At 41.4% G+C, this 144,179-nt stretch overlaps 1 protein-coding gene across 2 annotated transcripts; it reads right to left on the reverse strand.

The window, feature by feature from the left end:
* Positions 1-3,162: 3,162 nt before the first annotated feature.
* PXYLP1 (2-phosphoxylose phosphatase 1) lies at positions 3,163-107,293 on the reverse strand. 2 transcript variants are annotated; one of them, XM_043522543.1, is made up of 7 exons: positions 107,079-107,252; positions 95,980-96,049; positions 71,552-71,683; positions 37,914-38,066; positions 36,692-36,818; positions 9,563-9,702; positions 3,163-5,788 (listed from the first exon to the last, which is right to left on the reverse strand). In XM_043522543.1, exons 3-7 carry the CDS (start codon positions 71,628-71,630, stop codon positions 4,857-4,859), a joined length of 1,431 nt encoding a protein of 476 aa, XP_043378478.1. In that variant the 5' UTR covers positions 71,631-71,683; positions 95,980-96,049; positions 107,079-107,252; the 3' UTR covers positions 3,163-4,856. The 2 variants fall into 2 exon arrangements, with proteins under 2 accessions (XP_043378478.1, XP_037764922.1); XM_037908994.2 differs by lacking the exon at positions 95,980-96,049 and having other exon boundaries at positions 107,079-107,293.
* Positions 107,294-144,179: the final 36,886 nt, after the last annotated feature.

Consider the following 144,179-nt stretch of genomic DNA (forward strand, 5'->3'; position numbering starts at 1 on the left):
AGCACCGTGCCTCCAGTAGATCCAGATTCCGAGGTTCTTTTCAGAGTAAACAATGGAAAACATGAGAGTGGCACATTCACTGGCAGTCTTTACAGACAGGCTAGTGAAAGAATGTGGATGGAGACCAAACCACTGTTCCAGATTAGCACTGAGGCATTTTTGTGGGCCATGTGGGGAAGCTTGTGATGCTGGTGTCTAGTAACAGAAAGCTTCAGTACACAGAGTTGTCATGCCTCTTCTTCTCATGAGCCCCAATTTACTCTGCTTCTCTCCTTCTCACCCACAAACAGCCCTAATTCTCTCTCTTTTTCAGTAAGTTTGTTTACAATGCTGCAAAGATACTAGTTTTAGTCTGAATTCTGGAAAAGTTCCAGTAGTAGCAAAACCCTTAAATGAATTTCCTGTAAGTTTAAAATACTCGAAACCTTTAAAGATGCAGTGAATGGTTTTCTCCTGAAGGGGAAAAAAAAGCACTTAGCTTTTAAACTTGACATAACCTTTACTTCTCTATAAAAATCACATATACAGCACCGTAACAGAGTATCCTAGAACAGCAATACATGGAAACCGCTAAAGACCTCCCCCTCCCCCACCCCCTTTTTTACCCTAATGCACGCACATAGCCAGAGTGGTACAAACTGAGATGCCGAAAATGCTAGAAACGAAAACCAGACTATTAAGGCCCTTGCCCCCTTTTTCATTATTTCTTAGCATTTTGCTATGTCCTAGTCATGCAGTTTTTTTCGTAAGCATTTCTTTTGGCTTTTATATAAAGCTGAAGGATCAAATTACACCTCCATTTATATGGAATGCCCCTGGTCCTTTTCCTGATACTCCGCAAATCCATTGGCACTGAACCCACATTGTGAGTAATCTACATTAGTTCAGCTCAAGCCTTTGTAGTAATTAAAGATACCAGGCTGGAAGTTTTGAGAGCACCATTATAAGCAATGAGCTCTAAGTGCTGCTCTGTCCCCGTTCTTTGACCTTCTTAAAGAGATCGTTCTATGAAGAGAGTGTTGGTGCCCATTATTTCCTTGTCTGAAACTATGTTGCCTTAGATAAATGAGTTGCTGTGTGTATTTCTTGTTCCATCAATATCCTGTGCAGCCATACAAGGCCAGCTGTGAGAGAAAAAGCGGCATGGAAATGGAGTTTGAGGGAGGAGAGGAGGCTGTGGGTGAAGAGGACTGTCGGGAAACAAAGAAATGCTTTTCATCAGTAACAGAGGTTCAAGTTGCCTCTGGACATTGACACTCATTGAAGTGGCACCTCCATTGCCTTGGGTGCAATGCAAAGCAATGTCTGCGGGGGCTGCACACCTGCACCCTCTACTGGAGGCAAGCGTTCCACACCTCAGCCTGTCTAAGGAAGTGCAGCTGTTTATCTTCCTCGCCATAGGCTCTTCCACAGAGCCCCTTTTACAGTTTTGCATCTAGTGTAAGGTGTTACATTTAAGGAAAACGTTTGTCGTTTCCAGTCAATTACTTTGAGCCTTCACAGACTTGTCTCATATTGAGACCACTCTGATTGGCGAACCCCTAAAAGGCACAGACTGAGACTCTATAGGGCCCATAATGGCTGCTGTCAGCACTCACAATCACTCACACAGGCTAAACTATCAGCCCCGATTCCTCCTTGGGTACCCAGTTCCAAGCAGGGCTCAAGTGCAAGGTCTGTGATATCTTTGTCCTCTGGGAACAGGACCAAGAAGCCCATGGAACCTTCCATCTTGGCTAATCTTCACCCAGAGGCCTGGAGAATAGCACCAAAAGCTAATTTCATAGGCCTGTGGGCCTGCCACCTCCACATTCACCTATGACATCATTTTACCTACTGACACGAGGAATCCATTCTTGTACCCACCCCAACACACGACACTGACACCATACCATAGAGCCATCATATCTCAGAGCAGATGCTTCCTGTGAAGAAAAAACAAAAGAGAAAACCCCATTGTGGTACCCAGGACACACCTAATAAAAGGAAGAAACAGACACTTTTCCCAAGATGATCCTCTGGAACAGACCTCTATGGTGCACCCGGACGCAGCAAAGGCACCAGGAAGCACCAGTCTCACGACTGAAAATGTACAGAGGTCCTGCGATGGGCAGCACTTACTGGTGGCGCTGCATAGGGGTTTGGTAGTTGGGTCACAACTCAGTCCTGTCTCCAGCATCCCCTGCTGGTGATCACTCCCGGCACTGTGACAATCTCCTTTCTGGTAGTATGTGACTTGGCCCGCCGGACACATTGCCAGTTGAGTCAGCCCCCTTCCAGGGGGTTAACAGAATGCAACAAAATATATATCTAATTTTCCCACAAACAAAAGTCTTCAGCTCACATCCAGGCCTCTGTATTGGGGTTTACAATGTGTCTATCCCCCCCCTTATCTCCAGGGAGAAGGGGTTTGTACCCTTTCGCAGGAAAGGGGTTGGTAAGGGAGCCTAGGCTCTCCCCTCTCCACTGGGTTCCAGCCCAGGAGCCTATGACAGGTAGCAATATCAAACACCAAGGAGTGCTTCAGGGCTGTCTCTCTGGGCCACTCCCTACCACTGGCCCTCCCAATCCAAAAGCCTCACAAATGGTTCACCAGAAGATGGAGTGAATGGTTCTCTAGTCCTAGGGAAAGACTAGTCCCACCTCTAGGGCCTGCGGTAGCACCATTTGCAGCCCCCTCTCCCCTGCAGCCAGGGCTCCAGCTATGCCCTTGCTCAGGAGCGCCGACATAGGTCTCTCCTCCTATCCTGCCTGCTCCTCTTCTGAGCTGTCTGGCTATCTTTTAAGGTCCTCCTCCAGCTGCAGCAAGCTCTGCAGATATGATGTGGAGGAGCCACTTGGGCCCAGAATGCTCCTTAACGCCTATCCCAGTGTGTGGTTTATATATCCCATTACAGGCCCTCTAACAGCAGCAGCTTATCAGCCTGAAGAATTTATTGCAGCAGCCCTTTGTAGAGTGACTTAGGGAGTTCAATGCCTACTTTAGAGAAGCTGATCATTTTCAATAAGTTTTTTAAAAAGTTTGCTTAAAGTGAGCTAAATCTCTCAACCTGATGCACTCTGTACCCTTCCCAACCCACCAGAAGAACCATTTAAATTTGCCACATATACAGAGGGAGAGGAACCTTTCCTGTGGTTACACACTCCTAATGCAACATAAAAGACCAAAGATTTATACCTTTATTTCTCTTTAAGACCTTACAATGTGTTTATTAGCCCCCGACTCAGAAACAGTTTAAGGAGGCAGAAAAAAAATTAAATGCAGTGACAGCGAAAATCATCAATGAAGCAAACAACAGTTCGCAAGATAAATTTTAAAAACTGGGTATAGTAAAGAAAAGCAAGAATTATATTGAACTCAAAGCACATGAAAGTGTACAAATATTACCCAAAACTTTATTTATAGAAATGTATTCAAATGCAGCATTTGAAAATGAGAGAGAGAGAGAGACTGGAATGCTGATCAAGTTAGAGAACCTCATGTTCAGTTACATTTTCTTTGATTAACTAGCACCATTAAGTCACAAACCACAAACTAAATCATAATTATTTCTAGACATGTAAAAAACTCCACCATTATAAAATGCAATACTCTAGTCATGAAAATCTTTTTCAAACATTTGTATTAAAAATTGGATCTGAATTAACTACTTGTAAGAGATGAAAGTAGTTCAAAAATGAAGTTTTCATACCTACTATGGTGGCCCAAGGTAAATCATCCATAAAAGCAGGTTGTTCCTAAGTCTGTTGATCCTGATCAAGGGAAAGCATCTACAAAATCAGCTTTTCACAGCCGTTTGCAAACCAAGCAGGTAAGAGAAATTTAGTGCGCTATACATACACACCATACAGTATGTACCAGACTGGTCTTATAAAATAACATTGTCCTAGTCTATAAATATACTAATTGGACTACAAAATTTCTGAGCGTTTAGTCAAGCTGTCTTTCTGCCTCACACAGCCACTACATCAGACTGAAACGCATCGCTTTATACCACAGTCTATCAGCATGAATACAATTACTAATAGGAAAGATCCAAAAACTTTACCATAAGACTGACTGATTTAGTGTTCTAATTTCCCCCTCACGTTTAACTGTAATATTAGCGTTTACTTATCTGTTTCTAGTGACAGTCACACAACCTTAACATTTCTGGATTGTGTTCAAACTATTTATGAAAGTGCTGAAAGTGCAATCAAAGAAGAGAAGTTTATATCCATTCATTCAGTACACCTACCTGAGGGACAAGTTTTCAGAAGGCTGTGTGCAAAAAAGCATGCATACATTTGCGCATGCTCAAACACATGCGTGTATTTCTGCCAACTTGTTCCCTAATATTTCTGGCTAAGGGAAGGATGTTCCTGTCACAGGATTTCTTTAGCAAGACTATAATACAGATGGTTGGAATTCATAAATACTTTTGATCCAGTGTGCTCCTTATGTATTAAAACTATTGTGATAATATGGTGGGAAAACACCATTTAATTTATAAATGGTAACTTGCAGTGTCCAAATACTGCCCTGGAATACAGAGGAACTAAACCTATACTCTCAAACTTTTTCAAGCAATGTCCAGTTTACAGTAGCACACTTAATTTATCAATTAATTAAAGATAATTTAGCAAATGTGTTCAAATGCATAATAAAATAACCTAGCAAATTATTTTCTACTCCAGAACATCTAGAAATGTCTTCTGATGAAAATAAAACTGTATTAAAACCTGTTTCAAGCAATATTTTGTACTTTAATGTACAAGAATTTGAAAACCCAAAAGGTGAACTCCACCCCTTCCACCAATACAGATCTTGTGTCAATACACAAACTAAAATTTCTCTCTCTCCTCAACACCCCCCTTTAAAATGGTCTCCTGCGACATGCATCATAATAATTAGTGCTATTAAAGACTGAAAACATGCCCCTTTTGACAAAATGAACAAACTTTTCTAGAGGACACATGGGCTTCCTGGAATGCATGTTATGCTCCCGGCAAAATGAGGTCTGGAATGTGACATCAAACCCATTATACAGGACGCGGATAAAGTGTTCTCTGGGTTTTTTCCCATCCTGCCACAACTCAAAGACTAGTCTGGCTGCAAATCTTGGAAACCTGGCTTCTGTAATGCCCAAGGCACTGAGAACAGGTGACAAGGTGACATCATGAGCTGAGTAAAGGACAAATAATTCTTCTTTCTTGCCGTCTGCAATGCGCTGCATCCGGTTAACAGTCTGATTAAGGAGAGGATGAACGGCCAGCAGTGCATACCAGAAATAAAGTTTCTTTTCCTGTCTGTCTCTCTCATCCTCTAACTGATGTGTCTTAATTACCTTAAAGTGTTCAATGTCAATGCAGCCATTTTTAGTACAAGGGAAACTGACATTGTGGCAAAAATGGCACAACATAGAATCTATTGGGTTAGAAGCTCTTAATTGCCTAGTGGGAATGCCGACTATTTTTGCCATATCTGCATATGTTCTCTCCAAATGGCTGTTTTTCACCCTTAAGCTATACTGGCGGCGTTGCTCCTCTTCTAGGTAATGATTTCTCATTGGGCAATCACAGCTCCCAGAACAAAAGATAGTGCTCCACTGATGTTTTATGTTAATTTTCTTCCAATCAAAATCTGGAAGGAAGGTATATAGAAGTGCTAGCCCACTCTGCAGGGTTCGACTTTTTCCTGTTGTCTCCAAGTAGAGATGCTTCGCTGTCCAATCACTTGATAGCAGTTTATGTTTCTTTATATAAATTTCCCGTAATAACTGTCCATTATGTAAGTGCTGTACAACACCTAGGAGAGATTTAAAAAATCCTGTTACCAGTGTCCGGATAAACGGGTTATAGGAAATGTCTAGAACTTTGACATTTTCGGAATATGACATTAGCAGTTTTCTAACATGTGCACAAATTAGTTAAAAAAATGTTGATCTTACCCAGGAATCAAATTTCACTTAAGCTTGGCTATTATCCCGGAAGATTTCACAAAGTATGCAAATTATATATATTTCTAAATCTGAAATATAGGTTAGCTCTGTATACTCTTCAGTGCAGAAACAGCCAGTTCTATAACTTTTTATAATAAAGCAGCTCATTCATGAGTAGTACTGGATATAGAACTTTAAAATAATTGAACAGGAAAGTCAGTCTGATGATCTATGAAAAATACTATGTAGTTTATAAAATGGATCCACATTCAGAGATTTGTCCTGGAAACTGAGTTAATCTGTTAACACAGTGCAGCTTGCACACATAAACAGCCATACAGTTTCAGAACAGCCCTTAAGAAGTGCATACCACAAACCCAGAATGGGTTAGGGGAGTGTAGGCTGGTGTGCAGACTCTCAAACTAGGGAAAGGAAATCAAGTCCCAACTACCGGCCTCTTCACATTCTTTCTTCAGAACTTGCTTTATTTCCAAACCAAAATTCAAAGCCCGTACAAATCAGCTCATACTACATACTACCCTCCACATCTCAGGCCTTTACAGCTTCAAACGGCTGGGAAGGGAGAAGTCCCACCCTTCCTCTACAGTAAGTTCCTTTGCAATAGACTCCCCTTTCCTTTTATAACCCTGTCCAGCGCAGCCAAGTAACGGGCAAGAACTCAGTTACCTTTTGCATGCCAGAGCATCTTAACATGTCACAAGGAGCGTCAGTCCTGGATACTAACTGACCCACACAGCCGATGTATGAGTCCTGGGATGGGGTAAAGTTAGATTTAAGATTGATGTATAGGTTACCCTGCTGCATGGCAGAAATCCTGGGATAGCTTTGCAGATTCCTCAGGAGGGGTGGTATTGCAGGGGCTGAGGCCAGTCTCGCTCAGTGACTTTGATGCCCATGAGGAGGAGGATTCTTTTGATTTGACTCTGGAATTTACGGTTATGGTGACAGCCACAGGGCCACCCCAGCTGGTTTCTGGTTTTACAAATCTAGCTGGCCATAATATGGATCTAGTGCTAGGAATGGGCTGCAGAAGTTATGATTACGCTCTCAGCATGGACTGGCCATTGTTTCAATGATCCACTCCAAGGTGATTGTTGAGATCTGACAGGCTCCAGAAGGTTGAGGGAACTTACTGTGTTATGACTGACCATTATCAAAAGTCTGATCCGTGGAGACACTATAGCTGGTGCTTCCTCAGTACAGAAGGGAGGCAACTGCTGGCATTCTCCACAGAGGCTCTTCAACTCTACAATGTGTTTACCACCCTCTTTGGCCAGAGCCCAGATTTCTCCTTCCAGATATTTTACAAAGAACTCCATTATTCATAGGCGTTTGGGGAAGAGATAGAATGGCGGCTGCTAATTAAGGTATAATGATGTTATGGGGCAGGAATGAAGAATGTGCAGGTGGTCCACAGTGTATTCCTGGGCGAATTTTGTGCCACTGCATAATGCAGAATTTTGAAGAAATTAATGTTGTGCATGCAGAATTTCCTTTTTTCCCCCATAGAAATGGCTGCAGAGATGTTGGCTGCCACTAGGAACCACTGGACCTGGCAGAGCTCAGCTCCCAAACAGAAGACAAAGCTGGGGGAAGGGGGCGGGAACTGGAGGGTTCCCAGCACACCCTGAAGGAAAGAGGCAGCAGCACACAGGAAACTCTGTGCAAGCCTGGGACCCAGCATCAGGCTGTTTCTCCCTCTGGATCCCTGGGCTCTGGGAAGGCAGGGTCTGTGTCTGACTGATCCAGAGTGGGGGGATGCAGCTGGCCACTGGGGAGTGGGGTAGGGCTAGGGGTTGAGTGTCTGGGCTTGGGGGTGGGAGTACAGCTGGCCTCTGGGGGGGAGAGGAGGTGTGAGTGCCTTGGCTGGGGCAGGGCCCATGGCTGGGCTCTGGGGGAAAGTGGATATGTGACTGTGTAACCCCCTGGCTGGGCTCGGGGCCAGGGGGCGGGGCAGAGAAGCAGGAACTGGATTGCCATAGGGGTTTCTTTAACTCTCTACTCCTGGGGGAATTTTTGTGTGTCTGAATTGTTACAGAAAAACTTGCTGACAGGTATTTTGAAATAAATTAACAAAATAATTGAAACTGGCGTGATTATGTAGAGTTATTTTGACAAATAAAATTTGCAGAATTTTGCAATGCTGTGCGCAAAATTTTTAATTTTTTGGCACCGAATTCCCCCCGGAGTAACAGTGGATATGAATGGTTCAGTATTGTTTTAAATATTGTAAAGAGAGTCCAGAGCACGGAGGTGTGTGCTGATAGTGTGTTTTTTTAAATGCAAAATAAATCCATATACTAAGGTAAGAAATCTAACAACAACAAAATTAATTCCTTGCTCACAACCCACATTTCAACCCAACTGTGTTATGACTCCTTTCCCTAGGTTTACAGATAGGGATTTTTGTTTGTTTTATAAGGGCTTTTGTTAATTTTGGAGGAAAATATTTGGACAGCAAATAAAAATAAATGAAGAAACAGGGACTGTAGCTTATACACAACAGGTGCTATACGTTGATCAGAATTGATAATACACATAAAATACATATATACATTTGAGGACCGAGTCCAACAAGTTTTCATATATCATGTGATAATTACATTTCGTTTTTATTATAATATTGAGGATAATATATCTGGTTGACCTAAACTGTAACATGGTTTCACAAATAGGAAATGCATGATGGTGCAATATAAAGGTTTTATTAGAATAAATGAGGGACAGAATGTTACTCACGAGGAGTGAAACCATGACAGAATTAAGCAAACAATCCCCATTTGCTACCAATGAAAGCTATACACCACATAAAGCCATGATGTGTCCTATACACGTCATATTTTAGAGCCAAGCTAGTTCAGGAATGTTTTAGAATTGTTAAACTATTTATTGCAATTTCCTTTTTATCCCATCATCTGTAAAGCTCGGCTCCCTTAATATCAATTTAATCCAACTGAACAGAACTCAGAGAAAGAAATAAAAATAAACTCATACATTAAAAGCCCCTCATACAATCTAAAATAGCGTTTCCATTTCCTTACCGACAAGTGCCACAATTTGACATCTGCTCTCTCAGGATCTCCCTGGGCTAGAAGCAGCAACTTCATCACAGGGGAAAATTGGCAATTAAATCTTGCCAATCATTTCTAAATTTGATGGATCATAAGATATTGAACTGTAAGCCAGCTACCAACTCAGCATTAATTAGTCTTCCTGGATGTTGGACTAATGTACATTTTTAGGGGATGCAGAGAGGAATTCCATGTTTGGGAGAGAAGGGAAAAGAAAATAAAGTTGATTTTTTTTTTAAATGGCAACTATTTGCCGTTCTGAGGTTTAACATGTTAGAACTAGTCCCAACAGTGATGCATTAGTAGGCTGAATGTAGGCAAGGTATGAGACACTATCATGACTGCGTGTGGTATATTAAGCTTTTTACATAGCCATATCCCATCTACACTGGGACTGGAAACAAAGTTAGCTAGCAGAATAATTTTTCAACATGGTTCTACTTAATACACACTGAATTCCTATCTAAACAGGGCGATAGAGCCCTGGAAGTGGACTATGTTTTGTTGGAGACCGAGAAGAAAGTAAATAAACGTGCTACAGGACCTTACCTGTTTGTGTAAGTTCTCCCATTTCACACAAAGAATGACTGGGGTAACGAGGCAGGCTGCCCAGGGTGCCATCCATTTGTGCTTCAGAGCCTTGGGACATATGCCTAACAAAAGCTTCAAGACGGGGGTGAGACGGCTTCCTGAAGAGGTAAATCAAAACATGAACACTCCCGTAAGTGCATGCAAAAATAGCTCAGAAAAGTGAAGAGTTCTAATTATGTCAGTTCCCGCAATCTCATGATAAGGGGATATTTCCTGTCGAGAAAACATCTGCTCTTGGTCAGGGCTTTCCTTAAAAAATCCAGCCACAAAGCTGTGCACTAATATTAAAGAACTGGTGAGGACAAAATATAGGACTTTAATGTGTCCGAATGTCCAACAAGAATATAAAAAATTCAATAAAGGTTAACTCGATCTGGGGTCACATTCTTCAGTTTAGTAACTTTTTTGTGGTTACTTGCACCAATATCATTATAACAATATTGGAAAAATCCCTTGTGTGGAGGGATTTTTTTTCAGAACCAGAAAGACTACTCCATTTCAACAGCATGGTCTGTAGCCACACAACCTTGGTTTGTGATTTTGTCAGGTCTGATAATCTAAACAGGTCTGACTGGGTCAGTATTTAGATGGGAGATCTTCAGGGAATTCTTAGGTACTATAGTGCAGGAAGTGCTGTTGGCACTGCAGTAAATCATGCTTTTCTCTGAGTCCAAATTACATTTCTACTTGGGTTCTTAAAGGGTGCTGTGCCATTGCTGGAACTGTCTTTAAATGAGAAGTAAAAGCAACATCCTAACTTCTCCTGACCATTAAAAACACCATGGTGCTTTTTGTAAGAGTAGAAGAATTAACCCACATGACCTGGCCAAACTAGTAGATAATTCATGGATAAATACCCACCTGCAAATTCACCTTCAGCTTTAATTGAAGCTTGTACAAAATAGTAAAGTGTTAGTCTACAACCACCTTGCCAGAGTGCTTTTAAAAAACTATCCTTGTACATACTTTACATGACCTTACAGCTAAATTTTCATTTATATTGTAGCAGCACCCAAAAAGCCTAATTGAATTGGGGCCCTTTGTGCAAGGCACGGTACAGACACATGAGAAGACATGCATCCTAACACTCTTGAGTTGACCATTATGGATGAGGCCAAAACAAACCAAGCAGTGTCATAGTAAGATTGACGGGAAATATTCACAGAAAACTCAGTATTTTACCCAGGCAGGCAAACAGACAATGAACATCAAATATTCTCCATAATCTCTCTCTAATCTCTGTCTAGCAGCAGAGTGTGAGAGTGAGTTAGTTCGTATAAACTGTCAGTGTTAGTGGCAATATCTAAATTACGCATTCACAATTTAATAGAGTGACTAAAAGTCATTTTTTATGATCAAATATCCCTGCAAAGATACCCTGATGCCCTGATTTATATACATGGAGTATGTATTCCACTACTAATAAAACTTTGCACTTCCAAGCCTTTCAAAGTGAATGAAACATTCATCAATTTTCCCCGAGACAAGTATTTTCATTTTACAGACAGAAAAACTGAGCAGCACACAGCTTAAGTAAGTTGCCCCTGGACATGCAGTCATAACACGGACAAGGATCAATATTTAAACGTTACCCCAACAAACAACATTGTTTCAACAAATAATTTCAGTCATGTGGAAAGTAAAAATTTGGCTTCCCTGCTACTACAAACAAGAAACATATCTCTAGCTCTGAAGTAGTCAGGCCTTGGCTGTTGCTCCATTTCAACCTTTTGCAATGTCCCGGGATATAGGCACACCTAGGAACTTTCAGTGCCACTAAAATCTCTCATGCTTTGAAGCTTCCAAGGTGTCCTTGGCACTGTGGCATGTAACCAAATGGACAGCTCTATGAGAATGAAACAGAGGGGCAGCAGTATGGAGCAAGGAGGTTGATAGATCCTGGCCTTTCCTTCTCATCAGTGAAGATGACTGTAACAGAAAGACGGTTAATCCCATCCTAAAGTTACACCCCATCAGGAGGATATGGCTATTCCATAGCTGTTCCTTTGGCCTTTCACTGAGACAGCTGGGGAAGCAGTGTGTTTATTTTAAGAAATTAAAACAAATACACCTGCAGTAACGGTAACTGACTGCAAACATTCTCTTATCATACAAGTGTCATGGATACAAATGTCATGGATATAAGCAAAAAGTATCTGAAATTAACACAACAGTTCAAATTAATGGAAGATGTGTCTAAATCCCCTAAACTGCTTTGAAAATCTCAACCAAGGTGATTCCATACCACAATATGAACTCTTATATTATTGCTACTGGTGGGTTACTGAAGGAGGTATTTGAAGATTAAGCAAGATAATAATAATAATAAAAAAAATTAGAGGAGAGAAGCAAAGGAATAGACTGATTTTTCTGTGTATGGGTGGGAACTTAAAACTCCCAAAAGTGTAAGTTCAAATTCCATGACAGGACTATATCACCATATGTACATATTAAGTCATATATTTACCGTATGCAGAAATTAAAAATATGGAACACACACCCAAGCTTTGAAAATCATAACAATGGTGTGTTTGCTTTCTCATGTTCCACTACATACAAGACAGACTTCTAAAAGGCTCTACTTTTTCATCTAGTCCAGTGTCATTGCATTTCCCCCCATTCCCTCCAACTCCTACCCCCGATTCCTATCCCAACTATTCCAGCTCTAGACAGCCCACTTAACCATGGAAACCCAAGACTGTTGACATTTCCTTGATATGGCTTTTAGCTATCAATGAGATATAGCCACCCATTTCTTAATATTGCTTAGAAACAATTAATTCGACTAGGATTTTGGTTTTAAGCAGAACTGACTTTGACTTTATAAAGAGAAATTCTTAAAGGGTCTCTAGTACTTTTATGGAGAAGTTTATATAGAACTATTGAAAGAAAGAGAGAGAGACACACCTCTATAGCCTACTGACTTTTGCCACAGCAATATAGCAAACTGATATGAAAACAGAAAAGGAGTACTTGTGGCACCTTAGAGACTAACCAATTTATTTGAGCATAAGCTTTCGTGAGCTACAGCTCACTTCATCATTGGTGCATCCGATGAAGTGAGCTGTAGCTCACGAAAGCTTATGCTCAAATAAATTGGTTAGTCTCTAAGGTGCCACAAGTACTCCTTTTCTTTTTGCGAATACAGACTAACATGGCTGTTACTCTGAAACCTGATATGAAAACTCGTGTCTACGAACATTATGCTTTTCTCTGAAAGTTATCTGAACCACTAGAGGGTGCCACAACACCATCTGAATAAAACCATTCCAAAACAAGAAATCTGGCGTCAGATTTTTCTCAATATAAAGGCAACAGTGCTCACGTGGGATCTTCCTAGATGCGTTGTTCCAAGGGAGTAGATGTCTTTTGTTAACAAGAATGGATCTAGTATGAAAATACAGTAATTGCATTAGCTCTCAGGCAAATCAGTTCCCTCAACTGGGATCAAAATGCCCCTTTCTTTTTTGTTTGCAGTTTTAAATCGATTCCCAAAACTACAGTGTGTATTATATTTTTCTTTATAAAGGGATTAGAAAAAAGTTGTTTGTACATTACTGTAACCATGTAAGCGGAAAATCATTAAGGAATGACAAACTGTGAGAAAAGAAGAAGGGCATAAAGAAAAAAAAGTTTAAATTTTACAGTATTAATACAGGTTTTAGAGTAGCAGCTGCGTTAGTCTGTACCCGCAAAAAGAACAGGAGTACTTGTGGCACCTTAGAGACTAACAAATTTATTTGAGCATAAGCTTTCGTGAGCTACAAGTCACTTCATCCGATGCATGTACAGTTTGGAAGGAAAACAAATTAATTTATAGGATTTTAGCAAATTCAGTGCTGTTTCCAGATTTTGGAAATTTTTATGTACGTCAAATGAAGTGCAGTGTTAGGAAAGTACAGGCCATAAAAAGTGTCCTTTATTTCTAGATCACTTCAGGTTTCCTGTTATACCAACTTTGGCCACGTACCACAGAGCTTAATCCTGTTCTAAATACGGAACTTGCACTAAACTTTTTGTAGATTTATTTATTTGACATGTCTCAGGAACAAGAAGCTAAAATGAAAGAAATACATTTAAAGAAAATTATTTTGTGTGTAATTCTTCTGCCGACAGGTTTTTACAAAATTTGAAGGCTAGAACATCACCACAATTGGGGGGATGGGGGGGAGGCGGGCTAACCAAAAAAAAAAAAAAAAAGCCTAAAACTTTTGTGGTCTTTTAATAAACTTTAGCCTGCATAAACTGCCATTTGTAATTTTCTCCCAGCAATGCTCCCCTTTAATGAAATTTCTAGCTCTTTTGTTAAGCTCTTCAAACAACATAATAGTGTGACAATTGTAAGAGCCGCTCTACTACTTGCTCTGCTGCTTCTGTTATATCACCTGTAATTCTAGTGCACTAAAACCTTCAATGGTGAAACTGTTAGGAATTTTTTGATGGAAACCACATAGCAAATAATCTCTCTCAAATCAGTGTTATTACTGGTACAATGCAAAGGGAGCAATACACAGAATACTAGGACAGAACAAAAAGAAAAGGAGGACTTGTGGCACCTTAGAGACTAACCAATTTATTTGAGCATGAGCTTTCGTGAGCTACAGCTCACTTCTTCGGATGCATACTGTGGAAATTGCAGAAGACATTATATACACAGACACCATGAAACAATACCTCCTCCCACCCCACTCTTCTGCTGGTAACAGCTTATCTAAAGTGATCATCAAGTTGGGCCATTTCCAGCACAAATCCAGGTTTTCTCACCCTCCGCCCCCGCACAGACAAACTCACTCTCTTGCTGGTAATAGCCTATCCAAAGTGACTACTGTCTTCACAATGTGTATGATAATCAAGGTGGGCCATTTCCTGCAGAAATCCAGGTTCTCTCACCCCCTCACCCCCCTCCAAAAACCACACACACAAGCTCATGCTCAAATAAATTGGTTAGTCTCTAAGGTGCCACAAGTCCTCCTTTTCTTTTTGCGAATACAGACTAACACGGCTGCTACTCTGAAACCTGTCATTATGCAAGGCACTGCATTTAGCCGTATGAAGTGGAAATCTATCAACTGCATGAAGAAACTTGTCTTCTGCAATTTCCACAGTATGCATCCGAAGAAGTGAGCTGTAGCTCACGAAAGCTCATGCTCAAATAAATTGGTTAGTCTCTAAGGTGCCACAAGTCCTCCTTTTCTTTTTGCGAATACAGACTAACACGGCTGTTACTCTGAAACCTGTCATAGGACAGAACAACTAATATCCAGGACTTAATAGCAACCTTTGCATATCAATGAATTACAATACATGAAACAGATATATTAAGTTATTTAATTTTTAAGGTTTTTTTTTTTTTTAAACATACAAGCATACACCCACAGAAATCAGTAGAGAAGATTACTTGATTGGATTTCCTATTCTGAAAGCTGGATTTCAGACCTGGAAAGCTTTCTGGTTGCTTCCTATAATTTCAGGAAAGTGGAGAAGCAATCCAGATATGATGGAGATTTTTTGCCAAAATGGGACATTTCAGACTAAAATGTGTTTCTGCCTTCTATCCTTATTGTAAAACTCCAGTATGAAACAAACAAAAAAAAGTATTCTAGTGGTTTTACTGTGGTAAGTTTCTATATAAGAGCAAACAGAATTCCGCAAGTAGTGTTGAAAAGCAATCCTTGCAGTAGTATTTAAACTGGTAGTTGACAAATTCCTTTTTCCCAAAGATTTTTTTATTTAGATTACCAATCTTACTGTTGAATCAGCCAATTTACAGATGCCACAGGAGATGGAGTATCTAGGCAACACGCCTAAGACTGCCTGGACTGCTTCTGAGCAGGAAGCAAAGAAAATGACTCAGTTGTGTAGTTGAAAAGATTAAACCCTCAGAGAAATTTGTAAAATTTAATTTCCATAAGATCACAGAAGACTCCAAGTGCAATAAAAGGGACTCGTGTAATTTGACTGACTTCTTTATTATTGTATCAGAGCATTACAAACAGCAGTTGGGGAATCAGGAGTTAATATAGCAGCTATTTCAAATCAATTCAGTCCAAAATTTGTTTTTAAATTGTCAGCAAGTACATTGTGAGATTCATCAGCTGTTACCATCTAACTTTATCTGACCATGGACATCTATTTTCTAGTTATTAGTTGAATGACTTATTTGTAGGTTTGCTTTTTTAATTATGTTTTTATTGCTGTAAAATAAAACAAAATACAAGAATTTATTTCCCTTTAACAATAACACGTGCTTGCTTTTTTCATGTTACTTCCTGTTATCAATGCACTATACTACACTTGTGTTAGATACAGATCTATATCGGGACAACAAACCATTTGCCAGTTTCATTTTCTGGCTTTCATGCATTAGCACCAATGTGGAAGAATGTTTAAATCCAAACAAACATTCTTTTTTTTAAAAGTCATTAAAAGCATTTATATTAGATCTTTTAGAATCCTTTTTAGAAAAAAATAATTGTATGCCAAAACTATGACACCGTTCCGTTCATGTTATATTGTTATTGCTATTCACTAAGAAAAGTATATTGTGGAACTACATGAAAAGGAACCATATATACACCAATGCCAAAAACTTAACTGACTCATTGTGAAATGAAATTGTCCTTCTTTCTGTTGGGTTAGATCTAAAAATCTGGAGATAATTTAGCTGCTTTGATGAGAAATGAACCATAACTTCTGTTTTGTGGTTTAAATTGTTAACTAGTTGGATGCCTCTGAACGTGTAGAGCACACTGGGAAATCCCTATTTCTGGTATCTTTGTTAAAAAAAAATAAAAAATCCTAAACTGCAACAAATACAGAACCAAGAGGAGCCATGTTGTAGAATTTGGGTCCAGTTTGCCATGGAGTACATAGTGTGGGGAAGGGACACACACACACGAACACATGGTTTTAGGTATATACATGAAATGTGATTTATGCACAAAAGGTCGTGTTAAGTCCTCAACAATCTGGACATACATTCTGCAGCAAGGCCCCTTGCTTCTGTGACACTCTGCGGCAACAGCTTGGAAATTCTGCTGCAGTTATTTAAAATTTTTTAAATGGAGGTTTTTACTGACTCTGGGAACTCAAATCAGTACATGGAAATTGTCAGGGAATTAGCTGGAACTTTTGCCACTGAGAAAGGTATTGCTCTTAGTACACCAGAAGGCCTGGGAGGTCATTCAGGATCATACAGTAAACTCATTACGCTGGATATGTTCATTCAAATGCTGAGCATAAAAACAGATCAACTCAAGATTTCAGAGTTAAAACAGGGAGATGGACAGATCATGCACCTCAGACCTACTGTTTGAGGCTGACTCAGGAAAACAACACTGTCAGTGCATCCAATTTACATCTGGAAGATTTTCTTCACAACCATCATGGCTAGAACCTTTTTTTGATTAATAATTCAGATCACATTCTGTCACACAATTGTATTCTTGCTATAAGTAGGCTGCATATTTTAAAATATTCTTTTACCACACAATGTGGACTAAACTGAATAGAAAATTTTTTGTTTTGTTTTCTTTCAAATCATCATGACTACTTATGACATTTGGCAAACCACTATGCTCCACATGTCTGTTTTAGTGAGGTTAAAAAAAAAGAAAAAAAAAAAAGAAAAAGATATTGGAATCCACAAGTCATTTGCGATTAAACTTCCATGAAAACTACAGGGTCAAACTGAGTAATAAAATGATGGAGTACAGCATTTATTAGTGAAACTGACTTTAAAATCTTATCTTGACAAGAAAATACATGTTTATTTTTTAATAATTTAAATATTTGTAAATATTCATAAATAGAATAAATAATGTAGCTTCCCCCAACATGCAACATGCTAAAGACAAACAGAAGACAAGCTGTCAGACCATGATTAAAGGAAAACTGCGCTGTAATATGATATTTTAATCATTGTGTCCAATTACTCAGTCACGTTTTAAAATGTGTCTTAAATATAGCAAGAAGGAAAAGTTAAATGAATAGTTAATGAAATAGGAAGCTGCCAATTTGACAGATTAAAGATGTACACAAGAACGCAGTGGGGTGCACCCTCTCTGTTAAATCTTTCTCTGGCAAGGTGCTGTGTTCACAGAACAGGAATCTGTGCTCTGAGAGACATCTGCACACCTCAGGAAAGAACCTGTGGAAGTGTGTGAGGATACCCAGGAAAAGGGATTCCTCGCCTCCACATGTCCACAAGAAAGTGGAACTTGCTGAAAGAATGTGAGCAAATTTCCCATTCTGTGTACTGACTGGAGTTACTGAAGTCAGGCTAGAGCCAGACAGACGTACTCCAGAAGATGAAAAGTGGACAGGTTCTCTCATCCTATGAGCACCAAGCATCAGAACCCAGATCACACCACTGATTTACTAGGTGAGATAGTGCCTGCTGTCGTGTTTCTATCTGACATCTCCCTCAATAGGTCCTACTGATTTGTCAAGCTTTTGGTCACACATGGCTCAGATCCTTCTCCCTCTCACTCCTGGGGGGAATTCTGTGCCACAATTAATAAACGTGGATACTTTTAATATTTTGCGCAGAAAAAAGCTTCTGCTGGAAATTTATTGCAGCTCCACCTTTTGCCCAGGAGAGGGCACTGTGATGATAGAACAGAGCAGCCTCAACAGAAAATAACTTTGGCTGGAAAGTTGCTGCAGTTCTGCCTTTTGTCCACCAGAGGGTGCTGTGGTGATAAAACAGAGCAGAAGCTCCAGACCAGCTAGGGAAGAGAAAGAACCTGCCTTCTTTACAGTGCCTGTCAGCCACGTCAGGAGACGGGCTATGGGGAGACAGACAGCATGGGGCTGCTGGGGGGGTCAGACAGGGGCTCATAAGGGCTAGTTGGGGAGGACAGACTGGGGATGGTACTGAATGGGAGTAAAGGCGAAAGGCCACAGGGGGGAAGGAGGTGCAGGGCCACATGGTGATGGGGGAGGGGGTACAGGGCCAGATTGGGACAGGAGGTGGGTGAGTGGGGGCACAGAGACACCTGGGGACAGTGGGAGGGGGTGCGGGGCGACATAGGGACGGGGTTATTGAGTGGGGACAAGGAGAGAGGGTGAAGGGCTACATAGGGATGGCGGGAGTGGGTGTCTGAGTGGGGGTGAAAGGACACATGTGGACAGGGGGTGCAAGGACACATGGTGGTGCGGGGACACATGGGGATAGGGGCAGATGTGCCTGACTAAATGGGAGAGGCTAGGCGTCAGGCAGGATCTTTATGGGGGAAGCTCCTTAATAATCTCTCCCCACCCCTCAAAACACCTGTTCCATATATTTCCCACATATACCCAACAACCCTCCAATTTCACACCCAGGCTCCTTCCCAGAAATTACTTCCCTCTCCCTCAGCTCCTCCGTTACCCCATAACTCCCCTAAGCCTTTGCACTGCTTCTGAGGGGTGTGGGAAATATGGTTCTGTACTGTAGTTTAAATGAATTATTATCAGAGTTCTGTGTTAATATGCCTAATAAGGAATCTATTTTTCAAAAAAAAAATCCTGAATCTTTTTGTTGTCTGTATTGTTACAGACATATTTGCTGACAAGTATTTTGAAATAAATGACCCAAAATAACTGAAACTGGCATGAATATTGTGTTATTTTGACAAATAAAATATGCAAATTTGAAAATATTGTGCACATAATTTTTTGTTGCTGAATTCCCCCAGGAGTATCCCTTTAAACGAGGGGTTCTCAAACTTTATTACACCACAAACCACTTTGGACAATAAAAATTACTACACGCCCTCAGGAGGGGAGACAGAAGCCTGAGCCAGCCCGAGCCCCCGGTGGAGGGGGTGGGGGAGGGAGCAAGCTGCAGTCCAAGGGCTTCAGTCCCAGGCAGGAGGCCTGTAACGTGACTCCCAATGCCCAGGGCTGAACACCTCGGGCTCCGGTCCCAGGTCCCAGCAAGTCTAAGCCAGCCACTTTGGGGTCCCGACCCACAGTTGAGAACCGCTGCTTTACACCATCTTATTGTATTTATATTTTAATATATTCTGGCTCACAGTTATACTGAAACTAAATCCAGTTTTTCTAATGCTTACTGAGTTCAGGTGATTTTATAACTCCACAAGAGAATAATACATTTTTATGAAAACCTGATGTCAGCTTCTGAGCAGTCAAATAGCTACAGATTGAGGGAATGGATTATTTCCCTCTTTGGAAGACAAATGAATGGCCAGAGATATAGGATTAATAAATTATCCTAATCTGTATAAAGAGCTTTGAACAGAAACACAATACAGTTTAGCCGTATTTACTCACTAAACTGCAGCAACTTTCACTTTCTTAGGACAAACTCATGTCACTGGGCACGACTCCCCCAAAATTAGTACTTTTCAGCTTTTGTCAGCCTGTAACTATTTTTGTAGAAGTACTCCACTTTCTAGCCTTGCCATGTGCTTCTGCCATGTGGTTTATAGGATGGTAAGTGGGTCAGCGTCTAAATAGGATTTAGTATAATTCTTGACAGCCTCTGCACCTTATTTTGAGAAGACTCAGCTGTTATTTCTTCTGTTAAATTCTCCCAACACTGCACTACCCTTGGAGAGCTACACTGGTGACAGCAGCGGAGCATGAATGTAACCAGGACACAGGGACCATTACAGGCCTTTAGCACTGGTGGGAGTACAGCAGAGTTAAAGACCACAGACCAAATTCCCTGCTACTGTAAGCAGATACAGGCCTTCTGAAGTAAATGGCGTTGCAACCACTTGTGTATGAAACGTACCCAAAACTCAAATATTGTTACTTAACTTAGTCACATCAATATCTCACAAGCACTTGCCAATTAAACCAGCAAGCTATTAAACTGGAACATTCTTCTGTAATGGTTTTAATCCCTTCTGATTAAATTTTTCTAAATACAATCTTCTAAATACAAAAAATTTTCTAAATACAACTGATGTTCTCTTTTTTTATGCATTTGACACATGATTATCATCAAGTATTTGTTACAGAGGGAGGAAAAACATGACAAAATAGTTACTTTGTTCCTAAAAAATAACTACTACTATGGAAAAATTTGGATCAAAAGCATAAAAAATCATTCTTCTCATCGAGAAAAATGTATTTTTAAAGCTCCCTCTGGAAATTTGCACTCTGAATGTTGAAAATAGTAAAAATGTTAACTGACGTTACAGACAGAAGAAATCTCCAAAGAATTTCATCCATTTTTCTTCTATTCATCCCATATTTTATGTACGTGCCACAATCCGTAATTCGCAAAGCTATTTTACATATCTATTAAAAGTCCATCAGACTGCAGCATAATCTGTGTAATCAATGAATTTAATCAGCAGAATACTAAAATCAAACAATAAATGGACTGAATCTGAATGGCATACTTATCAGAAAGTAAAGTCCAAGCAGCTTAAACAAATTGAAATATTAGACACCTCAGATTAATTGTTCAATAGCAACAAACCTACAGTTCAAAAAAGTGCCAGTTATATATCTTTTAATATTCTGACTACAAATTTGCCATTAAAAACCAATATAAAGTCATAAAGGAATTCAAGGCTGACAGGCAAAGACACTAAACATCCTCCTGACATTGAAACAATATACCATCCAAAATGATGGCGGCAAAATTAAAATGCCAGTGTTTTTACCTAAGGGATACACCTCTGCCAAGCCTTGAAATTATGGCACATGCACTTCAAGCTGTCCCCTTCACTAACTGCTGCACTCTTCTGGCAGGCAGGGTTTTAATTTATAAGAGGATTGTTCTCCGAGAGACAGTGTTTCAGTTTTAGATAAGTTCTCATTTTCAGTGGCTATGAAAGGTGGTCGATACACAGATCTGAAGACTGACATTCTATTAATCCACAAATTAACAACAGGCATGGGCAGACCGCCATGCCTTCCACCTTGCCTTAGTGGGACCAGAGGTAAGAGAACTCTTGAATTGTAAAGCCATTAACTCTGACCTGGCCATTCTGCTGAGAATGCCAGCAGGGTTACCAGTCAGTTAAATTTTATGGGTAGTTTTCACGATACAAACTCCTTTCTACTACAATACATACTGAGATCACAGGCAGAATCAAATAGCCATCAAACAATAATTATTTTCAGTCATTACTGACCTACACCCTTTTCCTACAATCTGATGCATAGTAAAGAACCCTTACATCCATACAGAATCCTGCTAGCACAAAGGGGCTCCACAGAGTAGACTAATTTATATCAGTGATTTAAATCACTGAATTAAATTATGATTTAAATCAGCAAGCAGAAAACCTTGATTTATATAATTAACTTTAATCATGCTTTGTTTTTGTACTTTATATTTTCCTGAAGAAAGCTTGATTTGCATTGATTGGCAACCATTAAAACACACTGATTCACAACTAAGTATAACCTTTACATTAAATTTGGTGTTTCTTTTTGCTAATCAGGAAGATATACTACATCTTCACTAATTTATTTAAGAAACTATATAGCTTAACTTATACTTAGATTTTTAATTTTTACTTTTTTATGTCAGAAAATGGTGAATGGTACATGTCATTTACAAGATTATTAATTTTTTACTTGTGATTTGTGTCAAGCTCCATTTGGATGGAAATTCAAATGCAATTAAAAATGCACAAACACATTTAATATATTTTTACTAAATAAAACTAAATTAAAGAAGTGACATTAAACTGGTTTATCAAGCCCTGTTTTGCATTTAAAACTGATTTATTAAACAAAGGAAGTATTATGTGCAGTTGGTTAATTGAACTGATTGTTTCTGGTCCCGCTGTCTTTCAGGATTTTGGAACTAGTAGATCTCATCCTCTCACACCTAATTTCTATTCAGAGACTGAAAGAGAAAAATAAGCTTTTCTGCCTTTTCAATGCCTAACTGATTTCTTAATTTTGAATGAACTGAACCAGTGGAATAAACTGAAATGAAGAAAATATTCTCTACATCTGCAGAAGAGATTACTAGCAAAACTGGTTTCACTTCAACTAACACTGATTCCAGGTGGTTAGCCAGTGACTCAAACCGCTGAACTGGTGGGAAATTTCTTTAAAACCTGTCAGCAAATATGTACCAATTAGTTTTACTTTTTATTTAATTTGCATGATTTTAATAGATTATAATTAGTTGTGATTTTAACACAGATTTCAATTGTAAATAGTTTTTTATTTTAATTCAGTTTAGGCTCCACATGAGTGCAGGAGTCTGCCTGCATAGATCGGATTGCAGATTCAGGTCCCTGGGTAGATTGAGCTAGTAGCCTTCAGGTGAAAAGCTCTCTCTCTCTTTTATTTAAGCAACTCCACTGAGCAGTCCAACTCAGAGGGAGTAAGCAGTTTAAAACAAGCTGTGACTTTTGCATGGTATTTTTAAGTAAAGACAAGGAACTGCAGATGCTTTTTTTAGCCATCCATCAACCCTGACTTCTCTTTAAAAAAAGCAAACTGAAGTCTCATATCCCCCTGTAATCCAGAGAAATAAAATCTAGTCACCCAACATCGTCACTTCCAGTTATCTTTGAAAAGGTGCTTTCTTGTATATATTAAAACATAGCAGACATACTTTGAGATGAAAAGATCAGACCCTTTATGATCTCTAAATGGATTTGAATTATGTCTCCTTATTTTCCAAAGGAAATATTATCTCACTCCCTAAAGACAGATAATTAAAAATCCTATTTTAGCAATTAGCTCCTGGTTCATCTTGTTAGAGAAATTAATTGCTTCCTCAGCCCAGTGAGAGTTATTTGGTGGCATACAAAAGACCAAAGTCTGGGAGCAATCTCAGCTTTATATGACCTAATTCAGACAGTAAGTTTGATTCGTGGAGAGTGCTGACCAATGTACTCTATTAGTGTCCCATACTGCCCACTGAATGAAGACCCTCTAGGTAGGATGCTGTAGATTATTAGTTATTTGACTAAATACATGCTTCAGTGACAGAAGCAGCGTGAGAGGGTACGAAAAATGGCAGGGGTGGTACCAGAAGAAAGTTTTACAGGAATTGTAAAAGATCACTGACCACCACATTTGGAGGATTAGCCTTTTCATTTTCATTACTATGAGAGCCACAACCAGGAAACAGATATATTTTTTTAAAAATGATGCTATAATATGTGGCTTATGGCCATAGATAAATACACTACTGTTTTGCTGTGGAATATATTCAATGAAGGTATCGAAGAACTGGCACTCTCCTATCAGAATTTATGCCCTGTTCCTGCAAACAAACACAGTTACAAATGCTAATGTTAAAGTGAACTATATTCAATGCCCCTCTGTCCTGAACTCACCACTGTATTGCAAGAAGAACAAAGGACAGTTAGTTACTTTACAGTAATTGTGGCTCTTTGAGATGCTGTAATCAGTGTGGATCCCACCGTATGTGTGCATGCGCCTCATAAGCAAGATTGAAATCTTTTGAACAGAAGCATCTGTCGGGGCTGTGCATATGCCCTGGGCCTCCTTGTACTCCCATGCAAGGGAGTAAGGAGTGGGCAGGCTTTGGCCCTCCCTCAGAACCCTCAAAATTCAAAGTCAGTGTTGCTGAGGTCTCTGAAAAGCAAGGATTGTGAGTGGATTGTAGGATGCACTTGGACACCAACTCAAAGAACCAGTTACTGTAGAGCAAAGTAACCATTCTTTCTTCTTAGAGTACATGTAAGTGTGGATCCCATTGTAGTGACGAGCGAGCAGTATCATCTCCAGAGGGTGGAATGAGGAGCCTTTGCCACATCAGTTAAACTGAGATTGTTGTATAGCTCTCCTGAACTTAACATCTGACCAGGCGGCTATCTCAAAGGCATAGTGGGTTGCTCCATCGTGCTGCTTCATAGATTTCTGATATTAGTACATTTCTGAAGCAGGCAGACGATGGGGCTTGTGTTCTGGTGGAGTAAGCCATAACGTTTAGTGGGAGAAGTACACCAGCTAACTGGTTACACAGTGAGATACACCGTGCTCTCCATTTCAATCACATCTGTGACCAGATGGCCTGACCATTTAAAAAAAAGAAAACCAAGCTCTACTGCCAGTGTGACAAAGTTCCTCCTCTACCTCAGTGGGTCTTGCGCTTATTGGCGGATTTGCTCGCCTTGGAGATTCATGGCAGCCCTCAGTTTGGCTGTTTTCGTGAACCCACAGTCCAGGTCAACTTCTCCTGTGTCTGACCAGGAGTTGGGAGGTTTGGGGGGAACCCGGGCCCGCCCTCTACTTCGGGTTCCAGCCCAGGGCCCTGTGGAATGCAGCTGTCTAGAGTGCTTCCTGGAACAGCTGTGCGACAGCTACAACTCCCTGGGCTACTTCCCCATGGCCTCCTCCCAACACCTTCTTTATCCTCACCATAGGACCTTCCTCCTGGTGTCTGATAATGCTTGTACTCCTCAGTCCTCCAACAGTCCGCGTTCTCACTCTCAGCTCCTAGCGCCTCTTGCTCCCAGCTCCTCACACGCGCACCACAAACTGAAGCGAGCTCCTTTTTAAACCCAGGTGCCCTGATTAGCCTGCCTTAATTGATTCTAGAAGCTTCTTGATTGGCTGCAGGTGTTCTAATCAGCCTGTCTTAATTATTTCCAGAAGGTTCCTGATTGTTCTGGAACCTTCCCTGTTACCTTACCCAGGGAAAAGGGACCTACTTAACCTGGGGCTAATATATCTGCCTTCTATCACTCTTCTGTAGCCATCTGGTCTGACCCTGTCACACCGGATACAACCAGGGGGATAGTCTGAACTGTTTTGTTCTGCCGATGTAATAAATAAGGTCCTGGAAACACCCAGAGCGTGCAATACCCTCTCTCCTGGTCAAAGTGTGGCTTAGAAAAGAAGACAGTAGCTTGACTGATGGACATGAAATTCTAAAACCACCTGCCGATGAATTTTGGATGGTATTTCAGCACCACCTTATCACTCTGGAAGGTTCAGTTACAAGCACCTGAAGCTCTCTGGTTTAAGTTATAGCAACTAGAAAGAGAATCTTCAGAGTGACAGGAGACAGAGCACGTTCCAAAAGAGGGTCAGAGGGAAGCTCTGTGAAGAGGACTAAACTGAGGTACTAGACAGAAGTAAGTTCTCTGACCACTGGGTAAGTAAGAGACCCTAGAGAAACCTCACTATTGCTGAGTGAGAAGAGATCAAACACAACTGCACAGGTGGATGACAAGCAGAGACTGATGAAAAGCAGGCCTTAACTGAGCTGAATGGAAGGACAGCTGTTTCAAGTGCTATAAGTAGTCCAGGATTTTTGGTTCTGATACCTGCCCTAGGTCAAGTCCCTGCTGGGTTGCCCATATTGAGAACCGCTTTCATTTAGCTGAGTAGATCCTTCCAGTGGGCGTCTTCCTGCTCTATGTTAGGATTTCATAAAAAAAAACAAAAAAAACCAAATAAGGAGTCCTTGCGGCACCTTAGAGACTAACAAATTTATTTGGGCATAAGCTTTTGTGGGCTATAACCCACTTCATCAGATGCACGAAGTGAAAAAAAGTAGGCAGGTATAAATATACAGCACATGAAAAGATGGGAGTTACCTTACCAAGTTGGGAGTCAGAGCTAACTAAACCAATTCAATTAAGGTGGATGTGGCCCATAAGCATACAATGAGAAACTCTGCTTGAATCTGATACAGTTTGTTAAGTTAGGTATTAGTAAACATCTTATCTTTATTTTTCGTGTAACAATTTGTGGCCTTTATGCCACATTACCTGTACTCACTTAAAATCTCTCTTTGTAGTTAAACTTTTTTATTGTTTTCTCTAATCCAGTGTGTTTAAATTGAAATGTCTGAGAAATTTCATTTGGGATGACAAGCTGTGTGTACGTTATTTTTTGAAAGAAATAATGGACCTGATGTAACTTGTGTTGTCCAGAAGAGGGCTGTGCAGTACAGGACTTACATTTCTGGGTGGAAATCTAAGACTGTGTTGGGGTCACCCCGCAATATGATAATGGCTGGTGAGAAGCAGACTGTAAACCAAGTGTGGCTGGAAGGCTGCAGTTAGACACAGACATTCAGAGTGTGGCTTGCATACTGGAAGGCTATTTGTGACCAGCCCAGGTGGAGGCTACTTCAGCAAGACATTGTAAGGCACCCAAGACTGCAGGGTAGGGGTGACATAGCTGCTCATTAGTCTGGATTGTACCCTGGTTCATCACAGTAAAGATTTCACTGATGCCAAGGGTCACAAGCATCAATACACCAGTGCTGGCTTTGCAGGTATCCTCTTTGTCTTCCTTTCACTTTCTGATCCCAGAGCATGGCATATGCTCAAGAAAGCGCTGGCCAATGGTGACTTTTCCAGCTACACTCTTGTATATACCATCACATCAGAGGCCAAAGTGAACCATGTGAACTGCTCTAGCAGACATAACTTGAGCTGAGCATCCCTGGATTTGTGGAACCTAGAGAAGGATTTTCACACAGAGCACCTACCTGGGATGCGATTCTCCCCTAGCCAAGAAAGGCACTATGTCCGCCTTTGATGTGAATCAGTCTGTCACAAGATGGGCAGGTTTGCCCAACAGTTTGAGTCCACCGTGAAGTGTAGCTTTTGGCACAAAGCACCTCCCTTCACTTACTAGGGCATATATGGAGGAAGAAGTGACCAATGCTTGCTGCTTTTTGGGTTATGGACAATTTAAGGAAATGGAAGTGTGAAGATTAACTTTTCTTATGTGAGAGTAGTTGAAAAATCTGACTGTAGTCTCTAAGAAGAGTAGCAGCAAGTCCGACACTTGTTGGGTTCCATCTTGCTGCCAAAGGTGCAAAGAGGGAACAGATAGGACCTCTCTGCCTTTTATGCCCTGGCACTGGAGAACAGGGCGGGGGAACACAGGGCACATGCCCAGTCCCACCAGACTCTGCTATTCAAAAGAAGCCAAACTCACATGTAGGAGGCACATGCTCACCAAAAGCGGATTTCGGTCTGACATATCCTCAAACAACAAGTGTTTTTACACTATAAATTATCTGACTAAATAAATAAATAAATGCTTAGGGTATAATGTTTGAGATACTGGAAACTGACTGACTAACCACATGGAAAATTTTTAGAATGGATCAATCCATACTTACCTAACTTTGCCCACGCAGATAAGTGAGTAGAATCCTGATTGATTAATTGGTCCTTTTACCTAAGTTTTACACTTTAACATCTCAGAACTGGATGGAGCAAATTAACAGAACTATTGGTCAGGACAGATCTCTGTGATTTTTTGTGGATCCAATACAGTATCCACAGGGCTTTTAAGTTTAATGGTAATAATTCACAGTGACATGTTTCAAAAATGTAACATATGTGGGGTAAATAATAGTATGCAATTTTAAACTGTATCTAGCTTTCTAAACACAGTAAACAGTATATATTTGAACTGTACACAGCCAAATATTTTTCTGAACATTATATCGAAGAAATTTTTCACAAAATAGCAAGCACTTTTCATACAATATTCCATGTTTTAACAAGATAAAAGTTAAAATTCCTGAAAAAATGTGCGTGCATTGAACTAAACTGATCCTTGACTATCAAAGTACCCACAAGCCAATGGCTCACAGGACCGACGCAGTTAAAACACATCAATTTCACAGCCAACGGTACACAAGGGAGTAATGTGGCCAGCATCACATCTGACTGCCCTAACCCGATGGATCGGGTATCCATTTTGCAGTTAGGTGAATTGGAGATGGTATTTCTGCGTGAGAGAGAGCGCGACACTCAAATCCACAACCTTCAGGACTGTAGTTGAGCGTGTGAAGCAAGCAGATTCTTTTCCCCAAGAATCAGGCAGGCACTGAAGACAATACTGAAGGCAGTTTTATTCACGGTACCAGGAAGACTGATAAATAGCTTCAAAAGTGTGGGGTTACAGTGACCAATTATATACCTCTCTCATCACTTCATTTGCATGTATCTTGTTCTTACAGAGACAAACGTTTCAGAGAGAGAGAATGCACTTAACATGACAGTGACAGGAGTAGAACGTATGCATCAAAACTATTTTGATTACATCAATTATCCATGACTATCTTAAGGCGAAGGGGTAGGGTGGGGGTTAGTGTTTACAAATATCCAGGGGGCTGTGAAGGGAGGGTTTGTTCTGTTCTAAGAGCTGAGTTACAGGGCGGACATTTGACCATATAAGTTTATCAAGTGGTTTACAGCTACCAGTGTCCTTGGGCCTCTGGTGTTTCTGTTTCTGACTCAGCTGCTAACTAAGTTTTTAACTCTTGCCTAACAAGCGCTTTAGCCACTCAGGCACTGCACCTCTCACTTGACCATATCAGTGAAAAATCACAGCAAAAGAGATTAATGCTCATGTTCCCTTCCAAAGTGAGGGCGTGCAGGTAATTTGTTTTCCCTAAATTTCTGCCCATGATCTTTTCTATAACTGTTTGTTTCTTTGCAAAAGACAGTGAAAATAATTATTTGAATCTTCTGCTTCTTAATGCAACATTGTACATACCACATGGAGTCCTGGTATTGACTGATGTTTTGTTTACTTCTGTTCTACCCTGAATTTTCCATGCCTAAGAAGGAATAAATGCTTTAGAAGTGGGGCTGCTTTATACAAAAGGAGGGGAAAAGGCCTTCACATTTTCTGTTTCTCTTTTCAAACATGAAATGAAATAATGTTAAAAAAATCTTTAATAATGGCATAAACTTCTTGACCAACAAAATGGAGACAATGTTGCTATTATCTTGACATGGTTATGGAAGAGGATCTTATTTCCATTTCTTTTCCATAAATAATTTGGGTTGTATTACAGAATAGAAGAATGATAAGCTAAATAAAGTCTGAAGGGCCTTCTGAAGTACATTTTCTTCCTGCTGCTACAGTAGATGCACCGATGGAGCAAAACAGATTGTGCATACGCAACTCTGCAACTCTTTGTGGAGTCATCCAATCAGAGTATTAGCTTGTTCAGCTATATGGTTACTGTTTAATTATTCACACTTGGTTATAGCACTGCCTGCTACTGAAGGCAATATCTTAAATATTGCAAATTTCAGGACATATACCTACTTCCGGGTTGTTTTTCTTATGCAGTCAGATATCCTGACTAAAAAAAATGAATCTAGTTGTGATAGGGTGTCCATCCCACACAAGGCGTGAAGGGGTTAAGGTGGCTAGGCAGGCTAGTTATCCACCTACACTGTACCTGGAAGAGCAGCAAGGGGGCAAGAACTAATTAGATATGAGGTTCAGCTGGACAGGAAGGGCCTGAATAAATCCCAGTAGCTGAGAGCTGATGGGGACTGCAGAGAGAGATGGGCTGCAGTCACTCTCAGGGTGAGAGAAGGCAATATAGGAGCAGCCTAAAGATACAGCAGTACGGTTCAGGACTGAGCAGACCTTGACTGCTTGTAGCATCCCTGGGCTGGAACCCAGTGTCAAGGGCAGGCCTGGGTCCCCACCAGCCACTGAGCAGAGGCACCATTAAGGGGCAATGAGAGGGAAGACAGCACTGGACAATGGATCCCAAGAGCCTTTCATGCCCTGGAAGGGGTGGACTACAGTGACCCAGCCGGGGGCCAAGCCACAAAGCGGGAGCATTTGAGTCTTGAGACTGCAAGACATAGAGACAGAGGTAGAGTGAGCAACTGCAGAAGGGGGCATCAGATGAGCAGAGCTAATTCTCAGACATGGCCAGAAGGCGGCGCTCTTGTGGTGAGCAGAGCACCTCATGTTTCAGTATTCTTCAGACACTGGATTTACTGAATTCAGACTCGGCTAGCTTTTCTACCCATTTCTGTTACATCTCTAGTAAATGATCCTCTTTAGTAAAGGTTCCTATTAGTTTTATGAGTATGGGATTAAACTATGCTTAATGATTCATTCCAGATAGTTTATCACACCAGTTCTGCAATGTTAGCAACATCCCCATCATGCAAGATTATTAAAGTAACTGATTTTAATAAAATGAGAAGGGCAAAGAATTGAAACAGGACACTGTCTGGGACTTGTCTAATAGTTTCCTAAATTGAACTGCTCAAGACTATCCAGTCAGGGAGACAAGGAATATCACAATACCCACTGTCCAGTCATTAGTTACATAAAAACCACTTAGACACTGAAGAGGTGAGATAATCTGATTCCAAAGACAAAACCACAGGTACTGCTTATGCTGGAGGCATGGGGGACACGCAGAAAGGCATCTTATGTATTTCCTGAGACCAGGAGCTTACATGTGAGAATGACAAACCTAAAAACCAAATTAAATCGATCCAAATTCCTGCTCTACTACCCTTAAAATGCACCACAGAACAACCACCTCTCTGCCTGATTCTACAGTGCAGGAGCAGGAAGAACTGGCTGGGAAGGAAAATGGAGATCCTGTGTGCTGCTTGGAGGAGTAACTTAATGCTTGCTCCTCTATTGGTCAGTTCTTGCTTGAGTGACATGTGGCGGAAGCAACACCCATGCATTTATACCGCTGGCACTTGTCTCCAGAGCCTACAAGAAAACACTGCAATTCACACAATCCTGCTGACATCTCTGCTCTTGACCCTTGCATGGCTGAGTGGACAGTAACAATAAAGCTTCTGGTTTTCACTAAACTGCAGCCAACACTAGCTTAAGTTCTAAAATATAGTAGCGTAGGAGTTTTTCAAAATGCACTAAGATCAGACTTCCTTAAGTACAAAATGCTCAAGCTTAATTTAGAAGATTTTTCTCTTTAAAAATCATCAACAGTGTGACAGTGACAATATCCTGAAATATCATTAATGAACTTTATTGAATTAGGTTAAACTTCATTGAATTAAGTTTAACATCTTTGGGGTCCATTGTATTAGAAATGCAATTGTGTATGTGTTATTGTGGAATTGTATGTATATACCTTCTCTTAGGAGACTGACTAATGCAATCTCTGGAAGATATCAAAACTTCAATAGACTTTTTTGGAACAGTACCTGTGAAGTGGATTTTCTAGGAAATACCTGGAAATGCAAATGATCCACTTTAAAGCCAACCTTTTGAAGACACGCCCGGGGGGGAGAGAGCAGGGCCGTCCCTAGCTATTCTGGAGCCCTATGCAGCCCCCCAGCACTCACTAGCGGCGCAGCTGGGGCTGGGTTGCTGCACTTCCCGCCACCGGTGAGTACAGGCCCAGCCCTGCTGCAGTCCTCAAGGGAGTGGTGGTGGGGCTGGGTTGATGCAGGTGCGGAAAGGGGAAGGAGCTTTGGCGAAGGGGTGGAGTGGGGGCGAGGCTGGGGCGGAGCAGGTGCGGGGGCCGTGGGGAAGAAGTGGGGCAGGGTGCTGGAGCAGCACGCAGCTGTGCAGGGCACCAGGAAATTTGGTGCTCCAAATTTCCTGGTGCCCTACGCAGCTGCATATTTTGCGTATGGTTAGGGACGGCCCTGGGAGAGAGACCCATTGTGTACCAATTACCCGTTTCTGGTAAATCCAGATCAAAGATGCCTGAACTGTATGAAGGGAGAACTAAACATGTCATGAGTGTGCTTTGTTCTGAGCTGAAGCTGTGATGGACTGGTAATCACAAGGACTCCCCTAGGGTGGGGTGCTGAAGAATTTATCCTGCCAGAACCTATGTTAAAGTTGGGGTGACGTCTGGTAAGCTTATTAGCATGCCGTAGGTTCTTTTAGTGTTTTTACCATGTTTTCTTTAATGCTTTTTTACCTTAAGAATAAAGTAGGCTGGAAAAAGAAGTACTGTGTGATCCCTTATAACTGTAGCAATTACACCTGTAACAGTTGAGAGAGCAGACAGGTCTATTTAGGCAGGCTGTCTTTGCTGGGATTAACACAGCGTAGGAAGGGAACTGTGCAGCCGGGACACTCCAATCAGAAGGGAGTGAGATGTGGTCTCTGCCCAAAAAAGGCAATGGCTGGGGAGCTGGAAGCCTGAGAGTAGGAGTGCTTGCTGGACCACTGAGAGAAAACACAGGTGGAGTTTCCCTCAGTGGTGACATATGGTATCAGGGAAACATTGTTTTACAAGAAATACTTTTATACATATAAACCAGGATGTGAAAACTCTGTCAGATAATGAACTAACTTCTCCTACTCCTTACACTAAATTGCAGCTCTGTTCAGGTTAGGAGAGGTTTCATTTTCATTGCATTTGGCAGTTTCATGAGGATATCTGGAACTCTAGTAATTGCTAGGAAGTACTGGAAATCTTACAAAAACCCAGCCCTTGTCCAAATGAGATTTGTAATCAACTACTCTACTGCTCTGGTCCACAAACCTGCCATAGAGAAGAAGTAAAAAGAAAGACAAAGGAGTTTTGCAAGACATTACTTAATAACACTTCGCTCTCGCACGTTGCTTTGGATACATTGATTTCAAAGCCCCTCACTGTGGACTGTGAGTATTATGGAAAGAGAGTCAGGTAGTCCCAACTTTAGAGAAGGACAAATATTTGAAGAAATAATTAACAAAAAATTATTGCAGCTATTCATTCTGTCTCAGGTAATCAATATACTGATAGAAAAGGATATTTATGTTGGGCATTCATTTTTTGTTTTTACTTTCAATATTTTGAGGGTACGTCTACACTACATTTCAAAATTTGTGACAGCGAGTCTCGGAGCCTGGGTCTACAGGCTCTGGCCCAAGCTACGGTGTTAAAAACAGCTGTGTGGATATTCAGACTCAGGCTCTGAAGCTCTGGGAACAGGTGGGTTTCAGAGACTGAGCCAGAACATCTACACAACTGGTAGCACCGTAGCATGGGCCCAAGTCTGTAGACCCAGGCTCTGAGACTTGATCGTGCAGGTTTTGAGTGTAGACATAACCTCAGAACGTTCACTGGGGAAAATTGTGTCTTTTGGGAACTCAATCACCACCAATGCCTCAAGTACAGTATAAGTAAAACCAAACAAACTAGGGTGAAGTCTTTTTATACTATATGTTCCTAATGTCCACTTTTGATTGTTCCATACTGAACCTCTCACATCACTGAGCACTGCCTAAAGTAAAAAAGAACAAATGCTGCTGCCAAAAGTAGCGGCAACACTCAGAATGTCTGCAGCCTGAACTGGGCCTGCTACCAGTGGAAGTGGAGACAGCCTTATAATGTGAAATAAAAGCACCAAGCATTCAAATTAAGTGGTTGTCATTAAAATATTTATTACACAGAGGTAACTGACATACCATATTTTTCTTTTTTACTTTGGTTTTCACCCTGGCATCTCAAATAGCACTGAGGGGTAACTGTTGGTAAATAGCAATTTTTGAATAGTGACATTGTATCTGTTTACCTCAAAGAGCTCAAATTAAAATGACAGATGTGCCATCTCCCCTCCCCCCACCCAAAAAAGATATTCAATGCAAAAAGAAACTAAACTGAAGAAAAAGCATTATTTCTCTCTTCAACACTAAGGATAAATGTTAAGAAATAAAAATCAAAGGTAACTTATACATGTGGAATATACATATTTTTAGAAGTTTCAAAATTTCTATAGCAGAAGCTGGATCTGAATTTACTGAACAGAGATTGCAATTTACTGTTATCATGCAGGAAAGGAGATTTGATTAACTGAGATGGAAATTCTTTCCTAGTGATGTGGAAAAAGCAGTCAATCTCTAATGCTTCATTTAGATAAGGGACAAGAGGTATTTAAAATTTGAAAGAGGCAGTGTATGTAGTGTAGATATTCAATTAAATTGGTTTTGTTTTTTTTATATGCAGATGTAGCCCAGGATTTGCAGATGAAGATAGATAATCCCTGAGAATATGTGCTGCTCTGAACTAGTAACAGAATATGATACTTTTATTTAACCATAACATGTTCGTCATAAGATTATTTGTATTACTGTAATGCCTCATAGCCTTAATCGTACACGATGACCCCACTGTGTTAGGCAATGTGCAGACACAGAATAAAAAGACAGCCCCTACCCCAAATTTACAGTATAAGTATAAATCAGGAGACCCCCAGATGGATAAAGACAGATGGGGAGTACAAGGAAACAATACTAGTCAGCATGACAGGCAGTGGTCTCTAACCACCGTCAAGTTTTTTGTAGGCATCACGGAAAAGGAGAACGTTTTAAGGATGATAATTAAGTAGTTTCGTGGATGATTACAGGGAGTTCCTCCCCAGACTGAGAGGCAGCATGGGAGAAACAGATTGGTGATTGTTTGAAAATGTAAGCAGTGCATGATGGACGCTGGCACAATGGGCCGACTGGAGGTGGGCAGTGACATCTCAACTGTGAATGGCAGACAAGAAGTAGGATGGAGGTAAATTGTAAAAGGCCTTGAAAGTGAAGACAAGTAGTTTTGTACGATGCGACTGAGAAGGGGGAGCCAGCAGGGGGATGCAAAGCGGTAACATGGTCAAAGTGACAGGCTAGGAAAATTATCTTTGCTTAAACCAAGCTACTGGAGTGAGGAAGTGGCAAGGAAATGGTGCTCTGGAGTTTGCTGGAGTGATGGTTACCTCAAAAAAGAAGCAGGACAGCACACAAGGCTTTTGAGGATGCTGCAAGCTAAGAAGAGAGATAGGGATGAAAGGGACCTAATGGGAGTTCACAGCAGTCAGACTTGCTCCCAGCAGAGAGAGGAGCCAGCTTGTTGAGTTAGGAGGAGGAGAGAACATGTGAAAATGCTTCATGTGGGGCCACTCAGAGAAGACGGTCAGAGAGCTGGGTCACAAACAGGATGCTTACAATGAGATACATCAAACAGACTAAAGGCCTAGAGACTTACCAGCAATTGGGGGTAAGTTCAGTCTGACACTGTAGGTACCAGCAAGTGGGCGGCTGTTTGACTCCAGATGGGTCACAAATGGCCCCCATGACCCATGCCATCCTCAACCATGCTGAATTCTGTTCAAATACTTGTGTGAATGGGGCCAAAATATACTTAACGACCACAGCAGAAAGTATGCTGAGCGCTGCAAACCAGCAGAACTTCATTTATACCAGCAATAGAACTAACCAAGGAAGCTTCTCTACCAAGAAGTACTATGAATAAAGTAAAATTACTGTGGAATAGGAATGACACATTCAGTTTACATACCAACAGCACTTTCAACTACCAATTCAACCTGTAGTTGTGAACAAGGACATTAACTCTGCCCTAGTACTCAGGGGTAGTATCTCTCCTCAAGTGCTAATCACATCTGCCTACAAGTACCCAAGATAATATAAAACTAAGCTCCACTTATCCACCTCCCTCAAGAACTATTAAATACAAGTTGAACCGTACCTAAAAACGGCAGTCAAAGTCAATTGTTTTACCAATTAAATCAATTGAAGAGTTACCACCATCTTTAGCTGAATTTGCTGTCTGGCCCCAGGAAATGGCCTCCTTAATGACATCTTATTACATTTTATAATTTTTGCTAAATATCTTAATTTTTAAAAGTAGATTTTTTTTTAAAGAAATCTATGATTCTGTCACTTTGAAAAACCACCTGAATTGTCTTTTAATATATTAGGTTAAAATTTAAAATTGCTCCAAATTCCAGAAATTGAAACTATGAATCTCACACAAAATGACAACAAATTGGCCATTAAAAGTAAGGCATTTATCTTAATATTAATATATGTTAATACAAAACCTATACATGGATGAGTGAGCTGGATTACAGTTGTAAGAACCGTAACTTGGAATTTCTACACTTTTATCCAATTAATCCCAATCAAAATGCTTCATTAATATAATTTGTGTGAAAAATATTCATATGCATCTGTGCGCTATTATATCATTTGATTTTTTTACATTTTTAAGGACCAAATGAAGAGATTAAATATAATCTCAATGCACACGGCCTGCTATGACAGAAGCCATCTTTTCAATGACAAACTATTTTGTGTGTAGCTAACACACATTGGATTTTTTGATAATGCCATGACTCTCTAACTTTATCCAAGTAGTAGACATGCTAAACAGACTTCAAAACAACAGACTGCTACATTACTAATAAAAAAAACTTGGACAACTGTTCATAGCTGAGTGAAGAGATGATCAACCATTCCCAGATAGCTGCTTTACAAACTGGATCCACAACAACAACAGTCATTTCTCTCTCTCTAATTTTGTTCATGACCATGACTCAGCTCTCACACAACATTTGGAAATGTTACAGTAAATGTCAACATTGAGAGAGAAATGGTAAAATCCAGGACGTTTACCTGCTAGACACCAATGTACAGTCGATCTCTGGTCTTTTTGTTTTGGGAATGGCATACAGTGGATATCTATCCCCATGGCGAATCAACACGTGGACAGACACAAGCTTAAAATAATGGGGTGCATGACCTATGCGGAATGAAGAAGTAAAATTAAACATCGGTCTTAATCCTCTCCATATGTTTTCCAATTCTACTATTCCAAGTAAAAAAGCATGCATTATTGTTAATTATTTGTTGTTTATCCACACTGTATTCAGTACTTAGAGAATATGGAGGAGAGACAGTCATTTATCCTGAAGTATTTATTTCAATTCAAATAATAATAGACACCTATAACGGCTCTAGGTGCCCAACATATAATACTACAATAGAACCCCAGAAATGTCAGAATAAATTATTCAAAAAGCAACTCTGTTACCATAAAGCTCCTTTCCTCCCCTTCTTTAATCATTCTGGGAAGCATACCCTCAGCCCCCTCCAAAAACCCAATTCAGCAGATGACTTTTCCAGCATGCCTAGAAAGTCACCAAAATGTGGGCTACTTTGGATCCAAGTACTGTTTTTTTAATCTTTACCTTAGGTTTACTTTCTTAGGTGACTGACTGATATAAGCACTTAACTGACATTAGTGGATGATACAAAGGTATAGTGATATAAGATGCTTTGTGCCATACTATGGGGTGAGCAGTCCAAAAAATGTCTTCCTCAACTGAAGTTAGAGGCTGCTTTCCCCTCCCATCATTATCTCTTTCCATGGTTCCCACCAACTTAACCTGTCATTTCTGAGGAAGCACCCCAATTGCTTGTGTCCCAGTTTGACTCTTCAGCATTAACATGTTCAAAATTTCACACCACTAGGAAGTGATTACACTGTTTCAAACAAAATGCTAAATATTTTTAAACAACAGCTACAATCTATATTTTCTCTCCTTTTCCCCCCCGTCCCTTTGTGGATCTTACAAAAATTTAACTGTCAGAAGAACCTTTGTAGGTCTCCTTTAGCAACCAACTCCAAAATCAAAACACAAAATAAGGAGAAGGAGGAATTGAGCATTTTTGGCAACTGAATATATTTCAGTAGCCAGTCAAGATTTTTGCGGCTAGCTCCAAGTTCTAAAGCATTTACAATACACACTTAAAATCACCATTTCCAGTGCTAACATGTAGGACCTAATAATGAAATAAACCCTGTCAATTGTCTACACCATGTCACACAGCCTACCTTCCATGCTGCTTTCAGTTATGCTAGGAACGTTACAGTAAACACGAGCTTCATAAATAGGATCAATTGCAGGGGGTTCGGTCAGTGGATCAGGCATTATTCTCTTTCGGCTCTTAGGGTTCAGCCCATCTTCCTTGACTGGAATTAAGTGCACTAAAAGACATAAAATTAATAACATTTGTAGTAAATTAATACTGGTCATTACATCCATATTATTATTTTAATAATGTGCAAAATATTCAGTTGTAAAAATTGGTTATTTTACCAGGAAATGGACTTCCATGAAAATCAGTCACACTAGTCAGAGCACTAATTCTGGGTTCATCCTGTCAATTTTTGATGCCGTTATATAATGAAATCAGGAAGACCCTAAAGAGCTCTCCTTGGAGTAAGACCTCTGAAATCTATCTGGACATAAGAGTCACTGTTTTTGCCATTTGCACTCTTTTCCTTGAAACAGCTTCTTGTGTTGGATTTTTCCATGGGTGACAAGAGCAGCAGCAGGACTAGGAATTTAAAAACCTATATCAGACAGTGGATAAGACAGGAGTCATTATCTCCCATGATTGCGGATATAATGACTCTTCAGCATAGACCCTGAGAGGTCAGACAGGAGTTGCTGAAGAAAAAGACAGGTTTCAGAGTAACAGCCGTGTTAGTCTGTATTCGCAAAAAGAAAAGGAGTACTTGTGGCACCTTAGAGACTAACCAATTTATTTGAGCGTGAGCTTTCGTGAGCTACAGCTCACTTCATCGGATGCATCCGATGAAGTGAGCTGTAGCTCACGAAAGCTCACGCTCAAATAAATTGGTTAGTCTCTAAGGTGCCACAAGTACTCCTTTTCTTTTTTTGAAGAAAAAGAGATACACATCTTGGTAAAGGAACTTGTAGCCATAGGACTATTGGGACTGCTCTTGGTAAAAAGCAGCTGAGAAAATAGTTTAGGAAATCCAATATTTAGAAAAGGAACTTCAACATATAAAGGGGAAAAACAGATTTTGGTCTGTTCTTTATGGGGATGGGAATGACTGAATTTCCCCAACTCTTCTTATTCTGAAGTCAGGTTTAATAGCTCAGGATAGTATTAACTCTGTTAGGCACTCTTGACAGTAAATATCACAAGCATTTACTTCAGAAACTTGACTCTACAGAGTATCTTAATTGGAAAGGTTGCTTTGGTTGCCTGCCTGGAGACTAGTTCAGGCAGGGAGACAACAACAGATTGTTGGCTTTATATTTCATCACCTCCTTGGAAACATCAGAAGTCTTCACTGCCAGTAGTACAGAAGAACACCCAGTGAACAGGTCTAAAGTACCCTTATTACACTTCCAACATGTCATCTTTTTGTGAGTGGCAGCCAATCTTGTTTTACACATAGGACAATTTAACCCACTGAAAATTTTCAGTACAAATGGTCATCAATTTAAGGTATGTAGTGATGACTGGGGCCTTGGGAAGTACAATGTATGGAGAAAGTAGTACATTTCAGTTTTGATTGTTCTATCTACCTAATTTACGATCTAGTAAACAGTGAGAATGGCAAAAATAACACAGGAAAAAAATCACATCAGTCCAGAATGGTTAAGCGATAAGAAAAATTCAGCTGAAGTAATTTTTTATATCAGAGAGTATTTCCCAGCCCAGGGATCAAGCATGGCCTAACCACTACTTGTCATGCAGGATCACTTCTTGCCAATCAGCTGTCCGCATGGACGCACTTTCGCTGGAGGACCAGTGACTGCTGTCCAAATGGCAGTCTAAAGCAGCAGTTTTTCACATGTGAAGCTAACTGCAGTGGGCTCACATATTCCTAGACATTTCCCCTTGAAAGCTGTCTCATAGATAAACTTGAGTAACTTGTTTTTAGTAAACTTTGATTTTACAATTTTCAGATATCACCCTTTCCCCCCATCCAGAGTTGTTGTTTACTTGTACAATAAAATATTCTTAAGGATGTCAAAATATATCTAATAATGTTTTTCACTTTATAATCACTGAACTTGAAACTGAAATGCTGCACACAGATGAAGTTTAAAAATAGAATTCACTCATGTTAGATGATAGCACAGACTTTTTAAATTGGAAAAAGCTATTAAAATATATGAGAAAAAGCTAAATTACATTAGATCATGCATGGTGCCCACAACATCTCAGTGTCCCTTTCAGAAGAATGTAAGAAATATGGATTTTAGAAAGGTTTCAGAGTATATTTTAGAAATATACAGAAAAAATTACCCAGTTTAACTACTATGGATTTACCCAACTAAAACAAAAACAAAAAGTCAACAAAAGTGAACATTAATGTTGTTGTGAAAATGCCCTTGGCAGTATCACACTAAACTGAAAGGGACACAAAGTCAACTCAAACTTGGATTTGTGAAACAAAATAAATGGAAATATTTCTCATAGGTCTTTGGCTTTGCAAAAGCTTGTTTCTACAAAATCCAAATATTGGACAAAGTTGAGTTGACAAAGTCTCTTCAGATTGCCTAGGTTTGAAGATTATTTTCTGTAGTAGCCCTTGAAAACTGCAGCTATAATAATGAACTCTCAAGGCTTTGCCCCTGTCAACATATTCCTTTCAAAGAGGGAAAGATTTTCTTATTGAAAATGATGGGGATGGCGTGGCTAATGTGATTAGGTCCTATGATGGTGTCACTTGAATAAGTATGTGGACAGAGTTGGCATCGATTGACAGAGCCAGAAGAGTACCCAGAAGTCACCTACTACAGGACAGGCCCAACAAAGAAAACAACAGAACACCACTAGCTGTCACCTTCAGCCCCCAACTAAAACCTCTTCAGCGCATCGAAGATCTACAACCTATCCTGAAAAATGATCGCTCACTCTCGCAGATCTTGGGAGACAGACCAGTCCTTGCTTACAGACAGCCCCCCAACCTGAAGCAAATACTCTCCAGCAACTACACACCACACAACAAAAACACTAACCCAGGAACCTATCTTTGCAACAAAGCCCAATGCCAGCTCATCTTAATTAATTAGCCTCTTACTCTACCTTTTCATGTTCTCTCTCTCTCTCTATATATATATCTATCTTCTTACTATATGTTCTATTCTATGCATCCAATGAAGTGGGCTGTAGCCCATGAAAGCTTATGCTCAAATAAATTTGTTAGACTCTAAGGTGCAACAAGTACTCCTGTTTTTTAATTATACTAATAAGATTATACTACCAGCCTCTGTAAATGCACATTGTTAAAGGAGATCAAAGTAGTTCCTATGCCTAATAAAAGAGTTAATGGAGGACTCCAATTACCCCCATATAAATTGATCCAATGTCCCAAGGAGACACGGTTTAGACAGACAACTTTCAAATGCTATAAGCAGTTGCTTTTTGGAACAGCTAATTCCAGAGCACACAACAGGAGACACTATTATCAGTTTAAGTAACTTACAGGGTTGGTGTAACTAATAGGGAACACAATATAATTAAGTTCAACATCCATTGGTGGGTGGTTGGGGGAAAATCATACCAACAACTAACAGTGACACTATATCCAAAGTAAAAAAAAAAAAAAAAAAGATATCAAAATCATTAGACTTAGCTCTGAAACTATTAAGTATAAGATAACAAAGAAGATGTGTAACCCTCAAAGAAGCAAAAACAAAAATAAAAACGTATTTAAGTATACTAGAAACAGGAAGCCAGAATCAGGGAGAAAAGAGAGCAATAAAGAGGATAATAAAGTTATTGCAGAGAAACAAAATTATTTCTTTACATCAGTCTTTACCACAGAGGGTATGGGGGAATTACACAGGCCTACCCTATCCAGTTAACGAAGACGAGGTACTACCAAAGATTGAAGTATCAAAAGAATTAGTACTGGAACAATGGATAAATTAAAGAACCACAAATCACCAGGATCGCATGGTATAAACCCAAGAGTTCCAAGGGAATCCAGTGGCTAAACTGCTAAAACTAATATGCATTCTCTGAAAATCAGCTGCAACTATTCATGATTGGATGGTGGCAAATGTTTTACTTACAGACCAGTTAACAGTGGGCTATCCCAAGTTTCTGTACAAAGACTAGTATTGCTTAACACATTTATCAGTTCTATGGAAATGGGTCAACAGCTGAGTGGCAAAAATTTCAGATGACACAAAATTATTTAGGTTAGTCAAGATAGAGAAATCTTTGAAGAACTTTGGAGGGACCCAGATAAGTCAGCTGAATGAGTAGCCCAACCACAAATGGAATTCCATTTTGACAAATACAAGATAATAATGCACATTGGAAGGAATGATCTGAACTACTCATACAAATTGAGGTTTCTAATTACCTGTAAGCACTCGGGTTAAAAAGACCCAAGGTACACCCCTGGACACGAATGTGGACACACTTCAATTTAAATTTCTGCTTAATGTGTAGCAGTGATCAAAAAAGCAAACTTTTTTTCTGAATGTGTAAGGAACAGGATAGGAAAACAAACAGTGAAAATATTATAGTTACATTATATCAGTCTATTATATAAGCCCTCAGTTGGGATATTATGTTTTGTTCTATTCAGATATGGGTTTGATCTGGTACAGCAATTTCTATACTCCTAGTGGCTGTATACAATAAGGTTATTTCTACTTATCCAATGTCGGAAGTGAACAATAAAAAATACTGTAATTTAAATACCTCTTTGTGGCTCTTTTTAAAGTTTCAATTCTATATCTTTGCCTCCCTGTCCTTTCTCCCTCTCCCTCACTAAATGATTAATATCCATTCCCACTTTGCCCTGTGCAATCTCAGAATTTCTCTCAATTGTTTTCAACTTCTCTTTTTTTCCCCTACCCTTCTGCCTTTTCTATGTCATCTTTTCAGTCTGATGTCTTTATTATTGTGCCTTTTCCCCTTCTGATTCCATTGCTTGTACTCTTATATTCCCTGTCTAATCCTTCTTTGCATGCATTCCCCTCCTCCTCCCACTGCCTGGCTCCTCCCCCACTCCCCACTACTTGGCACACACATTTCCTTTCTCCAACTGTGCCACCTCATCTCTGCTCCACAAGCAGCAGCTATTAAAAGCTCTTAGAAGAGCAGCAGTTTTCGCTGTCAGTACTCCTTACTGAAACTCCTACTCCTTAGTGTCAATCCTGTTTCTGCCCCTGAGCAGAGCTATTGACCAATAAACCCATGACAATATGGGGTCACAGGGATCGCTACAGCAAGTAACTCATGGAGTTGGCTACCTAATGTTGTCCCATCTCTTTGCTGCTTTTTCTGCTGTAAACTGCTATAATGTTAAATCTCTACTGTACAAAGTATTTTACATTACAATAAATGGCTATGACATATTATAGTTATTTTTACATTATGTGAATTCAGCCTTTAGTGCTATCAATATAATGCATGCTGTACAGGATCAAATGAAACTAAGCTAAATGTATCTCCGTGGAACAGTCAATTCTCTGTCAGTGCTTACATTTTCAAATTTAGAGCCCCAATTAACAGTATTTTAGAATAAGGCCCTTATCCTGCCAGGACTTAAGCATTTCTCTTGTCAGGAGAGGGACCCAAAAGTGTAAGATGAAAATTGCAACAGATTTAATTAATTTGCTATCTGAGCATTTCCAGAAGTCAGTGCAATGGATAAAAATGAAGATTTAAAGTATACTTTTGGAGGTTTTTGGAAACCTCTCCTACACTGAAACTATGCTATACAGACTATGTATGTATATCATTATTATACAAACAGCTTGACAACAGAGATGAAATTTAAGTAGCTTAGAAAGTTCACAACTTGTAAAAATGTTTAAAACTAGAGGAGCAGTAGTATACAATTATTTTAAAGGATATTTTAAAAAGTCAGGACTAATAGAAACAAGATACAATATATGATTTTTTCATTAATATCCAAATACAACAGCAAGGAAGCCCTGACTGTTGTCCTGCCACGCCAGAAAATGTCTGAAACATGAAAAAAGGAACACGTTGGCAAATAGACAAAAATAAAAAGGTGCCAAAATGGGCAATCTGTACAGTTAACTCTAAAAGAATTGCAGGAGGCTGTCCAGATGGTAGAAAAACAAAAAACAAAAAAACCCACCACCACAATCAACGGTCTAGGAATCTTTACGTCTGAATTCTCATGTGTTTTGTATTAAGAAAAATTTTAATTGGAGAAAAGGGTCCAAACTCTCAGCTAATGTAGGTCAGGGTAACTCCGTTGAAGACAATGGAGCTAAAACAATTTGTACTAGCTATCTGTCCCAAGGTTTTCATTGTATTTTTAAATTTATTAGCTATGTAAATATTTGAATTGCATATTACAGAATATTTAAACAAAAACAGACTTTTATACAAATGAGCGTATTACAAAAAAAGTTTATCTTTTACAGAAGCCGAGGAAACATTTTAAATATGTAAACAGTTTTGGCTAAGCAAACAGAGAAAATCTTTTGTATGAATAAAAAATAGCTACTTTTGAAACATGTTAACATTCCTTTGAATAGCTTTATCTTCACTGTATTTTAAATGTGACCTATTAAATCTAAAAAGGGTCTGATTAATTTGTTCTCTTGTTTTTGCAGAACAACTTATGAACTCCAGAAAGTGAGCTCACAGAACATAAATACTAGACATATAGTTTCTAAGCAATGGATGCAATCATTACAACAGGCACTTGAAAATAATTGTATCCATGATTACATGAGAAGTAGTCCCCTTAGAAAGAAAGTATAATTGAACAAATCAAATATTATACTCAGATGAATAACTGTAGGGAGGCAGTTCTATATAGGTTTTGAGTATGTAAAAAGAATACAGATGAAATTGACAGGAATAAAAAACTACACACTGCAGAAAATGAAATTATTACAAACTTCAGTCCACATAGAACAAAGCCTATGCTGTATAACATCAACTATCAAACTATTGCATTACAAATACTTTCCATTCTTTCCAGTATGGTTTTGGATATTAAAAACATACATAATGGTCCTGTAGCAATTTATACAGAAGAAGGACAGTTTTAGAAAAAATTAATCTATATTTACCTAGAAGCATAAAGGTATACAACAAAGCCATGTCCCAAACTTTTTTTCCTTTAGAACTGCAATGGGTCTGAGAGGAAAGTGTGGAGCAAGGCTAAAATGGCCACGTGTTTTTTTTTTTTTTTTCTCTTGCCACAGAGTGATCTAAAATTTTTCTACATTTATAAGACAGATGGTTCTTTCAGTTCCATGTGAGCAAACTATTTAAAGCATTGACATGGAACTAAGCCACACAGCAAAAACACAAAAAGACTATCTGGTAGTCTTACGCTAGCCTGTAAAAGCAAACAAGTATGTCTGGAACTACAAAAAAGTTACTTATCCCTCCCTCCAAGGTAAAGATTTTTTGGTATTAATAGGTCATTCCAAGGGTCACATGGTACACTGCAGACCAGACAAGTTTCTGAAATCCTCATGATAGCCGCAGGGTTTTTGTGTTTTATTTTGTTTGTTTGGGAAGAAAATGGAAGGGTAAAGCAGAGGACTGGTGAGGAAAGAACAAGAAGAAAGGGTAGAGGGGTGCTGAAACAATGAAATATGGAATGGGGAAGGAAGAATCTTCTGGCAGATATACAGCATTAAAAACAGTCTGGAAAAGACAGATAAGGTTTGAATCGCAGAGGTGCTAGTGTAAAATAATACTTATAGTGCTGTCAATTTAAAAGCAAGGTAGCATCACAAGTGCACTCAACTCAGGACCCTGCCATCCTGCCATACCAGTTTATGATTCCTGCCATCCTGCATCCTCTCCGTAGGGCCACTTCTAGAGCTTTGCTTTTTATACAAATGCATATGTGAACACCAGTGACATTCAAATACACTTGTGTGTGACAGAATAGAATCCACGGGTCCAACTTGATAGCTGTACATACGTTTTGCAATTTTGTGATGTAAAGATGTCTTGCGGCAGCTGAGCACTCTCACCTTAAGCGCACGTACAGCTGTACAATTATTTGTTCCATTTAACTGCTACCACATTAGAGAGAAGTTGGTTTGGCCAGTGCTGGACAAACAATTCTCACTCAGTAGATGTCATATTCACAGCCATTATGAGTAGAAGGGTGTTAAAAAAAAGACATTTAAGAGCTAGTCAATCAATGCAGGTAGGGGAAAGAGACTGGACTTTGACAATGTCTAGCATTGGAAGAGGACACTTGTCAGTGCAGAGCTATTCTTGGAGACATGTCTCCCTCCAGGCTATCCACAGCAGAATCCCAAATTCTTCCTCGTGCTCAGGTGAAGGAGGAGTGATTACGTGACCCTTGGGGTAAGTTTGTTGTCAGTAGTTTGTGTGCTTGTGGTGTGCTTGCTGCTTGACTGAAATATACCATGTGGTCTGTTTGTTTGGGGTATAGGCGCCTGCTCTGGGGCTGGAGCACCCACAGGAAAAAAAAAAAAAAAGGTGGGTGCTGGGCACCCACCGGCAGCCTCCCTACCAGAAACTCCCCCTACCCCCAGTGCCTCCTGCCGGCCAGCGGGCCCCACCGATCAGCACCTCCCCCTCCCTCCCACTGCCTACCGCGGATCAGCTGTTTCACGGCGTCAGGATGCACTGGGGGGAGGAGCGAGAGCGCAGCATGCTCGGGGGAGGGGGCAGAACTGGGCAGGGAAGGGGTGGGGCGTTGGGGGAAACGAGTGGGGGCGGGGCCTGGGCGGAGCTGTGGGACCACTCCCTGGCAGATTACAAACTCGACGCCTATGGTTTGAAGGACCATGTGCTGAGCCTAGTGGCCTGCTAGGCAAAGCTGAGAGCTTCTTAATAAGGCTTTGAACCCTAAAGCCCTTTAGCATCCATCAACCCTTAGCAGGGGGCGAGGCTACTCAGGAAGACCAGGGCTTTAAAAAGCCTGCTCACAAGCGACCAAAGGAGCTAGTGAATAGGAGCGGCGAACAGGGCAGTTTTGCGAGGGAGCTGAGTGGGGGTTAGATACCCTTAACATTCTTTAAATGTAAGGCCAAACCCCTCCGCTGATAAAAACAAAAAAAGCAACAAAGGAACGAGCTGCAGAAGTAAAAGGAGAATGCAGGCAGAAGTTCAGCAACAGAGTGGGGGCTATCCAGTTTATTTCACTCAATGCAGCATGTAGAATTACCTGCCCTATGGGCAGGTTGCGTATGTGTGCATTTGGTGCAAGGAGCTCCTGGCCCTAAGAGACCATGTACGGGCTTTAGAGACCTGAGTGGCTGAACTGGAGGAGCTAAGGGAGACAGAGAGGAACACATATGAGACTTTCTGGGACACAGTAGAATGGTCCCACCCCTGGTCTAACAGCTCATGTGCTGTTGAGGAGGATGAAAGTCTCAGGGAAGGAGACCATCCAACAGGAGCTTAGGGAAATGATCCCATAGTTGGGACCCTCCTTCCAGATGATGTTGTGGTATCCTCTCACACAGATACCACCTCTCCAGGGGGAGGGAACTCCAGTTATTAGGAAGAGACAGGTAATAGTTATGGGGGATTCGATCATTAGAAACATAGATAGCTGGGTTTGCAATGACTGGGAGAACCACATGGTGACTTGCGCTCCTGGTGCGAAGATTGCGCAACTCTTGACACATCTAGATAGACTTATGTGTAGTGCTGGGGAGAAGCCAGCAGTCATGGTACATGTAGGTACCAATGACACAGGGAAGGATAGGAGAGAGGTTCTGGAGGCCAAATTTACGCTGCTAGGCAAGAGATTGAAGTCCAGGACCTCTGTGGTAGCATTCTCTGAAATGCTTCTAGTTCCACATGCAGGGCCAGTTTGACCCACAGAAGTGCAGGATCTCAGTGCGTTGATGAGACGATGGTATAGGGAGGAGGGGTTTGGATTTATTAGGACCTGAGCAAACTTTTCGAAAAGGGGGAGCCTATACAGGAAGGATGGGCTCCACCTAAACCAAAATGGAACCAGATTGCTGGCACTTAAAATTAAAAAGGTCATAGAGCAGTTTTTAAACTAAGGGATGGGGGAAAGCCAACAGGCGCGGAGGAGCATGTGGTTCGGACAGAGACATCCCTTAGAGAATCTCCATTAATAGATCCTCCCCTGTATCTTAGTAAGGAGGAGAGGATGGACAATGATAAAATGCGGGTAGGATCAGATGAGAAACAGCCAAATGAAAAAGAGTCCCATTCAATTACATCATGTAATGGCAGACAGACAAAAAGTGACAAGTTCTTAAAGTGCTTATATACAAATGTTAGAAGTCTAAATAAAAAGATGGGTGAACTACAGTGTCTCGTATTAAATGAGGATATTGATATAATAGGCATCACAGAAAGGTGGTGAATTAGGATAATCAATGAGACACAGTAATACCAGGGTACAAAATATATTGGAAGGACAGAACAGGTCGTTCTGGTGGGGGTGTAGCACTATATGTGAAAGAAAGCATAGAATCAAATGAAGTAAAAATCTTACATGAAGCAAACTATACCAGAATCTCAGTGGATAGTAATTCCATGCTCGAATAATAATAATATAGCAGTAGGGATATATTACAGAACACCTGACCAGGATGGTGATAGTGACCCTAAAAAGCTCAGAGAGATTAGAGATGCTATACAAATAAAGAACTCAATAATAATGGGGGATTTCAACTATCCCCATATTGACTGGATACATGTCACCTCAGGATGGGATACAGAGATAAAGTTTCTTGACACCTTAAAAGCCTGCTTCTTGGAGCAGCTAGTCCTGGAACCCACAAGAGGAGATGCAATCCTTGATTTAGTCCTAAGTGAGCACAGGATCTGGTCCAAGAGGTGAATATAGCTGGACCGATTGGTAATAGTGACCATAATATAATTAAATTTAACATCCCTGTGGCAGGGAAAGCACCACAGCAGCCCAACACGGTAGCATTTAATTTCAGAAAGGGGAACTACACAAAAATGAGGCAGTTAGTTAAACAGAAATTAAAAGGTACAGGGCCAAAAGTGAAATCCCTGCAAGCTGCATGGAAACTTTTTTTTAAAGACACCATAACAGAGGCTCAACTTAAATGTATACCCCAAATTAAAAAGCCATAGTAAGAGAACCAAAAAAGTGCCACTGTGGCTAAACAACAAAGTAAAAGCAGCAATGAGAGGCAAAAAGGCATCCTTTAAATAGTGGAAGTTAAATCCTAGTGAGGAAAATAGAAAGGAGCATAAACTCTGGCAAGTGATGTGTAAAAATATAATTATGAAGGCCAAAAAAGAAAGAATTTTAAGAACAGCTAGCCAAAAACTCAAAAAAATTGTTAAGAACATCAGAAGCAGGAAGCCTGCTAAACAACCAGTGGGGCCACTGGACGATCAAGATGCTAAAGGAGCACTCAAGGACGATAAGGCCATTGTGGAGAAACTAAATAATTTTTTTGCTTTGGTCTTCACAGCTGAGGATGTGAGGAATTCCCCCAAACCTGAGCCATTCTTTTTAGGTGACAAATCTGAGGAACTGTCCCAGATTGAGGAGTCATTAGAGCAGGTTTTGGAACAAATTGATAAATTAAACAGCAATAAGTCACCAGGACCAGACGGTATTCACCCAAGAGTTCTGAAGGAACTCAAATGTGAAATAGCAGAACTACTAAATGTGGTTTGTAACTTATCATTTAAATAAGCTTCTGTACCAAATGACTAGAGCAGGGGTTCCCATACTTGTTCCGCCGCTTGTGCAGGGAAAGCACCTGGTGGGGCAGGCCAGTTTGTTTACCTGCCGCGTCTGCAGGTTTGGCCAATCGCAGCTCCCAGTGGCCGCGGTTCGCTGCTCCAGGCCAATGGGAGCTGCTGGAAGCGGCGTGGGCTGAGGTGACATACTGGCCACCGCTTCCAGCAGCTCCCATTCGCCTGGAGCAGCGAACCGCGGCCACTGGGAGCTGCGATCAGCCGAATCTGCAGAAGCGGCAGGTAAACAAACTGGCCTGGCCCTCCAGGGGCTTTCCCTTCACAAGCGGCGGAACAAGTTTGGGAACCACTGGACTAGAGGATAGCTAATGTGATGTCAGAGGTGATCCCAACAATTACAGGCCAAAAAGCCTGATTTAAGTACCAGGCAAATTGGTTGAAACTATAGTAAAGAACAGAACTGTCAGAAACATAGATGAACATAATTTATTGGGGAAGAGCCAACATGGTTTTTGTAAAGGGAAATCATGCCTCACCAATCTACTAGAATTCTCTGAGGTGGTCAACAAGCATGTGGGCAAGAGGGATCCAGTGGACCTAGTGTACTTAGATTTTCAGAAAGCCTTTGACAAGGTCCCTCACCAAAGGCTTTTAAGCAAAGTAAGCTGTCATAGGATAAGAGGGAAAGTTACCAATCCATGCGAGGACCGTTAAAAGAAAGGAAACATAGGGTAGGAATAAATGGTCAGTTTTCAGAATGGAGAGAGGTAAATAGTGGTGTCCCGCAAGGGCCTGTTCTGGGACCAGTACTATTCAACATATTCATATATGACCTGGAAAACAGGGTAAAGAGTGAGGTGGCAAAATTTGCAGATGATACAAAACTACTCAAGATAGTTAAGTCCAAAGCAGACTGCGAAAAGCTATACAGGGATCTCACAAAACTGGGTGACTGGGCAACAAAATGGCAGATGAAATTCAACGTTGATAAATGCAAAGTAATGCATATTGGAAAACATAATCCAAATTATACATATAAAATGATGAGGTCTAAATTAGCTGTTACCACTCAAAAGAGAGATCTTGGCACCATTATGGATTGTTCTCTGAAAACATCCACTCAATGTGCAGCGGCAGTCAAAAAAGCCAACAGAATGTTGGAAATCATTAAGAAAGAAATAGATACTAAAACAGAAAATATCATATTGCCTCTATATAAATCCGTGGTACACCTACATCTTGAATACTGCATGCAGATATGATCACCCCATCTCAAAAAAGATATATTGGAATTGGAAAAGGTTTCGAAAAGGGCAAACAGAAATGACTAGGGGTATGGAACAAAGTAAGACTGGGACTTTTCAGCTTGGAAAAGAGACGACTAAGGAAGGGGGGATATTATACAGGTCTATAAAATCATAACTGGTGTGGAGAAAGTAAATAAAGAAGTGTTATTTACTCCTTCTCAAAAGTCAAGAACTAGGGGTCACCAAATGAAATTAATAGGCAGCAGGTTTAAAAACAAAAACAAAAAGTATTTTTTTCCACACAACACACAGTCAACCTGTGGAACTCCTTGCTAGAGGATTTTGTGAAGGCCAAGACTATAACAGGGCTCTAAAAAGAACTAGGTAACTTCATGGAGGAAAGGTCCATCAATGGCTATTCGCCAGGATGGGCAGGGATGGTGTCCCTAGCGTCTGTTTGCCAGAAGCAGGGAATGGGCGACATTGAATGGATCACTTGATGATAACCTGTTCTGTTCATCCCCTCTAGGGCGCCTGGCACTGGTCACTGTCAGAAGAGAGGATACTAAGCTAGATGGACCTTTGGTCTGATCCAGTATGGCTATTCTTATGCTCACTCCTCACACCCTGGCTGTCCACAATGCCTGCCATCATTCCACATTCTACACCCCACTCCAAAACCCTGCTTCACCTATCCTGGTACCATACACCCTCCTCCTACTCACTCACACACTCCCCCTTGGCTTTTCTTCCCATTTAGCATCAGTGCTGTTGGGAACCCCTGAAGCACAGATAGCTCAGCAATGGATACTGTTGCCTGATGTACCCGTACAATGGCTCAGTGTGTCAAGGGCTTCCCACAGTGCTGCCGTCTTGGCTCTGCAACATACTGAAGAAACAAGGGGAATGTGAGGTAGGGAGGTCAAGTGGGGAACCGGAAGAGGAGGAGCAATAGCACTGATAAAAGGATTTAACTGGGGGAATAACGGAAGGAGCTCCACTCTGACAAACCTCTTACACTTTAATCAGCGCAAAGCTCTCTGGCAAACCATAGGAGGACTGGCTGAAGTAGAGCTCTTCTCCAAAACAAGTGCTAGTTTAGTCTAGTAGAAGTACTATTTTCAAGGCCAAGTACACAGACCTTAAAAACTCCTCCAACTTCAAGGGGACTCTCACCCATTCCTCTAGAAGCAAGCATCTCTGCTCTTTCAGATTTACAGATACTTTCAGAAAACTGGAGACTCAGAATAAGCATTTAATACTAAGCACAGAAAAATAATCCACCCATCTGTATTTGTTCATGTGCCATAAAAGCAGATATAAAGAGTACTATATCATTGTACAAAATGTACTGGACTTTTTTTCCTTTTACAAAAATATTAGGTAGAAATAGTGAGCTATGTAAATTACCAATTCTGAACCTAAAGCCCTTTATACATAAATATCATTTTTGTTGTTCTTTTAACCAACTGGTAAACTGATTAACTATATACAGATATTATTAACTTATCAAAATTGTACACATTATTTAAAACAGAACTACATTTTCTAGTGTCCTTTGTACTTTTTTTTTTTTAAACCAAATGACTAAGTACTTAAGTATATAGAATAAATGGAAATGTATGTTTAGGAACTCTGTTTCCATACACTAATCTTTACTCCTGAGATTATGCAACAGTTTAATAAATAAATAGCTAAATAGCTAAATAAATAAATAAATAAATAAAAACCCACTACCCACCTGTCAGTAGTCCCACTTTAGAATCCTGATACTCTACGACTTTTGTTGTGTTTGCAATTTATAAACTACCGTGATTGTGCTTAACAGGGGAGTAAATTGTTGACAAAGTTACTACTCTAATTCTGGATTAGCAGAGAAAAAACAATCCATTTATAAAACATGTTTCATAAAGTTGATTTAAAATAAAAAATGTTAATTTCTGGAGAAGGTTAAGAAAATAGTGTAAAACGGTGTACCTCAATTCATCAAGCTACATTTAGTGTCTTTTATACATTTTTTCAAACTTTCCATTAAAAATGTATAGTAGGGGCCAATTATATTGCTAAAATAAGTTAGTTTATGGGTCAAATCTCCTCCGTTCCCAGCCCCACCTTTGAACTGCATAGAGCCATCCTCACATAAACTTACCTTGTACAGGGGTTGTGCTAGATACCAAGAACTCAATCCTCCTTTTGCTCCCATGCACATGGGGAAAGGTCTGGAAACAGGCCAGTGGATGATTCACTGTTGTGCAGATCCACCAACCCAGTCCCTTGTCCAAACCACAGACACAAGAGCTAGATGGGGGCAAACTGCAGCCTCAAGGTCACAGTACCAGCCACACAGCAGCTCAATGGTCAGAATTGGGTGGAATAAGGAAGGGAAGGAAGGAAAGAAAGAGGATTCCTTCCTTCTCCTATGCCTCACAGAGAGTACTCCAGCACCCTACCCTGTTACACAAGGTGAACCTGGGGCTGAGCAGTGTGTGCACGCGCATACAAAATCTGCATTAACTGTGGATTATAGCATCTACTACTGTTCCTCATTTATCTGTATTTAGAATCATACTGATTGAGGCCATTTCTGTTGGAGACAGCTAATTCACAGCAGAATACAATTCTGAGCATCCTACACTGTGACATGCAGCTCAGCTAGTAACTTATAAACTGGGAAGTAGATCTGAGGACCAAGAGTTCATACTGCAAATATTTAAGCAAAATATTTAAAAGCACAGTGACCAAGGAGTAGATATCATTGAATAAACATTCTTGTCAGGCCAATGCTTTTCATCAACAGAACTGAACAAATACTTGCTGTGGCAGCATTTTATGTTGCAGTTTACCTTAACCATAGATGTCTGCAGCAAACGTTCAGCACAAATGAGAACAAAAACATCATCAAAAGCTTACTGGAGTAGTTCTCTTCATGCTATTGGGTGCAAACCTCCTTTCCTACCAAAGAGAAATAAATCCATGACTGTCTGATGGCAATGATCAATACAGCAGCAGGCATTTCAAAGGAAATATTGTTTTCTGAACTTTTAAATATACACATTAGGCTGCCAGCAGCAATCACTAAAATCCACAAACTCAGTTTTCATTTTGTTCACTGACCTTTGGAGGGTCTATTTCAAGATCAGACTGGATAATATTAGACATTTACAACATTTTTTTAAAATTTGCTTTATTGCTCTTTATTGCTGTATTTGTAGCCTTGGGAGCACAGGAAAGTTTGCTGTTCAAAATGACAAAAGGCAAATTATATTCCCATTTACTAATTAAACTGCTTTCTGTGCCTTGGTTGAGACAGAAGATGGTGGTTTCCCTCTTCATTTGCATTGACGGACCAAAGGAGGACCAGTCCCTAGAGAGTCTCGGTATAACTTGCCCTGCTAAAAATCTGTTCAACCAGAGCCAAGAACACAGTCCCCAAACCCCACAGGTGTGGGGAAATTTGCAGACAAAAGCCCCTGCTGTTCTGAAAAAAAGGAAAGAGAGATCACTATCCTGTGACTGGGAGGATACTCTTGAGAGACTATGGATAAGGACCAAGGAGTCTGAAGAAGTGACTAGGCTGATTTTGATTTTGTCTTTTCCAGCCTGAGCGACAACCTTAGCCACTGATTTTGCTGCTTTGAAGAGTGTCTCTGCCCTGCACAGGGGCTTCTCTCCCCTTTTGCAGAAGCAGCATTTTGATTGCCACAGCTTCCAAAACAGAACACACACTTATGTCCCTCATGTGAAAGTGCAGCTGTAGGAAGCACACCTGAGGGTTGCCTACTCTTTTTCTTTAACCTTCTCTCACCAAGAGACAAAAGGCAGATTGATATGGCGGCAACAGACACCTTCCTGCTCTGAGACACAAAATATCTAACCGGAGAAGCAGAGTAAGAAGTCCAACAGAGTGGGCAAATCCTGGATACTGACTGGTCATCATCCTACCCAACAGCGTTTTAAAACTACTAAAATTCGGACATTAAAACACAGCCACTAAGGTGACATCTTAGAAACTAACAGCTGAAGATGGCCCTCCAGCCAAATTGTTATTAGGGACAATTAACAGCTCAGCCATGCCACAGCAGGCCATAAGGAGAGTCCATTCAGAAGCGAAGAAGAGGCAACTATCTTTGTCAGATATCAAGAGGGACAGCTGCAGCAGAGAGGTGCAAAATAGGAGGATGCCAACCATATTTTGAAGTCACTGGTGTTGCACTCCATCAGTTTTAACCATTTTTCTAAAGAGGGCACAAAGAATGCAGGTTGATACTTTCTCTTTTAATTACTCCAGTCGACAAGTTTTTTTTTATATTCTGTGAGCCCTGATAATGTTGCCTACCCAGTTCCTTAGAGATGAGATGTGCTTACCGTCTCGGAATATTACTACTATAGATGGCATGCATGCACGCACACACACACACCCCCCTATAATTAAGCTTACCTACATGTTTCCATTATTATAAAGTGTCATTTGAGGTCTCTTAAATTTGCTCAATTTTTTAATTTTCTTAAAATTTGGTAGGTGTGCTCTAAACCAAAGAGAAAACCCTCCCTCTCCCCGCCACACTCCCCCCAGTCTAATTTTAAAAAGGTTGAGCTATTTTTAAGCATAGGAGTAAAAGAGTGTAGTTCTTCTGTTAAAGAAAAAATGTCAGTTATTTTCTTAAACAGCCTGAAGACCAAGGAAAGTTGGTGGAAAGTGAAAATCTGGCAGGGATACTAGGTTGTGGAGGTTCCCCCTTTATTGATCTGGTCAAAAAAGATCAGATTTGATTTGACAGAGCCAGAGTTGCAGTAGTTAAAAAAAAAAAAAGTTATTTTGTGCATTCACATTAGTTTATGTTAAACAAATCTAGGGCTGTCAAGCGATTAAAAAAATTAATCACAATTAAGAGCACGATTTAAAAAATTAATCGCACTGTTAAACAATAATAGAATACCATTTATTTAAATATTTTTGGATGATTTCTACATTTTCAAATATATTGATTTCAGTTACAACACAGAATACAAATTGTATGGTGCTCACTTGATATTTATTTTTAATTACAAATATTTGCACTGTAAAAAACAAAATAGCATTTTTCAATTCACCTAATACCATTCAATTCAAAATACAAGTACTGTAGTGCAATCTCTTTATCATGAAAGTTGAACTTACAAACGTAGAATTATGTACACAAAAAAACCACATGCAAAAACAAATCAATGTAAAACTTTAGAGCCTAAAAGTCCACTTAGTCCTACTTCTTGTTCAGCCAATCACTCAGACATACAAGTTTGTTTACAAATGCAGGAGATAATGCTGCCCTTTTCTTGTTTACAATGTCACCTGAAAGTGAGAACAGGTGTTCGCATGGCACTGTTGTGGCAGGCATCACAAGATATTTACGTGCCAGATGCGCTGAAGATTCAGATGTCCCTTCATGCTTCAACCACCATTCCAGAGGACATCCATCCATGCTAATGACAGATTCTGCTTGATAACAATCCAAAGCAGTGTGGATTGGCGCATGTTCATGTTCATCATCTGAGTCAGATGGCACCTGCAGAAGTTTATTTTCTTTTTTGACGGTTCGGGTTCTGTAGTTTCTGCCTCAGAGTGTTGCTCTTTTAAGACTTATGAAAGCATGCTCCACACCTCGTCCCTCTCAGATTTTGGAAGGCACTTCAGATTCTTAAATCTTGGCTCCAGTGCTGTAGCTATCTTTAGAAACCTCACATTGGTACCTTTGTTGCATTTTGTCAAATCTGCAGTAAAAATGGTCTTAAAACGAACATGGGCTGGGTCATCATCCGAGACTGCTAGAACATGAAATATATGGCAAAATGTTGGTAAAACAGAGCAGGAGACATACAATTCTCTCCCAAGGAGTTCAGTCACAAATTTAATAAATGCATTTTTTTAATGAGCATTATCAGCATGGAAGCATGTCCTCTGGAATGGTGGCCGAAGCATGAAGGGGCATATGAATGTTTAGCATATCTGGCACGTAAATACCTTGCAACACCGGCTATAAAAGTGCCATGCGAGTGTTGTTCACTTTCAGCTGACATTGTAAATAAGAAGTGGGCAGCATTATCTCCCGTAAATGTAAAGAAACTTGTTTTTCGTGTGGCTGAACAAGAGGCAGGACTGAGTGGACTCATAGGCTCTGAAGTTTTACATTGTTTTGTTTTTGAGCTCAGTTATGTAACAACAACAAAAATAAATATATATTTGTAAGTTACACCTCCAGGATAAAGAGATCGCACTACAGTACTTGTATGAGGTGAACTGAAAAATACTATTTCTTGTGTTTATCATTTTTACAATGCAAATATTTGTAATAAAAAATAATAATAATATACAATGAGCACTGTACACGTTGTATCCTGTGTTGTAATTGAAATCAATATATTTTAAAATGTAGAAAATATCCACAAATTTTTAATAAATTTTAATTGGCATTCTACTGTTTAACAATGCATTAGAACTGCAATTAATCGCAATTAATTTTTTTATCACAATTAATTTTTTGAGTTAATAGCATGAGTTAACTGTGATTAATCAACAGCCCTAAACAAAACTAATGAGCTCCCAGTATCCCATTCACAAGACATATGGATGCATGTAGAAAGTGAGGAAATTTCCACTGAAATTCTGAGACCTCACCCATTCATTAAACATGCAGTTGCATGATTTAACAAAGTGGAATGGAATTTAAGTTTTCAAAAGAAAGGGACTGTGGAACAGATGATGCTCAGGTTTCTACTGATAGACTTTAGAGTGTCAAATGAGTTTTTAAAAAAACAAGACTTCCCCCAGGCTATCGTTTCCCCACTTCCCTCCAAAAAAGGGGGGAGGGAAGGTCAGGAGTTCCCTTCCTACCCTGTGCTATTGCTTTTCTTTACAGTTTAGCATTAGCACACATGGAAGCAATCCCACCTTTAACAAAACTGTGACACTTCAAACTCCACTTAGATGTTAGTTTTAATACTGCCTTGCCACTATTATTGCCATAACCAGAACAGGGTCATCAGTGCGGAACTTCAACTGAGGAGGCCTCTAATTTGGAACTTTACCGAATTATGGTACGTGAAATGCAACTTTGAAAGTTAGTAAACACAAAACCAACTTCCTCGATCATGTGGGGTAGACATTTTACCTTCCAGACACCATCTTGCTCCAGACACCCATCTTCTCTGCATGCAGCCACAGCTAGGTTGCTTTCATTATGGCCCTATCTATGTCAGATACTGGGGAAGACACAGATGCTGCATGGCCCATGTAAGAAAAAAGAAATAGAGCACTGCATGCCACCTGCATGCAGGTGGCATTGCAGTCCCACTAGCCTCACCATCTCCAACTGAGATTTCTGAGGATTGCTTTACTATTTCCAGATGCGTTATCTGGAAACTTTGCAATAGTTCAATGAAGTAAACAAAATCATACGTGGCTGGCCATTGTGCAGTTGGCACGCAGAGGCAAGGTTCTACATTGATGACATTACTTTTACCAAAGTGCAACAGGGAACGCATAACAGTGTTATGTTTTGAGACTGAGTTAAATTAAATCTGTTAAACTGCATAATGGAGGCTTGAATTTCACCACAGTACGCCTATATGGCTCCAGAACATTTTTATAGATTTTTTTTTTTAATTGGCATAACAGCAAGGATATATGGCATTGCGTAGAGAACTTTCAGCATTTCTGACTTGTCAAAAATAAAACCACCATACTGGTTGTAAACATTTTCAAATTCTATAGAAGACAAATGTAATCCTGCCCTTTGAAAGCATTATTAAAATCAATGTATTGTTTGTGCTACGAGTGATCTAGTAACAAGATGTGAACACGATTCCTTACATACAGTAAAACGGGCATGTTATTTTCCTACCCGCAGGGGCTTGTTTGAGATCCTTGGATGAAAGGTGGTATGTAGAGTGCAATGTAATCTTGTAAATTGTATAATTTTTACCAGTTTATCTAGAATGCTGTCATAGCACATCAGACTGTGAGCTAATTAGGACTGAACCCTAAAGTCTGCCAAACTCAACTCAGGATGAAAGATATAGAGACTGAATAATGTACTTACTGATGGTAAAATGAAGTATGCTTGATAGATTCTTGACAAAAGAAACTAGTACAAGTTAACTGTAACAAACATCACAAACATGGACACCAATTGCTGTAAGTATCCAGTGTAAGAGAAGAAAACTGGGAAAGAAGCATGGCCTTAAGAACAGAGACATGAAATGTAGGTGCTCTGTGTTCTAGTTTTCTTTGTCTTCATCTGTGGCACAGGTGAAAGTGTGCAGCAGTTCCTTGTGCCTGAATTGTTCTTTTTCTCTCAAAAAAAAAAAAAAAAAAAAAACCACCCTCAGAAACCTTTTTCATTTCCCTCTGCATTTCCAGAAACAATTTTTCTCTTTTTCTTTCCCTTCAAATTGGTCAAGTGACTGGCGAATTATGATACTAGACATCTTGTTCTTCTGCTTTTCAATGTTTGTAATTCAGCAGTGGCCATTGAAATGAGAGGGTTAACAGGCATATTAATGATAGTTAATCCTTGGACTGTGGTAAAGGTAACATTTTCTGTTCATTTTTTAATTCCAAAGCTTTCTTACAAGAGACAAAATGCTAAGGATATAAACCTACATTTTCTTCCAAAGTATATACTGCTACAGTATAAAAATTGGCAGATTTTCCCTCTTGTGCTTGACCATCTGCTATCCTGAACTAATCTTTCATTTCTTTTATTTTATCCTTGCACTGCTAGCGATACTGAGTAATGCCCTGCTTAACAAAGTGTTCACAAAACCAGTTATTCCAAATTACAGAGCTTAGCTGCGCGTATCTCACAGTTGGTCATAATGGCCACTAGGACATGGATGTTTGCCTCAGACTAGCAAGGAGCACATGCTCAAGAGGACATTGCTGAAAAGTCATCTTACAGCAACACTACAATGGAGAAGTTTACGCTGAGGAAGCACACAATGTTAGATGTACAGGTAAGTGTCTTTTGGACTTTGGAGAAGTAGAGCTCAAAAACTCTACCAGACAGGCACCTACGCAGTGACTTGTGCACTGTGGGAGAAGAATTTGCTCCACTGGGACTTTTATACAAACATGTGCACCTACGCTGGCACTGAAGTAGCAGAGAGTGGCACAGAGAAAGTCGACAAAGGTTAGCCTCGCTTGTCTGCTCCAAACAGTGGTGTGCGCATCTGTGCATTGTGAATGCTGGGGGTCCAAAACAACAGTTGGCACACTGAATTCCTCCAAATGAAAATGGGAAGATTTCAAAACACTAATTTTACCCGTGACAGATATAGCAATGTCCTGCCACATCCTTGGGAGACTTTATTGAATGATTTTTTTTTTTTTTAAAGTAACTTCAGGAGAAGGGATTCCATTAAAACGTAAGTGATCAAAACCTGCCTGAAGGGAAAGCATTAAAATCCACAGAATCAGCATGGAAGCAGCTTAAGAAATCTTATTAGTCAGTGAAGATATGCAAACCCTGGAATACAAGAAAGGGTTAGGAAAAACTCCTGCATTATTAAATGACATGATACTTTAGTCTGAATAAACTATTATCTCTTTTCAACAAATGGAAACCAGCACAACTGAGGATAATGGAACAGAACAGACTGACGACTAAAATGTAAGATGAAGATTAAGAGGGCTTAGAAGAAACCTCAACAGCTAGCCAAAGAAAAAGGAATTTTAAGTGTATCAGAAATAAAAGCTTGCAGGACCACCTATACATCTACTAGAGCGCCAGGGTTGTAACAAGGGGGCAATTGAGAAGAATAAAGGAAAATTCAGGAAAGATACACGATGACCTATTTACATTCTTCATCACAGAGAATGATTAAGAGATACCTATGCCAGAGTTATTCTTCAATGAAGGGTAAGGCACAGCCAGAGACAAAAAGTTCCACACAGAAGACCAATGAACTATTATGAGAAATTAGATTGCAATTAATAACCGGGACTAGATGGTATTCATTTTGAAAGCTCTGAACTAAAATGAAATGGGCAAGACTAATGCATTCTGAATTAATTGTGAGCACTCAGGAAAATGATCAAACGTGACTGAACAGCTCCAACAAAGCATCAGCCTAAAAAACAAGAGGCTGTATTGAAAGGGGGAAGAGTACAACAGAGATGTAAAATGTCACTATGAAAGCTAAAGGTACTTTCTTACCTTGAACACTGTATTTAGTTTTGATCATAGCATCTCAGTAAAATCCAGCATAAAAAGAAGAGTCTACAAGAAGGCAACAAATAGAGGTCTGGGTGGGGGCAATAGGAGAACTTTCATCTGACAATGATTTAAGAAGCTACAAGGGGCTAGATTCAAGTCTTGGTGGACCACCCCAGCAGCAGAAAGCCTGCCAGGAGCAGGATGGTGGAATTAAAACACCCAAACTCCCCACCACTGAGTGGCACATAAACAGCCAGCACAACCCAAAAAGAGTGGCAGTAATGGCTCCAAAATACATCCCTCTGGGTAACCCTCAGAGGTGTGGTGGCTCCTATTCAGCCACAGTTCTAACTTAAAAGCTGCACTACCATGGAAATCCCAAGGAAGAATCACAACGCAAACGCTGCACTAAGAGGTATATCTGCCATGGGACTTAAGGGGCCAGGCTGGCTCAAGTTGGTGAAGTTTGCACCTCCCTGAAAGCAGCAAGCTAAATTTAATCCTAGGGCTACATAGTTTGGAAAGAAAGATATGATAAATAGATAGACAATAATAAATCGATGCCAATCAAGCCCCGCCTATTTATTCTTTCCTGTAAACAAAAACAAGATGGGCTTTGGAATGAAAAGGCGATAATTTAAAATGGATATTGATATGCAAAACCCATGTTTACGCAATACATAAACTCTGGAACCAACTTCCACAAGATATTGAGTCATGTAGCATAGAAGATAAAAAGATATTGGAATCAGAAATGCATCTTTAATTCCCTGAAAAGCAGCATGACTCAGAGCAACAGTCAGTCAATGAATGAAAAGGAGTTTTTGTAGGTGGCTGGCTGGTTGAATAACTGCTGAATTACCTATGGTGGTAAGGATATATTAGGAAAGAAAGGACTAACACATTTTCAAAGTGAAGAAATCTAGTTTATACATTCAAAGGTGAGCAGAATTTAAAATCAAGTACAAATGCAGAATATAAAATTAATAGTTACATTTCTAAAACAGCTAATTTCAGAGAGTGAAATCCTGCCTCCAATGAAATTAAACTCCCTTCAACTTCAATGGGGAGAGGATTTCACTCAGAGTCTTTTGAATAGACTTGACAGGGTACAACTTCACAGGCAAAGTAATAACCAAACACACAGGTATTCTACAAAACTCCACTCTGATGCCTTAGTTATTGGAAACAAAACCGAGAATTAGAGACCAAGGTTAATTGGACACGGAAAGACTCATAAAGGTGGGAACTCCTAGCAAATATAGTTTGGTTCCAGTTTTATCCAAAACCCTTTGTTTGGTTGAATCACAGTAGTTTGAACTTCTTTTACTATTTATCCAAAATTCAAACCAAGAATTAAACTGGAATTAGGGTGCATTTATTAGGGTTCCACCTTTTTTAATTTGGAAGCAGGAATTCCTTTTTTATTTTGATGAGTATTTAAAGTAGGAATTATATTAATAAAGATGACTATTACAATTACAAGGCTTAAATATAATTGTTAATTACATGTAACACTTTTTGCACATTCAGTCACCAGATTCAAGCCTGCTTGTATGAGATAGCTATTTGTTACCAACACTCTTGATTTTCCATTCTCATTTCCCTCCTGCTATAATTTGGTCTGAGTGATGTCTTAAGATTTTTAGAAACCTAGCTATTGATTTAGAATTAGTTTTTGCCAAATATTAAGCTTGCACGCTCTCGCTCTCTCTCCCCCCCATATATACATACACTCATCTTTAATCATGTTTTAACCTGACTCACACAATCTGTGTTTAGAGCTCAGCAAACCATCACAGATGGGGTCAAAACATAGGATTAAACTGAGTTTACAAACAGTTCTGTGGCCTAGAAAATACTTTTTTCACACTTTTCCATATTAACTGACCAAATCCTGTTTAAACCAAGTCAGCCTGAGCTGTGGTAAAGCAGAGTTTTTAAAATGGTTCCTCTAACATACTCAATTGTGGTCTTTGTGGAAAGAAGCAGGAGCTGCCATCCATCCCTATGCATTCATTGTGCCTTTTTCTCTTAAAGACTCAATTTCTTGAAAATGTAACAGATTCTGTCACACACACCTACCTCTCCCTCTGTTTAATGGATTATATATTGTACCATAAACTTAAGGTGGTGTGATTTAAAAACATATAGTATTTTAATATATAAACCACACATGAAGAATCATTACTATTGTTCATTCTCTCGACTCAAAGTACAAAGTTCTGGGTGTTTTGTTTTGTGCTTTATTTTTCTTTGCTATTACGCTACTAAGATGAACAATCAGAGACCTTCACTATGCCAAGGTTTAGTTTACTAATTTGTATTAATTTGATAGCAAGTTGAGAAAGAAAAAAATTTCTGTCTTTGTTTTAATTTGATTTTCTTTGGATACAGATGACAACCATAACAAACAAAACAAATGTATTTGCACTACAGAAGATCATTCTAAAGTTAAGCTACATTCAAAGTTGCTATATTCTCAATACAGTTAACCTGGTGAACGTCAAAGTGTGTTTTTGTACTTGATTTCCCTTTCTCACTAAAAGCATAAAGTAATTTTCCTTGAAATTGTCAATTTAAGGAGTTGCATGTTTATTATGCAGCAGCAAGGAATTCTCTTAATTATGGAAGATTTATTCTAATTGAAAACTATAAAACTAGTTATCATTTAACAAATTATTCCATTACTGCATGGAATGTTGTTCTGCATCCAATTATTTCAGAGCATTTAAAATGCAACTACGTCACCTTGGAAATAAGAGTCTATTAACAGAACTAAATAGACAACTCTGGGAAGGATGGATGCTGTGGGTTTCAGGGAAGTCAGTTATCTCAACCAAAACAAAGCAATGATACAACTTACATAATACAGTCCCTAAAAATTGTTAACTGTTACCTAAAATTGCTTTTCAGTTTCCTACATAAACCTCCATGGTGTTGATAGAGAAAATTACCAACCTGAAATTCTGCTTCTCTGAAGTAGAACTGCAAGGCTTCAAGAAAGCCTTTACATGGCCAACCAAGTTGTAATAGTGACAAATCAGAAAGCTATTTAGGGATGGTCCTTTGGGTAACAGCCCAGCAAACTGGCGTTAAATGAAGCAAGAAGTTGGGTGGTCTTTCAAGGGCATTAGTTCACTTAATAGATCTGTGAAGTGTGTCTCTACATTGAACATATGAGGAAGAGGGACCGTGTGAGTATGAAAAGAATACAGCACCACCCCACACGGCTAAACCAGAAGCAGAAAACAATGCAAAACAGGAAGGCAAAAGTACCAAAGTGGAGTCAAAGGAGGTGCTCCAAAACACAACCAGAATGACTACTGTGCCACACACACAGGCACTGAAGCACCGATGTAAGTGCCCAAGCAGTAACAAAAAAACCCCAATTCTCAATTGCTAAGGCAGGTGCTGATGCACCACAAAAACTACGTGGACAATCAAGGCCCACGTTAAACACAAAGAAACAAGCACTCTACCAATACAGCATCAAAGCAGTAAAATGAAGGGGCAGATGCCAAAGCCTCCTACAGCAAAACAGATCTGAAGCACTTCCCAGAGTGCCAAAGCACCCAAGCAAAAGGGTCTCTCAAAATCAGTTTTTTTAAAAAGTACATGGAACCTGCCCGGAAGAATAAAAGAAGTGCCTAAAACAGTCTGGGGAGAAGGGCCAGAGCAGCAACTGGAAAAGGCAGCTCCTGCAGGGAGTTGCTTGCTGATTACAGAAGAAAAGCGTTTAGGCTCAGCATGTGGTTCCCGGCCACCAGCAGGAATAGCTGGAGCACTCTCCACCAATTACCCCAGAGGCATCATGCGAAGGGGGGCACACAGGGTCATGTGCCCCCGCCCTGCGCTTTCTGTCTTCCATTTAGCACAGAGGTTCTAACTCGGGGGCATGGCCCGGCGCACCCCACAGTTTGATTGGAGCCACTCAGGCCCGTGGCAGCCATAAGGCAGACAAAAACAGTATACAAAGAGGCAAAAAAGGATATCATGGCTATTTAGAAGCATAATGTTATATAGAAATAAATATATAATCACTATTTACATGTGTAACATTACTGTACTCAGATATATTTGCAACAGGGCAACAGCTCACATTTACCAATAAACTTTAATTGTCAACAGCTGCATACTGTTTGAGATTTAGCCTACCACATAATAATTCAGGGTTGTAAGATCTGCTAGTTGAAAATATGCTGTGGTATCTGGCAGTCAGAGACAATTAGCTCAAGTAGAATTTTGTTTTAAGCAGCACTTACTTTTCTATACTATTTAAAAATGTAAAGCATACATCAACTCAGAGGCACCATCTGTTCAAGGAAACCTTGCTTTATAGCTGAGCTGATTTGAGTATAATGTTGTACTGTTTGTCAGTAGATCAGCCAACTGAAACTGAGAACACATCTGGTTCCTAATCCTTTACTTCAAACACTAGACCACACAATCAATAAAGTAAATTATTTAAAAGATGTCCAGAACTCCCTCTGAAACTAGTCTTTTAAAAAGTTTTATATTATATACTTAAGCAAAATACTACAGAAAAATGCTGTAAATCCTCTGTGCAATTACTAGAAAAAGTAAATAAAAGAAAAAGTTATCCATGAACAAACCCCCTGCCACATATATCAAGGGGAGGAAAATAGAAAGAGGAGTTATGGACATAAATAGATGCCCATTACTTGAAAACATTACTCAGGATACTTACTAGTTGTACAAAATGGGGGCCTGTCCACCTGCTGCAATTCACTTTAGAGCCATCATGCATTTCAGCAGTTGAAGTCCTAAGCACTAATCTAGCTGAAGTTGCTAGGGCAGGGATTGGTCCATCAATGGTCCATCAATGGTCCATCAAGCCCAGTATCCTGTCTTCCAACAGTGGCCACTGCCAGGTACTTCAGAGGGAATGAACAGAACAGGCAATCATCGAGTGATCCATCCTCTGTTGTCCACTCCCAGCTTCTGGCAAACAGAGGCTAGGGACATAGATGGGATTGCATTCCTGACCATCCTGGCTAATACCATTGATAGGCCTATCCTCCTTGAACTTATCTAGTTCTTTTTTGAACCCCATTATAGTTTTGGCCTTCACAACATCCCTTGGAAACAAGTTCCACAGGTTGACTGTGCATTGTGTGAAGAAGCACTTTATTTTGTTTGTTTTAAACCGGCTGCCTATTAATTTCATAGGGTGACCCCTGGTTCTTGTGTTATATGAAAGAGTAAATAACATTTCCTTATTCACTTTCTCCACATCAGTCAAGATTTTATAGACCTCTATCATAACACCTCTTAGTCTTCTCTTTTCCACGCTGAAAGTCCCAGTCTTTTTTAATCTCTCCTCATACGAAGGCTGTTTCATAACCTAATCATTTTTGTTGCCCTTCTCTGTACCTTTTCCATTTCTAATATATATGTTTTGAGATGGGGCAACCAGATTTGCATGCAGTATTCAAGATATACATAGATACCTAGATATTAATGTCAGAAGGGACCATTATGATCATCTAGTCTGACCTCCTGCACAATGCAGGCCACAGAATCTCACCCACCCACTCCTGAAATAAACCTCTCACCTATGTCTGAGCTTATTGAAGTCCTCAAATCATGGTTTGAAGACTTCAAGGAGCAGAGAATCCTCCAGCAAGTGACCCGTGCCCCATGCTACAGAGGAAGGCAAAAAACCTCCAGGGCCTCTTCCAATCTGCCCTGGAGGAAAATTGCTTCCCGACCCCAAATATGGCGATCAGCTGAACCCTGAGCATATGGGCAAGATTCACCAGCCAGATACCCAGGAAAGAAAAGGATATGGCCTTACCATGGATTTATATAGAGGCAATATGACATTTTCCTAATGGTTCTTAACACTGTTAGCTTTTTTGACTGCTGCTGTACATTGAGCAGATATTTTAAAAGAACTATCTACAATGATTCCAAGAGCTCCCTCCTGAGCAGTAACAACTAATTTAGACCCCATCATTTTGTATGTATACAGAAGAACTTCAGAGCTACAAACACCACTGGTCTGACCCAATATGGCCGTTCTTATGTTCAAAAGGAGTGTAATGAAGTTAGGGGAAACACTGCCTTATGGCGGCCTGTTGGGACTAGTAACAAATGCCACTTCACCTCGATTGGTCCCTTGAAATGTGTTAACAACTTATGATAAACAATCTGTTCCACCTTACATTCAGCAGTGACACTAAGTTTCCCAGACCTGGAGAAGAGTGCTGTCTAAGCTTGAAAGCTTGTCTCTCTCACCAAACAGAAGTTGGTCCAATAAAACATATTACCTCACCTATCTTGTCCCACTAATACACCATTTAGTAATAGATTCACAGATTTATATTAGCATGAAGCATTCATTTCCACTCTTAACATTTCATGAGATATCTGGCTTCAAATGCATCTCTGGCTCCTCTAACTTACCGTGGTTTGGGTATTTTTCCAGGTCTAAATATACTAAGTCCCAGACCACTGTAATTACCACTCCATGATTTGAAACCGAAACATAAGGCAATGAAATTAAATTTGCTTAAGACAGCTTGGAAAAACTAAAAGTTTGGAAACTAAGTTTTGCAGTCTAATAAAACAGAAAATGAGCATGTTACACTCAGATGAAAAAGCATTATATCTAAAATACATCAAACCTGAAAGAGATTATTTTACAACCATTTTGTGTAAAAGTGGGAACCAAGCATACTGTGAGGAACGTATCTCTCTTCTAAAGGTGATGGTGAGCTATATGTTTCACTGACATCATAAGAGACACTGTATTGTATGAAGTAATATTAGAATAACTGATGAATTTTTGAGGGAGGAAGCCTGAAAGAGGATTTATTGCAACAAGACAATGACCAAAACAAGCATCAAAATGAACACAAGTCTTCGGGGGGAGAGCGGGGGGCTGAATGACACAAACTTAAGTATTTCATGCCATAATCACAGTAATCTGATTTGAACACAACAGAAATAATTTAGGTGTAATGAAAAAAAAATTAAGAAAAGCTATAATACCAAAGAAAATGAAGCAGCATCCCAGGACTGCATAGCGGACAACTGCAAGGAGCTGTGTCAAGCTATTATGAAGCATGTAAGTAACATTTCAAAGAGACTTCAGTGTGTAATAAAAGATCAGATGGATACATACACTAACTAGAATGACTGAAAAAAATCCCTCTTCCTGATTTACCTAGTCCACGGTAATTTACCGTCCACTGATTTACCTAGTCCACGGTAATTTATGGCTCATGGGGGCTTGGCACTTTTGAATCCTCGTTCCCCATTATAAAGTCTTCTGCTGTGTATCATGGAATACTGGGTAAGATAAACGTTCCTTTCAAAACATTTGATTCCTGTGAACTTAAGTTTCTTATATGTGAGATCATTTTCCTGGTGATAGTGACTTGCTTGCTGAATGAGTGGGCCTCAGGCTTGGTCCACTCTACGAAGTTAGGTCGACGTAAGGTCAGCTTACGTCAACCTAATTATGTCAGTGTACATGCTACAGCTTTGCTCCTGCCAACGTAAGTGCCCTACTACACCAGCATAACAACTCCATCTCCACGAAAGGCACAGAGCTTATGTCTATGTAGTTAGGGCGACAGAGTGTCTGTGTAGACACTGGTTATTTACATGGAGTTGTTGGTGTCATTCTTGTCAATTTCAAGGCTCCATTCTGGAGCCACAAAATTGACAAGAAAGCCAGACTGTCACTGCAGGGTGGGTGGGGGAAAGCTCTAACTAGAGCCTTGGTGCTGCCTGGAGGCTACCAGCTCCCTAATGGGAGCCCGGGAGCTGCCTAGACTTTGGGCACGGAGCTCCTTGCTGGGAGCCCGGGGGGACAGCCAGGGTCTCAGCAGCAGGGAGCTGAGAGCCAGAGGACGGGGGAGTGCAGCCCTGCACCTATGGGGGTGCCCAGGTTCTCAGCCCCACACATTGCCCCTCTTAAGTTGGTGGAAGCACTCCTAGTGCTTCTACCGCACCACCCACAGAAGGAGGGCAGTGTCTACATGAACCACTGCAGTAATCACTGAGGTGGTTGTAAGTTGACTTAACATAGGTCAACTTAATTTTCTAGTGTAGACATGCCCTCAGACTTTAGTACCTGACTGACTGTATATCAAATTTGAAAAAGATAAATTGGTATTACAGACTCATTTAAGATTCCTCCCCAAGCTTTGCTTGGAGTTCCACCTTAAGGAGAACAACATCCTGCCAACATTTTTTCCAAGCTGCATGATCATCCGAGCCAGGCCTTTCTTGACACACTCAGTGTGAACAGGTCCTTGAAGCAGAATCTGGAGCTGACAAAAGATCTTAGGAACTCCACCCAACTTTCTGTTTGACACCGATTTGTTAGGCACTGCTGTTACCATGAGGACCATGTTTAAATAGACTTCCAGTTGCATTTCCTCTTGTTATCTGACTGGCCTGAAGCTAAAAGGCCACCTTCATCAAAGGCAAGGCTGCCACTTCCACAAGCTTACTAAGAATTCTTGCTTAGATTTAACCTCTCTGTACTCCAGAATATTTCCATGATAAAGGGAGCTCACCTCTCCCATCTCCTAAAAAGTCCTGTTTGTTTCGGAAATGTCATTTCTTTTAATTTTGGCTAAACCTTTCAGCTAATTGAAGCGGTTATTTGTTTCAATATTGGCAGCTTATCTGATTGAGTTTTAGTCCATTTGGTACTTGCTGGATGGTCTTTTAGTCCTTTTTATATAAAAACTCTGATTTTATTCCACTGTCAGTGCCACCCTTGATTGCTGCAGCCTACTTTCCTTTTGAAACATGCTTCTGTCTTCTTACTCTCCAGGTGTTGTGCGAAAATGGTTTCTTTAAAGAAGTGAAAATTACTTACCTGCCTTTTTGAAGACATTTCACAGGATTCTCACTCACCTACACACATCCTCTCTGAGTAAGGATTCTTCTTTATGGAGTATCTATTTTTGGTACCACACTCATTTTTACATTTGAGGTAATATTTTTCTGTCTCACATTTTAACTGGCCTCTCTCTAGGACTATCACCTCCCACACAGAAAATTAAGGCAGAGGCACGTATAGCCGTAAGGCATGGCATGCAGCAGCCTTCAGTGTGCCTGGCTCACATCCTACCCAAGAAGGGCAAATTCTCTAAGAGGATTTTTTTTTTTTTTTTTTTTTGGTGAGCCATAGGTTTTTGGATTACATTTTGCAGAAGAGTAGTTAATGCAAAAATGCAGTGTGAAAACCCTGTGCCTGAAAAACCAGTTAAATATTATTCAAGAGATGATACATTTTAAATGCAAGGTACAGTAGAGCCTCAGAGCTATGAACTGACCAGTCAACCACACACACACACATCATTTGGAACTGGAAGTACGCAATCAGACAGCAGCAGAGACCAAAAAAAAAAAAAAAAAAGCAAATACTGTACAGTACCGTGTTAAACATAAACCACTAAAAAATCAAGAGAAAGTTTAAAAAAAGATTTGACAAGGGAAGGAAACAGTTTCTGTGCACATTTCATTTAAATTAAGATGGTTAAAAGCAGCATTTTTCTTTTGCATAGTAAAGTTTCAAAGCTGTATTAAGTCAATGTTCAGTTGTAAACTTTTGAAAGAACAACCATAATGTTTTGTTCAGCGTTATGAACATTTCAGAGTTATGAACAACCTCCATTCCTGAAGTGTTCGTAACTCTGAGGTTCTACTATACTTCTTTATAGGTGTTATTTTGGCTGCTAAACAGAGCACATTTTACTCCATGGATGTGAAAGAAATAGAGAATTACAATGAAAATTTGATAAAATTAAATACAAGGGCTGAAGAGTTCAAGTATTTCCTAACTAAACTACACACATCCAGTGTAGGAGAAGACATTTCCCTAAATTCTGTCTATACTTTTCTCCTCACCTTCAGTCAACACCTATTTATTTTTGTTCGTAATAGTAGAAAGATTAGGTTTGTGCATAGGCCTCATCTTCACTAGGAAATTTCATTTGTAAAGCTGATTTTTGAGTTAGCTGACACAGTGCTGCCCGGAGACAAGGACAAGTCATGCTTAGCACTGTATCTACTAGTTTTGGGTAAACCTTACTGGAACTATCCATGAGTAGCTGACAGAACACGAAACATGGATTTGCCTTTTTCTACATCAATCAGTCGCTTGTGGTCAGCATTGTGTCAGCTAACTCAATTGTCAAAAGTTTTGTTAAAACTCGGTTAAATTTCCTTGTGCAGATAAGACGAAAGAAGGGAAGAGTCTCAGCACTCAGTACTGTCAGAGCAATACTCTGGATTCCGTCTTGCTTGCTCCAATATAAAACAAATCAATGTTTTTACCTACGTCAGCTTTGCATAACTTGATCTTTTGTCAAATTGTCCTGATTTTATAATATAGTGTGCAATGTACCATTTCGCTATTTTTATTCTTAAATTATTTTACCTTCTAAAAGGAAATTTAAAAGAAAAAAAATGTACATTTATATAAAAAACACAAATGCTTAAGAAAGGACACAAAAGGCTTTTTTTAAAGGAAAAAACCTAACACATTTGGCTACACTATGGGCAAATTGTAGGCAAAAACAAAAGGAGGTTTTACTTACAGAATTGTAGGCTGAGGCTCAAAAAGGCTAGTAAGGCTGCCAAAGCCAGCAAGATCAGAAAACGATTTCGGAAAAGCATTATTAGTCGTTCTGCTTTCTCTTCATGGTTTCATCTCCATACATGAACACTTCCTGTGAATAAAACAGACAAGTGTATATTTAACAAGTGGAAGCTTACAGCTACTCTGAAATAAATCCAAGTATAATTTTGGTAGGAGTACAAGAGAGACATGAGGTTATTTCTTGTATGCAAGTTTCAGAGATGCAGAACCTTGATCAAGATACAGGTTTCAGAGTAACAGCCGTGTTAGTCTGTATTCGCAAAAAGAAAAGGAGTACTTGTGGCACCTTAGAGACTAACCAATTTATTTGAGCATAAGCTTTCGTGAGCTACAGCTCACTTCATCGGATGCATACTGTGGAAAATACAGAAGATGTTTTATACACACAAACCATGAAAAAATGGGTGTTTATCACTACAAAAGGTTTTCTCTCCCCCCACCCCACTCTCCTGCTGGTAATAGAACGCTTCAAGTCTCTTCCTTGCCTCTCAGGCCAGTGTACCAAACTGAGCAAATTTTGCAACAAAGTAATTTTTTTCTCTCCAGTCTCTAACAATTATCTTGTAGCGCCAGGGCCGGCCCTAGACATTTTGATACCGTACGCAGTGCCCCCACAGGGGGCTGGCTTGGGGGCCAGAGGGGAAACCTCCCCCCAGCAAAAGCCGGTGGAGCGGAGAGGGTTGTGGCCAGGTCACTCCACTTCCTGATGCCCAGTGAATGCACCCCACACTCACGGGGTGGTTGAAAGTGGAGTGACCAGGCCCCAACCCGCTCCGCTCTGCTCCTCTGGCTCCCAGGCTTGGGACTTGGGGGGCAAAGGGGAACCGCCCTCCACCACTCATCAGCGGCGCAGAGCAGGCTAGGGCTGCCTCACTCCATTTCCTGCCGCCCTGTGAGTGCAGGGCACCCCGACCCCTGCTGCAGTTTCTAGTGATTCCTGTCTTGATCTGCTAAGTCAGAGCAAAATTTATGGACCTGTATGCAGCATTCCCTAAGAGTTGTGATGAATGTATGAGACAAAGATGTTCATCTATATCAAGGCAGCACTGGTTCTGTCCTGATGGGCCTTTTAATCTTTGTGTATCATTTTCAAAGCAGCACCACTGTAGCCCTCTGGGTTGTTTCTTGGGTGTCAAACAGTGTTAAAGGCAACTTAACCAATCAAACTGGCAAAAGGAAAGAAACACAAGAGCAATATCAAGAAGATTACATAGTTACTCAATGTGGCTAGCACACAGCACGATGGAGCATATATTTATGAGAAGATAAATCAAGAGAATGAAAAAGTAGATGTCTAGTCCGGAATGGAGGAGCCCATTTATTAATTAGAACTTACACTGGGGTGCATGATACTGGTGCACAAGAAATCTGCACTGTTTACCTGAGGCCTTCTGGGTGGAATTCAAAGTGCTGGTATTGACCTTTAAAGTCCTAAATGGGCCACATTTCTGGAGCGACCACCTCTTCCCTCAAATCATTATTCCTGCAGCAGTAGTCAGTGAATGTGCAGAAAGGGGATGGACTGGTGGCAGGGGTTACCAGCTTGGAAATGCACTTCCCCACTTAGACCCCCAGAGCCTTGATTTGTTAAACTTTTAGACACACTGAAAAGCTTATAACTTCCCTTGAGCATAGGACAGGATAGGGTATTTGTTAACATGGTATAATTAGACTGTGGGGGATGAATTAACTACCTCTAAAAATTTTAATCTAACAGTAGATTTAAGCAGCCTCATGTAATTTTGATTATTATGAGCTTTAAGTATTGTAATGGGGACCTGTGCTTTTCTGGTAATAATTAATCGGATTTCTCAGTACATAAAGCTAGGAGGTATAAGTCTTTGCAAGACTGTATCTCTCTCTCTGTCTCAAAGGATACTGACTGTATTGGGAGAACTGGCTTTCCATTTTGTTATACTACTTTCCAAGAGACTATAAAGAACTGAGGGTTCTGAGAAACTAGAAACCGATGCCTGTTGCTATACTTTTTCAAAATGCCACCAGTGCCATAGTTGGCATGGGAACACAGTAAGAAATGCATGGCAGAAACGAGACAGTATAAATGGGAAGGAAGGCCTGTAGTTTAAAGGGCCCTTTTAACTTTCCAGAATAATAGCTCTCACTGTAACTAGTGTAATCTCTTAACGAGAGGTGTGCCAGCCCACTGACTGATGCTAAACTGAGCTGTGAAGAAGAAAAAAGTGAGACATACGGATGGATGATTACAAACCACCAGGAGAGAAAGAAGCAGCTAAGTTAAACAGATGGAAGGACAGAAGGAAAACTACAGGAAAAGCAAAATTAAACGTACGGGGCGGAAAAGGTAAAATATATGAGGAAGAAAAATCTCAAGAATTAATACCAAACTCCCTCACCTCAATATCATTAGTGAATAATATTGGTATATAATGCAATATGCCACAAAAAGTGGAGAGACAGAAGCGTAGAGAAAGTACGGAGAACAGATGCCTTACATTAGCCGGGATATTTATGGAAGATGTTTAATTAGCTTAAACTTTCACTCTTCTTGCAATTAAGATTTAATGTTTAGACTAAGTAGTTCAGAAATTGTAAATAAGAAAGCAAGATTCTTTTTTAAATTATACATGTTTTGGCATGCTAACGAATTATAATCATTATGTTATGATTGATTTGTGACAGTCCCTGTAGAGTCACTGTATTCAATAAATGGTCTGCCAATGAAATTCGTTATCAGCTCTCACTTGATATCAAGTATCATGGGATCAGATGCATATATACAGTACTGTGAAATGAAACAACAGGTTTAAAATACTGATAGGTGTGGTATTCAAGAGAAAAACAGCATTAAGACTGCAAACATTAAGTAGAAGCAAATACAATCAATAAGAATAGATGTTGGTTATAGTGGCTGGACATTCAACTGGCAACTTTGAGAAGTATATGCTGATTGAGTAGTACATAAAAAGAGGGGGGTTAGAAAGTGTAAACTAAGGGCAGGAAAATGAATTCTCCCCAAAAACCAAAACCCCTCCATGTGATCAAAAAAAGATGAGGAGAAGAACACACAGTCAATGTGCTTTTGGTGTTAGGCGTTGTCTACACTACAAAATTAAGCTGACCTAAGTTAAGTCGACGTACAGCCACCACAGTAATTCCTGCAGTGCTTCATGTCCACACTATGCCCCCGGTCATGCACAGCCTCACCAGGAGCACTTCCCCAGACTTAACTATGTGGGGCACTGACAGCTGGAGCCCCTCCACCATGGGGTTAACAGCCAGAGCTGTTGGCCCTGGGGAAAGGGGGGCTCCAGCTGTGAGCCTCACGTGGGGCTGACAGCGTGGGCTGTCGGTCCCAGGGTGGGGAGGCAACAGCTGTGAGCCCTGCACAGGGCTGACAGCCAACAGGCAATGTAGGTAATGCAATGTCTACATCAGTGGTGGGCAACCTGTGGCCTGTCAGGATAATCTGCTGGCAGGCCTCAAGACAGTGTTTACATTGACCGTCTACAGGCATGGCCGCCTGCAACTCCCAGGGGCCGCCGTTTGCTGTTCCCAGTCAATGGGAGCTGCGGGAAGTGGCGCGGCCTGCAGGAACATGCTGGGCACCACTTCCCCCAGCTCCCATTGGCCAGGAACGGTGAACCTCAGCCACTGGGAGCTGCAGGCGGCTATGCCTGTGGACGGTCAATGTAAACACTGTTTTGGGGCCCAACAGCAAATCACCCTGACAGGCCACGCGTTGCCCACCACTGGTCTACACAGACACTGTGTCACCCTAACTACATTTATTTAACCACTACGCCTTTTGCCGAGCTGGAGTTATTAGGTCGATGTAGTGGGAGACTTACATTGGCAGGAGCAACATTGTAATGTACATACTTACAGATTGAGGTCAACGTAAGCTGCCTTATGGGGACCTAGCTCTGTGGTGTAGACCAAGCCTTAGAAATACACTGTTACAGAATTAGAGATATTGCTGCAGAATTAAAGCTCACAGTATTACAGAGCAGCTGCTGTTTGGATGACATTTGGAGTATATTGATCTTTATCTATTTACTTGATGGGTGGTTCAGAGTGCAGGTCATGTCCTAGCCTCACTGTCTCCACCTGAAAGCTCTCAGTACCCGAAGGCCAATTTTATCACCAACAATTGACAAAACATTGGCTCTACTTGTTGGCTCGTGATCCTCCCAGGCTTTGACATTCTTGTTCTAAAAGATGAATAAACACTACTGCTAGAAACGCAGTCCACACTCAGCATTCTCAGCACTGGCATTCTATCAGCAGGTTAATAAATTGGTATAAATCACAGCATTTATTGCACATAACTGATGATATAGATATTCAGCTCAAGACAATGTTAGTCTGGATAAAGAAATTCTGCTGAACCACAAACTTCATTCAGACATTATTAATCGTAAGACATACAAAATCAACCTAGAATTTACAAACGAATGATGTAATACCCCCTATAACCAAATGTAGCTAATAATTAAAAGAAAAGCTATTCGGACACCTAATACAGTATATGTCCTTGCTATGTGATTTTTTTATTTTCCTCCCTCTTAAATTGTGTCCAATATCTATTATAACAAATCACAAAGGCAGAAGATTACTGATCTAGTTTAAAGTATCCCCACTGTCACCTACTCAAGCACAAAGATTTCAGTATGTACTAACTTAAGCTGTGCAACTTCTTGCATATTCACTCAAGGCTGAAAAAAAGGTACTGTTATTAACAGACAGGAGAAAGGGAGTCAGGAGACCTGGGATCCATTCCTGCCTCTACCAGGCTTCTTCTGGGTTCTTGGACTGGTCAAGGCTTCTTTCTACATCAGTTTCCTCAACTGCAGAAGTGGATACCTACTTGACAGAAACGTTGTATGACTGAATTTGTGAATGCCTGCAAATCACTGCAAGGTCTTCTCAGGTTTATGTAAGAAAGGTGGTTTTTATTAGTATTTCACACAATGTACTGAAAATATATCCATACCACCAAGGACTTTAAAAGTTCTTGAGAAATTAGACTTGTCCAACCCCTCCAAAATAATCATTACCATTCTGTACATCTGTGCCACTTGACTAATAACATTACCTCTAAATTAGCTGCATCCATCTAGGATGTAAACCTACCATCTTACTTAGCGTGTAAGCACATTATTTCACTGAATCACCATGACAGCTGAATGAATTTACTTGATTAAAATAGCATGTATCCATAATAATCAATACTACTCTTCAAAGTCTGCTTCCATACAATTACTATACTTATCTCGTATGCCAGATCCAGCAACATCACATCAAAATGACAGAAACTGCTAAGATACAAGCGAGTGACAGTGGTCATTATGAAATGGAGAAGGAAACAGTCACAGTTGTAAGGAAGAAAGCTTCAAAGTCTATAACTGAATGATTGCCAAAGACAGACACAACAACCACACTGTGCTATCAGGCTCTGCAGTAGCAAGACCAGTCTGGAAATTGAGGCGAGACGGCCTGGAAACAAAAAAAAGATATGGGCTGGTGCAGGGTGACATTCATGCATTAATTTGGGGAAGTTACTGAAGAATTTAGGCCGCCCACTGACTAGTCCCATATCCACTACTGACAGTTCTCTCTATTTGAGAGCTTTCAATTGCTTTTGATCTGTCTTGTATCCTTTCATTGCATAGTAAGGATTTTTTTTACTGCATGCAAGAAAGCCTTGTTTTGAAGGTAACTGAACAGAAAGTGATAGCAGCAGATGTGATTATGAAAATTTTTGTTCTATTTTCAGTTTCCATATTCAGACTTGAATTGTTAGAAGTACTGTACTTTTGAAGGGTCTATTTTAAAGAAGGGAAAGAACACTGAGTGAAGATCTTTGAAATCAAATATATAAAACTGCACACAGTAAGCGTCTCTCTATAATAGAAGATAGATACCTTATTAATGCCTCACAAACAGGACCAAATTCAGAAAGTTATATAGTAGCTTACGTGATTCTATTTGGGTGAGTGAGGGAGGATAAATGCTTCTTCACTTAGTGAAATACCTACAAGAAGAAATCTCTGATTCCCTACTTCTTTTTGGCTAGGCAGACCACATTAGTGTTATCTACATTCATCAGGACATCTTTCGGTAGCACCAAAACGCAAAATAACTCCAGTTTAAGGTCCTAAAAAAGATGTCCAATTATAAGAAGGGAGCTGACTGTGACACTGCACCACATATTCATCATAGTGGTATCACTATGATATGATTATGACATTGTTATGGTGCATCTTGTACAAAATGTGTCATGTGAGGTATCTACGAAAAGTAATGATTTGCTGAATATGATTATCCTATTCGTGTGCATGTATAATTTTTGTATCTGAAGTTATGAATATTGACTATGTACCTGTATTTCAAATGTGCTTACTCTGGGTAACACCCACAACTAGTCTTTCAGGTACAACAATGAAGAAGCTAGACTGTTTTTGCTGATGACCATCAGCACTGACAGTGGACCATGGAAGAGCTTAGCCTTCCTGTGAACACTTCAGACAGCCTAATGGCTGCTATGACTCAGCAAGGCATGCAAAGGCATGTGACCAGACCACATGACACTGAACTCTATTTTGGTACCTGTATTCTTCCACAAACTGGGCCGGGAACTTAGCTTGAAACAAAGGGTTCCTGCCATAGGGAGATACTATATAAGGTGGGGAGTAACATCATGATTGGTCTTCACTCCCCCACAACTCAATACCTGAAAGAACATCTGGAAGACAAAGGACTTGGAACGGGGGAGGGGGACCCAAACTGCAAGGCAGATGCAGCTTGTGCCTCAAGAATCTGTAAGCCTGCTTGTATCATCAGACAGGGTGAGATGTGGCTGATACAAATCCTATCTAGTATATTAGGCTTAGTTTGCGGTTTTGTTTATTTACTAGGTAATCTGCTTTGATCTGTTTGCTATCACTTATAATCATTTAAAATCTATTTTTCTGTAGTAAAACTTATTTTATGTTTTACCTTAACCAGTGTTTTCTGAATGAAATGTCTGGGAAAATCTCAGCTTGGTAAACAAAAGCTATCGCATATCTTCACCACATCAAGGAGGGAGTGGGGTAGTGAATCCCACTGCAGTGCAAGATGGTATAATTCTGGGTTTATACTCCAGTAGGGATTCAAGGCTGGGGAGCTGGGGAATTGGCTGGTGCTCTGCTGTAAATCTGTAAGTGGCTTAGGTAGAGCACTGAGATAACTGAGCTGGTGCCACCCGCTCTCATGTTGGGTGATAACAGGGCCTGGAGAGGCTGGCTGTGTACACCAGCCAAGCAGTGTGGGAAAGCCCAACCCAGCTGAAGCATTAGGGGGCAGAGTGGTTCCAATGGCTCCCAGACTGCACCCCGGGGATGACAACCCATCACACTGACTACTAAGCAGTATTCTTTTTAACTATTAATACCCATTAGTCTGTTGTGCATTCAGATCTCAGCAAAGATGACCAGCAGACATCTTTCCTTACACACAAAATAAAGGTAAAGGGAGGACTCATGAAGTATATAAAATAAGGGATGTTGGCAGCTCGTAGGTGGGGTAGCCCAAAACGTTTTCTTTACCCTTTGACTTTGTCCAGGGACACATTCCTACAGAGGATAGGGAATAACAGTTGTATTCACGTGGATATGGCCAGATTCATCATTGCTCAAGTAAGGCAGCAAAGAAAGAAATAGTGACACTGAGCAGAAATGATTCAGAAGACACCAAAGATGTTGACAGCTTTGACTGGTCACTGCTGCACTTAATTAAGTAAATGCTAACTCCCCCCCACTCCACCTCCCTCCTTCCTCTCCCCTTCCCCCTCCCCTCCCCGATATCAACCACAGCTGGTGTCCTTTCAATATTCCACTGGAACTTCAGCATCTTAAAGTGGATACACTATTCCAGGTACATCAAGCAATACTGCAGGTGCACTTTGACTGACATCCCAGGAACATCATGCAGCAACAAAACAATTAGCCTTAATATTGTTAATCTCAACTATGAATAATCCTTATCCTCATGCAGAGAAGATTATACAATCACGCTCATATCTCTTCACTGGTTCTCTTAAACAATGCCGAGCAATTCACTTTAAATAAAATATTCTCCACTCACAATAGGTTGTTCCACTTCCTAGACATATATTTTCCTCATGTAAGACAATCTGCCCATCACTGTATAAAATTATACCCACTTGCCTCACTCAACTTATCCTATCCTCCTTTGTGAAAAGCAGAAGGCTTCGAAATTGACTTGGCTCTACTGAACAGTCTGTCAAACTAACCAACACAATCTCTCATCTCTTTAAATCAATTATATGGAATCCAGAAAAGTTATACAAAAAATGAGCTTTTTTTTTCCCTAACACTCATTATTCTGACTAAGTCGTAAAGCTCCAGCTATTTCAAAGGTTTCTGTTTGTTGCAAAGTATCCAGAAGCCTCTGCAAGTCCTTTGAAGAGTAAAACTCATCAGTGTGGCAAGGCAAGCAACTCCAGCCTTGGCCAAAACAGTCGGAATATTAAGAGAGCAGGAGCAGACATCTTAAAAGAAACAAAATGTGAGAAAAGGATCTGGGCTGAGAGCAGCTCCAGGAATTAAATTTCAATTGACTTCTTCTCAAATAGGGTTGCCAACTTTCTAATTCCAGAAAACCAAACACCCTTGCCCCACCCACTGCCTCGCCTCTTCCCCAGGCCCCACGCGCCCTTCCCGAGGCCCCACCCCCCGTTCACTCCATCCTCCCTCCCCTCCATCGCTTGCTCTCCTCCACCCCCGCTCACATGCTCATTTTCGCTGCAAGGCCCAAACAGACATATTTATTGTTTTGACAGATATAATATACTAATTTCAGGTTTTATTTTTTACAGGATGCTAGAGCTGGCAGCAAAATAGTCAAAAAAGTTAGTAGTTGTTTTTTTTTTAAATGAAATCTCACAAAGGTTTTCATGATTCTCTCCCTCTCCTCTTCCCATTTTTTCTAACCAGCTCCATGTTTTTTTGTTTACTCAAGTTATTGTAATTTTATGGGTGGAATTAGGACCACACATTATCACAGCTACAGTGGGTCCATTAAAGGCCCACTACTGAAGCCCAAATACAAATCCATAGAGCACAACCACAGAAATGCACACCTGTCCATATACCTATATAAATAAATCCGTGGCAACTGACTCCCACACCTACATGCAGATACACACGTGTATTCATGTATACACGTCTAGCATGTACTAACACACATACTTCCACATTATTTATTATTACAATTGTTGTTTAGTGCCTAGAGACCCCAACTAAGATCAGGGCTCCAGGGTGGTAGGTGCTGGACATTCACATAAAAAGAGAGAGTCTGCCACAAAGTTTATAATGTAGCGTCTAGGTGGGGAGAAATGTATGATACATTGGCTCTTCTGCAATTACTAGTCACCAACATTCACTTTTTAAGAAATAATACATTTCTTTTAGAGTTCCCTTCTCTTTTAAACACTTGTTATGAAATTAATTCACATATTTTAGGTCATCAATTTTTTTGTGCGCAAGCCAGCAAAAGGAATAAAAGCCAAAGAGTTAGGCTGCAAATTTTATGCACACAGACATATACACATGCAGCAATACACGCACCTCCCTACACAAAGGCACACAGTCTCTTACACACATACAATGCATGCATGTACACACTTGCCTACACAGAGACACCCAGCCGGGAATGGAGGAGAGTGGGCTGGAGGGGAAAAGATGGGGCGGGGGTGAAGGAGAGAAGATGGGGAAGGAAAGAGGACAAGGACAAGAGCAGGGTGAGAGTGAGAGGGGGCAGTGAAGGAGAGAGAAGGAGGTGTGAGGGGGTATGTGGGGTGGACGGGGATGCAGAGGGAGGCAGAAGTCTACAGGTGCATGAGGATGTGGGGGGCACAGGGCTCTATAGGGACCTAATGGAGTGCAGCAATGTATGGAGGTGCAGGGCTGTGGGAGGTGAGGGACACAGGGGTGGTGGCTCTGGGAGGTGGAGAGGATGCGTGGGAGAGCGCTGTAAGGGGTACAGGCCTGGGGTGGGTAGGGTGGGATGGGACAGAGGAGGGATGCAGTGAGCAGGATCGGGGTGCGGGGGGGGGTTGGAATGGGATGCAATGAGGGGGGTGCAGGGGGTGGGACAGGGAGGGATGCAGTGAGGGGGATAGGGTGTGGGGGATGGGGGTGTAGCCCCATTCCCAGCACTTGGAGACGGGGATACATACCTCCAACTCCTGGGTGCCAGCAATAGGGCGACACAGTGCGGTTCGTCACAGGACATGCACTGCAGCTCGAGCCTAGCCACACGAGGAGCCTGAGAAGAATGCCGGGAGAGGCACGCACCCCGCGCCCCCTCAACAGCTGCCTGCTGAGCGATCGCGAGTCACACTAGTTCCTCCCCTGCCCCGACCCAGCCAATGGGAGTTGTGCCTGCGGGTGGGGGGCGGGGGCAGCATGCAGACACACAAACGCGCGCACACACACCAGCCCCTAAGGCTAGGAGCCAGACATGCCAACTGCTTCCCAACCTGGGAGTCGCACGGCACACCAGCTAGCAAGGAGTCCGCCAGCCCTGCTGCGCAGCACTGCAAACCGGACAGTCAACTGACTGGAGCTGCCAGGATCGCTTTTCCATTAGGTGTTCCGGTCCAAAATTGGACACCTGGTCACCCTATTCCTAGAATCTTCCATATGAACATGTGGAAAGTTGGAACCTTTCACAGCTCACGTGGAATCAAAATCTCACAGCCTCAAAAGTGACAGGAATGGGAAGTCCAGGACTGCCACAATCTTACATTTAAAGCTTCTCTGGAACTAATTTTAAGTGCTTAGCTTTCACTGGTAGCTGGACAGGTTTAAACTGCCTCTGACTCAGCCAATTTGGTGACAGAAGGGAGAGAGAGTTGCTTTCCTAGAAAAAGTTCATTCTAAATGCTTGGTGTAAGCCAAATACATAATACCTGAAAACTCAAAGTGAACATGTGTTTTAAAAATATCATGTTTATTCAGAATCTTCATTATGATAAAAAGCTGGCAAATGTAAAGCTTTTAATTTTCTAAGACAAGTTATTTATCAAAATAGGAGTATGTTTTCTTGCAAGTTCGAGTCCAAGAAAACACACAGAGCACAGACACCAGAAACTGGACTTTTTTAAAGTTGATTTTTTTAAATAATTACCTTAAGCTTTTTGATAAATAATAAAAACATAGAAGAGCTTGTCACTGCTATAGTATCATCCTGAAGGATCATGCCATTTATTTATAAAAAAGAGGATACTGTACTCATGGGGTGTACCAACTGGGCCTCAGGGAGCTGAACAGAGCCTGAAGGTGCAATCAGCCTCAGCCCACTACACCTGCAGTAGGTGTCAGCCTGGAGGGAAGAAATAAAAGAAGAAAAGCCCAGCTCAATGGTGAGCGACGGAGAGGGAACAGAACTCTTGAGCTAGCTCTTCAGAAGTTAATATGCGGCTCCTTGTATAGGCACCGACTCCGGGGATGGAGCTACAGGCGCCAACTTTCCAATATGCCGGGGGCGGGGCGGGGGGGAGGGTGTGCTCACTGCTCAACCCCTGGCTCTGCCAGAGGCCCTGCCCCCACTCCACCCTTTCCCACCCCCTCCTCTGAGCCTGCCATGCACTCACTCCCCCCGAGCCTCCTGCACACCATGAAACAGCTGGTGGGGAGGTGCGGGGAGGAGCTGATGAGGGGCTGCTGATGTATTACTGTGGCTCTTTGGCAATGTACTTTGGTAAATTCTGGCTCCTTCTCAGGCCCAGGTTGGCCACCCCGAGCTGGCCCTATGAAAGATGGCTTGGCTGGAGCCAGAGTCTAATCAGACACTGCCTTGAAGCTGTCTGGAAGGATGGACCAGCTTGGACTAGAGCCTAGCCAGAGCCTCCTTGGAGCAGACAGGCATGGTGAAGAACCTTTTTGTTTCTTTCTGTTCCTCAACTAGCTTGGATCCCCTTTGTTTTGGCAGAAGAGTCAGCCAAGGAAGAGACTGTAAGAAATGTCTGCCTGCAGGACCTGCTAAGAAGCAATCCAGGGATACAAAAGAGGATCTGAACAAACCCAGAGTAGAGGGCATGCCTGGATTCCCCTACTGGCCCTCCTAGGGCTGGCAGGTCCAAATGACTGAAGGTGGGCCAAACAAGATCTGGGGAAACCTAAATTCAACCCACCTCCGAAGGGGCAGGATTAAAAGTGACCTGGCCGGAGGCTATGTCTCAGGAAGAGGAATCATAGAATATCAGGGTTGGAAGGGACCTCAGGAGGTCATCTAGTCCAACCCCCTGCTCAAAGCAGGACCAATCCCCAACTAAATCATCCCAGCCAGGACTTTGTCAAGCCTGACCTTAAAAACCTCAAAGGAAGGAGATTCCACCACCTCCCTAGGTAACGCATTCCAGCGCTTCACCACTCTCCTAGTGAAAAGACGAGGACTACCACCACAGGCCCAGAGCAGTTGGCGCCAAAAGAGGAGAGCCGTTATGCCAGGCCCAGCCTGCAGGTGAGTCACACGCTTAAAATACATACAAGGGTTATTCGCATATGTCAGAAATATCGGCAACACCTTGAAGAAGACATCCTGCATTAGCAATGTGATGCAGTAGTTGGATTTTATGCTGGAAAGATAAAATTACAGTGGGGACACTAGTTATATGGGAATTTGGTCAGACACTAGAGGTAACCTCTACTTTTCTTAAGAAAAACTTTCATTAGATTCATACTAAGTGTTTGAGACCTCAGTTTTAAGTCTCATCTGAAAGACCAAGTGCCAATGCAGATGCCACTATAAATGAGCATAAAAAAAAAAAACCACACACACACACAACACATTTGCTTAAATTAATCCTAATCAACTTTGAGATTTGAGCTGAAGTGTTCCAAAGTTTTGTTAACTGTAGAAGTTAATGGAAGTCTCTGGCTTACCACCAACATACAGTTTTCAAGTAGTAGACCAGCTTTTCAACACTGTAGCCTCTTTAGCAGATGGAGAGTACATTGCCCATTAGGGCTAGTTGAGGCGTTAAACTTTTTACTAGTGTGGACCACACCATGAAAAGGAGAGTCTCAGTGCAAATGTATGGAGAGGTGGTCAATCGCAATCCATCCTACAGTTCCTATAGCAGTATTTTAGGTACAGTAACTCCTTGCTTAACGTTGTAGTTATGTTCTTGAAAAATACTACTTTACGCGAAATGATATTAAGTGAATCCAATTTCCCCATAAGAATTAATGTAAATGGGGGGTGGGGGGGGGGGGATTCCAGGGAAATTTTTTTCACCAGACAAAAAACTATACTTAGATAGATAGATAGATAGATATACACAGTATAAGTTTTAAACAAACAATTTAATACTGTACAGAGCAATGATGATTGTGAAGCTTGGTTGAGGTGGTGAAGTCAGAGAGTGGAAGAGGGTGGGATATTTCCCAAGGAATACCTTACTGCTAAATGATGAACTAGCACTCGGCTGAGCCCTCAAGGGTTAACACATTGTTGTTAATGTAGCCTCACACTCTGCAAGGCAGCATGAATGGAGGGAGGGGAGACAGCATGGCAGAGAAAGAGACAGAGACACACACCCTGTATGACAGAGAGAGAGAGACATGCACTGCCCCTTTAAGTACGCTGACCCCACTCTAAGTATACTGCCTTTTTAAGTAAATCAGCAAGTTGAGACAGCAGCTACTGTCAGCAAGCTCCCTCCATCCTGAGCCCTGTCGTCTCCCGCCCTGCTCTGTGGAAATGGGGTAAAGGAGCGGGGGCAGGGGCAGGGGAACACCCTGACATGAGCACCCCTCTTCCCTCCTCCTTCTTGCATAGCAAGCAGGAGGCTCCCAGGAGCAGCTCCAAGGCAGAGGACAGGAGAAGCACACGGCAGTGGCGGGAAGGACAGCTGAACTGCCCAGCAATTGATAGCCTGCTGGGCGGGCGGCTGCCATACAGGGAACTTAGGGGAGATGATGGGGGGCTTTCGGTCCACCCTGGTTCCAAGCCCCCACCAGCTAGCTCCAACAGGCGGCTCTTTCTGCAAGCAGTGGATAAAGCAGGCAACTGGCAAACAATGTTATAAGGGAACATTGCCCAAGTTTAAACGAGCATGTTCTCTAATTGATCAGCAACATAACAATGAAACATTAACCAGGACGACTTTAAGTGAGGAGTTACTGTAAAAGTAATATTAGGAACATATTTATGTAATGCTATCTGTCTACAGTGCAAGAAGTGTTCTTGGGCAGGGGGGTGGAGGAGGAGAGTTAGTCAAACTACATTTACTCTTCGTTTCTTCTCCTTCTTCCATCTGGAAATAAAGAGAAATCTCTTTATGACCAGCATGCTCTCACGCACCAGCAGCAAGTGCTCTGCAGACCAATCTAGGAACTACTAAGAGAGTCTATTCTGGAAACTGACAGAGACTAGAGTAGTTAGGAGAGTTAAAAATCTTTTTCCAAGTAATGGTGGTATACAGCTCATGATGGCACAATGAAAGGACTTTGCATCTTTTAGGGGTGCAGTGTGAAAGTAGATGAGGGAAGAACAAGTTTTATATATTGGCACTGATTGTCACATTCCTTTTTTTTTTTCTAAATGTATTTCTTTTGTACGCAAATCCTAGTTTTCTTAAGCCTACTGGACACAGAACTTTTAATAAGCCTGGTCTCAACACAGTGATGAAGAACTGCACATCAATGATCACAGTCATGACTGATACACTTAACTATAGATGCAATGCTATAACCACCTTGGGCTACACTTAGTGTGCTTTCCAGTACTGAAGTCTGGCTAATTTTGTAGCCACAGATCTCCTCATTTTTGGAATTGCCTTGACTTAAGTCAGCCCCTTAACAGTTTTACATAACTGCGGATTTGAGAAAATATTCCCATCCCTATAAAAAATTGGATACACAAGAAGCTTCAAACCAGAGATGTGGTAAAACCATAAAGACTAAAGATGGACTGTTAAGAAGATGTTTTCTTGTTGCTGTACTTTTATCTCAGTAATGGGTTTTTTTGTTACAAAGAAACAACCCTAGAGACTTGTTAAAAATAATTTTAAAAAATTATGGGGACTGTGAAATAGCTTGAAATAGTCATTACATTTCTGGATTCTTGCACTCATATCATACATGTGGTAGTGATACCCATATAATAAATTTCACTTCTATATGAAGAATAGCATATAATATTCATTTGACCATCTCACCAGTACTCTGCCCATTAATTCATCTCTGTAAGGACTATTAATATTACATGCTTCTGGCAGCTTCAAACAGCAACATTTTTAAAAAATTTCAAGTGCCTCAAGGATGTGTCTCTCTCATATTACAAACAACTCTAAACATTACTTAAACAAAAACAAGCTAGTCACTTGAATAGTGAAACATTACTTTGGCCAGACAAGCCACTACTACTTATGGTAAGTATAGCCATTAGAGACCATCAATAAATTCAGCTGTTTCAGCATGATCAATGATCCCTAAAGACAGACATTTGAGAAGAAAATTAATATCTGCTAATTTTTAGTAACAGGAAATTATAGGGACAGGACACAAGGTACTAGGTAGTTTTTCTAGATCTGCCTATGGGAGTGAGCATTTCTCCTCTGTTACTGCAGCTACTGCATATATGTCATGCCACAAGAGTTTCACAAACGTTCTCAATGGTGGTGACTGCACCGTGATTTTATTTTCTAGGCTCTGCACTACCTCCCCAAAAGCCTTCCCTTGCTACTAGTCTAAGATAATATCAAATAGAGTGCTCAGGGGAAGGTGATTAATTCGTTTTGTTTTGTTTTTTTCAGAATTGTCTCCACTTCAGAAGAATAATGTTAAGACAACTTGATGTCTCACCCTGTCTTTCTAGGAGTATGGCAATATCCTTATTGCAATTGTTCTACCTCCTTCAGTATTATATTTATAAAGAGCTGAAACATGTCTGTCAGGACAAAAAAATAACAGATCCTTGCACTGAGGATCTTACAAAAGTCTAAATTAGCCATGATAGGAAACAAAGGGTGGGAGAAAGACAAAGAGGATTCCATCCAGAAGAGATTATGAGTTGCACTTATTGTTACATCCATCTTATTAGCTCCTTTTTATTTTAGATAAAATAATATATTAAACTTGGAAAACATTTGGACAAAATGCCAGTGTAGAGGTCAACTTTGAAATCCTTGTATTCTGTAGACTAGTTCAAGTATTTACTCTTCGTATTAGTTCCTTTATTTACATTTGCAATCATGTCTTCTATGGCGTTCAGAACCAAATCTAAAATTGCTTCTGCATAATTCTGTTCTTTACCATTGATGTAAGGAAGGCAGGTATTGTCATGCACCCATACCGATAGGACTACTTCTCAATTCTTCCAATGGAGTACTGCAGCCATAAGTCTGGATCTGAATTCTGAACTGATTTCTCTAATTATGAATTTGTTTGCCCTTTCCACAAGGCCTCTGAATTTCCAATTATACTCATGCTGATAATCCTTCTCATCAGATGGCCTATAACAAAACCCTATCAAATGGATTTCCTTTGTCTCTAATTTGCACCAGATAATTCTATCCCCATCTAAGGTCCTTGATCTCTGTCATTTATGTTACAAAACATAAATCCACCCTTCTAATCTGGTCTTCTGTAGAGTCTGTGGCCAGGACTACAATAAAAGGTAGGTCGACCCAGCTATGTTGTGCAGGGGTGTGAAAAATTCACAACCTGGAGTGATGTGGTAAAACTGATCTAATCCCCAGGACAGACTACGCTAGGTCAGTGAAAGAATTATTCTGTCGACATAGCTACCACTTCTTGGAGAGGTGGATTAACTGTCTACAGTTAATGGAAGAACCCCTCCTGTCGTTGTACTGTCTACACTGACGCATTGCAGCTGTCGTGTAGACACAGCCTGTGTAACTCTAGGTACTTTAAAACCCACATAATTGCTTAGCCGCCACCCCCCACTCTTCCCCAATTCAACTTAGAATTCTGTCTTTATGCATATATGCAATTTGTATATCAAATAGCCAATTATCTAGGATATGTATCTCAATATCAAGATCATCTATAATACAAAATTTATTTATTTTACAGTATTTTCCATTTACATGGTTCTTTAGCAGGACAGCTGCAAGCGGAAAAGATGGTGAGGGAGCCTTGAGATTGCTGTGTGTAACAGAACTGTTATTATGCATTTATTCTAAGTCTGTGTTCGTTATAGTTTTTGTTATGATTACAAGCATTAAACCAGATCAAAGCAGTTTTATTTTTGCAGCAGCTGATCATGAATAGAAGATCACCAAGAAGTAACTGGTGATGGAATGTGACGTATCTGGGTTATCTTACTATGCTTATTTCTATATCTGTGCATAGAAGCTTGTGCACAAAAATACAGGAGCAACGGTGCATGATACAGTAGATTTATTGACTTTTTTCAATTTAGAATTTACAGATGTATGGTAAAAAAGTAATTCCATATGTACCTTGTTTTGTAGCTCTGTTTATAGTTAGCTTCAGTTATTCTGATGGTTTCCAATCAAATTAAATTCATCCCTTGGCTTCAATGGACTTAATCCCAATTTACACCAAAGTAATAGTAAAATTTGGCTCTTCATACACTAATGGATACCATTTCATTACATTTTTCAGCAGTAACTAAGAACCATAGCTTCAGAAAATGATCTACAGATGTAGTATCTCTGAGCCATTTCAGACTTTCTAGTTTTGGACACTCAAGTTTAAAAAATTAACATTTCTTATAGTCCCATTAGTTAAGAAAAACAAACAAAAAGCTTAGCCAATATGATAAATAAGTAATACCATTTTAAGCTACTTACCAGTACACCTTTACTAAACAAAAGGAAGACTTTAGTATCACTACAGACCTATTTATAGGGGAATTTTTTCAGAAAAATTTCTTGCATTACGTGTCTGTCATCATACCATATGACAAAATTAAACAATATATTTGCTGTAAATCTTTGAATTTCCGAAGACATACTATTATTTCTTTAACATCTGTTAAGGAAAAAAATATACAGTATCTTGCCACTTGTTGCAATCCTTTTATTGCAGGTTTCAGAGTAACAGCCGTGTTAGTCTGTATTCGCAAAAAGAAAAGGAGTACTTGTGGCACCTTAGAGACTAACCAATTTATTTGAGCATAAGCTTTCATGAGCTACAGCTCACTTCATCGGAAGCTTATGCTCAAATAAATTGGTTAGTCTCTAAGGTGCCACAAGTACTCCTTTTCCTTTTATTGCAGATGACAAAAATTAAACCATTATCCACACTCCTTGCATTCAACAAAGAAAAGAAGAAAACAGCAAAAGATCTACTACCAGTGCATTAAGTACAAGGAAACATTGTATCCACGTGTGTTTCTGTCATAAATATAAAGGGAAGGGTAACCACCTTTCTGTATACAGTGCTATAAAATCCCTCCTGGCCAGAGGCAACATCCTGTTACCTGTGAAGAGTTAAGAAGCTCAGCTAACCTGGCTGACACCTGACCCAAAGGACCAATAAGGGGACAAGATACTTTCAAATCTTGGGGGAAGGAAGGCTTTTGTTTTGTGTTCTTTGTTTACCTGGTTGATTTCCCTCGGGACTTAGAGAGGCCAGACAGAAATCCATCTTCTCCAACCCATCCTAATCCAAGTCTCCAATATTGCAACCAGTATAGGTAAGCCAGGCAAGGCAGATTAGTTTCTCTTTTGTTTTGTGGGAATTTTCCCTGTGTTAAGAGGGAGGTTTATTCTGGTTTTCTGTAACTTTAAGGTTTTGCCCAGAGGGGGATCCTCTGTGTTTTGAATCTGAATACCCTGTAAAGTATTTTCTATCCTGATTTTACAGAGATGATTTTTACCTTTTTTTTTTTTTTTTTTTTTTAAGAACCTGACTGATTTTTCCATTGTTCCAAGATCCAGGGATTTGGGTCTTTGATGATTTTGTAACAAATTGGTTAGGATATTATTCTCAAGCCTCCCCAGGAAAGAGGGTGTGTAGGGTTTGGGCGGATATTTTGGGGGAAGACGTCTCCGAGCAGTCTCTTTCCCTGTTCTTTGTTTAAAATGCTTGGTGGTGGCAGCATACTGTTCAAGGACAAGGCAAAGTTTGTACCTTGGGGAAGTTTTTAACTTAAGCTGGTAAGGATAAGCTTACGGGTCTTTCATGCGGGTCCCCACATCTGTACCCTAGAGTTCAGAGTGTGGAATGAACCCTGACAGTTTCACTAGCACTTTAACTTAAAAGAAGCCAAGTACTTTTTGCTACTCTCTTCATACTCCTCTGCCTACCCCCAATATGCTGTTAAATTTACATTTCAGCCTATTGGGGGTATTCATTTTATGCTAAACCAGTCACAAACCTGTACAAATGACTATCCCTTAAAAAAAAACCTCAAAGGATTCTGCACATTTTTAGGTTTTCAAAATGAAGACTGAGAAACTAGATCACTGCAGCAGAAAACCACTTACAAACTGCTGCTATAAAATTTCTGTAAATGGAGAAGTTGCTATTAAGACTTATATGGGTTCAAGTTTAAGACAAAATGAGAATTTTAGAATACATTTTACAATGGAAAAGAAGATGCTGGACCACAGAATACATTGTACATTAACCCGCCCCCCATCCCCCCCGCCAGGAGATTACTTTATAATCAAATCTGTCAAATGATGAAGCTTAACAGTTTTCAAATAACTTTTGATCATAAACAAATCCTTTAGTTTTACACTTTGTGGCATGCCCCCATTAAAAGTACTATACAGCTATGCCAGAAACTATTACTATAATATTAGGAAGTGTCGTGCAACCTTAACAACCCACCCCTCCCATTTTCACATGCTCTTAACTTGCTGAACCATTGCTTTTCGGAGCTCAAATTATCCATGCTTATGTCTGACCGGACTCAAAGGTCTTGCTTTAAAGAAAATCCTTAATATAAGGTAACTGTGCTAATGAACACAGTATACTTATTGGTGAGACAAGGGGAGAGAGACAGACATGCACAGAACAAAATACAAATGGGTGTTCTTAGCTCAGGCTTCATTTGGCCACCTCATACACCCGGATCCCACTTTCCCTCAGAAGTAGTGAGACACCAGATGTCACCTTTTGGCCCAAAAGCTCCTTTCACTCCTTCCTAACAACTAATTCAGCCTGGCTGTGAAATCTAAGCATGAGCAGCCTGCAGTGCCTCTTCCTGCCTAACACTGCTTCGGGGCTAACTTCATTCTTGCTCTTTCCATCTCCTTCCAAATTGCTATCTGATAACCCAGCTGTCCAGGGATTCACTGTGCAGGCCCCACGAGACACAGACTTTACATACTTCCTGAACTGGTATGTTTATATTCCATAAACCACATCATATGAAAAGGCTAGAATGTCAGGGTAATCCCTTCCCCATTTAGTGAGATGGTGGGTTTCTAAAGGTTGAAAACAAAATTTTAAAAAAATCCCTTCAGCCATCTGGATGTGGAAGGAAGTAAAAATACATTTCTGCTTTAAAAATGTTTTTTTTAAATTGAGCATCACTTTCTTAATAAAGCTACTTCAAAATTAATTTGGAACTTGAAAGGAGGCAGAGAAGTAGTGATGGCCCCATGCACTCTGCCTGACTGACTGCAAACATCCCAGAATATACACATTTAATTACATTATAATAATGCACCAGTGGATATGGAATGACTGAGGCCTGGTCTATACTACAGAGTTAAGTCGACGTAAGGCAGCTTACGTCAACCTAACTCTGTAAGCATTTACACTGCAATGGTGCTCCTGCCAATATAAGTCGGCCACTACACCGACTTAATAACTCCACCTCCACGAGAGGCATAGCACTTAGATGAGTGTAGTTAGGTTGACACAGTGTCAGTGTAGACACTGTATTGACTATTCCAGTTGTCAGCCCTGGTTGGCGGGGCTCTCACTGTCAGTGCACCACAATGCCTCACACTGACAGCTGGCTCAAGTGCTCCTGGTAAGGATCTGCACCACCAACAGAAGGAGCTAGTTTGGACATACAAAATCAATTTAATTACTGCAGTGGCTGTACATCAACGTAACTTAATTCTGCAGCGTACACATGCCCTGATACGTTCAAATCCAAAGTGGCCGCCATACACTCAGAACTGTACCACCATGCCTTCTAAGAGCTTAACAGTGTAAACAGACAACACACAGTTCACAAACAGTGGATGCTCAGAAAACATTATGACCTCAAAAAAGTTGCAGGCTAGGGCACGGGAAGGTTGATTTTTTTAAACACTTTTGAATTGCTGAAAGACCTCCCTCATGATGTGGATTATTATCCCGCCTCGACACAGGCAGACACACACACCCCCACATCTGCAGTTTCCTTATCTAATCCTTTTCATGCATATTCTGCCTTCCATTACTCCAGTTGCCCTACATTCTCTTCTACAGAAAATACAGTATTCCTCCCCGCCCCCACTCTCCTCCCCACAACATCATTGGAGATATGTCTTGCAGAGATCCAGCCAGAATTAACTGGTGATCAAGTCACAGACTTAGGTCAAAGTATGGTGACCAGTCATGAATTCTGGAGACAAAAATCTTTAGCTTGTCTGGAATAATCAAATCTTGCAGACTTCTCTGCAAGCACCATGTCCAACACTTGAATTAGTACTAGTATGAAGGAATACATTTCTTTTTGCTTATCTAGCTTGTAATAAAAGTTACAGAGTGTCCTCATCTTGCAGAAAGTCAATGTGACTTGTGCTCTTAAGTCGTTTAGGCTTTTTTGAACTCCTATGTGATCCTGTATCTCTAGCTGTTCTCCACCTGTTCTGTAACACAATCTAAATATCACACCTTATGTGGCAGCTAGGGTTGGAGATGTATCCATTGTTATCGTACACAAAACCACCCTGTTTTGGTGTATTGTTCCTCAATCACAGAATCTATGCATTTGCGGAGAGTCCAGTTGGCCTTTAATGTCTCAAGGTGTAATTGACTAAACTCTTCTGTCCACTCACCAGATTAGCCTGGAACTTCCCTACCACTTTAAGCCAAACCTTGCATCCAGTCATCTAGCTGACTTTCCCTTCCGATGAAGTGAGCTGTAGCTCACGAAAGCTTATGCTCAAATAAATTGGTTAGTCTCTAAGGTGCCACAAGTACTCCTTTTCTTTTTGCGAATACAGACTAACACGGCTGCTACTCTGAAACCTTTCCCTTCATTGGCAACTAGCTTAAAATCCTATAGCATCCAACCATTACAGTTCACCTGATTCTCACTAACCCCAAAATAAAACAATTTTCTTCTGCAGTAGTTGTCACTAAGGTTTTCACCATACTTTTATACTTAATTTTACTGAGGTGCTTCCTGTGATAAATACAGGAAATATCACAGCACAGAAAGTGTTAACCAGTAAAAATAAAAATTATCTACGCTCTGTACTTCCCAGGTTGGATTTCTGGTTCCCATCTTCAGATTTTTTTTGTGGTCCTACTCTTACTACGGCGGCTGCTCCCTCTCCTTGAATGATGGGTCTCCTGATCACTTATCTATCCATCACTTTTATCTATGCTGTGATGTCATGGAGCTGAGGTAAAACTTTGAAGCAGTTAAGTGCCAGAACTGCTTCCTGCCCCCTCTATCCAAAAGAGCTGGGCAAGTGTGGCTTTCCATCCCAGCAGACTGTGCTCACCCTTCTTTCCCTCAGCTATTTTTTTTTTTTTTTTACATCTACTGTGATTTATTATTGCATTAGTATCAATTTTTATAGTTTTAAAGCATCTATGATTTCTGTCAGAAATGTACATAACTAACTTCCAGCATTTCAGGATTTATTTTTTCAGTGCAAATTTCACGTACTGACTGTGTAGATTCACTTCCCACAAAGACACTTCAGGTAATTCGGTAAAATCTTGCCGCAGCAGTTACAGGTCTCTAGCTTCATGATCACAATACCCAACGAACAGGGGTTCAGCTGCTATTGATGGGCAGCAGCATATACTGAAGCCACACTCCCATCTCAGCTCTGCAGGAACACAGCTCAGACTCTGTTTAGAAAGTTTAGCTTCCTCCCACCTGACATTGGGCTAGTGGTGCATTAGGAGCAGGCAGGGTCTTCTGTTTTCTTCAACCCAGAGTTTCACTGGAGATTTATCTGGAGCATGTAGTGGGGATAGAGTTCAGTGATGATTCCACTCCATAGCTATAGAGAATGACACATTTTCTTGGGGGAATGGCAATGGAACAGCATGTGTGACTTTAAAGCAGGTTGAGCCCCACGACAGTACAACAAGCAAAGCTGTGGAAATAGCATGGGATCTTTCAATTAAAGGCTATTAGACAACGTATGCACTAGCAGGCAGATTGATGGTTGGATAGTCCACCTGAATTTTTACTCCTTCTGACTTCTAAATGCTTTCCTATGCAAACTCAATGTTTGCACAATAGTTTGTGTTTTGTTTTTTCCATTTATTTCTAAGAAATTCCTTTCAGGAATCATAGGCCAGATTGCCATCACCGGGAATGTCTGTCAAAACATTAAGCAGAAATTCAAGTAGCATGAAACAGAAGTCCGAATACATGGGGAACGTAAGCCAGCCCAAGAAAAAAAATGTGAAGAAAGTCAAACGAAGCGAGTATGGTAAAAATTAGCGTTGGTATTAGTTTGTCCCTTTAAAATAATCATTAACAATACAGAATACAATACAATACAGCCTCTGTATCTCACTCATAAGAGAACACAAATGGAAAAAGATCAGCACAGGATAATGATCTACTGCATAAATACTCCTGGTTTGTTGTGCAATTTATCAAAACAGATGCTGAGACAAAGCCATAGGGTTTATTTTCAAAACAGGACACAGTAATCCTATGACAAATTTCTGTGATGCTGACTTTATTCCTATTATATCATCTGATTAATGCAGTTTTGAAAACTGTATCTAACAGATGGGTCATCTGAGTAATGCTTACTTACTGCAGCATTATTGAATATCTTCTTTTCTGATTGGGTCAGAAAACAAACGTAATTATTTCAGCTCAAAAAATTAGTTATTTTAAAGCATCTCTACATGTCTTCTTGTTTAAGTAATTTTACTTCTTGTTGCCTGAAATTTTGTTTTGTTTAAATCAAAATAAATCAAAATTTAAATCAACTTGCCACCAATCTGATTCTGAATCCTATTTATGCCCTAAGCGTCAGATGCTGCTTTGGGCATGAGCAAGCCTCTACCTCCTGTGTCTGTTCAATCTGATTGCCTGGCACATATTTCATATTTCATTACTATACAGCACAATGAAAATATCTTTGCTCCTTAAGATCAACCAATTAAATTTAAAATACATGCCGTATATTAAAATACCATTAGATATATATAAGACATGTACCAAGATATCAACTCCAACACTACAAGTCTCATCTTTCATCACCTCCTCTGCATATGCCTCAATTTCTTCCCTGAGTGAGACGAAAATCAAGGTATCGGGCAGCCATAATCAAAGATCACGTGACACTTCACACAAAAAAGGAATGCTAACCCCTGAGTGCTGCCAAATTCCAAACTAAGATCCTGATACTGCAAAGAGAATCACATGAATGCTCCTGCATGGAGTTTCACTGACTTGAATTAAACTGAGGCCCAGGTACTTACAATCAGCCTATCTGGAGTACCCTGTGCAGTTTTAAAAGAAAGTATTCATAATTTTCTGCCCTTAACTGTTGTGTAGTGTTATAGTGTTCACTAAGGAGTCACTGTTTCACCACATAGATGGCAGATGAAGTAATTCATAATTTAGAGAGCATTTGGTATCTTTCCGGTTAGAAGGGATTATATACATTTTTATATAAATTTAAGTCATTATCACCCTGTTACTGACCTTATGATTGACTGCTTTAATTTATACTTGCCACCTCCATGTAATTTATACCTACACTTACTTCTTTAAGGCATTTCAGGATACATTTTGCCTGAAAGATGCTACACAGAAAAAGCCATACTGTAAAATGAGATTTAGTAGATAATCTCCATGGTATTTCAATATAATTACCAGGTCCCTCTCAAAATACCTGCAAGTAGAAATTCCATGGTTTAAAATCTCCACATAGACTTTTGGTATTCCTAAAATGTCCTACAGGTTTTAAGCATTTTTTTTTTTTTTAAAAAGAGAAAGGTTTCTAGCCAAGCTACAGTATTTTTATAAATAACCTTTTGAATGTGAATCAACGCAGCGCTACTGCTTACTGGCTCCATCATCACTAATTCATGATTAGTCATGATTGCAAACTGTATTCAAACTTCTGAAGTGGTTTTGAACACAGCCAGCAAACGTGGACACAGCCAAACCCTGTCAAAACTTCTCTCCAACGATAATTTGAGAAACTGGGGTGTTTGAGGTGTTAAGATTTTTCTTTTAAACAGACACTTCAGAGTCTTTGAGTACCGTTCTGAAAATAGTCTAGCGGCATCCACACTTGGTAACAAAATGTACTCAAAACCATTCATTAGAGCACCATGCCATTTTTCTCATACCCTAGTTTCCAAACCCATCCTGTATCACCTACAAAAGGCTCCATCCATTTTGTCCTCCCACAAATCTGCCTCCCTTTATCAGATTCCCCACCTCCCCAAACACTAGCAGTTGCAGATGTTTGGTGTAGTAGTCGGTTATGGTGGGAAAGGCTAGTTTTGCTGTTAACAGAAGGATGATAAAGGGAGTGTCGCAAGGTATTGTCCTAGGCCAGGGGTTCTCAACCTTTTTCTGAGGCCCCCCAACATGCTCTAAAAACTCCAAAGCCCACCAGTGCCACAACAACTGGTTTTCTGCATATAAAAGGGCCGGCATCAGGGTAGCAAGCAGGGCAATTGGCTGGAGCCCCACGCCACAGGGCCCCACCAAAGCTAAGTTGCTCAGGCTTTGGCTTCAACCCCGGTGGCAGGACTCATGGCCGTGGGCTTCAGCCCCATGTGGTGGGGCTTCAGCCTTCTGCCCTGGGCCCCAGCGAGTCTAATGCTGGTCCCGCTTGGAGGACCCCCTGAAACCTGCTTGGGCCCCCAAAGGGGCCCTGGACCCCCTGGTTGAGAATCACAGGACAGAAGTAAGTTTCCAGTGCTTGGTCTATGATGACAGGTTTCAGAGTAACAGCCGTGTTAGTCTGTATTTGCAAAAAGAAAAGGAGTACTTGTGGCACCTTAGAGACTAAGGTGCCACAAGCACTCCTGGTCTATGATGTACAGTGTTTGTGGTAAGGTATGTGGGGGAAGAGTAGAGGATATATAACGTTAGGTTGGTTAACTTTTCATTTCTTTGCTTTTGTGATTTAGTGTCTGGTAGGTTGTGAGTGTATCAACCCTAATTGCTTCTTAACAAAGCTGTTTGTGTATTCATCGTCTAGATTTTTGTAACACTACAGTCAGGGTGGGAACTTGTGTTGGAGGCAGAAGCGCAGCAGCTAATGGAGAAGATTTTCTCCATTTCTCCATCCACAGATGTGCAGAAAACCTTGTGTGTCAACAACTTCAAAGGAAACCCCTCTCTACCATGTGATAAAGTGACAGGAAAGGTAGCTCCTGACAGAGAACATTTTGTGCGCCCAGCCTCCATCACTCAGATCTGCTTTCTCTTTTGTGTAAGATTTCAATAATAATGTAAACAGCTGCTAAAAAACAAGCCTAAATCCAATAAAAAAAGGCCTACCCACTGCACCATATCTGCTCAGAGCATCCACCTCCTGCCAAGTTTTGTGCAGATGGACAATCTTGTTTTAAAAAGAAAAAGTCAACAACAAAAAGTCAGATTGACATAGAAAAATTTCAGACAGCCCCATTTCAAAGACCTCCTATTAAAAATTTATGAAGAAAAACCAGACAAGAGCTGCAGAGAAAATTCAAAGGGCTTAAAATGTTACACCAACTGGTCACCTACTTTTACGAAAAGAAAAAAAAACAAAAAGCAGGAATTTATGGCCCATTTTAAGACCATTCTAGAATGTAACCCTAATTATGGAGGTATTGCCATAGGCACCTTTGTAGCAAATCAGACTCCCTCTATTTGGGGAGGAGATGGTCTAGCAGAAACTCTCTAGGAGACAAGGAGCTGTGCCTACTTTTATATTGCCTGTTATAAAAATTAAAGTAGTGTTTTACTAATGCTGAGTTTACACAAAACATTTAAATGACTACAATTAAAAACCACTACGATAAGGTTAATATGATTTATCCTTCTGTGCTACTTTTAGTCACCTTTTTGAAAAGAGATTAAAATTAAGAAGCTTTTCCTTTTCATTCCACTCACACCCACCCACTACAAATTCTGTCTGCTTTAATCCTCCTTCCACAGATGTCAAAACAGGACATCAGTATTAAAACTACTCATTGCCAAAATCTGTTAGTCTAGCATCCCATTATTCTTGTAATGCTGGCACAATAACTTTATTATAATGTGTGACAGTTCATGCAGCTACTCAATGCTGGATCTACTTGCTCCAGAGATTTTTTTCTCCACCTATAAAGAATTATAGCATAAATATTCTTAAAAGATGATATAATGTCTTCTGCAGTTTCCACAGTATGCATCCGATGAAGTGAGCTGTAGCTCACGAAAGCTCATGCTCAAATAAATTGGTTAGTCTCTAAGGTGGCACAAGTCCTCCTTTTCTTTTTTCTTAAAAGATGAAGTTTTGGATGAAAATAGGTGCTTGTCCCTTAATAGGCAGTAACAAGGTCATCCCCTTGGTCATTCTGTTTTCATAGCACTTACATAAAGTGATCAGCCAAGAGTTCAGTCTTCAGACAGCCATGGTTATGAACATCTCTTTTAACCCTTTCTTTTCTCCCACTTTTGAAGGAACTCACATTTTACTGAAATTAAGAGGCAAAAATTCTGTAATCTAGGGCCCTACCAAATTCGCGGCCACAAAAAACATGTCACGGACCGTGAAATCTGGTCTTTTGTGTGCTTTTACCCTATACGATACAGATTTCCCAGGGGAGAAAAGGTGAGAAAAGGGAGAAAAGGCAGGGCAGAAAAGGTGGGGGAGTAGCACTGTATGTAAGGGAGCAGTATGACTGCTCAGAGCTCCGGTACGAAACTGTGGAAAAACCTGAGTGTCTCTGGATTAAGTTTAGAAGTGTGTGCAACAAGAGTGATGTAGTGGTGGGAGTCTGCTATAGACCACCGGACCAGGGGGATGAGGTGGATGAGGCTTTCTTCCGGCAACTCACGGAAGCTACTAGATCGCATGCCCTGATTCTCATGGGTGACTTTAATTTTCCTGATATCTGCTGGGAGAGCAATACAGCGGTGCATAGACAATCCAGGAAGTTTTTGGAAAGCGTAGGGGACAATTTCCTGGTGCAAGTGCTAGGGGAGCCAACTAGGGGGGGCGCTTTTCTTGACCTGCTGCTCACAAACCGGGTAGAATTAGTGGGGGAAGCAAAAGTGGATGGGAATCTGGGAGGCAGTGACCATGAGTTGGTTGAGTTCAGGATCCTGACGCAGGGAAGAAAGGTAAGCAGCAGGATACGGACCCTGGACTTCAGGAAAGCAGACTTTGACTCCCTCAGGGAACAGATGGCCAGGATCCCCTGGGGGACTAACATGAAGGGGAAGGGAGTCCAGGAGAGCTGGCTGTATTTCAAGGAATCCCTGTTGAGGTTACAGGGACAAACCATCCCGATGAGTCGAAAGAATAGTAAATATGGCAGGCGACCAGCTTGGCTTAATGGTGAAATCCTAGCGGATCTTAAACATAAAAAAGAAGCTTACAAGAAGTGGAAGGTTGGACATATGACCAGGGAAGAGTATAAAAATATTGCTCGGGCATGTAGGAAAGATATCAGGAGGGCCAAATCGCACCTGGAGCTGCAGCTAGCAAGAGATGTCAAGAGTAACAAGAAGGGTTTCTTCAGGTATGTTGGCAACAAGAAGAAAGCCAAGGAAAGTGTGGGCCCCTTACTGAATGAGGGAGGCAACCTAGTGACAGAGGATGTGGAAAAAGCTAATGTGCTCAATGCTTTTTTTGCCTCTGTTTTCACTAACAAGGTCAGCTCCCAGACTGCTGTGCTGGGCATCACAAAATGGGGAAGAGATGGCCAGCCCTCTGTAGAGATAGAGGTGGTTAGGGACTATTTAGAAAAGCTGGACGTGCACAAGTCCATGGGGCCGGACGAATTGCATCCGAGAGTGCTGAAGGAATTGGCGGCTGTGATTGCAGAGCCCTTGGCCATTATCTTTGAAAACTCGTGGCGAACGGGGGAAGTCCCGGATGACTGGAAAAAGGCTAATGTAGTGCCCATCTTTAAAAAAGGGAAGAAGGAGGATCCTGGGAACTACAGGCCAGTCAGCCTCACCTCAGTCCCTGGAAAAATCATGGAGCAGGTCCTCAAAGAATCAATCCTGAAGCACTTAGAGGAGAGGAAAGTGATCAGGAACAGTCAGCATGGATTCACCAAGGGCAAGTCATGCCTGACTAATCTAATTGCCTTCTGTGACGAGATAACTGGCTCTGTGGATGAAGGGAAAGCAGTGGACATGTTATTCCTTGACTTTAGCAAAGCTTTTGACACGGTCTCCCACAGCATTCTTGTCAGCAAGTTAAGGAAGTATGGGCTGGATGAATGCACTATAAGGTGGGTAGAAAGCTGGCTAGATTGTCGGGCTCAACGGGTAGTGATCAATGGCTCCATGTCTAGTTGGCAGCCGGTGTCAAGTGGCGTGCCCCAGGGGTCGGTCCTGGGGCCCGTTTTGTTCAATATCTTCATAAATGATCTGGAGGATGGTGTGGATTGCTCTCTCAGCAAATTTGCGGATGATACTAAACTGGGAGGAGTGGTAGATACGCTGGAGGGGAGGGATAGGATACAGAAGGACCTAGACAAATTGGAGGATTGGGCCAAAAGAAATCTGATGAGGTTCAATAAGGATAAGTGCAGGGTCCTGCACTTAGGATGGAAGAATCCAATGCACCGCTACAGACTAGGGACCGAATGGCTAGGCAGCAGTTCTGCGGAAAAGGACCTAGGGGTGACAGTGGACGAGAAGCTGGATATGAGTCAGCAGTGTGCCCTTGTTGCCAAGAAGGCCAATGGCATTTTGGGATGTATAAGTAGGGGCATAGCGAGCAGATCGAGGGACGTGATCGTTCCCCTCTATTCGACACTGGTGAGGCCTCATCTGGAGTACTGTGTCCAGTTTTGGGCCCCACACTACAAGAAGGATGTGGATAAATTGGAAAGAGTCCAGCGAAGGGCAACAAAAATGATTAGGGGTCTAGAGCACATGACTTATGAGGAGAGGCTGAGGGAGCTGGGATTGTTTAGTCTGCAGAAGAGAAGAATGAGGGGGGATTTGATAGCTGCTTTCAACTACCTGAAAGGGGGTTCCAAAGAGGATGGCTCTAGACTGTTCTCAATGGTAGCAGATGACAGAACGAGGAGTAATGGTCTCAAGTTGCAATGGGGGAGGTTTAGATTGGATATTAGGAAAAACTTTTTCACTAAGAGGGTGGTGAAACACTGGAATGCGTTACCTAGGGAGGTGGTAGAATCTCCTTCCTTAGAGGTTTTTAAGGTCAGGCTTGACAAAGCCCTGGCTGGGATGATTTAACTGGGACTTGGTCCTGCTTTGAGCAGGGGGTTGGACTAGATGACCTTCTGGGGTCCCTTCCAACCCTGATATTCTATGATTCTATGAGACCAGCATTTCTCAAATTGGGGGTCCTGGCCCAAAAGAGAGTTGCAGGGAGGTTGCAAGGTTATTTTAGGAGGATCGTGGTATTGCCACCCTTACTTCTGTGCTGCCTTCAGAGTTGGACGGCCAGAGAGCAGTGGCTGTTGGCCAGGTGCCCAGCTCTGAAAGCAGCGCCCCACCAGCAGCAGCACAAAAGTAAGGGTGGTAATACTGTACCATGCCACACTTACTTCTGTGCTGCTGCCTTCAGAGCTGAGTGGCCGGAGAGCAGCAGCTGCTGACTAAAGGCCCCATTCTGCAGGCAGCAGCACATAAGTAAGGGTGGCAATACTATACCATGCCATTCTTACTTCTGCAGTGCTGCTGGCGGGGGCTCTGCCTTCAAAGCTGGGCTCCCGGCCAGAAGTCGCCACTCTCCAACTGCCCAGCTCTGAAGGCAGAATCGTCACCAGCAGCAGTGCAGAAATAAGGGTAGCAGTATCACAACCCAATCCCTACAATAACCTTGTGACACCCCCGCACCCACAACTCCTTTTTGGGTCAGGACTGCTACAACTACAACACCACGAAATTTCAGATTTAACTAGCCGAAATCATGAAATTTACTTTTTAAAAAATCCTCTGACTGTGAAATTGACCGAAATGGACCGTGAATTTGGTAGGGCCCCATGTAAAACTGTTACGTTCTATAAAGGACCCAGTATATGCACAACACAAGAAATTTCAAGGGAGATTCAATAAAAATCAAAAAGTCTTTTCTAAACAAAAAAAAAATTAGGATGAAGTTTCTGTACGCTGAAAAAAAGTGGACTTTCCTTAAATACATTAAAGGCAGCGAACTTCACAAAGATTGAATTTTTTTTAAAAATTGACACCTGACATACTACACTACTTAAAAACATATCATAGCTAATGGTATGTTGTGACGGTATCTGATTAAATTATGACGATATAGATCATTGTTGCAGCCACTGTTATACATTTGCAGCAAATATTGTACATACGTTGTAGAGTGAGGCGTCTATGAAAAGGTTATGACTTGCTGGTTCTGATTATGCTATCTGTATACATGTATCATTTTGTATGTGAAGTTAAGTATTGGCTCTATACTTGGATTTCAATTGTTTGTAACACCCATAGGGTAACACCCAGCACATCTTGGAGGGACTGTTCAAATTAAGTGGCTCATCAAGAAATACTTGGTTGATAATGGATTATGGGAGACACCCATCTACATCGAGTGGACTGTCATGCAAATGTGCTGTCTGGAATGTAGGTAATGGCTTCCTGCAATGACTAAGGGAAATGGGGCATGAACATGTGACTTGCCCATGTGACTCCGAACTCCATCTTGTTGCTATAATTTTCCACAGTAAGAACAATGGGATGCCCTCCATGTGGCAAAAGCTATAAAAGGTCCTGGGAACATCTCCATTGTGTTCTCAATCCTGCTTCTTACCTCTGGAGGAACTTTGCTACAGACTGAAGCTCTGAACAATGGACTGAATGCCCCATCCAAGCCGTAAATGTACTCCAGAGACTTGACTTAAGCCAGCAGTTTATTCCATCACTGCTACAAGTCTGAGCCAAGAACTTTGCCATTACTGTATGTAATTGATTCCTTTAACCAATTTTAACTCTCACCTTTCTTTCTTTTTATAAATAAACCTTTAGATTTTACTTAATAAGAACTGGCTGTAGCGTGAATTTGGGTAAGATCTGAAACATTCATTAAACTGGGAGGTAATGTGTCCGATCCTTTGGGATTGGTAGAACCTTTTTTTTTTTTAATATGATGAAATAAGATTTACAGAAATTTTCATCATATTTGACGTGGGTACCCGGATGGAGGCCTGAGGCTGGATCACTTTAAGGGAACTGTGTTGTTTGGACTTCTGAGTAACCAGTGAGGTAATAAAGAAGCAGTTTTATGCTGGTTTGGTAAATGCATTGGAATATCCACCAGCTTTATGGGAACTGTCTGCCCCATTCTTTGCAGTTCACCCTAATTGAGTGACCACAGTTGGCTCCCCATTAGGACCCCAGTCACATATGTATACACTGAAAATGGTGCAGCGCTTCAAAATACACACTACCTATGCCAACAGGAAGCGTTCTCCCATTGGTGCAGGTAATTCACCTCCCCATAATAAACCTCTGGCTATAACTAACAAATGGCTTGGATCCCAAAGGGCTCATTATACCCAGGGTGTACTGTACCTACATGCATAAAATTAAGATTTCCAGGATTGAGGCCTAAGTGTCCAGCTAGCCATTGGCTGGCTAATTTCTTAGAGGCATCATGGCACAAGTGGGTCTTGAGAAAGAATTTAAAGGAGAGTGGAGCCACCTTATAGATCAGTTCAGGGAGGACTATTCCATGCGCTAAGGATGGTATGGAAGAAAGCACAGACACTTGTGAGGGAAGCAGACAAATCAAGTGTCAAGGGGGCAATTCTGTCTAGCCTTTGCCATTTTGAGGGATTATTCTATTTTTTACTATTAATATTACTTATTTATTTAGCCATTTTAAAAAAGTTACTTGCCTGGGATGCTGCCACCAACAGACCATTCAGACTGGCAAGTGACAAGCTAGGGGTAAAATTTTCAGTCACCTACGTGACTTGGACTCCTAATTTCGATTTAGATGCTTAGAAGCTTAACTTCTAATCAGCAAATTTTAGGGTACAATTTTCAAAAACACCTAAAGAATTGTCTATAAAGAAGTTTTACTAATTATACCTCCCTGCACATTTATTCTGCAAAAAGAACGGGAGTACTTGTGGCACCTTAGAGACTAACATTTATTTGAGCATAAGCTTTCGTGGGCTACAGCCCACTTCATCGGATGCATGCAGTGGAAAATACAGTAGGACAATTTTATATACACAGAGAACATGAAACAATGGGTGTTACCATACATACTATAACGTGATTGATCAGTTAAGGTGAGCTATTACCAGCAGGAGAGGAAAAAAAACTTTTGTAGTGATAATCAAGTTGGGCCATTTACAACAGTTGACAAGAACGTGTGAGGAACGGGGGGGGGGGGGAATAAACATGGGGAAATAGTTTATAACTGATCACTCTCATTATAGTGCATACGGTAACACTCATTGTTTCATGTTCTCTGTGTATATAACATCGTCCTACTGTATTTTCCACTGCATGAAACCGATGAAGTGGGCTGTAGCCCACGAAAGCTTATGCTCAAATAAATTTGCTAGTCTCTAAGGTCCCACAAGTATTTCTATTCTTTTTGCGGATACAGACTAACACAGCTGCTACTCTGAAACATTTATTCTGGCAAGAGTAACTTTTTTCGGTTTACTTGTTACCCCACCACAAGCAACAGACTGAACTGAAAAAAAGCCATTCTCATCCCAAAGTTAGTGTCCACAAAGGGAGGTCATACCAGGATAACCATATAGGTGTAAAGTCACGCTTTAGATTATACTGACAAACTTTCCCATGCAGACAAAGCCAATGGGTAAAATGACTTTGGGTATGTCTACACAGTCCACAGAAGCAAACCTCCCAGCCTGGGCTGAGAGACTCCAGCTAGTAGGGCTTGTAGCTTAATGGCATTCTAAAAATAGCTGCACAGACAGCTCTGAAGTTGCTGCTCTGGTCCCAGCTCCACACCCAGCCACAACTTCAAAGCGCTGTCTATACTGGCTACCACAAACCCAAGACTGTCCACTGGGACAGGGACGACTGCTGCCGGTGGCTGTACAGACATAGCCTTAGGAATTTAGGGGGCTAAATCTCATTGGCTAATGCACAATTTAAAAAAAAATGCGCTCTCACCTTTTGTTAGCTAACACATGGTAACAAAGGGAAATCCTAGCAAGGAGATGGCAGTTTGTAGTTTTTAGATGTGTTGGCAGGTTGAGATAAACTCTGCATCAGCTGGCATGAGTGAAAGCTACAAACTGCCTTGTCTTCCTTATGTCAAGGTAAGAACACACATTTTCCCGAGTGAAGACAAGGCCACTAAACCTCAATGGGCTGTCACAGCTTAATCTTCAATGCCAAAAGGGAGGAATTTGTTGGGGGGGGGGTTACAGCAGGATAAACTTTGGGGCTGTAAACACCTTGTTTGGTAGCTCTGTAGTTTCTGAAAATCTCACCCCATCTCTTTGCGCTGGGGATGTCGCTGGAGAGCCGCTGCACTGTTATTATTAATTAATGGATAGCAGTACCTACGGGACCCTTTGCGAACCAGACCCCGCCGCGCTAGCAGCTCCCAGTCCAGGCTGCTGGAGACTCATCCGAGCCGGAGCGCGGCTACCGACTGCCCCTAAGGGGACTGGGCTACGCGGGCGCCCCACGCTGGCGCCGGGCGAGCTGCCCAGCACTGGGGGAAGTGACACTACCCCTAGAGGGAGCGCCGGGCGCAGCCCGAGCCCACCCCGGAGGAGGAGGAGGAAGAGCAGGGGCCGCCCCGCCCCACCCCGGCTGCTCCGGCCGGGACCCAGGGAGCTGAGGAGCCCAGCGGGTCACACACCGCGGTGGCTCCCGCCAGGCAAAGCAGAGGGCAAGGGGACCTCGGCGGCGGCGGCCGGAGCGGGTGCGGGGAAGGGTCCGCGCGGAGCTGGGTGCCCGCAGCGGGGAGCCGGGGTGCCCAGCAGCGGTGGTGCCCGGGAGGGGGGCGCGGAGCCGCGGGTGCCCACTGGGGAAGAGGCTGCCCGGAGCAGGACGCGCGGTGGCGGCGGTGCCCGGGGAGCCCGGCGCGGGGGCAGGGGGCTCCCGGGGGCGGCGCTGCCCGGCGCGGGGAAAGGGGTGGCGGCTCCTACCTCCTCCGCGGCTGCCGTCTGCTCCGCTCAGCGCCTCCGCCCGGGGCTGGAGCCGGAACCCGCCGCCTCCTGCTGCTGCCGCCAAGCGACAGCCCCAACTCGGACTCCGCAGAGCGGATCAAGTTCTGCCGAGCGCCGCCTCCTGCCCCGCTCGCACACGCGGGGCTCCCTGGGGCCCAGCACGACAGCCGCCAGCGCCACCTGCCGCCGCAACCGGGAGGCTGCAGCTTGGGCTCCCTCCTCCCCCGAACGGGGAGCGGCGCGGTCACCCCTCCGGCTCAGCCGCGCTGCCCACAACCGGGGTTCCGCGCTGAGCCACCCCGCTCTAGTCCGTGTGATCCCAGACGCTCAATAGGTGCGGAGCAGAAGGGAGCCCGGGTTTAGGGCTGGGCTCTCCTCCCAGCGCGGGCACTGCCTCCTCGAGTGAGTGACCCCAGGCAAATCAACCCCTGCCCGTGCCTCAGTTTCCCGTCTGCACAGGGGAGGTGATATGGTTTGTATTCTAGTGTCACCCAGAGGCCCCGCTCAGGATTGTGCCCTGGGCATTGGGACAGGCCACAGGATGAACTCACTCGTGCTTGAGACTTCACCAGTGTCATGATGCATAACATATAGAATCTGAAACTTCTCTGTTTTTCCTTGAATTGGTGAAGATCAAAAGCTAGAGCTAGGTTTAATAGTACCTTGAATACATACCTACCGATCAATGTATTGTTCTTACTACCTCCTATTGCTCCCAAGATTTAGGTGTATGGTGATTAATTCCCTGTATAAGAAAACAAACTATAGTTGAGCACCATGTGCAAAAATACTGATAAACCCCATCATTACAGGTTTCAGAGTGGTAGCCGTGTTAGTCTGTATCAGCAAAAACAAAAAGGAGTCCTTATGGCACCTTACAGACTAACAAATTTATTTGGGCATAAGGGTTCATGGGCTAAAACCCACTTCATCAGAAACATAGAGTGAAAAATACAGGAAGCAGTATATATATACACAGCACATGAAAAGATGTGAGTTACCTTTCCAAGTGGGGTGGGGTCCGTGCTAAGGAGGCCAATTCAGTTAAGGTGGAAGTGGCCTATTCTGTTGAAATGGCCGACATCCACCTTGATTGCATTGGCCTCGTTAGCACTACAAAAGTAATTTTCTCTCTCTTGATATTCACCCCTTCTTGTCAACTGTTGAGAATAGGGCACTTCCACCTTAATCGAATTGGCCTCCTTAGGACTGACCCCATATATATACACTGTTTACTGTATTTTTCACTCCATTCATCTGATGATGTGGGTTTTAGCCCACAAAAGCTTACGCCCAAATAAATTTGTTAGTCTTTACAGTGCCAAAAGGACTCCTCCTTGTTTTTGTCATCACAGTTGCCTTCCTGAGATCTACTGTTGAGATCTGGCATGTCTTTTCAGGATTGCCCCTTTAAGAAAGACAGATTTCAGTTACAGACAGAGGCACACTGTTGAAATTTCCAATAAAAGATAAAATTGAGTTGGACTCCTTATTTCATAACTCTATGAACTACTTGGAGACATTGATAATCTATAACCCTCAACTATTAAAACAGTCTTTTTCCATAGTAGAAGATTGTTCAACACCATCATAGTCCCACATTTACTCAAAAGAACAGACTTTAGGAGAAAACCTTTTTTTTTTTTTTTTAATCTCTGGAACTATTAAACTAAATTGTACAGATTTTTGTAATCTTGGTGTAAAACCTACTCCCTTCTTTGACTCATATTTAGGTATATAAGCTACATTTAAAAAGTTGAATAGTTCTGCTTAGTGACACAAATTAAATTTAACAGTTACATGGTGTATAACAGGGATCGGACACCAGCTGTTGACTATCAAAAGAAAAAGCAAACAAATACATTCAGCTCTGTAGTATTAACCCTGGGGCCCAATCCTGCAAATATTACCAAGAACAGTCAAACTGTCATGACTCATCTCATTGATTAAGGCATGGTAGTAAGTGCTTTCGAGGAGAGTTACATCCCCATCTGGGCCTAGAATTAAATGTAATTCACAAAGGATTTGGCAGTTAGGAACTCCCAATCTGTTCTCTAACTAATGAAAAGGATTTAATTTCCTTCACAGAATCCTTTTGCTCTGGAGAATAACACATTTCTCTGTGCACACAAAAGAATTTGTAATTTTCTTGGAGTTAAAGACATTGGGTTATTTACACTATACCATAGTATGTGGGAGGCAAACTCCACTCTCACCCTGAATCCAGGGCATGTGGACTACAGCTCAGGACTCTACTCCAGCATACAGCCTGGAATAGTGGCCACAGTCCCACTTTATCACATCTAATAAATTTTCATTCAACTGGACCTACATACTTGCAGATCCTATGGCCCTTTTCCCAGTCTATATCCAAAGCCCCTATGGCCCTATAGGTCTTTGTAGGTGTAGCAGAAATATTCTTTTCATTACACAGAAACCACTCTGCTAGCAACACCACCAGGTATCCTTGAATCAGGGTGAATTTCAACATTGTAAAAGTTTTTGTGCAGTAACTTAAAACTTTAGCAGACTCTTACTGGTGACAGGTTTTGTTTCCACATGCACAACAGGCCCATTAACTGAATCCAAATTCTTGCTAATGCAAGGCATTATGCATTGGGTCAAAATAGAGAGGATGCTATGAAATTGCCTACAATGTCATGTGGCCCATCTGCCTCTGCTAGTAGCAAGTATCAGTACACTAGATGGGGAGGGCTCTGTGTTATCACCGTGAATTCTTTCCCGGGAGTCTGGCTGGTGATTCTTGCTGACCTGCTCGGGGTCTAACTACTTGCCATACTTGGGAAGTAATTTTCCCCTATGTCAGATTGGCAGAAACCCTGGAGGCTTTTCACTTTTATCTGCAGCATGGGGCATGGATCACTTGCTGATTTGAACTAGAGTAAATGGTGGAGCCTCTGTAACTTGAAGGCTTTAAATCAAGGTTTGAGAACTTCAGTACCTCAGCTAGAAGTTATGGGTCTATACAGGAGCGAATGTGTGAGGTTCTGTGACTTGCAATGTGCAGGAGGTGAGACTTGATCACAATGGTCCCTTCAGGTTTTAAAGTCTATGAGTCTAAATACTCTGATATTTCCCTATCTGACTTCTGCCCAAGGTTCGACAGGCAGACCTGCAAATAAGAAATTATAGGTTACTGAAAGACCCGCCCTGTCAGGTATTAATACAGCCTCCTCCCTCTGGAGGAAGGGTGGAACTAGTTTCATGGTTTAACTAGTTTTCAAGGTACTGCTTGATACGAAAATGAGACTCTCAGATCTGACTTCTGCCAACCCCAAAGCTGGCCAAATTAAGAGAATGTATTATTTTATTTTAAAAAGAAAATTAAGAGTAAAGTACATTATCACCAAGTAGCCCTTGTTGTGTTTGTACCTGGCTGCCTCCTTTTTGATATTTTCATGAGACTCTCTTTATGTTATTATCATTTCCTAAAAAGAAAAGGAGTACTTGTGGCACCTTAGAGACTAACCAATTTATTTGAGCATAAGCTTTTGTGAGCTACAGCTCACTTCATCGGATGCATACTGTGGAAACTGCAGAAGACATTATATACACAGAGACCATGAAACAATACCTCATCCCACCCCACTCTCCTGCTGGTAATAGCTTATCCAAAGCGATCACTCTCCTTACAATGTGTATGATAATCAAGGTGGGCCATTTCCAGCACAAATCCAGGTTTTCTCACCCCCCTACCCCCATACACACACAAACTCGCTCAAAACCTGGATTTGTGCTGAAAATGGCCCACCTTGATTATCATGCACATTGTAGGGAGAGTGGTCACTTTGGATAAGCTATTACCAGCAGGAGAGTGAGTTTGTGTGTGTGTGTTTTGGGGGGGGGGGGTAGAAAACCTGGATTTGTCCTGGAAATGGCCCACCTTGATTTTCATACACATTGTAAGGAGAGTGGTCACTTTGGATAAGCTATTACCAGCAGGAGAGTGAGTTTGTGTGTGTGGTTTTTGGAGGGGGGGGTGAGAAAACCTGGATTTGTGCTGGAAATGGCCCACCTTGATTATCATACACATTGTAAAGAGAGTGGTCACTTTAGATGAGCTATTACCAGCAGGAGAGTGAGTTTGTGGGGGGGGGGGGGGGTGGAGGGTGAGAAAACCTGGATTTGTGCTGGAAATGGCCCAACTTGATTATCATACACATTGTAAGGAGAGTGATCACTTTGGATAAGCTATTACCAGCAGGAGAGTGGGGTGGGAGGAGGTATTGTTTCATGGTCTCTGTGTATATAATGTCTTCTGCAGTTTCCACAGTATGCATCCGATGAAGTGAGCTGTAGCTCACGAAAGCTCATGCTCAAATAAATTGGTTAGTCTCTAAGGTGCTACAAGTACTCCTTTTCTTTTTGCAAATACAGACTAACACGGCTGTTACTCTGAAACCTATCATTTCCTAGGGAGCTAAACAGCAGATACAAGATGAGAGGAAAAATAGCAAGACAAATGTATTCGTAGATGTAACATAAATACTATGATATCATTACAAAAAAGAAACTCAGGATTATAAAGGATTAAATTATACACCCACAAACCAGAAGGAAAATGTACTTTGTACATACTGTGATACAGCATGACCAGAAGGCAGCAGAAGAGTGATATAAGAGAGATATATAAGTCCCACGATGAGGAGAAGCCTTATTCCCTGTAAATGGAAGAAAGGTTTCTATAGATTAATTAAAAGTACCTGAAGCCAATTAGAGCACCTGAAGCTAGTCATCTAATAAAAACCCCCTGCTTCAATCAGCTAGGGGGAAGGAGCTGGAGCAGAGGAGAGTTTGGAGAAGTGCTGTGGCTGGTTACAAGACCAAGACCCTAGGTAAAAAGACACGGGGGGGGGGGGGAGAGAAAAAGGTGGAAGCCCCACAAGCTGAAGAGCAGGAGAGGGAAGTAGCCCAGAGGAAGGAAGCACTAGTTCAAGTGGTTTACTGCTATCCCTAGGGCTCCTGGGCTGGAACCTGGAGTAGAGGGTGGGCCTGGGTCCCTCCCTCTCCACTACACTTCTCTGGGTTACTAGTGGGACTGTAGATACCCTAGTTCAGGGGCAGGAAACTATGCCCTGAACACTACCCCTCCCCTCTTCCCCCCGCCCCCCCCCCCCCCCCAAGAAGAGGAAGTGTGGGACCTATCATAATTGTACTGGCAATTTGCCACAATGCAAAGAACAAACTTCATAAATAAATTTTATTTAACCAAGACTATCATTAGTCTTTATCTACTCCAATTGCTATAAGAAGTCTCACCTGCCTGAGTGTCCGCAAAAAGAAAAGGAGTACTTGTGGCACCTTAGAGACTAACCAATTTATTTGAGCATAAGCTTTTGTGAGCTACAGCTTATGCTCAAATAAATTGGTTAGTCTCTAAGGTGCCACAAGTACTCCTTTTCTTTTTGCGAATACAGAATAACACGGCTGTTACTCTGAAACCTGCCTCAGTGTGAGACTCCATATGATTCACTCAAGACAGCCTCTGGGTAACAATTCAGGCACTTGAGAAATTTTCCCTTTGTCTGTCAGAAAGAAAAGAATTCTTTAAGCATTCAGTCTTAAACTATTTAGAACAGCCTAGCTATTCACTGCTTTCATACCACCACCTCAGTGAGGGAAGGCAACTTGGTCCAGATTCTCAAAGATACCTAGGCACACAAACATCTGATTTAGGTGCCTAATCCCAGTTTTGGGGCCACTATGGTGGACCCAAACTCCTTGTAGGCACCTACATTTTCAAAATAAAAGCTCCCTAGGTGCCTGTTTCTGCCCCTAGGCATTCACACTTCTGCCTCCCTCTAGGCATTTGGATGCCTGTCTCCCACCTAAGCTCCTGAGCAATTTATGAACCAAAGGAAGAAAGGTGATCGGTCGCCTAAGTTGCTTGCAGGGCCCAGTCTGGTAGATGTGTTCAGAGGCCACCTACTAGATTGGGTTAACTGAAACTCCAGCTGAAGGAGGAGGTGATGCCCACCATATAACTGTTAGCACAAAACTGAGCTATGGGATATTCTGATATGGACTCCCTCAAGCTCTCCTGTTGAAACTGTTCCACTGTGAATAAATGAAAGAGCAATTGGAGCAGGGAACTGGGCCCTGGGTCTCCCAGCTCGTGCCCTAACCACTGGATTATAGATTCTGTGTGTGTGTGTATCTCTCTCTCTCTAGCCTAAAGATTGTTTCAGTATTTATCCACAGTGGGACAGTAACTGGACTGTAGGAAGAGAATGAGAATGATGCTGTAGTCCAGCGGTTACTGAACCGAATGGGAGTTAAGTGCCTGCGTACCTTTGAAGATCTGGATCCTACTGTGTATCTGAATTTCAGTAACAATTGATTTCTTAGCGTAAAGTCACTTGCCATATATGGTACAATATACAATTTCTGACCATTTGTTTACACTGGAAATTGTAAGAATCCTTGTAAATTTAAATGTTATCCATTAGAAGATTGTGTTACCTTACCTGTAGACTGCCTGACCTTCCTGGATAAGATAAGAATGTGTTCATGAACCTCTCATGTCCAAGTGTTAGGAATGCATCATGGGATCTAGGCACTTCTGAATGCTGCAAAGAAAGTTAATGCTGCAGATAAACAAACTGGAACTTTACTGAGAAGTAACTAGAACTTTGAAGCCTGTTACTACCCTGACTCTCACCCACAAACAGGAAGTTTTCTTTCTTCTACTATACCACAATCTATTACATTTTCCCCCTGAAGATTTCTGTTCCATACAACATATTCCTGGAAAACAGACATTCGACCATCCTAATGTTGATGCCAGTCTGGATAGACAGTAACTGGTTCATCATTATCTTTCATTTCAGGCCATCACTATCTTCATTCATCCTATTAGGATCTGCGGTGTCCTGTGGTTGTCTTTTCTCCCCTACAGAAGTGATAATGTGCGATGGTCTATGCCAGGTTTCTTTTTAGGTAGCTCCTGTTTCTCTAATAGGTGCCATATTTTGTAGTATCAGTGTGATAAGATTTGGATTCTGCTCCTATTCTTGATGAAATACTGTAAGACCCCACAGGTTACTCTTGGGGGAGTTCTGCACCAAAGAATTAAAAATCCTGCACACAATATTTTAAAATTCTGCATATTTTGTCACAATAACACAATATAATCATGCCAGTTTCAATTATTTTGATAACTTATTTCAAAATACCTGTCAGCAAGTATGTCTGTAACAATACAGACAACAAAAAAAGATTCAGGAAATGTTTTTTGACAAATCGATTTCTTACTAGACATATTAATACAGAACTTTGAGTAATTCATTTAAACTACAGCACAGAAATGGATTTCCCTCACCCCTCAGAAGCAATGTAAAGGCTTGGGGGAGTTAGGAGTAATGGATGAGCTGAGGGAGAAGGAAGTAATTGCTGGAAAGGAACCTGGGAGTGAACTTGGAGGGTTGTTGGGTGTGAGTGAGAGAATTATAAACACTTTTTTTGGGGGGGAGGGATTGTTAGGGAGTTGGGGAGCCTCCCCCAGGCAGACCCCTAGCCTCTCCCATTCAGTCAGGTACATCTGCCCATTCCCATTGTCCCTGCACCCTCCCTCTACCAAGCCCCAGGTAACCCTGCACCCCCTCAACCATCCCACTGCCCCATCCCCATGTGTCCCTGCACTCCCACTCAGCCACCCCAGCTCCCATGTGTTCCTGCACTCTCATTCAGCTGTCCCTCCTCTCCCATCCCCAAGTGTCTCCACACAGCCATTCCCTCCCCCCCCCCGTCCATGTGTCCCTGCATCCCCATGTGGCTCTGCACCCCCACTCCCATTCAGCCCCTGGCTCAATGCTATCACCCCACTAGCTCCTGTGCCCCTGCCCGTGTCTGTCCTCCCCACTAGTCCTTCTGAACCCCAGTCTGTGTGTTTCCTCCCACTCCCCCCTAGCAGCCTCGTGTGCCCTGCTCTTTCCATTCCCCCTGCCCCATATCCTGTGCCTCTTCACCTGGCGCTGCAGGCAAGTTGCTGTGAGGAAGATAACCTATCTCCTTCCCCCTCCCCCTCCATAGCAGGCAGAGCCAGTAGTCCTTTCTTCTGGCATGACAGCAGCTCCTGGTAGGTAACACTGCAGCGCTTTCCTGGCAGAATGTATTTTCTGCGGGAAGGGGCAAATCTGTGGGGGACATGAATTCTGCACATGCACAGTTGTGCTGAATTCTCCCAGGAGTAATGGGTCTACGGGGTAGATGGTTGTTCCAGGCTGCTACCCAGCAACAGCTGTAACCTGCTTATGCTTCTGTGCCCATGACCCACTGTGAACACGGACTGTGGGAAGTCCTGCCTGAAGGGGTTTGACAGGTAGCAGGCTCATGGCTCCTGATTGGCTCCCCACTCAATATAAACACAAGGGGCAGTTCAGATAAGTGTGGATTTTCTGTCGCTGCTATGGCCATGTGTGCTCTTGGCTTGATTTGGACTTTGCCTTCAGACCCTGAAACCTGTTTAACAACTTTTCTGTTACTCCCAGCCTGAGGTTTGATGCTGCTCCAACCCTTGGATCTGGCTGTCCGTATTATGATCCTGACAGCCAGTAACTAGCCACCCTGGTAACATTTCTCTCATGTTTCATTGAAAGCAAACAGAAGGTATATAAGATAACATTTTATTTCTTAAAATTCAGAATAACACACACAAATCCCAAAACATGAAGCAGCCTGTTTTCTTTGAGGCACAACTTGCTGTTCCATAATTAAGTTTAAGCTGAGTTTTACACGTAACAGAGAGATTCAAACCACTTTTATCTGAAACTGGGCACATCTAGGGCACATGCCCATCTATTTCTATGTGAAATACCAATTGAGCAGAAGAATATAACATACCAGTTCCAGGGCTATTTCTTAAATCTAACCGAACCTGAGGATCTATTTCTCCTTTTTAAAATCATAGTTTTAACTACCTAATCATTCTTTCAGTTATACTGTCTGATTGTGGATACCCTGGACTTGTATTTCTCTAACATGTTCCCCAATGCTTCGCTAAATCTTTAATCTCTCATCTAGACACAGATCACTAACCATTTCTGATAGTATCCCATGCCTAGCAAACACTGCTTTAAGCTTGTTAATTACAGGCTGGGATGCCTCATCACTCATTCTCAGTATGTATAAGCATTTAAATGAACAGCCAATAATCAGTTAAATAGAATATCCTTTGAAATCACAATTCTGTACCTGCCTTTTGCCACAGCATACTTGGAAACTAATGTGGTCTCCCAGGTTCTTTTGGGTTGCTTTGTTCATGTTGTACAAATTTTGCATGTTTCTAGAGCATTTGGAATGTCATATGACATACATGATCAATGCCTGAGTGAGGTAGCCCTGGTTTTATTCCTTTTAATACCCTGATGACTCACGCACATGTAACTGTTCTAACATGCATCTGATGAAGTGAGCTGTAGCTCACAAAAGCTTATGCTCATATAAATTGGTTAGTCTGTAAGGTGCCACAAGTACTCCTTTTCTTTTTGCAAACACAGACTAACACGGCTGCTACTCTGAAACCTGTTCTAACATTATATTCCTACTTCCTCCTGGGATATTGTATATTGTTACCTATCAATATTAGTCCATCTGGAGTCTTTGCAAAAATCTTTCATGACATTCAATTGGTGACTATGACATTATTCAGTCAGCAAAGCCAGTCAACCACCTCTATATAAGTGTACCATTGCATTTCAGCATCTCTTCCAGTTTCCTTTTAGAGTTTGTTACCTCAGTCTCAGATGTCTGCCATTTCTACATTTACGAGCTTATGATATTTAAATTATGACCTTTACTTGATTTCTTTGGGAATCACCACATTTACCCTCAAAAAGCTTTATTTTGTATTGTATTTTGTTCCTGTTAAATGCGGTATATTCATCTCTTGCTCTTGGCATTAACTTCCTGATAATGTTATCATGCTCAGATTCATCAGTTGAAGCAATAATCAAGTAATCTGCAATTACAGTACATACAGTCCAGGAATATTACTAACAATTTCCTTCTTTTTTCTGGACTATTTCACCAGTTGACTTAATCCCTAATGGTAATCTACAAAATCTGTATTGTTACCATAGGGTATTAAACAAGCAAAGGACGCTCCTCCAGCTGTACATGCAAATATCCTTCTTTCTCTTGTAAAAATCGCCCTTTGGGTATTCTCTAGTATGAGTGCTGAACAGTGCTAATTGTTAAGTTTTAGCTTTCTGGGGTATAAATAATGGGCCTGCTAGCAAACTACTAACCTGCTCAGTTGAAACATCAGATCTCTTAATTCCAGCATCTTCAAAAACAACAATGGTTTTTCTCCCAAGAGAAGCAAAAAGTATCTTTTTACACTCATGAAAATGAGGTAACATTTCTGGCAATACAAACATGCTCATCACCACAAAACTCAAACACATCAACATATTCTAATTACAGCCTTTTGGGTAGCAAATATTCTCTAGAGACTGCAAGCTTCACTCTGTGCTGTAAGTGTAGCACTTCCCTTGTTTAACATCAGCGTAGACATTACTCCAGCTACACAGCAGGGCAACTTACCTTTAATGGTGGGACTCACCAGGTGGTGCTACAGCAGTCTTACAAGTGCTTCTACTTAGTGTGCAAGTGAGGTACAGTTTTGAAGAAATGTATTGTTTTATGATGCAGTTTCTTTATGGAAGGTTTCCCTGTGTTGTAATAGCTTTAAATTGCTGGGGTGCACTTGCTGTGAACATTTTTCAAAAGTAAAGGGTGTGTATGATGGAAAAATGGTAAGGCCAAATTTGAGTGGTGTGGGGCTGGCCATCCCTCTGTCAGCATGACGTGGGGGCCAGTGGGGTCAGCTTTTAGGGGTTTTGTGACCTGGTACATGGGGTTGCAATATCATGCACATTTGACCTGGCCACCTCCATTAGAATTCTAAATGCATACAGGAACACCTCTTCTCTTGAATTTCAACTGGGATGTAGTATTGCCAGAGTGGGTCAGATTCTGCTCTGGCAGGAAAATGGAATAAAAGTACTTACCTACTCAGGACAAGCAATTTTGTTTAGTTAAATAATGGATTCCCTTATAATACAAGGCTGTTGGCAACCCTACTCTCTGGGAACCAGGCATTGGATTTGGGGCTTGGATTTCCAGAAGAGGGATTTGCCTGTGTGCTATTTGTGACTCTCTGTTTAGGGAGTGGTGAACAGAATACCAAATTAAACTAAGAAAATACCCACACTCCATGTGACTGATTTTTTTTTTCTTCCAGTAGGAAAAACAACTTGCATGGTCCTGACATCTGCCACTGCTTTGCAGAGGTTAAACAGTATTCTCTGTAGCCAAACCCCATTCAGCATGGACATGTTTACATCAGGCCTAGTACAGTATTTTATCAACAGATATAACTTTGCTCAGTGCCACTGGAAGAGGAGTTTGAATGGCACTCTGTGATGTAATTTTTTGAAGCGCTTTGTACTAAGAAGCTATGTTTACCATTTGTTGTCAGGAATGGAGACTGTTGCTTTTCTCAGGAATTGCAATTGAGATCTAATACAGTGCTGCTGTTAATATCTTATAACTAAAGATAACTTTGGATAATTTTGTACACTCAATTTAACAGCATAAGCAAATGACTCTCTTGCCTAGCTTTTTTTGCCTTGTTCTAAAATCTGCTGTCACAATGGGTGAATAGGCTGATGATTAGTTATGTCTAATTCATAGTCATAGTCCTAATACTGTATCTGAATGCTGTTTAGACCACCATCCTCCATTTTGAATAGCACCTATTGCTCCTTCCTCATGCCCCTGGCCCCTCAATTTCTAGCCTTAAATCACCAATGACCTTGTAAGGTAGTAGGCAGGCTCTTAAGGAGGATAACTGGCTGGCTTGCCACACCATTCAGACTCCTCAAAGGGTGGCCAGCAAAGTAAGGCTACTCCCCAACCCACCAGTGAATATATCTCCATTTTACAGTAGCTGCTAATATTTATGCTCGTTGTCAAATTTGTCCATTTACCCATCCTTGTTCTCATAGTCAATATTTTTCCGGCAGTGTTAATTGTTAACTTGGAGCAGGGCTAGGATTAGCCCCACTGAATGACCCAGATCTCAAGGATTTTTTTCTCCCTTGTACAAGTGAAATGTTCTTTGCTATGGCTTGCATTTTGGGTTGAGTGATTCAGATTAAGTATCACTGTCCCAGAGCCAGCAGACACAAAACAAGCAAAAGCAGAAAATCAGCATAGCCTGATTATATCCCATGTATGTACAAAGCTGCCCTCCTAAATCCCATATTCTCTAGGCAGCTCCTCCTGTCATGCTGCTGAGAGAGGCTATTTATATAACCTTAATTGGTTATAAGGGTAACAGGGTCCACCTGTTCTGTCTGGCACAGCTGCTTTCTGTTAGCCCAGACAAGCTGGGGAGGGAGAAACTCAAAGCTACGTACTCTTCATGAGTTCCACTCCCATAGTCTCAAACCTGACTAGAATCTGGATTGGAATTTTAAACAGATCCCCTAGGAACAGCAATTGGCTTCCTAGGCAACCGCTGGTGGCCTGAACACATTACTGCAGTATTTACATGGTAATTGAGGGGTTGTTTCAGTAGGACAATTATGGGGGAGGAAGGGTTTTCAGATCATGATGTTTCTGTCATAAATGGTGTGTATTTTTTGTGGGGTTTTAGGTAAATTCAGACCCATGCAGGAACCATGTTGCCTGGGCAGTGGTGTTGTGAAAAGTGCCAGCTACTCCTGCCCCTGATGTGTCCCTCCACAGTGAGTGGGATAGAATAAGGTGGCATAGAGCCAACAGTGCTGGCTTTAAACAATCTGTGGATCCTCTTATGCTAGAGGAATCTGTAGATGCTATGTTAGGGAAGGGGTTTTTTTGTTTGTTTTTTTTTCTGTTTAGTAGTTGGATAAGATGAGAATCTGCCCAAGAAACTCCTGAATTTTAAATATATTTTGTTTTACATTTTTCTAATGCATTTAGTGTTCATGAGAAATGCTAGCTTGAAATAGTGAACATGGAAGTCCCCTGCTTAACAGAAGAGATACAGTTTGGGCAGTGGCATTGCCATCTTCCTTACTGCCCCTTCAGTTACTATGCCTCAATCCTGTCCAGGAGGGACCACCTCTGGGTGTAAGTGCTACCCGGGGTTCTTTCAACGCAAATCTCTTGCTAACTTTTATTCTGTGCGAGGTGGTGTCAGGAAATAAATCAGGGGAGACACGGCTATCTGACCGATAGATGGCTGGCACAAACAGGACAATACAAGAGTGCTTTCACTTAAAGCTAAACTTTACTTCGTCTCAAGCACTTAGACACACGTCCGCAACTGGTTAGTAAAACACCCCCAACCCTTGATAATTACCAAAGCTGAATGTGGCTCTCAAGCGGCACAGCGGCAGCCCATCTGCTAGTAGGGAACACAAGATGCATCCAGAGGGAGAGTCCAGTCCTGAAGAGTGTCCCCCCCCACCTCAAATTTTCCCCTTATTTATACATTAGTAATAGAACAACATGTCCTTTAAAGCAAACTTGTTATGTAAGCAGTTTCAATGTTAAAGTGAGGGGTTCCTTCTGATTATCGATTAACCAGGTGTGGGTTTCTCCAGAGTTTGCAGCCTTGAGGCCCCAATAGACATTCCTGGGGCACATCCTGCTCTTCTAAGATGCATGTATCAGCAACTTCAACACAATACTTTATCAGGAAGGATGCGGGGTCAAGCTGCCCTCTCTGCGGCACCCAAAAACCCCCCTCCCCTCCTGCCTTGGTTAAGCTAAGCCTGCTGACTTGGCTGTTTTTAGCAATAAGCCATAGTGGTTTCAGGCACTTTACTGGTTTGCCAAAGTCTCTCCATACATAAGAGGATATGAAGATACCTTTAAAATCCTTGGCCTCCCCTCGCCATTAAAATTGCTACTAACATTTAACAAGTTGTCATAAATATAAAGGGAAGGGTAAACACCTTTAAAGTCCCTCCTGGCCAGAGGGAAAAACCCTTTCACCTGTAAAGGGTTAAGAAGCTAGGATAACCTCGCTGGCACCTGACCACAATGACCAATGAGGAGACAAGATACTTTCAAAAGCGGGGGGAAGGAAAAACAAAGTCTCTCTCTGTCTGTGTGATGCTTTTGCCGGGGACAGAACAGGAATGGAGTCTTAGAACGTAGTAAGTAATCTAGCTAGAGATGCGTTAGATTCTGATTTCTTTAAATGGCTGAGAAAAAAAGCTGTGCTGGAGGGAACGGATATTCCTGTTTTTGTGTCTTTTTGTAACTTAAGGTTTTGCCTAGAGGGATTCTCTGTTTTGAATCTGATTACCCTGTAAGTTATTTACCATCCTGATTTTACACAGGTGATTCTTTTTACTTTTTCTTCTATTAAAATTCTTCTTTTAAGAAATTGAATGCTTTTTCATTGTTCTTAAGATCCAAGGGTTTGGGTCTGTGTTCACCTATGCAAATTGGTGAGGATTTTTATCAAACCTTCCCCAGAAAGGGGGGGTAACGTTTGGGAGGATTGGGGCGGGGGGGAAGACGTTTCCAAATGGACTCTTTCCTAATAATAATAATACCGGTTAGACGTTTGGTGGTGGCAGCGAAAATCCAAGGGCAAAAGGTAAAATAGTTTGTATCCTGGAAGTTTTAACCGAAGCTGGTAAAAATAAGCTTAGGAGGTTTTCATGCAGGTCCCCACATCTATACCCTAGAGTTCAGAGTGCGGAAGGAACCTTGACACAAGTGTATTTACATTTCATATAACACTGTACCTATTACCACTTAAAAAGGTAATAAGCACCTTAAAAAGATTAGATGGAGACACAGATGAGCTCAAGTTAACACAGGCATAATTCACTCTCTAATAAGACCTAGTACTGTAAAAAGAAAATAAACCCAAAGACCATACAAGTTACTAAAATCTTTCTTCCTAACTTCTTGGTAATATTGGAATATGTTAGAGCAGGCAAGTACAATTACATTTGCAAGGGAGATCCTCTAGCATCCCAAGTTGCTGTTCCATCTTATAAAGGAAGTAAACACAGTATGATTGGTGGTGGAGGAAATGTGTATAAACTAGTTGTGATGGATTGGATCACAAACCCCTTTGGGACTGCCACCTGATGTACTTAGACTACCTGTGAACCAGTTTTCCCTGCCAGCTTGGGACTTCAGTACCTTGCCTTGTTTGAGTCAGACGTGCTTGCCTGCTGTAAACACAGATCCAAGTCGGAACCACGTCCCCCACAAGCTGCAGGCTTAACTGAAAACAGCTTAAGAAGTGCTCCCGCCTCCAGCACTCAGATACCCAGCTCCCAATGGGGTCCAAACCCCAAATAAATCTGTTTTACCCTGTATAAAGCTTATACAGGGTGAACTCATAAATTGCTCGCCCTCTATAACACTGATAGAGAGAGATGCACAGCTGTTTACCCCCCCCCCCAGTATTAATACTTACTGTGAGTTAATTAATAAGTAAATGATTTTATTAAATACAAAAAGTAGGATTTAAGTGGTTCCAAGTAATAGAACAACTTAAATTACCAAACAAAATAAAATAAAACAGGCAAGTCTAAGCCTAATACAGTAGGAAACTAAATGCAGGTAAATATCATCCTCAGATTTTCCAATAAGCTTCTTTGAAAAACTAGCCTCCTTCTAGTCTGGGTCCATCAATCACTTATACCCCTATAGTTACTGTCTTTTGTTCTAGTTTCTTTCAGGCGTCCTTCAGGGTGGAGAGGCTATCTCTTGAGCCAGCTGAAGACAAAATGGAGGGCTTTCCCAAGGACTTATATAGTCTTCTCTCTTGTGGGTGGAAACCCCTCTTTCCCCCTGTGTAGAATTACAGCTACAAGATGGAGTTTTGGAGTCACATGGGCAAGTACATGTCCATACATAACTCAGTTCTTTACAGGCTGATGCCATTGTCCACATGCTAGTTTGAATGTTCCCAGGAAAGCTCAGATGTGGATTGGTGGCTAACAATGGACCTTGATAGACAAGTACTCCCAATTAGTTGAATAATCCCTTCACACTATCTTCACCAGATTTGCCTTGGTGCTTCCTAGAGTAAACACTTTAAATACAAGCATAGAGCCAATGCTAACAACTTCAGATATAAAAATGATACATGAATACGAGTAGGATGAATACAATCAGTAGAACATAACCTTTGCAAAGATATGTTACATGGCATATGTAGCATAAAACATATTCCATTTATGTCATATTTACATTCATAAGCATATTTCTATAAAGCATTATGGGGTGCAACATCACACTAGTGTGGTTTGCTTACTTGAGGAAACACTAATGTGACTTGTGACACCAAAGCTGCTTTGTTCCCCATTTCTGTGTCTAGAATGTAAGATGTGTAAAAGCTGGAGCTGTGTCATATCTAAATGAAGATGCATACCATTGTGAGACTCACCTCCAATGTCTTATCCCTGCTTAAAATTAACACCTGCTGAGGGATACAGGAAATCAGTCAGGGTCTCTGCCCAATACACGTTGTCTGCCTCTGCAGAATCTCAATATACACTGCAACTGCTCTCATCCCAGTTCTCTCTGTATAGAATATTTAATGTACTGTGCATCTAAACAGCATCTTAACCCAAACACTCTGAATTTATCTGACTGCCTTAATTGCATTCAGGGATTATGCAGACTTGGAAATGTTTCTTTCCGTAACCTGCTCACAGTGAATAGTGCTCATTATCACAAATAGAGCCCCTGAGGACGGGTAACAGAACAGAGCCATTAACTATCAGGAAGCAAAAAGAATAACAGAACGCTTTAAGAAAGTGAATGTAGTAGATGGTGGGCTGGTGAAGGGTTTTGGCAGAGACCAGGCAAGGAACAGACACTGCTTTCTGAGACTGCAAAGGGAAGACAGGAAGAGCTGTCAGTGGGGCTGGGCTATCCTTGTAGTGGCTTTCACCACCACATTGGGTGGCCATTTCAATTATCCATTGCTTGATCTTTATTTTTGGGTGAAACTTGTATGAGTGAATACAAGTGACCAGATTCTGTACAAATACAGTCAAAACTGGGCATTCATTCCAGCCCTATCCAAACTTAATCTCAGATGAGATTGTTTATTTTTATACTATCATCCCATCAAATCTACATGAGTTTACTGTGAACAGCTGCAACCAGCAGGAGCGGTTCAATGTGCTGGAAAGGTCCAAATTGCGAAAAGGCAATTGTAACAATGCCTCACTACTTTCAGATCAGGCAAGTCTCCCTGTATTCACGATGGCTCTTACAAGTACTTGTGTGGCATTTGGGGGGAAAGATCTTCAGTCTCCTCTACAGCTGTGACTTTGTACCCAATCAGTTGCCTACTTCTTTCCTCATTGCCCTGGAGAGGCCAGAGTACTTAATTTCTCCAAGTTTGTCTTTCATTAACGCTTCGGCTATCCCGGCCTGGTCTTCATCAGAATAAATCTTTAATTTTAGTGATGTAGAATAAAAAAATTTAAATAAAAGAGCTAAAAATAAACACCATAGAGAAAGCATTTCTACTTTGGCATTGAGCTTAGTTACAAACTAGAGGCTCTGGGCCAGGTCCTGGACTGTTCAGCTAGCTGATTTGCACTGTTCATGCACCAAAACAGAGCTGGAAAACTGGTGGGGTAACTGGGGAGTCTCCTGGCATAAGAGAATCCCTCAATGCTATAAAGCCCAGTCCCAGCTCCCCTTTCCTGGCACAGGGAACATACTGGGGACCAACCCTGGCTAAAAGAACAGTCCCTAAGAAACTTACTGACTGAATAATGGGAAGTAGTCCTGAGGCACAGGGGGTAGTCTTAAGATCTGTTGTTGATCTTTGCCTGGGGTCCTGCACCAAGCACAGATCAGAGATCCAAGGATCTGGCAATATGTTACCTGGGTCCGCATGTGACAAAATTTATCTTGTCATGCAGCCTAAAGTTGCTGCTTTTCCACAAGTTGGATGTCCCCATTGTGATGTCACAGAACCCTTACGTAGACTCTTTTCTAACAAAAACAAAACAAAAAACAGGGTTTAGCATGCTGATTTTACAAGGGCATTGCTGTACTGTCTACAGTAGTTATTCCTGATTTAAATCAGAATAGGGCCCAGATGCTATAGTCTCTTGAAGTCCAGGAGTCAAGAATCCTTTAGTATTTGGAATGACATCCTTTGTTTAATGCATACATTCCCTTAGATTTTCATTTTACAAACAGAATGAGTTTACTGCTAGACTTCCGCTGTGTTTTTTTGTTGTTTTTTTTTTCTTGACACCGACATCAGGCAATATTCCCTGGACAAATTCATTTCCAATCGTTCCTTCAAATATAATGATGATGATCAGTTTTTTGCATACAGCTTATTAGCATGTCTCAAGGGCAGGGAAATTCAGGATAGAGGTGGGAGGGACTCGAGTCTAAATGGAAAAAGAGCTGGACTGGGTACTGTGTGACCAGGAAAAGATTTTAATAGCCTCACCCCGGAGAATAGCTAAATAACAGAAACTGCATATGTTGCACAGTTCCAGGGATAACTGCACCTCTTCTCCCTTTGTCGCCCCCTTACATGGACCCACTTAGGTGATGGCAAGAGGCCAAGACCTTTCTCAGATTGGAACCTGTGTTCCTTTCCTTCCAGATCAGAGTCTTAGGGCTGCCATCCCCTTGTCATTCACTATGCCTAGCCCAGTAGATGTGATTTGATTTTTATTTTTTTTTTTTTAAGTTCAACACCTGCAGTTCTTCTCTCTCAGGGACAATGACAGCATTAATCAATGATCAGCCAGCGTTAATCAAAGTACCATAGATGTATTTAGGGCAAAAGCAATACAGAGAAAGCATCATAAAACAATAGTCTACATGCATGCTACGCTTACTAGATGTCACTCATCCTCTTCCTGGGATCCTGGTAGGTCCATACACACATCTCAGTTCTTTATTCCAGAGTGAGTCGTCTGAGCCAGATCAGTCTGACTCTTTTACAATGTGGGAACTTTGTCTCCCAGGCCTCCTGACCCAGGTAATGCCAGTCAAGGCTACTGCCCCCGGGGGGCGAAACTTCAAAGGGCTGGGTATCTGCAAAGCCAGCACCAAAAACATGCAGTAATTTCCCTCCCACCCTGTCTCCCCAGTGATTCCAGATTCCCACCCAGCCAGGAAAACAATACATACACCACTTATTGATACAATAGTTTATGAATATCCCAAGTGTCCATAGCCTCTGGCACATCTCCTTTGAAGTTTCTAGGCTTCCAAGGTCTCCCATCTGTCACAGAATACATAAGAGACATAGTATTCATTATGAAAAGGGGTGCCCAAACAACACACAAGCACTTAACTCCAAACTGAGCTCCAAATGCCACATGTGAAAGCAAACACATTGAAATGGATCAACCCGTCAATATGAAATTCATTAATCCCACCCTATCCCCCAAAGAAGAGTGATCTACCTGTAGGACCTTTTGATGTGTGTTCTCATATGTGGAAGTGGGGGGAAAAAAGGAGAATTTCTTTGCTGCCATAGGACCAAAGCCTCAGGCCCAGGTATATGAGAGTAAAGGGTATATTAGCCTGAGGCTAGTCTGGCCATGGTGAAAGGGACCACGGAATGGTTCCAAGTAAAATCCATGGAACTTCTCATGTTTGTGCAGCTCTGCAAACAAGACACAAATAACGTACATATATATAGCATTGCATACTAATGCACAGTCAGAGCGTGTTTGCTCTTCATGCAATAAGTGTCACTCACACAGTCTGCAACCACTTCCTAGTTAATTTGGTTTCAGAGTGGTAGCTGTGTTAGTCTGTATCAGCAAAAAAACCTGAGGAGTACTTGTATCAGATGCGTCAAGTACTTCTCTTTTTTTCTAGTTAATTTGGAATCTCTTCCACATACCTGTACTGTGGCAGAATTAGATTTGAATCTGTATCCTAGCACCAAGCACTGCATGTTGTGCGCAGCTGCCCCAGTTTGCAGAAAATGGACCTATTTTCCTTGACATTAATTAAAGCAAGCAGTCATCACAATCATCACTCTGGGCAACCATGCAGCTATTTATCTCTCAGTCTCCAGGAGGACACAGTCAAATATTTTGAGACTTACTCCCTTCCCCCACATCCACTGTTTTTGATATCCCATTCAGACTCTATTGTCTCACTCTTACCATGCTTTGCTCTCTTTTTTTCAGGCTTGAAATGGGATTTGAAATTAAAATAGCATTTATGTATGCAATGCCATTTCCACTGACATCAGCAGAGCTTTGGAAGCAGCAATGGTGGGTAACACAAAGGTACTTTGGGGCCTACACCCTAGGTTTAGGTGCCTAAGGACAAATTTTTGGCTGAATTGCAATCCACAACTTCTGTGTAATCCTGTAGCCACCTAAACTCATGTGGCACCTAAGTTTTCAGGGTAACAGTTCCCTTGGCACCTATGTTTCTGCCTCTGGGCATGTGCACTGTGCCTCACTCTAGGTGTCTGGACACTCACTTAAGCCTCCGAGCAATTCATGAACCACTGGAAGATAGGCGTTCGTCTACTTTCATCATATGCAGGGCCTGATCTGGTAGAAGGCCTCTGAGGCTGCCTACCAAGTCAGGTCTCATGCAGAATGTGGCAGCAGGTAGTAGCATGGCTCAGTTTATAACTATTAGCTAAGTGGTTAGAGCACTCACCTACCACGCAGAAAACCAAGATTCAATTCCTCTGTTGGCCAGAGAGGGAGATTTAACCACTGAGCTATTCTGATGTGGGGCACTCTCAGTCTCTCATGGTAAAGCTGTGGAAAAATAATGGAAGAGTGAGAGGAGGAGAACTTAGACCTTGGGTCTCTCACATCCCATATGGGTGCCCTAACGACTGGACTGGAGAATCATTCCCACTCTTTCTCTCTTGCCCAATCACTGTTCCACTATGGATAAATATTTAAATAGTTCAATTCCCCTCTCTGTCTGTGGGGGAGAGAGGATTTGAAGAGGGGGCTCCTACTTCCCACGTGAGTCCTCTAAACACTGGGCTAAAAGTTGTATAAGGTCAGCTTCAGCTCCTTCTCTTCCAACTGTTTTTGTGTGGAGCAATGCAGGTGCCTAACTCATTTTCCCCCCTCTGCCTCAAGAAACAGCTTACATGTCTAAGCTGCTTGACTCTGGAGAGAAGTTTCCATTTGTGGATTGTTAAGCAGAGATAGCTAGGGCTTAGTACATGCCCCTCTAGTCAGCCCCACTAGCTAGCTCCACATCAAGTATGTTGGCATTTGTGGATTGCTTTCCGAGGTGCCCATTTCTCTCCATTTACTGTACAGGGAGACTAAGTACCTAACTCAGGTTTTGGGGATCACAATATTGTGCCTGTGATTTTTCTAGGTACTGTGCCACAGAGCATTGCAATATCTAAGTTCCTTTGCCGATCCACATCCATGTGTATGTTTATTCTGTAACCACAGCAGAGCGCAAAACACTGTGGGCCAGGTTCTGACTTCACTTACTCTCTGAAACCCGAGATTTATAATAGTGTAGCAGCCATGTTAGTCTGTATCCGTAAAAAGAAAAGGAGGACTTGTGGCACCTTAGAGACTAACAAATTTATTAGAACATAAGCTTTGGTGAGCTACAGCTCACTTCATCACATCCCCACTATATTTTCCACTGTATGCATCCGATGAAGTGAACTGTAGCTCACAAAAGCTTATGCTCTAATAAATTTGTTAGTCTCTGAGGTGCCACAAGTACTCCTTTAATATAAATCTGACACAGCCTTTGTGACTTAAGATCTGCACCAGTGTGAATGACAGGGGAATTAGTTCCTGTATGATAGCAGTGATTTTCCTCACTGGCTTGGTAGTACATCCCAGGCATCCTATGTGCCTGCTGAGACCTCGATTGCGGAAACTACTTGTATGCATGCTTAACGTTAAGCATGTGCTTAGGACCCATGAGCATGTGCTTAAAGTTAAGCTTATGTGCCCTTCCTGAAGAGAGATGCTTTTCTGAATTAGGGCTGTTACAGAATGAGCTGGATCTTTAAGGGGGCTGGAGTTCAGCTGCACTTATCCAAGGCTTAACCCACCTCTCCAGGTGAAGGGAATGAGTCGGTTGGGGGAGGAGGGCAATGTGATGGGACAGATGACTCAGAACCAGACTGCTGGAAGTTATAAAAGGCAGCCTGAGCACTGTGGGAGAAAGAGTTAATGGTGTTAAAGAGCTATTGTAAGGCAGAGGCTTTCTAAAGCGCCTGGGTAGGAGGATAAGAGGGCTGGTGGGTGTGGCAGGGGGTCTGGGAAGAAAGCAAGTGACAGATTTCTAGAATTCCCTAGGGAAGGCCTGGGTGAGAGACCTACAAGGAGCAAGAACTTGCTAAAGAGAAGCCTCAGCTAGGGGAAGTCTTACTAAAGGACTGCAACCCCTGGAAGGAAGGTTGTACACAAGGGGAAACTGAAACAGCAACATGGCTGAAGCCAGACCAGGTATGTCCTGCTACAAGGGACTAAGGGCCCAGTTCTGCATGCCCTTGCGCAGAAGTATAATCACTGAATACAATGGGAGTGCTTGGCAGAGTAGAACCCTAAAACACTTATCTCATCCCACCTCAAACTGTGTTCCTAGGAGGCTTTGTATTGTTACTAAAGTAAGTAGTCTTGACAATCAGGGTCCAGACACCCTCGGGGGAGAATGGAGTTTGAACGCCAAAGAATATTCAGAGGAATCAACTGATCATATACAATGTGACTCGTATAAAAGTATATCAAACAAGGTCTTTATGGAAGCTTATAATGTTGTAAGATGTGCATACGAACTGGTTATGAATACTATGTGGGTATATATAAAACTGTGCTCGTAATCTGAGCGGCAACAGTCAGTTCCACTCATAACAGGCCATTGGGCAGCCAGACAAAAAGGGGTTGCCTTCCTAACCAGAGGAGACTAGCTCCCAGCACCGAGTATTGTACAACCCAGGAAAAGACAAATGATTGGTCACTAAAGTTAATGGAGAAAACTCTGAAAGAGCTTGATACTGAAAAGAGAACCCTAGTCTTGGGAAACTAAGAAATGAGGGTGTTTTCCCCACTTTGAATAGCTATAGTGACTGAAGAAGGGGAAACCCCCTGCAAGCCCTCTTGAAGAAGGAAAGGGTTTGAAGAGAAATTGATCCAGAAACTGAGGAACAGTCAATGCTGTCCATGAAATGCAGCATCCCCTACTGGAAACAATAGGTAACTTGTATTCGATAAGGGAACATATCTCATTGGAAAGTTAGACTGTGGTTGCGCCTTTGTTAATTTTCTGTCTAACTTCTATGTGTTTGCTTCCCCTTACTATTTCAGCTTGGCATCTGTTATTTTTCTATTTAAACCTTTGTTTATTTTTACCTCCAAGCAAGTCTCTGGTGTGCAAACTGAACTGATAACTGGGAGACTGGTTTCACACCTCTGAGGGTCACAAACCAGAGGGGACTCTGGTTGTTAAGAACTCAGTGGATGGATTGGGGAGGGACGGGACTGGAATGGCTCATGTCACCCTGAAAGAACCAGCTAGGCTGGTGGAAGCCAGGGTGAGACCTCTGACTGTGAGCAGGATATTGGTGTCAGGGCTCTTAGCCATAGCAGACAAGTATTAAGATACCCAGGGTTACAGGGCAGGCAGTGACTGAACCATTTAGCGGTCTGTGTAATCTCAAAATGACACAGTAGTACTGTCACGTGTGGTTTTTAATAGAATGTAAGACAACTTGATGCTAAATTTCTCCTTCGTAAGGGAGTCCTCCAGAAATCTAATGCTTCTAATGCATTTAGAGCACTTTGCAGTTATTGGCTCATTTTACCCTGACAAGCTAAACATTCCCTTGAAAAAACAAATATATTTAATTGCTAATTATCATACTTTTACCAGGAAGCCTTCACATTCTTGCATTGCTAATACATACCCTGATCAAACATAGCAGATTTCAGCTTTATAATAGCTTTCTCACTTATTAAAGTAGAGATTAGGAGATATATATATTATTAATTCTCTTTTTAAAAAAAAAAACACTGCCATTTTAGGGATTGGTGGCTTCTTTCAATGGCAGGCAGGGTTTGTAATAACAGGAATAGTCAGCCCCTTCTCTCAAAGACTGTGCTTCACTGTCTCAATTCATCGTATTTCCAATAAACTGGAGTACAGCATATGCAAGATTACTCCCAACTCCATCTCATGCACAGCCTCATTAGGCTGGCTTATTACTATAGTGATATATGTGTTTTAATCCACCACTTGTTAACTTTATCACATTTGTAAACTGACCTCTCAGTAAAAAGAAAAGGAGGACTTCTGGCACCTTAGAGACCAACAAATTTATTTGAGCATAAGATTTCAGTGTAGAGTTTGTGTTATAATTTGAAATGCATCCAAGCTCACCCTATCCAAAAACCAGTGACCAAGATTTAAAAATGGTTCATCACAGTGGTGGTATAATTTACACAGCAGGTGTGGGGGTGGTGTCTAATGATAGACAAGATGACACAAATGGTGGTGGTTTTTGACAGCCAGAACCAGGTTTTTATTTAAATCAGAACACAGGGAACTGGATTCCACCTACCTACAATAACATTAAATATATACAAAACTAATACATTCAAATACACAGACTAATTTATTACTAAGTATACTTAACTAACTATAACCCTCTACATAAACAATATTTCTCTCTAGCTCCATATGTACTGGCTATTACCTTACAGTTATTTTATTTTTAGTTCAAGGTTCCCTTTCCCGCAAATCTTACTGGGTGCTGTCTAAAGCCCAACTTAGTTTTTGAACCTCAAAAGTGCCTTTTGTCAAGTCTATCTGTTCAGGAAGAGATGTCAGTGCTGCTTGCTTGTGGAGGTGCACATTAGAGCAGACCCACCGGATCTAAAGGACATCTGGTTCTCCTGTCCCAAATCTCTGGGACCACATGAATCAATGATAGGGACAGATGTTCAAGAACGTGCCATCAAGGAGCACTTAAAGACGATTAAGTAATCACAGAGAAACTAAATGAATTCTTTGCTTCAGTCTTCACGGCTGAGGATGTTAGGGAGATTCCCAAACCTTAGCCGTCTTTTGTAGGTGACAAATCTGAGGAATTGTCACAGACTGAAGTGTCACTAGAGGTGGTTTTGGAATTAAATGAGAAACTTAACAGTAACAAGTCACCAGGACCAGATGGCATTCACCCAAGAGTTCTGAAAGAACTCAAATGTGAAATTGCGGAACTATTAACTATGGTTTATAACCTGTCCTTTAAATCAGCTACTGCACCCCATGACTGGAAGATAGCTAAAGTAACGCCAATATTTAAGAAGGGCTCTAGAGGTGATCCTGGCAATTACAGACCGGTAAGTCTAACGTCAGTACCGGGCAAATGAGTTGAAACAATAGTAAAGAATAAAATTGTCAGACACATAGAAGAACATAAATTGTTGCGCAAAAGTCAACATGGTTTCTGTAAAGGGAAATTATTATGTCTTAATAATCTATTAGAGTTCTTTGAGGGGGTCAACAAACATGTGGACAAGGGGGATCCAGTGGACATAGTGCACTTAGATTTTCAGAAAGCCTTTGACAAGGTCCCTCACCAAAGGCTCTTACCTAAATTAAGTTGTCATGGGATAAGAGGGAAGATCCTTTCATGGATTGAGAACTGGTTAAAAGACAGGGAACAAAGGGTAGGAATAAATGGTAAATTTTCAGACTGGAGAGGGGTAACTAATGGTGTTCCCCAAGGGTCAGTCCTAGGACCAATCCTATTCAGCTGATTCATAAATGATCTGGAGAAAGGGGTAAACAGTGAGGTGGCAAAGTTTGCAGATGATACTAAATAGCTCAAGATAGTTAAGACCAAGGCAGACTGTGAAGGACTTCAAAAAGATCTCACAAAACTAAGTGATTGGGCAACAAAATGGCAAACGGAAATTTAATGTGGATAAATGTAAAGTGATGCACGTTGGAAAAAATAACCCCAACTATACATACAAGATGATAGGGGCTAATTTAGCTACAACTAATCAGGAGAAAGATCTTGGAGTCGTCATGGATAGTGCTCTGAAGACGGCCACGCAGTGCGCAGCGGCAGTCAAAAAAGCAAATGGGATGTTAGGAATCATTAAAAAAGGGACAGAGAATAAGACGGAGAATATCTTATTGCCCTTACATAAATCCATGGTACGCCCATGTCTTGAATACTGCATACAGATGTGGTCCCTTTATCTCAAAAAAGATATACTGGCATTGGAAAAGGTTCAGAAAAGGGCAACTAAAATGATTAGGGGTTTGGAACGGGTCCCATATGAGGAGAGATTAAAGAGGCTAGGACTTTTCAGCTTGGAAAAGAGGAGACTCGGGGGGGATATGATAGAGGTATATAAAATCATGAGTGGTGTGGAGAAAGTGAACAAGGAAAAGTTATTTACTTGTTCCTATAATATAAGAACTAGGGACTGCCAAATGAAATTAATGGGCAGCAGGTTTAAAACAAATAAAAGGAAGTTCTTCACACAGCGCACAGTCAACCTGTGGAACGCCTTGCCTGAGGAGTTTGTGAAGGCTAGGACTATAACAGGGTTTAAAAGAGAACTGGATAAATTCATGGAGGTTAAGTCCATTAATGGCTATTAGCCAGGATGGCGTCCCTAGCCTCTGTTTCTCAGACGGTGGAGATGGATGGCAGAATAGAGATCACTAGATCATTACCTGTTAGGTGCCCCAGAGGGAGTGAACCTGGCATTGGCCACTGTCGGTAGACAAAAAGAACAGGAGTACTTGTGGCACCTTGGAGACTAACAAATTTTTTAGAGCATAAGCTTTTGTGGGCTACAGCCCACTTCATTAGATGCATAGAATGGAACATATGATGGAAGTTGCTACTTGAATAAATATGTGGATAGAGTTGGCATCAGGCTTTGTTGCAAGGATAGGTTCCTGGGTTAGTGTTTTTGTTGTGTGGTTGCTGGAGAGTATCCTTGCAACAAAGGCCAACTCTGTCCACATATTTATTCAAGTGACACCATCATAGGACCTAATCACATTAGCCACGCCATCAGGGGCTCGTTCACCTACACATCTACCAATGTGATATATGCCATCATGTGCCAGCAATGCCCCTCTGCCATATACATTGCAGACAGTCTCTACGCCAAAGAATAAATGGACACAAATCTGACATCAGGAATCATAACATTCAAAAACCGGTAGGAGAACACTTCAACCTCTCTGACAACTCAGTAAAAGATTTAAGGGTGGCAATTTTGCAACAGAAAAGCTTCAAAAACAGACTCCAATGAGAAACTGCTGAGCTTGAATTAATATGCAAACTAGATACCATTAACTTGGGTTTGAATAGAGACTGGGAATGGCTGGCTCATTACACATATTGAATCTATTTCCCTATGTTAAGTATCCTCACACGTTCTTGTCAACTGTCTAAATGGGCCATCTTGATTAATACTACAATAGCTTTTTTTTCTCCTGCTGATAATAGCTCATCTTAACTAATTAGGCTCTCACAGTTTGTATGGCAATTTCCAACTTATCTGAATGTGTGTGTATATATATATGTATATATATTTCTTCTTTCTATATGTTCCATTCTATACAACTGATGAAGTAGGCTGTAGCCCATGAAAGCTTATGCTCTAATAAATTTGTTAATCTCGAAGGTGCCACAAGTACTCCTGTTCTTTTTGCGGATACAGACTAACACGGCTGCTACTCTGAAACCTGTCGGTAGACGGGATACTGGGCTGGATGGACCTTTGGTCTAACCCAGTAAGGCCGTTCTTATGTTCAAATGTGGACTCACTTTGACCATCCAGCTTTAAACTGACAGGACCCTCCTGCACATCTGTCCCGCCCAATCTCTGCCTTTCCACTCACTCTTGATTTCTCTCAAGTCCAGTTTGCCTCTGTCCCTCTGGCTGCCCTCTCCCCTCACCCTATTTCTCTTCACTTACTCCTAAGCTCTCTCTTTGGGATCCCCCTGCCTGCCTATGTCAATCACCTTCCACCCTCTTCTCCTCTGTCACGTCCCCTCCCCTGGAGGGGAGGCACCACCTCCTCCAACTTTCTCAGAGGGAGTGGCTACTTTCTTGCCATAGAACAATAACTGCACATTCACCCTGAACACAGCCTAAATTATATAATACCATACAGGGTTGAGTCCCTTTACCATATTTACCCATTTTTAGACTATATTTTCACTGATTCCTGTAGTATACATTCAATTCTCTTGGAACCGGATCCAAAGCCCATTCAAGTCAATGGGCTTTGAATCAGGGCCTTGCTACATAGATCATCATTGTACACACTCCTAAGTTCTTTGGGCCAAATCTTGTGGTTACTTACACACTAGGGAAACCAATACACTGTCAGAGAGCTTGGTGCCTGGCATGTTAACAGTAAATGTGGTTGGGTGACTATTTCCTTCTAACGATGTTATCGCATGCTAAATACAAGAAGAAAAAGTATTTAACTCTCTTGCTAAAGAGGATCTCCTCTGTGACTGATCTGACATATCCATGTCACCCATTTCTAAAGCATACTTTTCCAAGCTTTGCAATAGCAAATGAAAAGCTTGCCATTTTGTTTGATACTTTTCTAGTTTAACATTACTGTTGATATCAACAGTAGAAAGAGGTGAGTAAACAGTGATTTGATGGAAAAGATGGCTAGATTGTAAAATGAATGCACTGAAATTGGAGTATTTGCATTGTACTCACAATAGTTCTGTTTTTCTAACTTCACAAAGGAAAGGCACATAAAATCAAACAGTGCTGACAGCTGAAAAATAGCAAGGATCTCGCAGGTGTTCCCATGGAGCTTCCATTTGAAATGAAATGGAGCCTCATGGGGTAGCTAATCTCATTCCTGCACAGATCTTGCTATGTGTTCAGTTGGAAGCACTGTATACAGATTAGAAAAGCAGTCTGGGAAGGCTAGTTACAAAGCTTAGGGTAAATCTTGGCACAAAAAACTTACGTTAAGAAAAATGGATGATGGATCAGACTCTAATCCTCCAGAGGAAGGGAAAGTCATGTTTAAGACTCTTCAGCCTCTCCTCAGCACGTATCCCTGTTCTTCCAGGACCAAATCCAGCACTGGTGTAAACAGGCCCAACTCCTATTGCACAGTGCAGCCCATATGGCACATAAGATTATGCACTGTTTATGTATCTCCAAAGTCAACAGTACTTAGACACAAAAGCATTTGTTGATTTACTTCGTGATAAAAGGGTATGTGACTTGAGATTTAAATGATCAAAAACATCAGTTGTATTTCGGAATTTCCTTGCCTGAAGTAAATCTGTTCTGTTTTTAAAAAATTGGAAGTGCTAAGCCCAAAGATGTGTATTTGCCCATAAAGCTGCTGTCCCCGTAGGATACCAGATGGTGTATCTGAAGCACTAATGTTATCATTTGGAAAGAAATGCACTGAGAGCAACAAAACAACGCACTTAGTCTGATGTCTCTACCTCTGTCGGCATTTTAGGCTTTGTACTAAGGAAATAGCCTTTAATTTTCAGGCTTTGATAAATAAGATGACAATTAAAAGGAGAAACCTTCAAATACATGTTGATCTTAAAATTTCCTAAGGTAAAAGGTGTTCCTGAACTAATACATTCCCCAAGCCTTTTATTTCAAAGGCTGAATCAAAGAAGCCAGTGGAACATCTTTACTTACCATCTAAGATTACAAATAAACAAAATGTGCCAAGCTGCTAGATTACACTTCTTATCTTCATCATTCCTATTCACCAGACATTCCTTAGCTGTAATGCCAGTACCCATTCTTCCAGGCACAATGTCAGTATTCTGTTAATGAAGAATATTTTCATCATGCAATCCCCCAAACTGTGGTAAATATTTAGATGTAGTCAGAAGCTGTACATTTTGTTAAATAGGGAAATAAACCTCTCTCCATTTACTTTGTTTCACAATCTTTTCTGTTTTCTCATTTCCTCCATAAGGCAACGTTGTCAAAGACCAGTGAAGTTGTCACAACTTGCAAAAACAACATGTCTAGTATTTCAATAGTTTTCTCAACTGCTTCCAATGGAAAAATTTGCTCATTTAAAGAGTTTTGAATTGGCTACTATTTGCTTCTTGGCTCCTTGGAGCTAAAATCAAAGTGTAAGTAGTCTCTTGGTCTATCCAAGCCAATGATCAAGTGTCTTGATGTTTTTGGTCTCGAGATGAAAATCTTGTCTGTGTCTCCTGGACCGTGAAGTGCAAAAATTATCTAAGTTATATTGTCTGTTTGGAGCATTACAAATTGCAATCAATGTATGGTGGCTCTTTTCCCCCTAGGATAGCACAAATCCTCGGGGGGCAGAGTGCTACCAATCTTGGATCCGTGTCTGAGACTGACTACACTGTTTGTTGGTGGTACTAAAGTGTTTAGTGCCCAAATTGTCATTTATATGTGTGCAAAGTGGATATGAGACCCTTCCAAATAGGACTACTGTTTTATACCCACTCTGTACTCATGCTGCACAGGTGAAAATAACTAGACAGAAGGTCCACTAAAGCAGGGGAGAATAAAGAACAATGTGATTTAGTGGTGTTTTCTTCTAGTAAAAGGTTTTTTAATGGAGCTTTGACATTTGTACCATAGCTATCCCATCTAATTCTAGTCACTTTGAGCCTAGCCTTGGTAGTAGCCCATAAAGTTCCCCTGTTAATGTTTCTAAAAGAAATTGGTCTTCCCTGAGATAAGCCCCAGCCATTTATACTAATGTGCTGTTTATAATATAAAACTAGAAGCACTAATGGGGATTTTTAAGGGTAGAGATCTCAAAAGATTAAAATAGTAATGGGTTTAATTTAAAATCCTCATTGGATGTGTCACCAACTCATGCAACATAGTAACATTTCAATTACAGTGGAGCCATATAACGTGCACAGTAGAGCATGTGGTAGCTTGTAGAGTTGGAGATTGTTTCTTGGTTGTGAATTGGTTCTGGGAAGAAGTAAGCAGATAATACCAAGTACTATGTTCTTTTTTTAGAAAGAAAAAATAGTTTAAACCTTCAGTCCTGTAAAATTCCGTATAACCAAAAATTAATATTTTAAACTTTTTTTAATGTGATTTCTCAAAGAGAAACTACAAAAGGTTTTCTCTCCCCCCACCCCACTCTCCTGCTGGTAATAGCTTATCTAAAGTGATCACTCTCCTTACAATGTGTGTGATAATCAAGGTGGGCCATTTCCAGCACAAATCCAGGGTTTAACAAGAACGTCTGGAGGGCGGGGGGGGGGCGGGTAGGAAAAAACAAAGGGAAATAGGTTACCTTGCATAATGACTTAGCCACTCCCAGTCTCTATTCAAGTGTAAGTTAATTGTATCCAATTTGCAAATGAATTCCAATTCAACAGTCTCTCGCTGGAGTCTGGTTTTGAAGTTTTTCTGTTGTAATATCGCAACTTTCATGTCTGTAATCACGTGACTAGAGAGACTGAAGTGTTCTCCTACTGGTTTATGAATGTTATAATTCTTGACATCTGATTTGTGTCCATTTATTCTTTTACGTAGAGACTGTCCAGTTTGACCAATGTACCATGGCAGAGGGGCATTGCTGGCACATGATGGCATATATCACATTGGTGGATGTGCAGGTGAACGAGCCTCTGATAGTGTGGCTGATGTGATTAGGCTCTGTGATGGTGTCCCCTGAATAGATATGTGGGCACAGTTGGAAACGGGCTTTGTTGCAAGGATAGGTTCCTGGGTTAGTGGTTCTGTTGTGTGGTGTGTGGTTGCTGGTGAGTATTTGCTTCAGGTTGGGGGGCTGTCTGTAGGCAAGGACTGGCCTGTCTCCCAAGATTTGTGAGAGTGTTGGGTCATCCTTCAGGATAGGTTGTAGATCCTTAATAATGCATTGGAGGTGTTTTGGTTGGGGGCTGAAGGTGACGGCTAGTGGCGTTCTGTTATTTTCTTTGTTAGGCCTGTCCTGTAGTAGGTGACTTCTGGGAACTCTTCTGGCTCTATCAATCTGTTTCTTCACTTCCGCAGGTGGGTATTGTAGTTGTAAGGATGCTTGATAGAGATCTTGTAGGTGTTTGTCTCTGTCTGAGGGGTTGGAGCAAATGCGGCTGTATCGCAGAGCTTGGCTGTAGACGATGGATCGTGTGGTGTGGTCAGGGTGAAAGCTGGAGGCATGTAGGTAGGAATAGCGGTCAGTAGGTTTCCGGTATAGGGTGGTGTTTATGTGACCATCGTTTATTAGCACTGTAGTGTCCAGGAAGTGGAAGGAGAGTGATCACTTTAGATAAGCTATTACCAACAGGAGAGTGGGTTTGTTGGGGGGGGGGGGGGGAGAGAAATGGCCCAACTTGATTATCATACACATTGTAAGGAGAGTGATCACTTTAGATAAGCTATTACCAGCAGGAGAGTGGGGTGGGGGGAGAGAGAACCTTTTGTAGTGGTAAACACCCATTTTTTCATGGTTTGTGTGTATAAAAAGATCTTGTGTACTTTCCACAGTATGCATCCAATGAAGTGAGCTGTAGCTCACGAAAGCTTATGCTCAAATAAATTGGTTAGTCTCTAAGGTGCCACAAGTACTCCTTTTCTTTTTGCGAATACAGACTAACACGGCTGTTACTCTGAAAAAAGATCCCATGCACTCTCTGTGAAAGCACTGGTTTGCTCTGGTGTCCTTGGTGAAACTTTCCCCTTGTCCATGTTCATTGTGCTGTGCACCTTTTGGTAACCCTGCTTTTGCCCCTACTGCCCCCCACATGTGGTTGCACATCAGTGGTGCTGTTTAGGATGAAAGGCATTATATAAACATAAAAAAAACTTTCACACTCAATGTAGCCTCTTCAAATAGTTTAGCTCTGAGAGCTGTCTGATCTCTGCTGAGATCAATTCTTTTGTCAAGTAAAATCTAATTGTTTGATCTAACAGAGGTGGCTGTGGTATCTGATTTAATTTTTTTTCTTTAACCAAGGCAATTCATTGGCATGGAGGAAATAAAATGTTCCCCGTTGTCAACAATCTCCTCCTCCCAATGACAAACACAAATTAGAGATCGCTTAAGCCCAACTGTGATTTGTTTCAAGTCAGTTGAGTTTACCCCAGTGATAAAACTTGGCTCAGATATTCTAAGATGTAATGTTCAATCACTAAAACCACCATCTTACATCCCCGTCCTTTCAGTTGTATGGCAGGAGTGTCAGCACTTCATATCTAGTTCCTCCTTGTACCTGGTAGAAGTACAGCAGCCTCCCAGTTCTTAAAGATCAAGGCCCTGCACATAAAGGAGAAGTTTTATTTTATAGCTTGTTGCCTGTGGTTTTATTACTACCTGTAAAAACAGTGGTCAGGTGTCACGTTATTGACTTGAACTGAGACCATATAGAACATGGTTGCAACCCAGGTCCTGTCGTGGCACCAAATCTTATATAAAGGGGTCAAATGAGGTGTCTAAGACAAGGTTATAGTTTGCTGGTTATGATTATGCTGTCTATATTTGTGTATAATTTTTGTAGTTAAAGTTATTAATATTGACTCTATATGGTCTGTATTTCAAACTTGTGCTATGCTTCTGGATGACACCCCAGAGAAGTTGGTGTCAGCTCTGCCTAGCCTGCTTGATGGCCCATTAAGGACCATCAGCTACACAATTGACCCATTAAGAGAAGGCAGACATGCCTTGCGACTCAGCAAGGTATGCAGGGACATGCCTATGGACAGAACTCTGAGGTTTTCCAATGCCATGTGATGGACAGCTTGTCTTTGGAAAAAAGAAAGAAAGACCACATGGCAAAAGAATATAAAAAGCTGCTGCAGCTCCTCCATCTTGTCTTCAATCCTGCTTCATACCTCTGGGGGGCTTTGCTACACTGAAGCTTTGAACCAAGGACTGAAAGACCCATCCCAGCTGTGGATGCACTCCAGAGACTTGATTTGAACCTGCAGTTTATTCTATCACTGCTACAAGCCTGAACCAAGAACTTTGCCATTACTGTATGTAATTGATTCCATTTAACCAATTTTAGCTCTCATCTATATATTTTTCCTTTTATGAATAAACCTTTAGATTTTAGATTCTAAAGGATTGGCAACAGCGTGATTTGTAGGTAAGATCTGATTTGTATATTGACCTGGGTCTGGGGCTTGGTCCTTTGGGATCGAGAGAACCTTTTTTCTTATACTGGGGTATTGGTTTTCATAACCATTTGTCCCCATAATTAGTGGCACTGGTGGTGATACTGGGAAACTGGAGTGTCTAAGGGAATTGCTTGTGTGACTTGTGGTTAGCCAGTGGGGTAAAACCAAAGTCTTCTCTGTTTGGCTGGTTTGATTTGCCTTGGTGTGCATTGAAACCCCAGCCTTGGGCTGTAACTGCCCTGCTTTAAGCAATTTGTCCTAAATTCGCAAAAAGAAAAGGAGTACTTGTGGCACCTTAGAGACTAACCAATTTATTTGAGCATAAGCTTTCGTGAGCTACAGCTCACTTCATCGGATGCATAAAGTAGAAAGTACAGCGAGGAGATTTTATACATACACACAGACCAAGAAAAAATATACATTGTAAGGAGAGTGATCACTTAAGATGAGCTATTACGAGCAGGAGAGTGGGGTGGGGGGAGAGAAAACCTTTTGAAGTAATAATCAAGGTGGCCCATTTCCAGCACATTTCCAGGAGTTAACAAGAACGTCTGAGGAACACTGCGGGGGGGGGGGGGGCGCGGGGGGAAGGAATAAACAAGAGGAAATAGTTTCACTTAGTATAATGACTCAACCACTCCCAGTCTCTATTCAAGCCTAAGTTAATTGTATCCAATTTGCAAATTAATTCCAATTCAGCAGTCTCTCATTGGAGTCTGTTTCCGAAGTTTTTTTGTTGAAGGATAGTCACTTTGAGATCAGAAATTGAGTGTCCAGAGAGATTGAAGTGTCCTCCGACTCGTTTATGAATGTTATAATTCTTGACATCTGATTTGTGTCCATTTATTCTTTTACATAGAGTCTCCAGTTTGACCAATGTACATGGCAGAGGGGCATTGCTGGCACACGATGGCATATATCACATTGGTAGATGTGCAGGTGAACGAGCCTCTGATAGTGTGGCTGATGTGATTAGCCCTATGATGGTGTCCCCTGAATAGATATGTGGGCACAGTTGGAAACGGGCTTTGTTGCAAGGATAGGTTCCTGGGTTAGTGGTTCTGTTGTGTGGTGTGTGGTTGCTGGTGAGTATTTGCTTCAGGTTGGGGGGCTGTCTGTAGGCAAGGACTGGCCTGTCTCCCAAGATTTGTGAGAGTGATGGGTCGTCCTTCAGGATAGGTTGTAGATCCTTGATAATGCGTTGGAGAGGTTTTAGCTGGGGGCTGAAGGTGACGGCTAGTGGCGTTCTGTTATTTTCTTTGTTAGGCCTGTCCTGTAGTAGGTGACTTCTGGGTACTCTTCTGGCTCTGTCAATCTGTTTCTTCACTTCCGCAGGTGGGTATTGTAGTTGTAAGAATGCTTGATAGAGATCTTGTAGGTGTTTGTCTCTGTCTGAGGGGTTGGAGCAAATGCGGTTGTATCATAGAGCTTGGCTGTAGACAATGGATCGTGTGGTGTGGTCTGGGTGAAAGCTGGAGGCATGTAGGTAGGAATAGCGGTCAGTAGGTTTCCGGTATAGGGTGGTGTTTATGTGACCATCGCTTATTAGCACGGTAGTGTCCAGGAAGTGGATCTCTTGTGTGGACTGGTCCAGGCTGAGGTTGATGGTGGGATGGAAATTGTTGAAATCGTGGTGGAATTCCTCAAGGGCTTCTTTTCCATGGGTCCAGATGATGAAGATGTCATCAATATAGCGCAAGTAGAGTAGGGGCATTAGGGGACGAGAGCTGAGGAAGCGTTGTTCTAAGTCAGCCATAAAAATGCTGGCATGCGGGTACCCATAGCAGTGCCGCTGATTTGAAGGTATACATTGTCCCCAAATGTGAAATAGTTAAATTGGCACTCTCAGTTGGGTCCCGCCAGAACGAGCATCATTACATCAGGGTAGTCATTTATTTATTTATTTTATTTTATTTTGGTATTCCCGTTCACAACACTCCAGATAGGAGCCGTTTTTCAGACTCTGAATTTTCACCTCTAAGCAGCCTTTGTGGGATATACTCTTTTCAAGCATTGCAGAAAGCAGGTTGTATGGGAGGCAGGTTTGTTACAGAGGACAGAGTAGCCTTTGTGCTTTCAAACACTTTCTCTTTATAAAAGAAGAAAGAGATTCTCATTAGGTTAGCCATCTCCTATCCTCCCTCAGTAAAGCCCATGGAAGGGAGACAGAAGGTCCAGTGAACTAAGCTTTTGAGTAAAGCTCCCCTCAGGAGGAAGGGGAGCTGTACTGCTTCCAGCCCTGCCCCTAGCCCTCCTGTCTGGGGTCTGTACAGTCCCTCTGGAGGGCAGGGTTGGGGGAAGTACAGCTGTGCCCAAGGAGCTGCCAGCCTGGGGCGCTGGCTCCTGGGAGCAGCTGCCCCCCGTTCTACTCCTTTCGCCACTGCCCTTCCTGGGAGAGCCCTGCAGTTCAGCGGATATCAAGTGCTATCTGCGGATATCTGCATCCATGGGTATAAATTTGTATCCGTGCAGGGCTCTACAATTCATTCCTGAAAATGTGTCTTTCTGGTACGGTGTACTGGCAATAAATGTCTTAATGGTACAGTGTACGTGACTATACCAGCTTACATGTACCGCTGTGGAGCTGTAATTCCCCAAAGTAGACCCATCATGCACATGCAGAAGAGGTGCAAGTGTTTACCCAAGGAGCAAAGCCATTGAGAATCAGGCCTATTGTTTTTTAAGAGGCTTGTTGTAGTTGACTACTCCTTTATTTCAAATTTACAAACTCACAAAGCAAATTTGAGTTTTGTGAACATTTTTGATAAACAAGGCCAGTCTTTCCACGGAGATTTGAATATTAAAGAAAGCATTTTTACAAAGGGATGTCTGCCTGGCAAAAAGTAAGAAAACCATTGAAAATTATTTTTTCTGTTGCCAGGAACATAATAAATAAGCCAGACCAGAAGCCTTAGAGTGGGTAACCCTGGATCCTACTGAGAAATATGCC

This window comes from Chelonia mydas, chromosome 9 (genome assembly GCF_015237465.2).
Source record: "Chelonia mydas isolate rCheMyd1 chromosome 9, rCheMyd1.pri.v2, whole genome shotgun sequence".
Classification (NCBI taxonomy): Eukaryota; Metazoa; Chordata; order Testudines; family Cheloniidae; genus Chelonia; species Chelonia mydas.

Coding starts and splice junctions, on each gene's coding strand:
- PXYLP1 (XM_037908994.2), bottom strand. CDS start 71,630: ATGCTTTTCCGAAATCGTTTTCTGATCTTGCTGGCTTTGGCAGCCTTA. Junction 9,703..36,691: donor TGTACATTGGTGTCTAGCAG/GTAAACGTCCTG, acceptor TTACCTCTTCAG/GAAGCCGTCTCACCCCCGTC. Junction 5,789..9,562: donor GGGAGAACTTACACAAACAG/GTAAGGTCCTGT, acceptor AATCTCTCCTAG/GTGTTGTACAGCACTTACAT.